Consider the following 114,978-nt stretch of genomic DNA (forward strand, 5'->3'; position numbering starts at 1 on the left):
ATGGTACCATGATGAAAGAGGTGTCTTTAGTAATAATAGTAACACTGCTACTGATACTTTAGTTGATACTTTTGCATTTCATAACCTATTTCAGCTCAATCAAATCACAAATTGCAACGGAGTTTTACTTGACCTAGTTTTTGCAAATGATAATGAAAATGTAACAGTTGAAATTGCTAACGATTACTTATTGCCTTGTGATCGTTATCATCCTGCGTTATCAATTTCTTTAGCTATAAAAGATAATATGCCCGAGCTTCAATATGATAGTTTTGCCTTCAATTTTAGGAGAGGAGACTATGTTGCTCTTAATATGTATCTTGCTAGTATCTCCTGGGAGAACGTTTTAGGTATTTGCAGAGATATTAACGAAGCCACGGAACTGTTCTACTCCATATTGCAGTTTGGTGTCAATTGTTCAATACCACGTATAAGATTAAAAAATCCCAAATTTCCTCGTTGGATGACTAATGACCTAAAATCATTAATATTTAGGAAAAAAATTGCTCACAAGATATATAAACAAACAAATTCTTGGGACGATTATCTACTTTTCTCTTCCTTGAGAACCAAATGCAAAGAACTAAGCAGGTCATGTCATGAAATTTATATAAGTCAAACTGAATCTAGAATTAGTTCAAACGTAAAGCACTTTTGGAATTTTGTTAACAGCAAACGCAAAAATAATGGTATACCAAACACAATGTTTTTTGGAAACACAATGCTTAATAATGGTGCGGATATCGTTAATAGCTTTGCGCAATGCTTTCAAAATATTTACAGAGCAAATGATGATGATTTAATACAGCCCATCTTAGAGTATGAGAAAACAGTGAGTCTAAATTCTTGTAATGTATCTATTGAAATCATATTTGAAAAATTAGCCAATTTGGACATTTATAAGGGCTCAGGGCCAGATGGAATTCCACCCATACTATTAAAAAAATGTAGATGTACTTTAACCCATCCCTTGTATTTTCTGTTTTCTCATTCACTTGATTCAGGTATTTGTCCAAGTTTGTGGAAATCTAGTTTTATTGTTCCTATTCATAAATCAGGTGACAGGAGTAACATAGCTAACTACAGACCAATAAGCATTCTTTCTTCTATTCCTAAAATACTAGAGAGTATAATATGTGACTCTATTAAAACACCTTTATGCAATGTACTAATTGAAGAGCAACATGGTTTTCTTTCAGGTAGATCAACTTCGACAAATCTTTTACTTTTCACGCAATACATATCTGATGCTTTGGAAAGGAGACTACAGGTGGATGCTATTTATACAGATTTCTCCAAAGCATTTGACACTGTGAATCATAAATTGTTGTGTAACAAGCTTAAAACTATTGGATTTACAGGCAATCTGTATAACTGGTTATGTAGTTACCTAACTAGCAGAATACAACTTGTTAAAATTAAACACTTTCAATCTAGTGAGATCTCCGTAACATCTGGTGTTCCACAAGGAAGCCACTTAGGGCCTTTCCTTTTTAATACATTTGTTAATGACATTAAATCTCAAATTAACTCTAAATTTTTGCTATTTGCTGATGATTTAAAAATCTATAGAATTGTCGAAGATGTCTCAGATTGTGAAAAACTCCAAATTGATATTAACAAAATTATGGCATGGTGCAATTGGAACCAAATGAGCATTAATGTTGGAAAATGTCACTTTATTAGTTTCTGTAGAAGAATTAACAACCTCTCTTATAATTACAAATTAGCTGAAGAACCACTGAAGGCTGTCTCAACTGTAAGAGATCTAGGTGTTCAATTAGATTCCAAACTAAATTTTGGCGCTCATTTTGATTATGTGAATAACCAGGCATTTAAAATGTTAGGCTTCATTATTAGAACCTCTAGATGTTTGCATAACATTAATTCCATCAGACTGATTTACATTTCCCTAGTAAGATCTGTTCTTGAGTATTGCTCAGTCGTTTGGTCACCCACTTATGAAGTCCATATAGCCAAGCTTGAAAAAGTCCAAAATAAATTCATTAGGTACTTAAGTTTTAAATTACACAAACCTTTAAGCGACCATTCCTACTCAGAAATTAGAAATACATTAAACCTTCCTAGGCTATCTTCCAGACGGATATATGCTGATGTTTTGTTTCTTCATAAACTACTGAATTCAAAAATTAATTGCAATGATCTACTGTCTCTAATCGACTTTAATGTTCCCTCTAGAGTTACTAGAACATCTCATAATTTTGCAATTAAATTTCATCGCTCTAATTTTGGTAGGCATTCTCCACTGAGTAGAATCATTCTAAATGGAAATAGAATAGACTTTGATTTGTTGCTGTGCGCTTCGGAAAATGTCTGTAGAATGTGTTTAAAAAAAATTTTGTAATTTTATGTAATTTGTATTTGCTATGTGCTTTATATAGTTTTAATATTCGTTTTTTTTTTCTATATGGCTGCATCGCCAATTATTTTCATACATATTTGCTATATCTTTGTAATTATTGTATCACTAGATAATACTTGTAATACTTTGTGTATATATTGAATTGGGTGGTATCCCGTTAATAAATAAATAAATAAATAAATTAATTTCAAAGTACTTTCCACTATTTTCTGCGCATACTATTTGATTTTTATTGATAATAAGTTCTTTTTCCTTTGTTTGTATTCCTATATTTTATTTCAATATTTTCCTATTACAAATAAATCCGCTGATTAATTTCTTAAGTCCCCTCGTAGTCCTACCTTCGCTTACTTTATTGTACAAGAAACAGAAACCCCACTCCTAAATAATTTACTTCTATCAATCCGACCCGATTTAATTTCTTTTTAAAATGAACCAGCATGCGAGAAGGTATTATTATTAAAAATATAAGTCCTCGTGGTCAGAAACTTCCAACGGTCTGGGTAAGTTAATACTTTGCTCTTTTTACAACAACATATTTTCATACTTTAATCAAGAACACTTTTAGTTTTTCGTATAATTTTGTGTACGCAAATACTTAAAAACTACTTACAATTTTTATTTTCTTTTTACCTTTGCTGTAATGATAATAATTCAATATAAATCGTATTTATCGCACAACTTTGTCTTTTTCATTTTTCATTTAATAATTTATCTATTAATTGCAATTATTAATTTGTGAGTTTTGACAACATCAGAGAATTCTGGATCGGTATACAGGTCTCGGAGAGAAGAGCTTTCCGCTTGCCAGAATTCTTCTGTTGTTGGACAAAACTCGTGCCATGACGAGTTTTATAGCGGCTTTTGTTTTTCTAGCCACCTTGGTTTTTATTCAAGAGAATCCACCTTGGTTTTTATTCAAGAGAATCCACCTTGGTTTTTATTCAAGAGAATCCACCTTGGTTTTTATTCAAGAGAATCCACCTTGGTTTTTATTCAAGAGAATCCACCTTGGTTTTTATTCAAGAGAATCCATCTTGGTTTTTATTCAAGAGAATCCACCTTGAAGAATACGAAAATGAAATTTTTTTTTTTTGGAATAAGAAATCCATCTCGATTTTGAAAGTCCGCATGGCTTTGGATTGGAGAGGGATCCACATGGTTTCGGCTTAGCGGCATGGTTTTTGCAGACATTGTATGGTCCGAGTTGAGAAGGAAACAGCAGGAGGATTTCTCATAGAGTAGAGCTAAGTTTCTTTATTTCTTGAGATTTTGTATGTAGATGCTTAATTCCCTGTTGTTAGAACCTCAATTTAATTGTTATTACATTTTGAATTATTAAAATATAAATAAAGATATGTGTTAAAGAAATTATTTTATTAATAATTCCCGATTTCTCAAATTAAGTTAGTTTATGCCGAACATCACCCCTGAGGGGTTTCAATGTGCAATGGGTGAGCTAGCCGTTACACAATTGGCGACCAACGTACGTAAACTATTTAATTTGTTGATTTTGGGTTTTATTAATGGATTTTTCTCACACTTTCTTTATTAAATTTGTTTCCGTAAAATCTATTTCAATTTTTTGCATTTTTTTTTCTATCAATAAGTAATTTAAATAAAAAAAGGAGAACTCATTTGAGTTATCAGCTTATCAGTTTTTGTGTATTTTGTGTAAAACAAGGTATTTGTTTGACCATTTATTTAAACGTTTACTTTAGATATTTGAAAAGCGAAGTTTTTTTTCTAATTATATATATATATATGTGTATATATATGTATATATATATATATATATATATATATATATATATATATATATATATATATATATATATATATGTATATATATATATATATATATATATATATATATATATAAATAAATCTTATTTTGATATCTACATAAAATAAGAAACTTTTAATACTATACTCACAACGATCTAAATCTAGATGATAAGTTTATAGTAATGGTTAGTTTTCATAATACAAGGAGCGTTCTAAAAGTTTGCATATAAGTTCAACACTATAATTTTATTTAAATAATTTTTTTTGAAACAAGCGTTAAGTAATATGCTTTATGCGTCAACTAAGGCAATCTTTTAGGTGATTTCCTCTCTTCTTAAATGTTGTTGCAAATTTAATTCACATACATTTCTAGTTCCAATTTAAGGATTTATTTTATATTTTGCTATAATTGTTAGACCTTCTTATATATTATACATTACATTGCAATATTTTCGATCTATTCCAATTTTTGGGTGAGTTAACCTGCTAGCACTACATGCCTAGTAGTAAAACTATATATTTTTTTTAATACCTTTTGCTATTATCTTGTATTCCTATATGCACCTGCGTCTAGTCCATTTTTTTGACGAGTATTTTTGCCCTTTGTATTTAATAATTATTTATCAATATGTCTCTTCCATTTAATCCAAATCATTTAAAGTCGGATGAACTGGCTTATGAAATTCAGACAAGAGATGTTGATGTGCCAAATACAGTTGAAGAAAAAAGGAGAGTTCTTCGTGGACTTTTAACACAGGAAGTTTTTAATCGTAGCTTTTCATCTGCCTCCAATGACTTGTCATTCGAAGAAGATTTCAGAGGTGCAACAACAACTTTAAAGGAATTGACTACAATTATAAACAATTTCACTGGCACAAAGAACTCGTCACCATATAAACAGTTAACGGATAGATTGACACATTTGTCTGGTAGGATTTCCAAATTGAATGCTACTAAGGATGAGGAAATTAAAATTAAGCGAGAAATTAGGAACAACCTCGTCAACTTAGAAGGAGTTTTGGCTGAGAAAATTCAAGTGGACTTACAAGAGGACGCTAATGATGAAATGCTTCCCCAAAACGCTTCTACGCCTATTGCATCAAGATCCTTTGGTACTGTTGTTAAATCCGTCCCGATTTACAAATGGGGAATTAAAAAGTTTTCCGGTCGAGAACAAATTATTCCGTTTTTAGAGCAAATTGAAGCATTAAAATCCTCAAGAGGATGTACGGACCAGGAGTTATTTCTATCTGCTGGAGACCTTTTTGAAGGCTCTGCGTTTGTTTGGTGGCACAATCATTTTCTTAAGAGATCTTTTCACGATTGGTCAGAACTTGTTACAGCTCTTAAAAATAACTATTTGCCTGAAGATTATGAACGTAATTTATGGGGTCAAATACGTTCTACCAAGCAAAGTTTTAGGGAACCCGTTACTACTTTTATTTCAAATTTTGAAGCGCTTTTCCACAGGCTTCCAAATAAAGTACAAGAATGTGAAATGGTTTCGGAAATCAAAAGAGGCCTTCTTCCAGACTACATTAAAGCCTTAGCCTTGCACGAAGTAAGCACAATTGCAGATTTAACAAAATTTTGTAGAAAAATAGAGTCAGCTTTATCTATGTCTACTATAAGGACTCAAAATCCTACGTTTCATAAAAGATTTCAGGAGACAAATTCTTTACAAGTGATTTGCTGGAATTGTGGTATTAAAGGACATTCATTCCCGGAGTGTAGATCTGAACGTACCGTATTTTGCCATGGTTGCGGTAGTAAAAATGTCTATAAGAAGAATTGTAGTTGCTCTTCAAAAAACGAGCAATCTGGTGTCAACATCAACCCACCAGCCCCGTCTACGTCGAACACAGAAAAGCCGACAACAAAAGACAAGCACATTCCAGGAAAATCTCTACAAAAAAGGTCACGACAATAGACCGACGACAAATTAATTTGCATAATAGTGATTCCCATTCGTCTTCTAATACAGTATTGCATAACAATGATAATAAAATTGTCTCTTTTTCTAAATTTAATTCAAACAGTAATATAGACAAAAACGTATCTAATTTATTACCTACTTATTCTTCAAAAGTTGACGATTCTGATGATGAGTCTATCATTTCTCTGAGTAATAATTTGACTTCAGATAGTAATTTAACTTTAGTTCCTATTTTGCCTTCTGAGAAACTAACTACTAATCCATTGTTGGACAAGCACGGTTCTGATAATCGTCCATATATATCTATTTCAATAGATGGTGAGGTTATTTCTGCACTTTTGGATTCAGGTAGCAACGTTTCTATCCTGGGTTCATCATCATTGTATTTATTAAAAAAGTGTAAGCTAACTTTAAATTATGATGTTTCTATTTGCTTAACAACAGCTGATGGTAGTCTTCAAAATACTATCGGTTCTGTTGATTTACCCGTATCTTTGCAGAATATCACACATATATTGAAATTTTTAGTAGTACCTTCTATTTCTCAAAAAATAATTTTAGGTATGGACTTTGTAAGAATTTTTAAACTTAACTTAGATTTTTCCAATTTTACCTTTAATTCTGTCAATTCAATGGAGTTTTCAACATGTGTTGTTAACACTATTAGTGACAAACACAGCCTAACACCTTCTCAATCAGTTCAACTCGATTCCGTGATGAAATTATTTAAAGAAATAGGTCCAGTAGATTCTATTGGTAGAACTCATCTTTACACTCATCACATTGATACAGCAGGCAATAAACCAGTTAAACAAAGGCAGTATCCTTTGTCTCCTGCCATGCAAAAAATTTTAAATGAAGGAGTTGATGAGATGCTACGTTTAAAGGTGATCCAACCCTTAACTACTCCCACTCCTTGGCTTAGCCCACTGTGGCTTGTTAAAAAAAAGACGGTACATACCGCACATGTTTTGATGGTCGTAAATTAAACTCTGTTACGATACCAGATAGTTACCCTATGCCACTTGTTGATACTGTAATTTCTAAGGTTCGCGATGCAAAGTATATTTCATCTATTGATCTCCGTCATGCATTTTATCAGATACCTCTAGATGAAGAATCTAGATTAAAGACTGCGTTTTCAATTCCTAACAGAGGAGTTTTTTGTTTTAATGTCTTACCGTTCGGGTTAAATAATAGTGCACAAGCTATGAGTCGCTTGATGGACTATGTCATTGGACCAAAACTTGATCCATATGCATTTTATTATATTGATGACATTATAGTTGTTACCCCAGATTTCGACACTCATATAAGAGTACTCAAAGACCTATTCAGACAATTAAAATCCGCTAATCTTACTGTTAATTTTGATAAATGTGAATTCTGTAGACCCTCATTGAAGTTTCTTGGTTTTATAGTTGATAAAGAAGGTTTACGAACCGACCCAGATAAGGTACAGTCAATTCTTGACTATCCTGTGCCGCAAAATACGACACAGATACGTCGTTTAATTGGGTTGATAGGATATTATCGTCGTTTCCTCCGTAATTTCAGTACTGTTAGTAGCCCCATCTCCGATTTGTTGAAAGGAAAGAAAAAAAGACAATCTATTACTTGGACCAAAGAGGCAGACGAAGCGTTCATCAAAATAAAAGAACTTTTGACTAGTGCTCCTGTACTAGCCAGTCCAGACTTTTCTAAAAAATTCTACTTAGCTTGCGATGCTTCCGATCATGGAGTAGGTAGTGTTCTTTTTCAAAAAGACGATGGTTTCGAACATCCCGTCGCTTACTTCAGCAAAACGCTAAATAAATGTCAGCGTAAGTACAGTACCACTGAGAAAGAGATGCTTTCAATCTTACTATCCATTGAAAAATTTCGAGGATACATTGAAGGTACTGAGTTCTATGTTATAACATGCTTCCTTACAATGGTTAACTACGATGAAAAATCCATCACCTAGGTTAGCTAGATGGATAATGAAATTATCTTGTCATAAATTTTCGATTATACACCGCAGTGGTTCATTAAATGTAGTGGCAGATTCACTATCTAGAATTCCCAATAACATACCGGAAGTTTGTGTCTTAAACTTGTCTAATTTAAAGCCAGATGTTTTTTATAAGTCATTAATTAAAAAGTGTTCAGAAAATCCAGAATTGTATCCTTCTTTTCGAGTACAGGACAATGTTCTTTATAAGCACGTTTTCCCGAAAACTAAATTTGGTGAATCTTCCACCGAATGGAAGGTTTTTGTTCCTGCACCGAATAGACAAGAAGTCCTTAAGATGTACCATGATGAACCTACAGCTGGTCACTTCGGGGTGTCTAAAACACTAGGGAGAATATCTGAAATTTACTATTGGCCAAGAATGAGATCTTCGGTGGTGAAATATATCTCCAAGTGCAAAATTTGTGCATCCTGCAAGTCATCAAATCTACCTCCAGCTGGTAAAATGGGCAATTATAGAGATATTAATTATCCATTTCAGTTTCTTTCCGCTGATTTATTAGGTCCCTACCCTCGGTCTAAAAACGGGAACCGTTATCTTTTAGTCGTCAAAGATTGGTTTACAAAATTTGTGTTTGTTCATACAATGTCAAGTGCAACATCTAAGGGAATTGTTAGGTTTATAGAAAACCAAATTTTTTTGTTATTTGGAGTGCCTCAGATATTTGCATGCGACAATGGCTCACAATTTATTTCTAAGGAATTTAAAGATCTTATGTCCAGGTATGGAGTAAAAAAAATTTGGTATAACGCAAGGTATTTTCCACAGATTAATCCAACAGAAAGGGTAAATAAAACCATAACTACAGCCATTCGTTCTTATGTACACGACAATCACAAAGATTGGGATAAGGAAATTTATAAAATTGCACAGGCAATTCGACTTGCCAAACACGAAGTCACGAAATTTTCTCCGTCATTCCTAACCTTTGCTAGGAACATTTCTACAAACGGTTCTTTCTTCGGAAAAATAGAAGACAGAGCAGATAATGACATTAACATTAACTGTCATTTGTTTTCTCCCAAACCTCCTGAGGAGCTATCACCTTTGTTTTCTGAAGTGCAAAAGAGGTTGCGTCACTCGCATGCAATTAACTCTAAGCGTTACAACTTGCGTAAACGCACACTACATTTCAATGTAGGGGATAAGGTCTGGAAGAGAAATTTTGTACTTTCCAAGGCTGTCGACAACTTTTCAGCTAAACTAGCACCTAAATTTATACCCTGTGTTGTCCATAAGGTAATTTCACCCTTAGTTTATTCCTTGAAAGATCTGGATGGCAACATCCTAGGAGATTTCCATATTAGAGACATCAAGTTAGATGTTACTGACCTTTCTGAAGATGAGTCCTCAAAATAATCATTGTTTTGTTGCTTTACTTTGTCTATGATCTTTTGTACACTACATTATAGTGGATTATCTTTTGTTAGAAGAAAAAAAAAATTAAAATCAATTTATTACACCTTTTTATCTATCTGTTATCCTTGCCTTGTTGCCTAGTGTTTGTAAGGGATTACACGTGGTGTCATTTTGGTAATGTAAGAGATGTTCATTTTTGTGGTTGATTATTCTTTATTTTATTCTCTAGGATGATATTGATTTATAATACATTCTGGATATTCTATTTTTTGTTGATTTTGTTGATTGTTTATTAACCAGTAGTTATTCTATAACTATCTCGGTTGAGTTGCTTTTCCTATAGTATAGGTTAAGTTAACTTATTTTAGTGTCAAGACACTTTCCCTCTTCTGAAACTAAAGTAATTTTATGCATTACTCTTCATGAGACTCTAGTGTAAATTTATGGCGTTTTGGAGTAATTTTTGCTAGCTTTTAATAAAACTATGCACCCTTTGGTCGTATTTTTTCCGCATGGTTCATGCATTATGCAGTTTTCTAATTTGTGCGTAATCATCGTTTCCATTTTAACAGAAAAACTATGGCAGTTTATCTTCTATTTATATTTGTGTTTGTTCTATCTATTTCAACCACATACACTAGTTTTTGTATATTTTTTATCAAAAATATACTGGCGTCCAAAACAATTTTCTTGGTATAATTGAGCATCGTATTCTTTATTTCCACTCGTTTTAGATCTCAATAACAGAGTGTTTTCGTAGTATATTTAGGAAGACATAATATCAAGAAATTAAATTTTGTTTCTTTTTCTTCTTCAAATCTATATAGGATCTTAGATTATGGTATTATTTCATGTTTAAACGATTATATTTATTCATTTATTTTGTTTTCAATGATTATTAGTAGCATAACATTTTGAGACTCATACTTTTGTAAATATTTACCTTAACTTAATTAATCTATACTGGAATAATTTTATTTAGTAATTTTTATTTAACTAATGCAATTTTATGTATTAGACCAGTATAGTTAGCAAATTTTATTAATACTGATTAAATTTTTCTTGGGATACGTTTAGTTACCTACCCCAACTTATTATTAATTTGACGGTGTATAATAATTTACACTTAAAATAGAACTTGTTATTTTTGTTTTAAGAATTATTAGTTCGTTTTTTTTTCACTAAACTTTATTAAGAGTTATAGTTTTAGAATAGTTTTTTTAGTGCGGTGACACTATAAATCACTATTTGATTTTTGTTGACAATAATATTAATTTAATTTAAAAAAATAAATAAATAAACTTTCATGAGTATCTTTGAGATATTAGCTATTATTTGTTTCTTGTTATTTTTGTTACCTTTAACGGATTAACCGTGATATGCAAATATTGTTTTAATTTCAGGAATAAAATCTCGCTCTTCAATTTAAAAGTAAAAGACAGTTTTTTTTTCTCTATATTGCAGAATTTAATTGTTACAGCAAATCTTGATTAATATAACTAAACACAGCACTTTTTGATTACATTATCACTATTATTTATAATATGTTCAGCAGTTTAAAAAAAAAAGACAAAAAATATTGTTACTTAGTGTGTTCACATTTCGGATCTGTAAAACTTTTATAGAAATATGTTGTAGTTTCGATTTCTAATTGTTTGCATCTTTAATTCAAATTAAAAGTTGTATTCTGTTATTTCACGTTGTAGATAGGTCGTTTCTAGATTTTTATTTTACAATGTGCATTGTATGATCCTTCGTATTTTTTTTCTTGATCGTTTCTTATGAAGTAGAGTTTTGTATTCCTTATGATTCGAATATATTTATTTTGTAGGAGTCACGTTCGGTATTTCCCACTTCTTTTATTTTTCTGTGTCACTTTTAATCCTTCTTCTTTGGGTATTTGTACTATTGTCTCATTTTGCCTATTGTTCTCTTCTGTTCTTGTTTTCTCTTAGTTCTGCTTTCTGATAGTATTTCTCAAAATTTTTTCAGTCAGTCTTCAAAATTTTTTTTCCTGGTGGGGGGAGTGTGTAACGTTTAAAACGTTACATTTTTGTTCTTATTAATTTCAAAGTACTTTCCACTATTTTCTGTGCATACTATTTGATTTTTATTGATAATAAGTTCTTTTTCCTTTGTTTGTATTCCTATATTTTATTTCAATATTTTCCTATTACAAATAAATCCGCTGATTAATTTCTTAAGTCCCCTCGTAGTCCTACCTTCGCTTACTTTATTGTACAAGAAACAGAAACCCCACTCCTAAATAATTTACTTCTATCAATCCGACCCGATTTAATTTCTTTTTAAAATGAACCAGCATGCGAGAAGGTATTATTATTAAAAGTATAAGTCCTCGTGGTCAGAAACTTCCAACGGTCTGGGTAAGTTAATACTTTGCTCTTTTTACAACAACATATTTTCATACTTTAATCAAGAACACTTTTAGTTTTTCGTATAATTTTGTGTACGCAAATACTTAAAAACTACTTACAATTTTTATTTTCTTTTTACCTTTGCTGTAATGATAATAATTCAATATAAATCGTATTTATCGCACAACTTTGTCTTTTTCATTTTTCATTTAATAATTTATCTATTAATTGCAATTATTAATTTGTGAGTTTTGACAACATCAGAGAATTCTGGATCGGTATACAGGTCTCGGAGAGAAGAGCTTTCCGCTTGCCAGAATTCTTCTGTTGTTGGACAAAACTCGTGCCATGACGAGTTTTATAGCGGCTTTTGTTTTTCTAGCCACCTTGGTTTTTATTCAAGAGAACCCACCTTGGTTTTTATTCAAGAGAATCCACCTTGGTTTTTATTCAAGAGAATCCACCTTGGTTTTTATTCAAGAGAATCCACCTTGGTTTTTATTCAAGAGAATCCACCTTGGTTTTTATTCAAGAGAATCCATCTTGGTTTTTATTCAAGAGAATCCACCTTGAAGAATACGAAAATGAAATTGTTTTTTTTTTTGGAATAAGAAATCCATCTCGATTTTGAAAGTCCGCATGGCTTTGGATTGGAGAGGGATCCACATGGTTTCGGCTTAGCGGCATGGTTTTTGCAGACATTGTATGGTCCGAGTTGAGAAGGAAACAGCAGGAGGATTTCTCATAGAGTAGAGCTAAGTTTCTTTATTTCTTGAGATTTTGTATGTAGATGCTTAATTCCCTGTTGTTAGAACCTCAATTTAATTGTTATTACATTTTGAATTATTAAAATATAAATAAAGATATGTGTTAAAGAAATTAATTTATTAATAATTCCCGATTTCTCAAATTAAGTTAGTTTATGCCGAACATCACCCCTGAGGGGTTTCAATGTGCAATGGGTGAGCTAGCCGTTACAACTTACATACGCATTCTGAGGAAAAACCATTTCAGTGCACAATTTGCTTCGAACAGTTCACAACAAACGGCAATCTAAATCGCCATTTATTTAACCACAATGGAATAAAACCCTTCGAATGTGGGATGTGTTCAAAAAGATTCACTGCAAAATCATCTCTCACTTATCATAATCGAATTCATTCTGGAGAGATGCCTTTTAAATGTAAAGTTTGTCCGCGGCAGTTCAGAAGCGAGAGTTCATTGAAGAAACATATGAGGTTACATACTGGCGAAAACCTTCTAAAATGTCAATATTGTTCTAAACAGTTTACAGAAAACTATACATTTCATAGACATTTACGTACACACAAAGGTGCTCTCAATGATCATTTTCGGACTCATTCTGGAGAGACACCTTTTAAATGTAAAATTTTTCCGCAGCAGTTCAAAGGAAAACCTTCATTGAACAGACATATGAAGTTGCCCACTAATGAAAACCTAAAATGTGAATATTGTTCTAAACAATTTACAGAAAAAAATCAATTTCAAAGACATTTACTTACACACAAAGGAAAAAAACCATATCAGTGTGACTTGTGTTTTAGGAAATTCAGATTAATGTATAAGCTTACAATACATCTACAGACGCACATTGGAGACAAGCCTTTTGAATGTGATATTTGTTATGAAAAATTCTGGGAGAATGATCAATGCCTCACACATAAACGTAAGCACATAAAAAAGCTAGACACAGAAGAAAAGATTTTCAAGTGTGAAAAATGCTTCAAAGAGTTTGGAAAAAACTACCTACTTCAGAGACACTTACGTAGGCACCCAGAAGAAAAATCACACAAGTGACGTTTGTTCTATTAAATTCGCATATATCGGTGACCTTAAAAAACATATATGCAAGCATTCTGAAGACAAACCTTTTAAATGTGATGTTTGCGATAAAAAATTCAGTCGTAATAACCAATGCATACTCCACAGAAGTACACATTCAGCAGGTTCTCTAAAAACAGTTTTTATGGATCCACAAAATTAAATCTTCAAATGAAAGTTCATCCAAACAAGTTCAAATGTGATATTTGTTCCCAAGTGTTTACAGAAAATGATCAGTTGACGCAACATAAACTTGTACACACTGAAGAAACTTAGTAATGTATGGTTTGTTCTCTAAAATTTGAACAAATAGATAGTTTCACTAAACATTTACGATGCCACATAAAAGAAACAATTTTCAAATGTAACGTTTGCTCTGAAGAATTTACAGAAAGTGATCAATTATCTCAACATATGCTGCTAAGGTAGAGGCACCAGTACCTGACACTCTAAGGCCAGAAAGATACATTTTCTGATATTAAAACGTTAATTCTATTCAGATTTTTTTGTTCTCTTAAGCAAAATGTATGATTAAGTTTATTATAGTTGAGTCCAACGATATTTCGTCCGTCGCGTCGGCAAATTCAAACAGATAATATTTTTGTAGGTTATGAAATTCGAGTAACCAATGTCCAGGGACGTATCGCGATATTGGTTGTTTCACCGACACAAATTTTTTGATACAAGTATTAAATCATAAAATAACAATGTAATGTGTATGTATATTATAGTCAAAGAGCAGAAAATCTGATTTTGGAAAAACAAGCAAAACGTTATATTTCTTTGTTTTTTAAATGGTTAAAAGTGAAACGTAAAACAAATTATCACTCTACCACCATGTCGGAAAAAGTACTAGGTGATACAACGGCATCTTCTATAGGGCTTTTTAACGCTTCCCATTTGTTTCAAGCACTTGTTATATTATGTCATACAATTTTAAGATATCTACGTCATACGTCTTTTGTATGTATAGTTATTGGTATATACTAAACTCTAATTTCACTATTTGGGAGAGTGAGTCATCGTTTAAAGGCGTAGAAGTGGGGAAAGACGTATGAAAATCCAGTGGCGTACACTCACTTTTATTTCAACGTTAATTATATTATATTGTTTAAATATTATTGTTCAAAATAGGCCACAATATATTTATCTGCAGGTTTTTACTGAAGTTTCCATCTCTATATCCAAAGACCGTTTTCAAAGATATAAATTATAGTTATATTTATTTTATTTGTTTATTATTATATATTTATATATTCTTATATTATTTTCTTTTTTTTTCTTAACTTTAAAAACGGTACTAGAGATCGAAACGTCAGTAAAATAAACATGTAAATAGATGTATTGTGGCTTATTTCCAACATTCTCCCTAAAAATACGGAATGCCACAAGCAAAAAGCTACAGAAAAATAAATATTGCTATCATTTGTATATTTGAAAACGATCTCTTTATATAGAGATCGAAAAATCAGTAAATTAAACCTATAAATAAATATTTTGTGGCTTATTCCATACAGTCTCCTAAAAATACAGAATGCCACAAACAAAAAGCTATAAAAAATCAAGTAATTTTGCAGAAAGCTTACTGATGCCACCAGGCTGTCGCGGAAGTTACGCTAAAACGTCTTTTGACGTGACCCGTCCTTAAAGAGTTACACAATGAAATTTTTTTAAAACAAATTTTAAGCCAGTTTCCACACCACCCGAGAGGTATGTCTTGTGGCGCGTCACTTTTTTTTAAATGGGTGTTCGCCAAGAGCCATATTGTCCCATTAAATAAAATAAACAAAACACTTAAACAGTATAAAACAAAACAAAATAAAATCCTATAAAATAAAATAAAATTCTATAAAAACAAAATAAAAATAATTTTGGATGTAACAAAACATTGTACTATTCTATTTAAACACATACACTATACACACTTACTATGTTCTTCTCGTTTTTTTTTTTTGTTTTTGGTTTTTTTATGCTGATGCCTACTAAAATATTATAAAATATTCGCTGTCTAAATCTGAAGATGCAGTGGTACTATCGCTGTCATTATCTTCACCTGGTGTAATTATAATTGGCTCTAGTAAAACTTTGACATGAGTGTCAAGTTCCCACATACGATATTCTTCTTTAATTATGTGGCCTATACATTTAGCCCATTTCTCTGGAGTTACATGGAGGATTGCTTGAATCAAAAGTTCCTTAACTTCGTTTAATTTGAGCGTTTTGTTATTGCGTGCTATTTTCCCTTTCACTTGCGCCCAGATAAGTTCAATGACATTAAGTTCGCAATGCTAAGGTGGTAGACGTAGAACTTTGACACCATAATCTTTTGCAGTTTCATCCACATCATATTTAAGATATTCACTTTTCCTTAACCGTGCAATGTCAAGTAGTTGAATTTTGAGCATTGATTCTTCGAATGCAATCCCCTTTTTTGTAAGCCATTCTTGAATTCTCCCTTTCCGCCATGCCGTCGTCGGTAATTGTTCTAGTCTGCGGCTATGATATGGCGCATTGTCCATAACAACCACAGACAAAGATTCCAATTTTGGTAAGATTCTCTTAAACCAGCGGTCAAATACTTCGGAAGTCATTTCTTTATGATAATCACCTGATTTTTTCGACTCAAATTGAAGCAAACCATCATCAAAGAACCCTGTATCACTTCCTATATGGGTGATGATTAAACGCCGTCCCTTTCCTGATGGAGCTTTTAATCCTGTAGACCAGCCTTCTATAAATGCTTCGCGTTTACTTTTGACATTTAAATCTTGCCAAACTTTTCCAACTGTATGACCTTCGTTAATCCAGGTTTCATCCAAATAATATATTTTGCATCCAGTGCTGCGAATTTTTCGTATTTCTTCTAAATATTTTCTTCTCCACAGAATAATTTCATTTTTTTCTAATAGCATACTTTTTCTGTTGCGTTTTACATATCGAAAGTTCATTTCGCGCATGGTTCTGATTAAGACCCCATGAGATATCTTGGGTAAAGAGTCATCTTTTTTGAGCTCTTGAGAATTTCTTTTCAGTGTTGGAATTTCACTCCGAAAATAAAATGAATGAATTTTTCGACGTATAATATTCCTTGTCTCGTCATCGAAAACAATGCTTTTCCTACCTCTAGTTTTACCTTTTTCTTGCTTTTTATTTTCCGATGTATTTTTAAGTACACGATAAATACAGCTAACGGATACTTTTGTTAAACTGCTACAAATGTTGACCGCTTGGCTAACATTTAATGCCATTTTTCTGCCGACAATTCCTTCATAAACGTTTCGTATCATTACCTTCTCTTCGGACGTTAACATTTTCCGTCTCTTTTCCGGCTTTTCATTTTTGGAATCAACATCAGAATTTTGCTGTCTTCTCTTGGAACAACTCGGTTTTTCGTCCAACTCCAATAAAACTCAAACCAAATAATCACAGAATATAACTAAAAATTTACTATAAAACGACAAACTATAACACTCGTATTATCAATAACACGTTTTATCAATAACACAAACTTATAGCATAAAATATATTCACAAAATTCAACACATGCCCTACCCTTAGAAACACCTATGTACATGAACTATTGTTGCTGGGCACTTGCTCGACAAAAACTAGTTTTACGGATTTCTGTGAGTCGGAATTCCGTCGCTAATTCCAAAGTTGCCAAACGATTGAAAAATATTGTTTTAAAATATCGATTTTTATTTTATAATTTTAAATATGTAACGAAACGAAACATATAAATAAAATTTATTTAATTACAATTTTGTACTTAATTTTTACTATTGAAAAAATAATATTTTTTGGTATTTTTATGACGGTAATAATCGCTGCGTGGAAGAATACAGGTTTTGTATGACCATAATTACTACTTGTGAACAACAATTGGCTACACTGTACGGCAACTCCTGGTCAGTTTTTCTATAGAGAAGCACAAATAAATATACTACTTTATATATTCTGTAATTTCTTATGAGGAAACGCAAATTGCAATCGAGAAAACAGGCAGTTTTCGAGGGCCGCTGTGTACATTTAAATTTGAGGATATTCCGCGTTTAAACTATGAAATCACTCTTCTGATTTGAGGGTTTCTACTATATATACCAATAACGTATGACGTAGATATATTAAAATTATACGACATATCGTAAATCCCTGAAATATATGAGAAGCGTTGAAAATCCCTATTAGCGTTTAACGATGACGTACATAGATGAAACTGTGGAAAAGTATTTTACATTTAAGAAAATATTGTTTTAAACAAAGTTAGCAATTTATAATGAAAAACTGAGTTGTTTTAACCGAAGTAATTATCATGTTAGCGTACCTTGTCTAAAATATTTCTCTTGCGGGCGAGCTCTCATCATCGTCACTATCCACCAGATTAATAATAAGTTGTTCACTGTTTGAAAATAATTGTCCTAGTCTTCTGTACTCATTTTCTACTTTCACTACACGGTTTACTGCTTTTTTCAAGTCGGCACTTGTAATCTCTGATAGTTCATATTGAATTAAATCGACCACTTTCGCGTCAAATTTTGGAAAACTATTTTTCCAAACTATAAGTTCGATAGGATTGAATAATATGCAAAAATAAGGTGGTAACCTCAAAACATTATGGCCATGTTGTATTGCTATAGTGTCTTGTATATATTGTTTCTTATAAGTTTTAGTACGAAGCACTTCAAGTAACTGTTTCTTATTATATTTGTCTTCAAAATACAAATCATTTTCTGACAGGAAATCTTTTAGTTCCTGTTTTGAAGACGAACTGTTAGGAATTTTGTTGAGAAGCCTTGAGTGGTAGCTAGCATTGTCCATAACTATCACACTGCCCGGTGTTATATTGGGAAGTAGTGTATTTTTAAACCACTCTTTGAATATAGTAGAATTCATATTCTGATGATAATCTACACTACATTTTTCTATTTTTTTTTCCGCAAAGCATTAACCCATTTGGCACCCAACCATTTGCAGATCCACAGTGCACAATAATCATCGGAGAACCTTTATTCGGAGGTACTCCTTTCAACTGGCACGCAAGTGAACCATCGGTCTAACCCTTACTAGCGCTATCATGCGTGTCATACCATGTCTCGTCTAAATAATATATAGTCCGCTGTTGGTCGCGATATTCTTGAATTGTTTTTAAATAATCTAAACGCCAGTGTATTATCCTCTTACTTTCCATAATAGCCACCCGTTTATCAACGATTTTGCATTTGAACCCAAGTTTTTCAGCCGTCTACGTAAAGTGGTTTTAGGGCAGCTTCTTCCAATCGCAACAAGCTTGGTGTATATAATATCAATTGTTGGTATTACATTTTTTTTTGTATTCCTCGTAAACCTAATTCCTTAATCATTTAGCAGTCACGATATTAATTTGTTTAGGTTTTCCAGCATTCGATCTTGTTTTTCTCTTTTTAACACCACTTTTCACGATGTCGCGCATGGTAGAATACGGAATTCCTGTTAGAAAGGCCGCGTTTCTTATACTACGGCCTTTACAACTATTTTCAGGATCATTTTGAAGATTTTTGTAAACGTTCATACAAATTCTCTTACATTGTTCATTCAAAACAATCCTTTTCTTTGGAAGTCTTAGACACTTTTCTACAGTTACACTCTCAGTGTCATTGTTTTTTGTATCACTTACACCTAAAAGATTGTTGACTACTACACTTTCTCTACTACTACTTGGATTCTCTTGCTCCAATGCACGAAAAACTATAGGTGATTTTTCCCATGGTCTAAACATTTTCTTTATACACAAATAGACAGTTTCACAAAAACAAATAACAAAAAATACAATTATTATAACTACTCACAACAAAATTTCAACACAATTCAAAATCAAAACAATGCACAATGCACATCTATCTATAAACAAGCTAGTTGCAAAGATACAACTGAACTAAAAATTTACAAGTCCAGTCCTTTAGATAAGACACATGCCGGTATTTTTACAACCGAATTACTCATCGTAAATCAATCAGTTTAAAACTTGAAAATTGATACTTGAGCATTAGTACAATAATTAAATTAAGTTTTTCCCTCATAATTTACTATGGAATCACTAACAGGAGAATTTTACTGTCATCATGGCATGTATTTGTCTTTTTAAAGACGAATTACATGTTATGATCTTTTCTGACGGATATTCTCAAGTTAAAGTTGATTTCATGTAATCGAATGAACTATCTTATAAGTAAAGTCGTCCCAGGAACGCAACTCAACAATATTGGCAATGTCATTTTAAAGTCGTCTACTTTAAAATGTATAATGTATGTCTGAATTGTCAATATAGATGAGTCAGATAAAATTAAATTATTGGAAGAATTTTTCACTAAGTAACAAAAAACAAAATTTGTTTAATTTATTATGTTTGTATTTTGAGAACGATTTCCGAAGTGGAAATTGAAACGTCAATAAACGCATTTTAACCTTTAAAAAACAATTAAAATTGTTAGACGGTTATATTTAGACGAAATATTAAGCAATATAATTGAAACATTTTTCTACTTTTAAGGACAAAAAAGCAAGTTCATTAGCGAACGTAATTCAAAATTATTCTGCATATTATATTTGAAGCACTATTTGGTTAAAACATCTCATTTTTGGTGGTAAAAAATATATTAAATGCATGTAATAATTTGTCTGGACTAAAGGTGGTAAAAGATGGTCTGGAAGTTATATTTTTGTTTGAATTTGCCGACGGACGATAGAAAGCCGGTGCTAACTATACTAATTGTGCGAAATGCGAATAAAGGAAATGTGAAAGGAGATTTGATTTAATAAAACTTGCCAAAATAAATTTATTTTTAAATATATGTTTTGTCCCCAATACCTGGCATTGCAGAATCCAAAATAATACCCAATACGTACCTGACATAAAAAAAGGTATTTAAATAAAAAAAAATTAACTTATTTATTCAAATATCTAATTAAAACAGGAAAACTTTATTATTTCTGGAACTCTGTACATTCCACGATTATTTAAACTTGATGGTTCGTTGATGTCTCCACAATATCAGTATGATCATGCCATATTGCATCCTCTTTATTTGGCCATTTCCACGAACTAAAGTTGCTGTTTACCATAACACTAACAAACGCCTTATTTTCTTCTACTTCTTTTATTTTTTCCGGGTAGTGTTGATCTTTATAAATAACAATAACATTGTCACCTTCTTTTAAATGAGATTTGTTGAATGTAGGAACAATAGGTGGAATATCATCACCACTATCAGATTCCAAATTTATCTTCTTTTTGGAAAAAATAATCTTCTTTTCGTGTCGTTTTCGTTTTCGCTCTTGCTTTTCCTCTTCTTTGAATCCTTTTTCCATTTTTTTCTTTAAATGGTATTGTTTCCACTGAGTGGAAGTTGCAACATAAAGAAACTTTTCACTGACTCTTTTTTGCGTTCCTTTAGAGCATGGTTTGTCTGGCTAAAACAATGCCTTCTTAAATGGAGTAGGAATTTTTCCGTCAATTGGTATATATTTTTCAGGCGACTTTTCAAGGAGACTGTTACAAATAAAAAAGAAGGGTCCAGCCAAATTGTTACATAGAAAAGAAAAGAAGGCCAAATGTTCGTTCAAAAATACCAAATTTTACGGAGACTAACAGTAATGTTAATGGAACATTAAAAGTGAAACTGGAACAAACCATGAAGTGGAGATATCCAGGAGTGGCTAGTATACCTGTTAAATACAAAGCACGTGGTGTTCGTGTGTATTAAGGTATAAAAAATGCTTATTAAAAGCTTAAAATTTTTATTTTAAAGAAGATCTTTTCGGAATTAAATCATTCCATCATCAGTTTTATAAAAAGTTGTTAAAAACATTGTATGGCCACATAAAAACATTGGAAGGATATCCGTATTAAAAAACAATCCTCATAATATTTATAAAGGTAAATGCAATACTGTTGACTTGTTGATTAATAAAAACTGAAAATGGAGGCATCTTACATGACCCCTTGTAGCTGGTGAGGTTTTATCGATTTACATTACCTCTGATCTGTGCTGGAGTCTTGGGCTAACTGATCAGTTAGCCCACCTGATCAGGGTCTAGCCGGATGGTTGCCGGAAAACAGCCAAGCAGGGAAGTAGGTACGGTGCCGTAAATTAGTACCTACAGAAGAAGACGAAGATAAAACCCATCGAGCAAAAAGACAAAAGAGGGAATCTAATCGTTATGAAAAGGCGACCAAAAAAGTGGCCTCTGGTGGCGGACATATCCGGAAATGCGAATGCGCCAAATTTAAATTTTCCGACACTTATTAACAGTAGCTATAAAATAGTTTTCAGAATGTGTCTTAGACGAGAAAATTTTAATTAAATATTAACGATAACAGTCTAAAATGTGAAACAATTGTTAAAAAACCTCAATATAAATAAGATTTCATGTGACAGTTGGGACACATAATAACATAACCCAACTAAATTTGATTTCTTAAACAAGGAAAGACTCTCTTTCCTTGTTTAATTTGGCCTCTCAAGATGGCCTGGACCTCTTTGTGTGAGACTACACTATAATATACAGCCTAGGTTTGGCGTGATTGGTTGGTGGGTGGGTCCCAATTTAAAAATTGGCGGGTTTCATGTTTTTTAAAATGACAATTGAGGTATTGTGAGACAGTATATCGCTAACAAATTTATTAGCAGAGTAGCAATCTACTGTGGTATTGGTACAAAGCGGATGATATTCACATTTTAGGATTAAGCTGGCTATTATAGTTTTATTAGAAATGTAATTATTTTTTCTTTTGAGATTATGTAGGTAAAATTAATTTCTGACTTGTGTTTTTTTATTTTGATATGCTAGTGATGCTTTTTTATTAGATATATAGATATTGTTTTAATTTTTTTTGATTAGGTAATTTTTTTATTAAGATTTAGAGGTTCTTCTTATTATTTTTATTTCTAGAACATTCATTAACATTATTATTCTCGTTAGCTTTCTCTATGTGGGATCGGCTTCTCTAATTATTTTCCTGTTCTCTTCCAGGGACTAAGTACCTCTCCGCTTTTTCTCTGAGATTATGGTTTTTCAAAAACATGCAATTTCTGTTCATCCCCTTTTTTACTGCCCTACATTCAGTACCATACATCATAGCTGGTCTAAAAGCAGTCCTATACAATTACCTTTTAGTTTTCTTCGTACCTTTTTTATCACACATCATTCAATTTGCCTCTTTCCTTTATCTTTAATTGAAGTATGATAAATAAAACGGTAATACCGATCCTAAAAGCCGAAAATTATCATCTTTTTTGAGTTCTTGTCTATTCAAGCCAACTACTCTATCTGGAATTGAAATATCATAATCATTTTTCATTAAGGACTTGTCTCCGCTACTCTATACCAAGCAGGTTCAGTTGTTATCTAATCCAGCACAAATGAGAATAAATATGGGCGAAACCCGGATGAAGCCCTATTTTCACACAAAATTGGCCAGTTTCACCTACAATTGTATAGTTCTAACACTATAATAGTTATTCTAACTATATATAGTAGTTCTAACACTATTATAGTTGTTACTTGCTCATACTCCACTCACACATTCAGCTGGCACTCCTTTCCTACTAAATCTCTGCCACAGTAGGTTTCTGATAACTTCATCATGTGCTTTCTCAAGATTAATAATACTATTCGCAAGTCTATCTCTTTCACTCTAAATTGTTAAATTAGCTGTTTTATAATAAAAATTGCTGATGTAGACCTGCCTCCTTGCATAAATCCAAATTGACATTTATCCATTTTCATTTTTTTAGAACACTGAATTATATTAGATTTCACCACAAATGTAGGATAATAAAAAGATATATATTGTGAATCGAGTACTATGAAAAATTGTCATTGTTAACAAAATGAAGCAGAGGTTTACTGGAAATAACTATTGCAAACCAAATAAAACACTAAACAGTTATGTTTAAAATGTCTTTATTCTTTATTAAAAATCTGGGAAATCAAAGGAGGGGGGGCCGTTATTGATGCAATGGCGAAGGAAAACCCCTCTAAACCTCGCCTAGGGCCCAGTACATCCCGATTTAAAAATGCAATTCTAATATAAAAGCATACAAATATAACATCATTATAACATCATTACTTAACACAGCTTTAAAATTCAGGCCTAAACTAAGCATTTATACATATATTTTATGAAATTTTACTACATATATTACTAATTGTCGCTGGATTTGACCCTCGGGAATGAGGGAAGGTGGTCCAGTCGCACTATCCATAGCTATGTTGGACCGGAGCATATAGGGATCACGGTCCGTGGACATAAAGGTTATATATGAACCCTAGCTAGCGGGAAAAATACCTTTATTAAAATACAATAAAATGTTTATTACAAGTAAGAATCTGCAATAAAAGTTGATTAGTATTATAACTAAGAATCTGCAAAGAAAGGGGTTAGATATCTTAATACTAAGAATCTGAAAATAAAGTGTTAATTAGTCTTAGAACTAAGAATCTGTAAAAGAAGGTCGTTAGTTATGACATCTAAGACTAATTAATGCAAAAGGCAATTTGCAATAGGTAAATAAGCCTATAAAGTGAGCTACAAGAATGGTTCAAATTTAATTTTTAATCAGTTTCTTTTTTTATTGGAAGGAAAATATTCCTGCTTTTCCATTTTTCGCTTCTTTGTAATATCCTTAGGGGTTTCCTGAAATTCTTTCTTCACTTTGCGCTTTGTTCCTTGAATGTCCCTCACAAATTTGTCATGTAATCTTGCAAAACTTTCATCATCTAAGTCTTCCATTAAATTTACCAAGTTTTCTATTTGAAGACTTCGTTTGGTTTTTTCCTGGATGACATTTGTCTGTTCTACCTTCCCTCTGACAAACTCATTAATTTCCTCCTGATGCCTTGATTTGATAATTGAAGTTACTGCCAAACACCTTGCAGCATCATCTAAAACAGAGTTAGTTCCCTCGCGCTCCTCGTGCATTCTTACCAAGTGCACATGCTTACACAAGATATTCCTCACCACATATTCAGCACACTCACACTGATAGCGATGAATACAAATTTTACATACTCTACAATACAATGTCTTACATTCATTTTCACATACTTGCCTTATATTTACATTATATAATTTATTAGGATCTCTAAATGACTTTACCTGAAATTGACCATATACCTTCTCATTTTTCTTAACCTCCACTTTGTTTTTCATCGTTTCTGCCATTTTGTGTGCTTTTGCTATAACCCTATCTTGATAATTGTTCGCATTTGGTCTTTCGATGTCTATAATCCTCTTCCACATTTTAATGTCAACTAGATCATCTATTGTGTCCAATAACTTTTCAATTGTTACCCCAGCACTTCTCCTAAGGTGGTTGGTCTTCAATAGGTTGTTGAAAGATTCTATCGCCATGTTTGTATTGATTCCTGAATTTTTTCTGTAACAATGAGCCCACATTTTGATTCTCTCTTCATTCTGAAAGTAATTCCTACAAAAAAAAATAGACTTAAGGATGACTTTAAATGTATGATTTCATATACTTATTTACCGTGCCAGATAATTAAAAAAATCTATCTCATTTGCCTCTTGTAATTTGATTATATATCTATTGCATAACTCCATAAATCTATCTTCATCCGTTTCATTAATAATTCTCTTCATCTCAGTTTTCATCTGTTTCTTCAAAATTGGATCTTTTATTTTCTTCTTCCCTTGAATGTTCCAATTTTTCACAACGTGCCATGTACATAAAAGCCTCTTTGGTTGGTTGCCCATAATCTTCACCCATGCATTATAATATTTTTTATCGTCATCACTCATAAAATGTTCTGCATGAATTCCAGTTTGCATTCTATTCTTGAGAGCACCTAAAAGTTTTTAAAAATTATTTTTACTTACCAGTCATAAATTGTCACTACTCATATAATACATACCTAAAAAAACTTCTTGAACTACTTGGTCCAATCGGTTTGACAGTAAGAATGCAACTGGAAATCCTGTATTCCTGTCATCTTTAATAAGCACCACTGTTAAATCCATTCCCCTCTTGTTCGTGCCATGTGTACCATCCATACAAATTATGCTATGGAATTCTCTTAATTTATCTTCCATAACAGAGTTCATGAATCCTAAGGCAAAATCTTCTTTTTTAAGTACATCATGTTGTTCTCCTAATAAAAATAAAAAATTTATAGTTTAGAGATAATTAAAGATAATAAATTAATGGTAAGAGACTGAAATTTTATTGTATTTTTTAACAGGTAATCATTAGTTCTATTTTTTTTTTTGTGTTGACTTCTTATTTAACATATCATATTTATCAAAAACTGGAAGAGCAAAGTGTGAAATAGATCAGAATGGAGAAGTATTCTTTAACAGACTAAGACCCAAAAATGGTTGTCTAGTAAAATAAAAAACTAGTAAGTTTGCCCAATAAATCAGCACCTCCATTACAAAATTAGTTTTAATGTAAAAAACCAATGACTACAATCTTACGAGATATATTATTTAAAAATGTATATTGTTGATTCTGCTAAGAGTAAGGTTTGTTACATGAGTCAAGTGATAACAATTCACACAAGTCAAATTGGAATAGGATTAATTATAATTGTAGTGGGCATAAAAAAATGATAGGTCTTTACCTTCCTTCTTGAATAAGAAAGCATAATTCTTGTTGTTAGCATTCCATTCCTGAACCTTTAAAGCCGTTGCTACCATATCATTTTGATCTCGTTTCTTATATGTATTATACTTCCTGGACAAATTTGAGAGGTCTTTACTTGTTAATAGGGCAAGTCTTTCTAGTTTTGGTGTTTCCAATTTTCTTGAATCTTCTAAAATTCTGCTGGATGGCACCCCAGATATTAACTTCTCTACAATCATTTTTTCTTCTGCTTTTGCCAGATGCATGGTTCTTAATTCCTCTTTATGTCCAGCATGTGTTTTCCAATAACTGACTGAAACTTGTCCTTGATCTCTCAGTTTGCAAATCAGCCTGGAGGGACACACTCCTTTAATTTTAATTGATCCACCAGATTTCTCTGTTCTAATTTTATAGTTGGGCTTATATCCTAAATATAGATTAGTATAAGTTTTAAATATTACAAGTAACAAAGTATTGTACCTACCTTTAGTGTTACTTCTGTTACACTCATAGTATAATGTCTTCTGTTCATTTCTATTAACAATTCTATTCAGTGTATAACTTGTCTCAAATTTCTGCATGTCTTTCCATGTCTCATATTCTTGTAAACTAGAAAATTCAAAAGTTATTAATTCAATACTCACCTGGTGGTTCCCTTTAAGATGTTTTCGTAAGTTCTCATGGCTTTTGAAATTAGTTTCTTGTTCACATAAGGGACAAATAATGTGATTAATTTTCTTAATCGACATATCTATGTTATGTATTCCTTTGATATGACGATTTCGTAATTCCACATTTTTAAATATTTTGCTGCAAAGATGGCAGGCTCCTGAGTTAATTTCACAGCTTGTTGAAGTGGATGGATAGACAGAATCCATAATTGCTTGCTAAAACAAAGTCTTAGGTAATTAAATATGGTGTTCTAACGAACAGATTTTTAAAACAATTTAACAGATTTTTAAAAATAAATGAGAAAAATTTAAATTGAAATGTTCTGTGTGGTTGCTTATTGGCAAATTGGTATAAAACCGCCTAATCACAGATGTTTAAGCGCCAAACAGAGAGATACATAACCTGAAAAATTCAAAATCCGATGAAGATGCTGACCAATCCACAGCTCTTATGCTGTGACCAATCACGACAAAATCACGCCAAACTTAGGCTGTATATTATAGTGTAGTCTCTTTGTGTGGTTTTATCATCGAGCAAAAAGACAAAAGAGGGAATGTAAAGGTAGTGGGGGCAAAAATATTGTTAGACAGGAAGTGCCATCTTGAGAGGCCAAATTAAATCATCCTGGACCAGGATGCCGAGAGGACAAATAATCAAGAAGCTGGCGGTGCAAGTGCGGGACGCTGAAAAAAGAGGGCTAATATGAATGAAATGTTACTTTTTATTAGGCAATAAATGTTTTTATTTTTATTATTTGCATAAACAAACAAGACATTAAAACATGGCGGATTTCGCACATGCGCAAAGAAATTTGGATTGCGAAGAAAAAGCCTTCCGTTTCGCTTCTTGTTGGGATGGAGTATTCTGTGGTATACTCGGTTCGCTATTCCCAGTCCGAACTGTCTAGTGAATTTAGTAATTATTTTTTTGCGAAGTTAGTTACTTTTTGACAGACTAGTGCTAAAAGTGGCTGGAAATTACTATACAACCAAGCACACGTACTCATAGCCAATATTAATAGTAAATAAAATAGAACTTTGTGAATTACCGATAATCAATATTTATTTATCTGCACCATATAATAAATAGTTATGTTAAATTATAACAACTAAAATATATTTTTTAAATATATACTACCCAAAATTTGATGGGTTTAGTATACACTTCCACTATTTAGAATAATTCTTCTTTTTTTAAAGAAAGAAGTCTGAAATAGTATGATACTTGAGCTATTAATACTAAGAAGTAGGAATTGTTGTGTTGTAGGTTTCCGACAATGAATCTGTCAAAATATGCCCGAGCTAAGCGAATGAAGTATACTGCCGTCTATATACTTTGGTATCATGCTCATGCTACTCTGGTCTGGTGGCATAAGTCAAAACAAGCATCATATAACTGTCCCCATCCCAGTCGGAGTAGGCAACCGTGGGTCCCAGGGCCATAGCCCAAAAAAAGAAGAAGAAGTTCCCAGGTTAACTCTTCTAAATTACTTTTTTTTTTATGTAAATTGCAAACATAAAACTGAAATTTGTACTTATATTCAAGTTATGGAAATAAATCAAGAAGCTAACGAGAAAACCTGTAAAATAGAAATAAATGACACGTCTGTTGCTCCTTTGGATACCTTCAAAATTGAAATTAAGGAAGAACCCAAACCAGAAACTACATATCAGGCATTTGGATATTTAGATAATGAATTCCTTGTAAACACTGAAATAGAACAAGATGAATATAAATTTACATTATTTGAAAAAAACCAAACAACAAATAAAAGTAAGTAAATAACACTGATACAATAAGATAACTATGGGCTTATTTAGGATTTTTTCGTGTGGGTGCCCAAGCCATCATAGTTTAATGCTTAAAAGAATCATTCTTTTTTAATTGCCCTATGGTAAACGTTGTCACTTATAATTTTCTGTTAATTTTATTTCCTTTGACTAATATTTTAAAATTTTATTGTAAATTAGAGAATGAGTGCTTAAAAATTAAAAATAAAATAAATTAATAAAAATGTTAAACTTTTATTTATAAATATTGAAGTATCTTCAAACAAAATGATTATCCTGAATAATAAAACTGTCACATTCTTTTGTTGAAATGTACCATTTTTAAATTCATCTACAACTAAATCAAGATCTGAATTAGCTTAATCTGAAATCTTAGCTGAATTGTTCTATAAATGGCGTCATAAAATTTTCTAATCAGTCTTGTTTCGTTGTCAACCAAGATTTTGATTTTACAATGTTAGTACTTGTAGAAGCATCATTTGCAAGTGCAGCTTGTAACTGTAACTGTGGAGAATTTTATCATTAATTGTTTAAAATTATTAAACTATGTTCCTCCGTCATGCACTGATAGCCAATTTAACCATTTCACAGCTCATGAATTAGTAAACCTTTTTCGTTTTTAAAAGTCAAACTTCCAAATTCAGTTTTGAGGAGTTTTAATTAAATAATCTGAGACGCATTTGAAATTATTTGATATAACAAAAATTTACCTAAACCTAACATCATTAAGTTACCTACAGTGTGTATATTGTTGTTTGTTTCTTGGCTAAACCTATTGTTTAAAGATTGAATTACCTATCACAGGATTAAAAACAAATAACTTTCTTTCTATTCTATCCTTAACCAAAAACGCTATATCAGAATCAATCTTCCATGAACATTTTATTGTTTCTGAAATTTCTATACCAAGACGATCGCAAGTATTTTTTGCTTCAGAGTACTTAGGTATATACTATCAACACTTCATTCTATTCTTAACTCTTTCAAACCGTGAGCAATACTTTGAACTTTATCCACAGCCTGACACAGATCAATGTCCTGTGAGGGAAGCATTTTATTCACTATGAAGAGGAGCTGTAGAATAGGATGCATGATGTGTGCATAGAAGCTATAATAAAATTAAGACTTTATTGGAAAAAATAACTTTTCCTCTCTTTTTTGCTTTTGGATCAGATGAATTTCTAATTCCTGTTTCAAGTGATTCTCTTGTTCAAGTTGTTTTCCAGTTATTCTTTTTTCATTTTCTTTGATGGTCCAGGCCCCAGGCTGTGGTTGAGGATCTAACTCAATATCGGAGTAGTACTGAATAACAGGAGTTAGAATTTTTGTCATTGTGAGTAATTCGTGTGGGATATTTTTTATTTATTTAAATAAATAGGTCACTGATATTTAACTTGAATAATGAAAGAAAATGGATCTAAAAATATACTGCATTACAAAATACATCGTTGTGAAAATATCTGACTGCAAGGTGACACCTTTGAAATGAGTAAATTAAAAATTATAAAATTATCCAATACAATATGACATTACATTCTGCATTTTCAAACTATCTTTCAAATTTTTATGACGTCCTCGTTTCCTGTATCGCCACCATCAAGCATTTTTTATAATAGCAACATAGTTGAGTGATATATCACAGGGACACTTATTTCTTCCACTGTCAGAGAATAGTTACGTGATATAATAATAAATAATTAGTTAAGTCATTGAAGGCAATTTATTCAAAGTGTATTTTTAAACAAAATTTATTTTACAACATATAAAACTGTTCAACTGAATTAAATTACCATTTCTTCATGTTAGTAATTGTCAAAAAGTCTGATAACAAGGTGTTATCTTAATTAATGGCCTGTAAGCTATTTAACATAAGAGAAAAACAGTAGTACAATAGAACCTCAATTATCCGTGCGCGGGTTATCCAGGCCACGGGTTATCCATGCTGTGATTTCCCATTCTTCAAATTGCATTTTTGAGGTTTTATCTAAATAGCTTCATCGTAAATCACTCAATGGAAACTCTATACTTCGTGAAGGAGACGCGCAATGCAATATCGACATCGCCAGTGTCCGAGGAATCCCTGGAAATCATTCGTTTTTCATCTGATGCTGCGTGTTACTCCGAATATGTGTGATTAGTTGCGCGCTAATGAAGAGTAGCTACTCTGCTATATTCTTAACACATCATATCAATAAAAACAAACTGAAACAACAAAATGTCATATCTGAGTCTGACTCTTTTAAACACATATCTCATGGAAATCTCTAAAAGGAACGACTTCTCAAAAACTCGATGAAGTTATTGCCAAAAAATGGTTTCTGCAGAAAATATCAGAGGACATATAAATTTCTGGGCCAATATGTGCTTAACAAGCGGAGATTTTTCACGAACATTTGAAAATCAATGAACATCAATACAAAAAAGTCACGGGATTCGTGAACTTATTATTTAGGGAGAAAAGTGCAGTGCCGACGGAGAAGCAATGGTGGAATTTTGCTATGAACTGGAGACCATAATTACAGAAAATAATCTACAACTTTCTCAAATTTAAACGCTGACGAGGTAATAATACTAACAATATCTACAAAATCCTTAGTGCAAGTAATGAGATGTGTGCACCGGGGTATAAAACAAGTAAAGGCCGGAAAACAGTGTAGTGTTGTGTTATGCCAATGCCTCTGGCAGCCATAGACTGAAGCTGACTGTTATTGTAAAATTAAAAAATCCTCGCACTTTTAAAAACATGAAACTACAGAATCTTTCAATTTACTATGATAATCAGCAAGCTGCCTGGATATCTTGTGACATATTCCAAGATTGGTTCCATAAAAAGTTTATTCCCGAAGTAAAGTCTTATTCGAAAAAGGAAAAACCGCCATAAAAGGCGCTTCTTCTTCTGAGTAATGTTGGTGCTCATCCCAATGAGGCAGCTTTAAGATCTAATGATAGAAATTTTTTTATTTTTTCCAGCCCATGTTACACCAATGGATCAATGGGTGTTATTAAGACAATGAATCGCCTCTATAAAAGAGAATTTATTAATGAACTTGTTGGATGAAGTTCATTTGATGCAGTTTTGGGTATTGTTCACCATTAAATAGCGTTTACAGTGGAAATGCATGGAAATGAACTTACAGAAGATTAAAAAAAAAAAAAAATTTTACAAAATAATGACGTTATATGAAGATGAAAGCATCATGAAATATGATTATAAAGAAACTATTATATCTGAACTAACTGCATTAGTGTGCAATTAATGTGCAAGTTTGAAGAAATTGATAAAACCGAAATTGAGACATGGACAAAATGTATCAAACATGATCCAGGTTATCAGCTCCATATGATATTTTCGAGCTTATTTTGAATCACCCGGCAAGTCACAACTTGATTAATTCGAAAATGAGAGTCAAGACAAAGAAAATGATAGCACCGTATCAATCAAAAGAGTAAATAACCAAATTTTCATTTTTCTTATTTAGTGTAAAAGTTTATTATGTAGAAATCTTTTTTTTTTCTGTTATAAGTTATTAATTTTTTTGGGCTACCTTTTTATGGTGGTTACATAAAATATGTATGTAAGTATAGTCGCCTCGTATTTCGGTGAGACTGTGTAAAAATATATTTATCTGTAATAAAAGCAGACAATAAAAAATAAAATAAAAGTACTCTACCAGGAGTAGTTATTAACTGCAAAATTATCAATGACTGAGATGTATAATAATACAAAGTTTTAATATTCTCATCGATATTTACATTTAGATGAGCCTGGTAAAATATGTACAGTCGCTCAGATAAAGTTATCATCGATGCATTCTTTGCGTAAGATAACAATTTTTGCCTGAGCAACCGAAACCATAAAGTAGTTTATCCCAATAAATTTCGTTTCGACCGTCCAGTGGTTTACAATTGGGTAGGCAGGTATAATATTTTATATTATTTTAAACTTTATTTTTAAACGAAATATTGTTTATTTGGATGAAACCTGGTATGGTATTCATGACACCGTGAAAAAAGTTGGACGAATAATAACAAAAAGTGTTCTAATTCATTACCGCCCAATAAAGGACAGAATTATAATTTTACACTGCGGTGTAGAAAATGGATGCATCGACGATTTATTATTAATATCTGTAAAAAAAATAAAGACGTGAATCTAGATTATCATGAGGATATGGAGGGTTCAATTTGTGAATCATGGTTTGAAATATATATATATATATATATATATATATATATATATATATATATATATATATATATATATATATATATATATATATATATATATATACATATATATCGCACAAGAAGTTCGAGCGTCAATTATATGATGGAAATGAAGTATAAAAAAAGTTCAACTCAGGCACCATAGATGTAAACGTTTAATGTTTTTTTTGAAGAAAAAAACAGAAGTTAGTTTTTATAAAACTAACTTCTGCAGCTGAAGAGCCAGCGGAACCCTCTAATCAATTGGAATATCTTTACAAAGCCGTGTAGTAAAATGTAAGTGACATTTTCAATACCTCTCTGATGATACCATCCAAACATATGCTGAAACATGTTTATGAAGAATTGTGTTCTAAATTGTCTAAATCAGAAGCAATTGTAGAATCATGTTTATCAGAGTGTCCAAAGCAATCTGCTACAAGACTATAGGAGAAACATCTTACCTACATGACAGGACAGAGAATTATAATTTTACACTGCGGTGGAGAAAATAGATGGATCGATGATGTATTATTAATACCTACAAAAAAATATTAAAGGAACCTCTTCTTCCGAGATTACCTAAATATAGTGTGATTATCATGGACAACGTATCATATTATTCAAGATTAATGAGAAAATTCCAAATATTACTTGAAACAAATTACAAATTCAAGAATTTGTTTGAGAAAGATTTGTAATTTGAGGCATCATATAGTAAAAAGGAATTGTTGGAGGTTGTTGACAGTAGACAGTACCAGAAGGAATATGTTGTTGATATCTGTACTCGCAGTAATGGGCATACCGTGCTTGGTATGCCCAGTATTACAATTACTTCCTCCTTACTATTGTAAATTGAACCCAATAGAGTTAATATGGACACAACTTAAAGGTAATAGAAGAAGAAGAAACGTGGCTCCTAAATTTTTGTCTACTGCTCTCCAGTTAATTAGAAGAGAAGTCACAAAGATCACAGCAACCAACTGGAAAAGTGTAATCAAACATGTAATCGCAGTGGAAAATGACTATGTTAAATATTTACCAGCATTAACCAAATGAACTATAAATATAGAAGATACAACTGATACTAGTGATAACAGTGATTATGAGTAGATTATTAAGTTCTTATTTCCAACTAGGTGATAGTTGAAACCTTTATTTTTATTGTAATTGTACAAATTCTCGTTTTGCTTATATATCTTTGAAAATAGAGTACAAATACACTTCATGATAGAACAAAAACATACAACATAATTTAATTTAAAATAATCAAAGTACAGGTTTGGTTATTATAAAATACCTGCTAGATATATAAAAAAGATGTTCATAAAAGTTTTAGACCTATTACCCATTTTTAAATTATTGAGATACTAAGTCTTCTCTCACACGGTGTCAAACCAAAGTTGTTAATAGAATACGCTGTATATAATTTAAAAAATTAATTCTTTATTTTTTTTATTACAATAACTAAGTTATCAGGGATAAAATGTGATCATAAGTTTTAAAACTTATGAGCAGTTGTGTTATTAAAACGTTTGTATACTAAAATACTTGTACATAAAAAATTTATTTAATTGTATGTGATAATTACTTTTATTAACAATTTTTTATAGGTATTGTTATTTTACAATAAGTTCTATTTAGCCGAGTCGATTAGTGTTATCACTTCCTAGATATATCACAGAAGTTAACAACACCAATATTTTTTATTTAAACTTTATAGAAAATGAAACTTTTTCTTAAATAAAAATAAAAAGTTTTATTTAATTAAAAATTAGATATCTACGCTACTGTTCAATAAAGTAGTGGTAACCCTAACAGTGTTGCCATTTTAGTAGTATTTTACTCCTCTGGTTCCTATAAATTTTCTCACGAAATTACGTGTCGACTATACATATGTATCAATAAGATCTAATGGTGAAATAAAATTTTAGACTTGCGCAGAATACGTCAGAAGATTAAAAAAAAAATAAAGAGTTTTAATACAGACCAAAGTGATTGATGAATTTGAGATATACCTTTAATATATTCTTTTATTACTGCAATTATGTTTTCGTTTAGTAAAACGTTTATACTTGGTTTTATTTTAGGTTGTGTTCAGGAGGAGAATAGAATCAAAATTATGGGTTATGAGTTATTTTCATCTCAACACGCTGAAAGAAAAATATTAAATAAAAATATGAAAGTTGGGGAAGGACAAAGATCGTACAAATGTGAATGTTGTTTTAAGCAGTTTTCCCGAACAGATAGTCTGAAAAAACATTTGAGAACACACTCTGGGGAAAAACCTTACCAGTGTGAAATTTGTTTTCAACAATTTTCTCGAAAATATTTTTTAACTGACCACATGAAAGTTCACACTGGAGAAAATCCTTACAGGTGTGAAATTTGTCTTAAACAGTTCACTCATAAAGGTTCTTTGCACGAACATATGAAAGTTCACGCTGGAGAAAAAATTTACAAGTGCAAAATTTGTTTAAAGCAGTTTACTACTAAAAGTCATTTGAAAAGACATTTGAGAACGCACACTGGAGAAAACCTTCACAGGTGTGAAATTTGTTTTAAACAGTTTAGTCAAGCAAATAATTTAAAAACACATTTGAGAGTTCACACTGGAGAAAAGCCTTACAAGTGTGAAATTTGTTTAAAGCAGTTCACTCAAAAAGGTTCTTTGTGCGAACATATGAAAGCCCACACTGGGGAAAAACCTTACAAGTGTGAAATTTGTTTCAAGCAGTTCACTAAAAAGGGTTCTTTGTGTGAACATATGAAAGTTCACACTGGAGAAAAACCTTACAAGTGTGAAATTTGTTTTGAGCAGTTTACTAGAACATTTGCGTTAAAAGTACATTTGAATTCACATACTGGAGAAAAACCTTATAAGTGTGAAATTTGTTTTAAACAGTTTAGTGCAGCAAGTAGTTTAAAAATACATTTCAGAGTACACACTGGAGAAAAACCTTATAACTGTGAAGTTTGTTTCGAGCAGTTTACTCGGACAGATGCTTTGAAAGTACATTTGAGATCACATACTGGAGAAAAAATAAAGTGTGAAATTTGTTTTAAACAGTTTAAAGAAGCAAGTAATTTAAAAGTACATTTGAGAGTACACACTGGAGAAAAACCTTACAAGTGTGAAATTTGTTTTAAGCAGTTCACTCAAAGAGGTTCTTTGTTTGCCCATATGAAAGTTCACAGCGGAGAAAAACCGTACGAGTGCCATATTTGTTTAAAGCAGTTTACTACAATGAGTCACTTAAAAAGACACTTGAAAGTTCACACTAGAGAACAACCTTACAAGTGTGGAATTTGTTTTAAGCAGTTCGCTTATAAAGATTCTTTAAGTAAACATGAAAGCGCACACTGAAAAATAACTTAACAAGTGTAAAACTTGTTTAAAGCAGCTCTTCCAACTATTCACTGTGACGGCTATTTCAAGTCATATTTAATATAATTCTTTTTTGTCGCATACAGTAGTCGAACTGATAATTGTAAAAATATTTACATTGTATTTTAATAAAATTATTTTAAAACGAATTCTAGTATCGATCTTGTATTATTCTGTTTGTTTTATTACATCGTTTATTGACAGATATTCTTTTAACACGTTGAGTACGGCGTGACACTAACAATGTGTCACATCACAGACAATTAGCCGGTGAGACAAAAAGAGTGGTCATGGGCATACAAGCATATTTAGACGGTGTGTTCCATTCTAGAGTTACACAGTAATGCTTTTTCATAGGGATTCATAGAGTAACCGTCTGAGGAGACTTATGAAGCCCGGCCATGAAAATTTTGTTGCATTTATTAGATTCAGCGATGAGGTAGAGGGCCAAAAAAATAATTTTAAATTTGTAGACAAATTTTATTGTGTATAAAATGAAAAAAATATAAATGATACGTTTTGAATAATATAATAAAAAAATACAGTTTCTATATTTATTTATTTACTTGATGGGTATCAAAAAATATGGTATGCAATTTTTTTTGGCATGACATACATCGCCACTGAGTTCTAGTTGTTTGACTCTGTGCTACATGCCTGAAAGTATGTATGAAAGTGCTAAACTATTCTTGATTTTAGAGTAACACTCTACACAACGACCTCTAGTAGCTTATTCTAGCTTATGTTGATTTTCGTTTTGGTGTTGTGTTGGAAGATTTTCTCGAAATTCGGTTATCTGCAATTTTTCTTTGTAATTTCTTTATATAATGTATAAAGAATTTACCAAACATGTTCCAAAAATTAGTTCTATTGCTAACTTTCTATATCATTTGGTTTCTCTTCTGAGACAATGAGAGTAATCTTTTAGTTGATCTGAAAGATTAATATAAGCTTTTGATTTGTTGTAGTCAAAAATTGTTTTTCAGTATCTCACCCTCGTTGGATAACACCGACAAATTCATCTGATGGTTTTTGTAACAACGACTTTTAAATTTAATTTTCTGTTAGATCGCACAGTCCCCACTAAAGGGGTTTGTCTTTCTAATAGAGAAGTTGCCAGAGAAGTAATTATCAGTATAGAGGGTTCTTCCTTTATCAGGAAGATTTTCCATCAAATTTAAAACAACGTTTGCTGAAGCGTTGCTACCAGAATGAGCGTCTTTTCCGCAATATATCTCAAATTATACGTATATCCACCAGTATTACATAATTTGTACAGCTTTATACCAAACTTGCCCTTTTTATTTTTTATATACTGTCTAAATTTTAGACGATCTCTGAAGGGAACTAGGGTTTCGTCGATACATATATCAGATTCAGGGGTAACAAATGATTAAAACTTCTCTTTCAACTTATTTATTAGTGGAGATATTCTTCGTATGAGCGTATCTTCTACAAAATTATTGTCTTCATTATTATTGAAATTGCAACATTCCGAGCAGTTGTTCAAATCGATCTCTAGATATCACTTTTTATTTTCTTCTTCAGGTGCCATCTCCGCTATGGAGGTTGGCAATCATCATAGCTATTTTAATTTTTGGGGCAGTAGCTCTAAATAGTTGTTTTGAGCTGCATCCAAACCATTCTTTCAGGTTCTTAAGCCATGAAGTCTTCTTTAATTTCTTTTTTTCTTAGATTCTTTCTTTAATTGTAAGTTCAACTTCCTTCTCTTTACCTATTCTGCTCAGTACTTCATTGTTCGCAACTCTATCTACCCAGGAATCCCTCATAATTCTTCTATAGGTCCACATTTCAAAGGCGTTAAGTCGTCTCATTGTGTCTAGATTTAACGTCCATGATTCCACTCCATAGTATAGTACACTGTATACGTAACATTTTGTTAGGCGTACTTTGCCCCATAGGACCTTTTTCATTTTCATAAAATTAGAACGTGTTTTTTCGATTCTGACTTTGATTTCTTCATTATTTTCTGTTATAAGTGTTCCTAGGTAAGTGTACTTTTTTACTCTTTCATATACTCTTTCATAATTTTCATAAGCTTCGTCTTTTTGATACTTCCAGGTCTTGTAAACTATCGGCTATTATTACTGTATCATCTGCATATCTGATTTTGTTAACTAGACTCCATTTACTCTTATGCCGACTGTTTCATCTTTCAGAGTTTCTTGAACTACCTCTTCAGAATAAGCGTTAAATAATAGAGGTGATAGTATGCAGCCTTGTCTGACTCCTCTCTTTATTTCCATTTCTTCAGATGTCTCTTTTTCAATTCGTACTATTGCTCGCTGATTGTAATAAAGGTTTGTTATTAGCCTTAAATCTCTTTCATCTAGGTTTTTATTTTTTAGAATTTCCATGAGTCGGCCATGTTTTACTTTATCAAACGCTTTATTGTAGTTTATAAAACAGACGTAAAGAGAACGGTTAACATCCAAACATCTCTGCGTCAGCACGTTGGAGGAGGATAGTGCCTCTCTGGTACTATTCTCACATACCATTGCGGAACCCATATTGTGTGTCACTAATATCCAGCTAGAGTGAATTCTGGCGTGGATAATTTTCAACAGAATTTTCAAGGTATGTGATATTAAGTTTATGGTTCGATAGTCACTCCACTCTTTGTCAAACACACAAATGCTGATGTCAACATTTCTCTAGGGATGACTCACGTAGTATAGATAGCGTTGAAGTTCTGAAAGAAATGTCCAGGTTTTTCTCGTTGACCAACTTTAATAGCTTGCTTTTTTATTTTATTAGAATGTAAAATGTTAGTACTCCAATATGACTTTATGCGAGGGAGTTTTATTAGTCCCATCTACAAAATTACTCCGAAAATTTTTTTAATTTATTCAGCATTTGTTGGCTCCCAAGTTTTTATATGACCTTTCGGTTTATTTTTGTTTCTCAAAGTTTGTTCAGCATAAAGGTTTGTTTGGTTCACCATGTACTCGATAATGTCATAGGTGATGAATACCATAAAGAAATCAATGGGCTGCTGTTCATACATACCGTAACATTCAGTTTTGATCCCAGAGTTCACTTCAGAAAAATTAAACGTTTTCAGAGAACTGCCGTCAACAGATTTCAAAATTATGTTATGATTTTGAATTTCGTCTTCCTCGTCTATTTCTGAAGAATATTGGAAAATTATGTCTTCAATTACAGCTAAACAGATTTAACTTCAACGGTGACAATTTTTGTCACGACACGACAGACGTTGGTTGATGCGGTGTTGCCTAATCGAATATTATTTTAGAGATATTGAACTGTAATATTAATACTCCATAATTACCATAATGAGTTTATAGTTATACTTATTTATTATCAGAACAATAATATCAAAGTTAAAATGTTTGAGGTAATTGATAAAATATTCTGAAGTTATTGTATGACTAACATAATCATTAAAATGAACTGAATGAATGGAAGTCTATTAAATTAGAAAGCTAAATTTGTTTCATACTGAGAATTGCGATATTTAGTTAAAATAAATTGTTTCCAACGGTTGTGGAAATAAGCTTATAAAAATAGATTTACCTGTTTTTATTTTCAAATATCATCAAGATCGCTCTTTTCGCTGTCGGAATTTAATTGTAAATCGTCGCTATCTGAACCTTCGCCTGGATTAATAACAATACGATCCACGACTACATCAATTAGTGGCTCGTTTGATATCAATTGACTTTTAGTTGCGATGACTTTGTCTGTTATTTTTTTCCACTCCTCCACAGGAAAGGTTTGAAAAAAATTGTCAGGCAGCTGCTGGATTGACGTAAATGTAAAGTTTACATTTCTGGCTCCCACGTATGATTTCAAAGCTGCCCAAACCATTTCAATAGGATTCAAATCTGGATGGTATAGTGGGAGTCTAAATGCATCATGTCCTTGTGCTCGTATAATTCTATCGATTGCATATTTTACATAACGAGGTTTATGTAATTTTATTATGTTATGGAGATCAGGCTTTAACATAGAGGCAGTGTCATATATTTAGCTTTAAGTACAATTCTATTAGTTTATGTTAGATGTCATATTAGTTTTATATTGGTTGTCACATAGATGAAGGATGACACTTCGTGCCATGCCGAGATATTGTAATAGTCTTAAATAAAAGAGTTAATAAAAATCTAAAAAATCTACGTTTATTAATAATACAACATGGCGCAGTCAAACGGAAAATAAAATCACATTTGTTGTGTTACAAAGTAACACAACATGCAATATTTCTTTCCCGAAGCCATTCATGCATAACACGCTTCTTCGATGGGGATGTGAGACATTTATCTTCCTGTGTATTATGGTATGGCCGATTATCTAACACTATTAGACTATTCGGAGCAAGTTATACAAAAGATGTTCTTCCAGCCATTTTTTAAAATTTGCATGCATGTCATCATGGTAGTCTCCAGATTTTGACGTCAACTTCCACCTCAAATAAGAACCAGGAATAAAACCTTATTCATTTCCTGTCCCAACAATAATTAAACGTTGCCCTTTTGACACTGTTTTTAAGTCCATTATTACTGGTATCACACCAATTGTTTTTTGCAATATGGCTCGTTAGTAAATAAGTTTCGTCAGTAAACACTAAATTTATATGCATCTCTTGCTTCCTTGATTTTCCTCAGATATTGCAGCCTTAAATGTCTAATTTCGTGTTTCTCTATCAACATTTTTCTGTCGACTGTTTTTTTCCAGCGAAACCCAAGTTTGTGGAATTCCATTCTCATACTTTCTCTACTTCCTGCATAATTCATTTGCAAATTTTTGGTGATTTTTTTTAATTGTGAAAACTTGTTTATCGCGAAGATGAAAATCATATATTTGCCTCCGTAATATACTTTGATCACATGGATCTATAGTTCATCCCAAACCCTTCTTTCAGTGCGTCACAGTTGATCGAATTCTCTCTAACGCATTAAGCTAGAAGTGACAGAAAAAAACGTGAGTCTGTGATTATTATACATAGAACTTAGAAAATTATATATCGTTCACGGGTATTTGCATATTAAAGCGAATTATACTTACGGATATATAATTGGTTGGAGTTTAGAATACGCTAAATAGATATCCAATCAATGATGCGCATAAAAATATAATTTGATGCAGATGGTCTCGATAGTGACAGTACTTTGACAATGTCAACTGATAAAATGATCATTTTCATTCCAGGTTAGTATTTTCAAACATTTTACAGTGAAAATTTAATTTTGTATTTATTGTCATAAAAATATTTTAAATATGCCGAGATATACCGAGAATGAACAAAGACTAATATTAAAATTATTAAATTATTTTCAATTAGAAAAAGAGGCTGGGACAACTTTATTACCAGTTTCTGCGGTTCGTGAAGTAAGTTTTAAATTATTCTAAAAAATATTCATACTAGTAGTTTAAATACTATACATTTTAGCCATAGTGTTTGTAATAAATAATAATAAATACATAAAAAAATCTTAGCTAATTAAACACTTTCTTTAGAATGTACAGAATAGGAATTATGATAAACTGCCGTTTCAATATAATGCGCAATAAAAATTTTTATACAGGACGGGACCTCTAATATGTAAATTAAAAAAAAATTTAATTCTTAAAGTTTTTACTCCACATTTTCAAAAAATAACCTTTTCACATTTAGCCGAGTACGATCCTTCAACTGTCAGATTGAACTAAAATGTCATGCAATAATTCTCAACATTCTTAAAATCCTATATGACGTCAAAATTAGTGACGCAGTGAAAGAAGGGTTTGGGACAGACTGTAGTTGTATTTTTTAGAACTTTTTTTGTCGTTTATTAGGTGTGGAGAATCCGGGGGTTTCTCCATTTTCAACCTCACGACCCCCCCCCCCCCCTTTAACGATTATTCTGACGCTGGACAAACCGACACCTATAACAATTGAATATTATATTATTTTTTTCCTCTTATTGATGTTTATAGATGTAATCTACTTCAATTAATTATTTCATTAATTCATTAAATCAAACATAAACAAAATATAAATCTCAGGGATGAATGATCCTATCACTACTTACTTTTGTAGCTTCAAATATTTCTCAGTGGTTTCCTTATAGGAATAGATAAATGAGAATCAAAATAATACACATATGGATTTCAATTAGAAATTATAAAAATCGTTTATTTTATCAAAACGGGAATCGATATTCAATATTACAAATTTTATTTATTCTCGTATCTTTATTATTTCATATAAACCTTTACAAAAAAAAATCTTATTTCTCTTTGTCTCCAAATTTTTTTTAAATCAATAACTGTGAATCTCTCTACTTCGGCTTCGAGCATTCGACAGAATGTTCTCGATGTTCAATTTTCTTGATATATAAAAAAAATTTTATTTATCAATATTATTGTATATTGGAAAAAAAAATCGACTACAATGATTTATAATTGATTACAAACTGATTGAAACTTAATGATTTTATAATAGTGAAATATGTAGTTCCACATGCTCTGTGGTATTTAACACGAACAATAATACATTCATATCATAACAGAAAACGACTGACCTTTGCTGATGATTCTACCATGTCTTCACCCCTAACACGTTTCCTTACTTGCTGGTGTTGCGATCAAAGGAAAACTCGTCCACGTTTTCCCAGAATGTATCTGCTCCTCTGCTAAATCTTGTTCTCCTTTCCTTTTACTGCTTCGTACCGTACTCGTTCCGGCTTTCTGTTGATGCAATCTTTCAACTTTTTGAATCACTTACAATACTGGATACTTTAGACTCAAGGATTTATATCATCTCTCGACTTGGCCTATTACTCGTTCCACGATTTGTTTGATGATGCTTGTAACTTTTCAAACACAAACCGGCCTTTTCCTTTTTTAGTACACTGCACTCCAAACTGGACTTCTCCTTTCGATCGAACAAAACACACTGCCACACTCTCCCCATTCATTCTACGACTTCCAAATCGTTAACCCACAAATAATTTTCCATCCAATCAAAACCAACTTTCAATCATGTCGCATTATTTACCCAAAACTACCTCTCTCCTTAATCTAAACAAATTTTCAAATTTACGTATCTTTTTGTCTTTATGGAGTTCCAAGAAAGAAATAAAATTCCGTATCCTTATTCTATTTTATACAAATAATAAAATTCTTATCTATTTTTGAGAATTTTAATACAAAGGTAGATTTAAACTATCTACTATGTACTTTACGGGCTTATGAGTTTCCTACCCGCATATCTCGAAATCTTAATTGTCTCTAATTGTTTGCTTGAAATACATTGTTGCTTGAAAAACAATTCTGCGAAACACTCTCTTAAAACTAGCTATAATTCTTTTTACAAATTTGTCATATACAGGGCGTTAAAAATTTATATGCTCGTGGTTGAGAAATATGAAATTTTTTATTTTAATTGATATTTTAAATAGGAATATAGTTTTTTATTTCTCATGTCAAATAGGAATATAACAAATCCCCGCCTTTGCATTCGATAAAAATTAGCCGCATCTCCAACTCATTTTTCTCGAGGCAAACCAATCTCCCTGTATATTGCCTTCTCTTAATCTATGTCTTACCTATACCCTAGCTTACTATCTACTTTATGCAGTTCTGTCTTTTATTCGTGATATTTGTACACATCGTGAATATTGTAAATTCCTCGGATCTTCTCCGAGTCCAGATACCTCAACGAATAACTGTTTATCCCATCTTCATTATTCAAGATGTATGGGTCTTCGAAAACAGGCATTAACTTTGCGCAAATGCCACCAAGCAGATTTGATTCTCGAAATGGCCTCACAAGTACTTTTTCACCCCTTCGGAAAGTCACTGGTCTTCGTTTTCTATTACGATCCTGTTTTTGGATATACTTCTCATTGCTTCGCCGCAATCTTCTCTGTACTTTTTTTTTTTTTTTATTAACAAAATCGCATCAGCCAAATTGGCTATTAGCGAAACAATGATAGTGAACAATAATTTGTATTACATTTATAATGTTAGTTTAGATAGCATTTAAAATGTTAATTGAGCTTAAGAAACTTTTTATGTTTGAAATATTGTACTGTAGACCTAAAATATCACTAAGTTTGTTTGGTATATTGTACAACATGCGCTTTGGCGTTAGTGCTGGACATTTCTCTAATATATGTTTGGTTGTTAATTTTTCATCACAGTTGTCACATCTTGGTTCTTGTTTGTTGGAGAACACGTAGCTATTAGTTAATCGCGTATGACCCAGTCGGAGTCGCGTTAATATTACCTGGCCTCTCCGACTTGTTGGTAATGTGGGCCAGGGTTTTATCGATTTTTTAACATCGCGTAGTTTGGCCGATGACACTTTCCACTTTTCTTCCCACATATATCGCACTTTATATTTAACCGCCGCTTTCACGTCCGCACTCGTAAATGTTTTAGTACACTCCGCACTATCACTACTTGCAGATTCTTTTGCAGCATTGTCTGCCTGTTCGTTTCCTGGGATTCCAATATGGGATGGTATCCAGAATAATATAATGTTTTTTCCATTCAGTTGGGCGGTGTGGATTTCTTCTTTTATCTTGACGACTAAAGGATTACTTGGATAGACATATTGGATTGACTGTACGGAACTTAGAGAGTCTGTGAGTATAATATAATTGGTATTATTGGATGTGTTGACAGCAATGGTGGCCTGGTATAGAGCATATAGTTCAGCAGAGTAAATGGAGTACTCTGAAGGGAGTTTATATTTATTTGTCGATGTTGGGGTTATGACTGCAGCACCAGTACCTTCATTTGATTTAGATGCGTCTGTGTATATATGTGTATAATCCTTGTAGTTGTGAAGCATATCGTTGAACGCAGATTTGATTAACTGTGGGTTTGTTGAGTGTTTGTCGAAAGAAATGAGGCGGGTTAGGCACTGAGGGTTCTTTATTTGCCATGGAGGAATTGAGGACGATTGGGAGGAAAAGCATTCTGGGAACGTGTAGGTTAATTGGTTTAAATAGCTTCTAATCCTTGCGTAGAAAGGTTTGGCAGTTCTTGGCTTATTTATGAAGAGATTTGGGAATTTTTCTGTAAAACAATTGTGAATAGTAGGGTTTTTTGGGTTAAACCTGATTTTTGCGGCGTATGCTACACTTAGATAAAGTCTTCTGTCTTCTAAGGACGGTTCACCAACTTCGCAATAAATACTTTCGATTGGTGTTGTGCGAAAAGCTCCAGTTATTATACGTAAAGATAGGTTGTGAAGACTGTCAAGTTTTTTTAGCAGTGTCTTAGTGGCTGTAGAATACACAGTAGATCCGTAATCTAATTTTGATCTGATTAATGTTCTGTATAACATTAAAAGTGTTTGGCGATCCGCACCCCATTCTTTATTGGCCAGAGTTTTTAGAAGATTTAATCGCTTGTGACAATATAAGATCAAATTTGTTATATGAAGTTTCCAGCTTAGAGTTTCTTCGAATGTCATGCCCAAGAATTTTATTGACGTTACACGTTTTAGGTTCTCATCACATAGTCTTAGGTTGGGGGTGTTCGTGATATTTTTCTTAGAAAACAGGATGAAACGAGTTTTTTCAGTGGAAAAACAGAAACCTGTTTTTTGTGACCAGAGTTCTAAGTGTTGTATAAAGTTCTGTGTGTGACAAAATATATTTTGTATATTTTTACCTTTGCAAAAAACTACAAGATCATCCGCGTAGACGCGTGCTTTTATAGGCGATTTTAGATTTTTGAGAATATCATTGATTGCCACTATAAAGAGCGTAGGACTTATAACCGAGCCTTGAGGAATGCCATTTTCTGGATACATTATATCTGATGTTGTGTTGTTTGTCCTAACTCTGAAAGCTCTATTTTGAAGAAAGTTTTTAATAAAGAAAAAACAGTGACCTTGGATGTTCCAACTATGTAATTTTTTTATTATATAATCGTGCCAGGCTGTATCGAAAGCTCTTGATATGTCAAAGAAAACCGCTAGACATTTATTTCTTAGTGCGAATGCTTCAGAAATGTCACTTTCTAAATCTATGATATTATCTATGGTTGACCTTTGCTCTCTAAAACCACTTTGTTCTGGAATAATTAAATCTTGTCTCTCCAGGTGCCATCTTAGTCTATTATTAATAATTTTTTCTAGTAACTTACACATGGCGCATGTTAAAGATATCGGTCGGTATGACTCGGAACTTGTTTTAATACTATTAGGTTTTTGTATAGGTATAACAGTGGATTCATGCCATTTTTCTGGAAATTTGTGCTGTAGCCAAATAATATTAAACATATTTAGAAGTTGTTTGTGAGCGCTATCTGGAAGGTGTTTGATAAAAATACTAGGAATATCGTCGGGACCAGCGCTAGTTTCTTTGAGATTTGATAATGCTTCTGTATACTCTAATTGAGAAATGGGTAAATTTAACGGTTCACCTGTGTTAGGTATAATGCTCATTTCCTTATTTTCTTCTTGCTGTTTGTAATTAATAAAAGATTTTTTATAATTAGTATTACTGGATCGGTTTTTGTATGTGTTAGCAAGGATTTTGACAATCTCAGTATTACTAGTAACTGCCTTTCCATTTATTTCGAGGCTTTTAATATTCTGATTGCTATTTAATCCGGATATTCTTCGGACTTTGTTCCATACTTCAGTCATGGGAGTGTTTGCATTTAACGTTGATACATATTGAGTCCATGACTGGCGTTTAGCATTTCTAATTGTCTTTTTGGCTATAGCACGTTGTTTTCTGTATTCAATTTTATTCTCAACAGTTTTGTAGCGCTTGTATTGGTTAAAAGCTCTTTTGCTAGATTCAACCGCTGTTTTGCATTCGTGATTCCACCATGGGACAGGGTTGCGTTGTTTTATGCATGTGGTCTTTCCTATTGCTTTTTCTGCTGCTTTTGTGATAATGGTAACAAGGTTCTCTAGTGTCTCTTCTATATTTGGGGTACTTTTAAATGTGGTCATACTGCTTTCGATTAAATTGGAAAAAAGATTCCAGTTAGGATTTTTTAAATTCCATTTTGGAGTAAATGTCTGTCTACCTTGGTTTTTGTTATTATGAATAAAAAGTGGATAGTGATCACTATTGTATAAAAAGTCGAGCCTATCCCAGGTGAGCTGTGGGGTCAGACCTGGTTCGCATATCTTAAGGTCTATACATGAAGATTCACCGTTCTGTATATTGAATCTAGTGGGCCTGCCGTCGTTTAAGACTGAAAGGTTTTACTGTTCAAATATCTCTTCTAGCAGTCTTCCCCTAGTATTTATAGTAGAGGAGCCCCATAAAAAGTTGTGGGCATTAAAATCGCCCAAAATAAGTCTGGGTTGGGGAATTTGTTGTAACAGTTCAGTTAATGCTTCTGAGTCGACTTGCGTTGATGAAGGTAGGTATAAGTTACAAACGTGAATATTTGGACTTGAGTTAAGTTTAATGCAAATTGCTTCTAGATTAGTTTGGAGAGAAATTTCAGTGGTTTCAATTGACTTTTTTACAAAGATAGCTACTCCGCCGCTGGCTTTTTCTTGGCTAGTTCGATTTTTGCAGTAACTTTTAAATTGTTTTAAAGCTTGTATTTTTTCATTTTTCAAAATTAGTTTCCTGAAGACAAATTATGTCTGGATTGTATCTACCCAGAATTATTTGGAGCATCGGAAGATTATTGTAAAAACCGTTAATGTTCCATTGCAAAATTGAAGAGAAGCCCGTGTATAATAAATAAAAACTGAAACTTGGGATTGTTACAAAAGTTTATGACTCGATCCCTGAGATAACTCACTTTCAGTCTCTGATGTCTCACTATCCGAGTAGGTCATCTGTAAATGTATCAGTAGTTTCTTTCTTATTTTTGTACATCTAGATTTAATGGATCTTTGTTTGAAGTAAGGGTATATTGCTGTTAGCATTTTCACTAAAGCTTCTAAATCGTTAGTGTAGTTTTTTATGACGCTGACTGGATCCTGTGCACCATAAACATTTTCAAATAGATCGGAAATTTGATTAAAATCAAGAATAAATGGAGGGTTTTGCTCTGAGATGAATGCCTTGGCCGGTTCCATGAGTATGTGAGTTGGTGTCTTTTCCTTGCTTTTTTTTGGTTTTTTGGATGGAGCATCATTTGGTTTAACAAACGGGTCTAGACTTGGCTTTTCTGAATCAGCATCTTGCGCTGGAGGAGGTGTGATTATTTCTTCCAAACTGCGTTTTGAGCTATTTTGTGTAGACTGGGTTGTATCTATATTGATGATTGGTTGTACGGTTGGAGTTTTTGAGGGGTTAGTTGGAAGTATTTGGGTAGGTGTGGATTGCGAAGATGTTTGGGAGTGAGGAGTTTGGTTATAATTTTCAGAAACTGATTCTTGGGTTGTTTTCCAATTTGCTGCAGTATGGCCTTGCCTTTTACATGAAAAACATACCAAGGAATCTTGTGACAAAAAAATCCTATAGTTGGTGTTATCATAATTTATTAATATGGATTCAGGTATTGAGGAAGGTGGTGGTGTGATAAAAATTTGTCGTCTAAAACTATAAACGTGGCTAAATTCCGGCAAACCGGCACTTATCTTGAGAAATGACATGGGAGACATGGTTTTAAGGCCCAATTTTTCAATTTCTTGAGTTAGTAAAGCATGCGGAATGGTGGGACAAACGTTTGACAGAATTAGTCTTTCTGCTGAAGTGACGAGTTTGCGTGCTTGGACTCGTTGATTATTAATTTCGATAAACCCTCCATAATTATTTATAAAATGTTCAACAATGTTTTTGTTTGCAAGGTACATACACACTCTGTTGTTAGAAAGGCGTGAGGAAAATAGAATATTTTTGGGCTCGATCAACATTCCTAGTGGAATCAAGTAATCTTGAAGTTTTAGGTTTTCAATAGCTGGGAATATGATAGCTTGATCTTTGGTAGGGAATTGTTGTTCAATCACAGCAGATGAATAAGTTTTAGTATGGTTTTCCTTTTGCTAGCTTCTGTAGTCAGAAGTCCCGTCAGTTGGATTTAACATCTTTTCTTTAAATTTAAAATTTAATTTAGACCTGAAATACGGACCTGTTTTACAACAGGCAATTTTATCATGTCGTTATAGATAACGAATAAACTTGTTTGGAGTTTTTATATCGACGAAGTCGACTTATGATAAATACAATAAATTCCGGTGAAATGACTCTGTTTTATATAATTTTAAAGAGTACTTACAGGATGGAAGAGAACACACTCTTATGCACTTATATTGATAAAATAAAAAAAATTTTAATCAATAACTACTATATAAATAACAGTTTTTGTTTGGAGCTGACAAATTCGCACTAATTAGTATACCTGTCAGGACCGAACTCTCTCTTCTCTGTACTGTTTCAATTACCTGTTGATATTATTTTGGCTCTGTGTCTTCCCATGGCCTTATCGGCATTACACCCTTTATGGTGTATTCCGGGGTCTCTTTTGTTACTGTACTCGGAATGGTATTTAGATACGTTTCTATTTCCGCTATTTTCCTGTCCCATCGTCGATGTTGACCATCCGTTGCAGTGCGAAGAAATTTCGTCACTTCTTGTAAAATCGCTCCGAAGGATTACTTTGGGGATGCCTGATGCTGACAAAATTTGTCTCTATTCCCCGTTCTCGAAGTTGTCCCTTGAACCGATCATTCCGTAAATACTTTGCATTGTCTAGTAGAATCTTTCTTGGTGTTCCTACTGTGGCTATAAAATTGTCGATTTTTCTTAATATTTCTGCCCCCTTTGTGGTGCGGCAACTGTAGAATTTTACTTATTTTGAAAACATATCCACCATCACCAGAATATGTTTGTTTCTTTGAGTGGTCATAATTAGATCGCTTAACATATCTATTGCTACAATGTCCAATTTGTTCCGGGATACAATAGTTTTTGCAATATTTTCATTTTTGAAATTCCTACTCTTATATTTTTGACATACTTCGCACTTCTGTGTAATTTCCTTTACAATGCGGTAATCTTGTCGGCTGATGTAATTTTCTCTAAAAACGAACCACACCTTTCTGCTACCGATATGTCCATTGTCCTCATGTAATTTCTTTATGATCCTTTCTACCAATGTCTGTGTCACTAAACATAGTTCCTTTCCGTCTATTCTCTTAAAAAATATGTCATTTTCTATCCCCGCTCTTCTTTTTTCTCTTTCCTCTAAGTCTTCCTGGTTTATCCTTATCTCATTTAACGAAAATACACCTTATTGTGTTAATGTATTTAGTCCCACATGTAAAGTAATTGCTTCCTTTTTTCCGGTGTCTTCGTCCCGTGTTAGAGCGTCGGCTGTGATGTTGTCTTTTCCTTTGATATACCGGAATTCAAAATCATATTCCTGTAATAATAGAATGCCTCTATGTATTATTCGATTATTCACCAATCGATTCTTCATGATATGTACCAAAGCTGCATGATCCGTCCCGATTGTGAATTTAGCACCCATTAGGTAAAACCTCAATTTGTTTACGTAAAATAGGACACTGGCAAACTCCAATATTTTCTCTCATGTGTTTTACTCACTCAAGATGTAAAACATATCGGTACTTCTTGGTCGTTTTGTATTTGTGACAAAACTCCTGCAAATTTTTGTATGGACGCATATGAGTTAGTTCGGAGTATAAACGGTAAATTATAAATGGGGTGATATATTTTCATTCCTTTTGCGAATTCTTGTTTTAATATTTTGAAAGCTTCCTTCTGTTCTTCTTTCCAATTCCATTTTATCCCTTTCTTCAGCAATTTTAGTAGAGGAATTTCCTTTTGGCTTAAATCGGGAATTAGCTTTTTAAAATAATTGATCGTGCCAAGAAAATCTCTCAATGTTTTCAAATTTGTTGGCCTTGGTATTCATTTATGAGCTTGACTCTGTCTTCGGCTAAGCTTACTGTTTTGGTGTCCAATTTAAAACCCAAATAAATTACTTCTTTTTGAAAAAATTGACATTTTTCAATGTTTAATTTTAATCCCGCGGTGTCCAATTCTTCCAGAATTATTTTTATGTGTTCTGACTCTGTATATCTTGTGAAAAAATTAATAAATCATCAATGTAATGAACTATGACATCTTCATGGCGATTTAAAATGGTATGTAGAGCTCGTACGAGAGCTGCACAAGCGCTCTGCAATCCAAATGGCACTACCTTAAACCGGTAGACAATACCATCAATTGAGAAAGCGGTATAGCTTCTATACTTTTCAGCTAAAGATATCAACCAAAAACTGTGCTTTAAATAAATTTTAGAAAATATGTGTGACCCCGTAATTCTTCCAAAAATGGCCTCGATGTTTAGAGGTTATTCATATTGTGATACAGTGTGCTGGTTAATATTCCTGGCATCTAAACATAATCTCAATTCTCCATTGCTTTTCTTTACTACCACAATTGGGTTAACATACGGTGAGTCACATCTTTCGATGATTTGATCTTCAAACATTTTATTAATTTCTTCTTTCGCCTCTTGTCGATACTTATATGGAATCGGGTACGTCTTCGATCGAAAATTTCCCAAGGTTTTAACCTCAAATGAATGTTCGTACTTTTTTAGCCACTCTGTTTTCCTCATTTATTAAAGTTTCATAGTCTCTTAACATCAAACGCAATTCATTTTCTTTTCCTTCTCCACATATCAATGTTCTGTCTTTTTCCTCAGATTCTTCACACATGTTTACCGTGCATTCTGCATCCTCGTTTTCATATACCTCCTATTCAAATACCACTGTTTCAATTATGTTCTTTTCGTTTTCATTTGTTAACTTTATTTCTTCTTCCTCTTTTGGACTCATCTCTTCTGTTGAGGAATCCCAAATTTCATTTTCTTTTGTTGTTATTATTCTTTATTCTTCTTCCCCTGAGCTCATCTCTTCTTTTAAGGAATCCCTGGTTTTAATTTCTATCTTTTTCTGACTTTTTCTCCTTTTTATTCTTTGTCCTTGCTTCGTTGCCAAATTAATTTCCACTGTTTGTTCTCTATTTGATTCGTCCGTATTTTGTTTCTCATGTTCCTTGTTCTGTTCTTCTTCTTTTTCTTCTGTTAGTTTCATCGTATTGTTTTTGAAATCTATCACTAGGTACATGTTTTTCTACCAATTCGTCAACTCCTCCAATCATGTCATGTGACATGTTAGGCATTATTACACATTGTAGTGCATATAAACTCTTGCCCAATCGTACCATTACTCGTATGCCTTCATTTATCGTTGCCAATGTTCGTTTATTTGCGCCCACTAAATTCACCCTCGCTATTTTGTAAATTAAATGTGTTAAATTAACTTCTATTAATTTTCTGTTGACCAGTGTTATTTCCGAGCCAGTGTCTATCACAATTTTAATTGGTTTCCCGTTGATAAAACCATCCATAAATTTTAAATTAACTCCATTTCTCTTTTCATTGTTTCCTGACAATTTAATAAACTCCTTGGGGTGACAAAAGATTCCTGATTGGTTTTTTGTTTTTAGTGAGCGCCTTCGTGAAAACACGCCTGTTGTTCTTCTGTGCTTTTTCGCCCGTCTCTTTGTCTCTCATCTTCATATTCCTCTATTTGAGTATTATTTATTTCTCTTCTGTTTTCTTTTGGCCTATCAGCCCCGTATCGGTTTCCGCGAGGTTCCTGTTCATTTCGTCGATTATTATATCTGCTTTCTTGATATGTGCGGTTGTTGTTTCTGTTCTGATTTTCTCGATACCTGTCCTCGTTCCATTGCCTAGTTCTGAGGCCATAGTTTTCTCTTCCGTTTTGTCTCCTTTCGTCTTCCCTCCTTGGCAAAAATTCTCGTTTTGATAATCCCTCCTAAATTTTTGTCATGTATCTCTGTATTCTTGAGTTTCTCGGTGTCTGTAGTTTTCTTGCGATCTTCTTGCCCTTCATGCATACGTGATTCTCTTATTTGTAGAAATTGGCATAAGCTATCGATGTCTTTGTAGTTTTGTAGATTGATGTGATCTTCAAGTGTTTCTTGAAAGTGTCTTGCAATCAGCTATACTAATTGTTCGGATGAATAATTGTATTGCAGATGTTTCGCGTTGTTGTAGACTTGTAGTGCGTACATTTTTTCTGAGATACCCATCATCTCATTGTACTTCCCATTTTGCAATTCCCTGTTTACTTGTAATTGTTGGATTTTTCCCCAGAAATAACTCAAAAATTTGCGTTCAAATTTGTGCCAACTATCAAACTCTTCCTCTTTGCTGTCAAACCATAGACTTGCCTCATCTTTGAGATGGTTTCTGATCGTTTCTTTTGCTGCTTCAAAATGTCCGATGTATTGTACTTTCTTTTTTAAATTATTTATGAAGGGCACTGGGTGCAATTCTCTTACATCCCCGTCAAACCGTATTTTCACTTCCTCTGTACTACGGATAATCGTTTCCCTTCTATCCCCGGAATTTTGTTGATTCTTGATTTCCTCCATTTTTCTTTCTATTTCTCGCATATCTTCTTGTAACGCGTTTTCAAATTTTGTTTCTAATTTACTTTCTAATTTCTTGATTTGGATTTTGATTTATTTAATCTCTATCTCTTGTTTCTCGCTTTTTTCTACAATCTCCTCGATTTTCTGTACCATTTCCTTCTTAATATTCTCTATATTTCTGTTGTTTTCTTCTAAGGCTTGTTTGTCTCTTTTTGGTTTTCTTTCATTATTTGTTTTGTTTTCTGTTGATTTCTATCCATTTTATCCATTTTCTTTGATGTTTCATTCATTGTTTGTTTTGTTTCCTGTTGATTTATATCCATTTTATCCATTTTTTGTGATTGTATTTGCAACAGTTGTAATAATTTCTCTATTCCTGATTCTTCCTGTTTTTCTGTTTCCATGATTGTTGCTTCTACAACGTCTTCTTGTTCTTCTTGTTTTTTGTTTTCTTTGCTTCTGCTTCTTGTGATCGACATATTTTTAGACTTTATTGCCGCCAAATATGAAATTCGACTAGTATGTTGCAAAGACGAAACTTTTCTCATCCAAATGTAATAAATTGTCAATAAAATATATCAAATGTAAATATCAATCAAATAAAAACAATTATGGGAAATTTGTAACTAAAGAGATCTAAAATTTGATGTCATCAAATGCAAATATCTTACTTTCAACCACGGGCCGATAAATTTTCAATTACAGGTTTTTTCTTTTTCTATCCTTTCAAATTTGCCACTAGAAATACTTTTCAATGCCTTTGTCTGAGGTTTTGGGTCTGGCCCAAACAGTGCTTTCTTAAATAGAGTAGGAACTTTGCATGGACTCTCCAAGTGTACATGTCATGTACTTGTTTCAAGAGTATTAATAAATCTCTTCTCAGTACAAGACAATATATCTGAGCCATGAGTACCAGAAATGTTTGATTGGAAATTTTTTACCGGTGTGCAGTGAGTTGGAAATATAGAAACTTTTGAAACGGAAAAATATCTTTCTGATATATGTAAAATGCATTTTACCAAGACTGATTGTTCTTCTTTGGTTAAAATTTAAGAAGGATGCATAGAACAAACTAATGGTGATTTTCCATCCCTCTTATGTCTCAAAGTACTACGAAGAACTCCATGATTTTTTGCTGCAGTAGCTGCTGAGATTCCCTTTTTCACATACTCTAGATCTTTCGCCAATTGCTCTTTCGAATAATTCCTTTTAGGTGCCATTTTTGGAACGAGCAAAATACTTGTAATACCAAATATTAATGTAACCTCTGATTGCCACTTGAGAACCAGTGATTGCCACCACTGGCAATAACTGGTAAAAGTAAAGTTTTTGTAATCAAAAAGTAGTGGCAACACCTAATTTTAAATAGTAAATTTACACATTGTAATGAATAACCCTAACCAATAATAGTGCAGTCGTCAGAGAGTTGACTCCTAAAAATCTTACGAACAAGATTTTGCAGATAATATTAATTTTGGAACCCCAAAAAAGATTCCCCTTAAAACCCGCCTCATAGGGGGTAAAAACATGAAAAAATCGATTTACCAAGAATCTGTACTGGTTTCTAAAACATATTTATATAAATTCACTACTTCTGCTGTCTTAAATTGTATTATGCCCTAACTTGATTATTGCATTCATTTTCACTTATAATCAAATAGGTATGCATATTATAGTTGGTTTGTTTTTAGGTTATCTTCAAGATGAACACAAAATAGAAATTTTGGAGACACTAATTGAAGATTCATCTAAAGAAAGAAATTATACAAGTCAACATTCCAAAAGAAAAACATTAAATAAAAATATGAAAGTTGCAACTGACGAAAAACCTTATGAGTGTGAAATTTGTTTTAAGCAATTAAGTCGAGCAGATAGTTTGAAAACACATTTGAGAGTGCACACTGGAGAAAAATCTTACGAGTGTGAAATTTGTTTTAAGCAATTTAGTCAAGCAGGTCATTTGAAAACACATTTGACAGTGCACACTGGAGAAAAATCTTACAAGTGTGAAATTTGTTTTAAGCAGTTTTCTCAGAAAAGTAACTTGATTAAACATTTGAGAGTGCACACTGGAGAAAAATCTTACGAGTGTGAAATTTGTTTTAAGCAATTTAGTCAAGCAGGTCATTTGAAAACACATTTGAGAGTGCACACTGGAGAAAAATCTTACAAGTGTGAAATTTGTTTTAAGCAATTTAGTCAAGCAGGTCATTTGAAAATACATTTGAGAGTGCACACTGGAGAAAAATCTTACAAGTGTAAAATTTGTTTTAAGCAGTTTACTACAACAGGTAATTTGAAAAAACATTTGAGAGTGCACACTGGAGAAAAATCTCACAAGTGTGAGATTTGTTTTAAGGCATTTAGTCGAGCAGATAGTTTGAAAACACATTTGAGAGTGCACAGTGGACAAGAATCTTACAAGTGTGAAATTTGTTTTAAGCCGTTTACTACAGCATGTAATTTGAAAACACATTTGAGAGTGCACACTGGAGAAAAATCTTACGAGTGTGAAATTTGTTTTAAGCAATTTAGTCAAGCAGGTCATTTGAAAACACATTTGAGAGTGCACACTGGAGAAAAATCGTACAAGTGTGAAATTTGTTTTAAGCAATTTAGTCAAGCAGGTCATTTGAAAATACATTTGAGAGTGCACACTGCAGAAAAATCTTACAAGTGTAAGATTTGTTTTAATCCATTTAGTCGAGCAGATATTTTGAAAACACATTTGAGAGTGCACAGTGGACAAGAATCTTACAAGTGTGAAATTTGTTTTAAGCCGTTTACTACAGCATGTAATTTGAAAACACATTTGAGAGTGCACACTAGAGAACAACTTTGCAAGTGTGAAATTTGTTTTAAGCAATTTAGGCGGCTAGATCATTTGAAAAAACATTTGAAAGTGCACAGTTAAGAAAAACAAATGTGACATTTGTTTTAAGCAGTTTTCTTTCTAAGTAGATAATATGAAACTTTAAATGAAATTGCTCACTGAAGAAATTTCTTTTAAATAATTTGACTCAGTCTATGATTTGAAACAACATACAAGGACTCAAACCTTAAATTCGTTTTGATAATTTCTTCATTCTTGCAGTTCCCAATTTACTTCATTGATACTTTTTGCATATTCGGCTATTACCAATATTCTACACCGTGACACCACTGAAAAAAATCAAGTTAATTGAATTTATGTATTTCAATATTGTTACTTCATACTTATTTCATTTTGACAAAAATTTTTTTTGAGACGGAAAGGGAGTAGGTACTCTAAACAGAAACATATTAGTAAATGAAACTAGGTTCAGAACAAAAAGTCAAATGTAGAATAAAACTGATCAGAAACCCATTTCTAAAAATGAGACAGTTTTTCATCACCCGAAATTTGATCTAATTAAGTCATCGCCAACTTACATTTGAAACGGTAGCTAAAGAAGACATTTGGAGGTTGGTGTAGTATTATATAAATCAAAATTTACTTTCTGAGTGTTTGTGAGAGATGGAGTTTAGAACTTTCAATCTTAGAAGTGGTATCAAGTAGGCAATAGCCCAAAAGCTATGTTGTAATATCTATGTAATATTATATAATGTCAAATAATGATAGATATATGTATAAACTATTGTAAATTGATTTAGTGGAAAATAAATAATAGGTTTTCGAATTTTAGTTATAAAATCCAAAAACCCTCCTGACAAACGAAGACCACCGATTTCTCAAATAACTTTAAGACAATTTAACCCAATTCACCTAGTCCGAAAATACTTCCTAAGGGAGCTAGAATACTTTTTTAAATAACTCCAGAACGCTTCTATTTTGAAAAAGCTAAAACTGGTACGATTATTTATCCTTCAGAGTTGAACCGATTCCATTAATTGTAAATTTCTAGTACTGGTTATAGGCGTTCGTTTTGGGTAGGTTAACGGTTATTTTAACGCATAACTTGTTTATATTTAACTTTTAAGCATTCGTGATACTAGATTCTTAATTTTTCAGGTATTCTAGTCTAAAAGGTATCCCTACTTTTAGTCAATGAGATACACCGTTTTCTAGAAACATCGAGTTCAAAATTTTTTCCCCATGAAAGTTAAATTAATATTTTTTGCATTAGTTGGCTTTGAATTGCCAACAGAAGTATAATTTATGTTTTCATTCACAAATTTTTGTCAGTTCGCGAAATTAATTATTTAGTTTTTTACTTTGTGGCATTCAAACACAACAATTTCAATGTAACAAAAATGGTTTTTACTAATGAGGAATAAGCTTATATGCATTTAGTTTATGGCGAAATTAGGTCTAACGCTCGAGCAACACAACGTAGATATGCTTAAAAAATTTCACAATTGTGAGCATATCACTCTCAACATTTACAGCTCTTCATCAACGATTAACAGAGAAACAGGTTCAGTGGTCCCAAAAAATAATGAAACATGTCGGCATAATGTAACAGCAGTCAGAAATTAGCATCTTACTTCATCTTTACAGTTCACCAAATAGAATCTTTTGCAGAGTCTTCGTAATATCAAAGTGTGTACCGTCATGCAACTGAAACTACTTTTAGGTACAATCAACTAAAGCTTAGAATCTGTACGAGAATGTTCTATACAGAAGATTATCTTTTAGCACTAGGCAATTCAATTGGCTTCAGTAACACTTGACTTCTGGACTACATGCACTAATGTCTTGCCAAGTGGGTCTCACTTCGATGCATCCAATATAATACTCTTTTTACATGAATCATCTGCTTGGGCATTTTCCAAACTCTTTGCCCTTCCAGGGGCAAAATCTTTCCTCTAATTTAAGACAGTAATTACAATGTGCACGGTCGTCTCGAAGCATCAGCATTTAAGTGAACTCTTCCAGCCCTGTGTTCGATCTTGTAATCATTGTAACCATCTTGCCCTCATTTTAAAGTGGCGTGCTTCGTACGAAGAAGGAACTTTCTGCCATACAAGTATTTATGGAAATGCTCGCAAGACTTCACTACGCCTAAAATTTTTTCTAGGGCTGATAAGTGTAGAATTATGCGGAAGCCTTTTTACATTGCTCTTTAAAAAAATCAACAATTCTGAATACAGTAATACCTCAACTAACGTTACCCCGACTTCCGCGAATACAGAGTTACCTACGCGATTTTCAAATTTTGTCAATTCGTCATTTGAGTGTCAGAGAATCATTCGATTATCGATGAGATAAAATTACCGCCCACACATTATTGCTCATTCAATGTACGACATGACTTTTCGCACGAAATCAGCACATTTTTATTTTGCATTAGGTATTTCTTATCTTATGCTAGGTAGCAGTATCAGATGATTCTTCAATCATCTGATACTGCTAATTAAAAGCCTGTACAATAACAATTATGCCAGAGTTAGAATAAATGGGGAACTAACCGATAGTTTCAGGGTCACAAAGGGCGTGAGACAAGGCTGCATACTAAGCCCAATTCTATTTAACATCTATGGTGAATGGATAATGCGGAAAGCTACTGAGGACTGGAACGGTGGCATCACCATTGGCGGGAAGAAGATTTGCAACTTGAGATATGCAGATGATACTACTATCCTCGCTAGTTCTGAAGCTGAATTGATTCACCTGCTACAACGGATAGAAGACAGCATGATACTACGACAAGAGTCTACTACTCTTTGTCGTAGTATCATGGAAGACAGATAAAATAAACAGAGATAAAACGAGAATCATGATAATTGACAGAGCTAACAACAATCAAAATCATCTGGTCATGATAAACAATATCGCTGTTGTAGATAAATTTGTGTACCTGGGCGCAAAAAGCGCTATGGCAAAATTAACAAAAATTTGGAAAAGCCATGAAATAACTACCGATACAAAAATGAGACTAGTAAGAAGTCTAGTTTTTCCAGTTTTTACTTATGCATCGGAATGCTGGACCCTTACTGAGAAAGACAAAAAGAACATAGATGTATTTGAGATGTACTGCTGGAGACGAATGCTGAGAATACCATGGGTGGCCCGAAGAACAAATGAATCCATACTGGACCAGCTAAACATAAAGAAAAGACTAAGAACACAAATATCAGAACAAATAATAAGCTATTTTGGACATGTCCTTCGAAGAAATGGTCTTGAAAAACTTACCATCCAGGGAAAAGTAGAAGGCAAAAGAAATAGAGGTAGATCTCCCACACGATACACGGACCATATTGTTGCTACCATTGGCGCTCCATTGTCAGAATGTGCTAGAATGGCAGAAGATAGAAAAACGTGGAGGAACATTGGGAAATTTAGCTAATAGCTTCATGATATCACGATACCTGCATCAGGTTAACGACTAAGAAGAAGAAGATTTCTTATCTTCAGTTTTAGTTAATTTAAATTAACTTTAATTTTTTAAGCTTTTAAATTCCTAAGTTTTTAAGGTATTCAGGTACCATTTCATTCTAAAATTGGTAAAAGAAAATAATCATAAAATTGAAATCTGCTGAACATCTGTTGCAATCTGGCAACTAATGTTTCGAAAGTTTTGACAGTATTGCCAAGTTTATTTGCTATTCTACCAAAGAGCAATTATAAATTTTTTTTCGGTTGAGTTTACCGAAAGTACAAGCTGAATATATCCGCAAATGTCAAACATGGAACACAAAATTTCGCTATAGCAGTGTTGGCATGTTTTTATAATGTAGACGCTGTATGCTTCAAATATAAAAAGATAAAGCTTTAGAAAAGTACATTTTGTTTATATTATGTTACGAATTCTGCAATTTTTGATTTATATAAAACAACAATGAGTAACTATTTTTTTCTTTAGAGATTAATTGCAGTTAATTATTAGACATTTTTTTAGCTATTACCCTTTGATAGATTAGGGGATAGATTTGGCAATCGTCAAATCAGCAGTTGCCAGATTGCAACAAACGTTTGCAATTAATCTCGAAAGAGACAAATATCTACTCGTTATTGCTTCATATAAATTAAAAATTGCAGAATTCATAAAAATAGTATAATCAAAATGTACCTTTTAAAAGCTTTATCTCTGTATATTTGAAACATACCACATAATATGCATTATAAAAACATGTCAACACTTCCAAACCGAAATCTTTTTGACATTTGCGGCTATATTCAGCTTGTACTTTCGGTAAACTCGACCTTTTTTTCTAATAACTAACTGCAACTAATATCAAAAGAAACAAATATTCATTCTTTCGTGTTTTATATAAATTTAAAAAATACCCGATTCCATAAAATAATATAATAAAAATGTAGTTTCAAAGCATATTCGAGACATAAAACATATACATAATAAGGACATGGCAATACCGCAAACGCAAATTTGACGGTTTATTTGTAGCTAACTTCACCGGCACTTTCTCTATGCTTTTGCCCTAGACCTAGAATAACAGAGACAACCCTTTGTGTTGGGTTGTTCTCTGCTTTTGCCTTATTTATAGTAAAGTGATTTTTTGTGTAAACATAAAAGTTGATAAAAGCAAAGAATATTGACGCATATGCGTATATTTTTTGATAAAACTAAAGTTGGTAAATTTAATCAAATTTAATAATATGGAAATAAAAAAAGAAGCTAGTGAGAAAACTTGTAAAATAGAAACAGATAATGATGGTCATCATACATCCTATAATGACTTAAATGCCTTCAAAATTGAAATTAAGGAAGAACCCAAGAGAGAAACTACATACCATACATACGATACTTTTGTTTATTTAGACTCGAATGTACTCTTAAATACTGAATTAGAGCAAGATGAATATAAATTTACGCTATTTAAAGAAAAGCAAACCACAAATGAAGCAAGTAAGTAAATAATATAAATTATTACAATCACATGATAAAAAATTAATTACAACATTGAGGATTTTCATTCTTTTCTCAGACCAAATTTTTTATTCGAAAATGAGTGTTAAGACAAAGAAAATGATAGCATAGTATCAATCAAAAGAGTAACTAATCAAGGGGCTGAGGAAGCTACCAATATTCTACTAGACTAGTTTTTAGCGACGAGAATCTTCGGAACTTGTTAACATTTTAAACTTGCACAGAATACGTCAGACAATTTAAAAAATTAAGACTTTTAACATGGGCCAAAGTGACTGATCAGTTTGAGATATAACTTTATTTATTATATTCCTTTATTTCTGCTATAATTTTTTCATTAAACAGTTGATTTTATTTTAGGTTGTGTTCATGAAGAGAATAGAATGAAAAATATGGGTTATGGGTTACTTTCATCTCATAAAGGAAAATATAAATGTCAACAGGCTAAAAGAAAAATATTAAATAAAAATATGAATGTTGGTGCTGGACAAAAATCATACAAATGTGAATGTTGTTTTAAGCAGTTTTCCAGAACAGATAGTTTGAAAAAACATTTGAGAACACAAGCTGGAGAAAAACCTTACCAGTGTGAAATTTGTTTTAAGCAATTTTCTCGAAATTATATTTTAACTGACCACATGAAAGTTCACACTGGAGAAAATCCTTACAAGTGTCAAATTTGTCTTAGGCAGTTCACTCATAAAGGTTCTTTGCATGCACATATGAAAGTTCACACTGGAGAAAAATTTTACAAATGCAAAATTTGTTTAAAGCACTTTACTAGTAAAAGTTATTTGAAAAGACATTTGAGAACACACACTGGAGAAAACCTTCACAAGTGTGAAATTTGTTTTAAACAGTTTAGTGGATTAATTAATTTAAAAACACATTTAAGAGTTCATACAGGAGAAAAACCTTACAAGTGTGAGCTTTGTTTTAAGCAGTTTACTCAAAAAGGTTCTTTGTGCCAACATATGAAATCTCACACTGGGGAAAAACCTTACAAGTGTGAAATTTGTTTCAATCAGTTCACTAAAAAAGGTTCTTTGTGTGAACATATGAAAATTCACACTGGAGAAAAACCTTACAAGTGTGAAATTTGTTTCAAACAGTTTACACGGAAAGGTGATTTGAACATACATTTGAATACACATACTGGAGAAAAACCATACAAGTGTGAAATTTGTTTTAATCAGTTTAGTGTAGCAAGTAGATTAAAAACACATTTGAGAGTACACACTGGAGAAAAACCTTACAAGTGTGAAATTTGTTTCAAGCAGTTTACTAGAAAATTTACTTTAAAAACACATTTGAATGCACATAATACAGTAAAACCTTAAAGTGTGAAATCAGTTTTAAATAGTTTAGTGAAGCAAGTAGTTTAAAAACACATTTGACATCACATACTGGAGAAATTTATGATGAGAAAAATTATGTGAAAGTATATCTTATAACTGTGAAATTTGTTTTAAGAGAGTATGTTTACGCCACGGTTAAAATGAGTGGCATTCAAATAAACTAACTTTAAAAACTTTATCCAAAGAAAAAACGCAAATGAAGAAGCATAAAACTGTTTCATATCTTTAGAAAATAGTAGAAAAAGTAGTCAAAAATGACAGACTTCTTCCAATTCCAGATGCAGTAGTTTATGTTATTCTTGAAAATACGCTTTATACAGAATACAGATTTTTTGTTTTAACGTATATCATTGACAATAAAAGTAAATAACACTTTTTTGTTTTAATGGCTATTGGCAATAAAAGTAAACAACTTTCTTTCAAACATGCCATTCAAACAATATTTATTAGCATCTTATATTGCTCCGAATGGCTTCGCTATAGGAAGTTAATGTTTTAGAAAACTACATATTCATATGTATGCACAGTATTATTGTTGTTGGATCTAACGAGATCCGCGTATAACGGGGTAATTAGTCTGCCATTTCAGTTCTCGTTATAGAGGGAGTCTACTGTATAAATTTTACAATGAAGTAAAAAGTTTTAGTGTAATTGGTTTATATCTAATGAAACGTTAAATAAAAAATCCAAATGAATTACAACTGTTGAAATTGTTAAGAATATTGGATATTGTTCATTACCATGTGTGAATTATAGACGCAGCCTCGACATAAATCCAATCTCAAAACACGTCTGGGATATGTTAAAAAGGTATATCTGGCGTAGAAGTTCTCTTCCCGAATTTTAGCTAAATTGTAGATGTTTGTGATAAGTAGGAAAATATACCACGACAAATTTCCACAATTTAGTAATGCATCGAAGGCTTCAACTGTGATTGTAGCTAAAACTAGTAATAATCTATATTATTTTAATTTTTTATTCCGGAACAAAGTAGGTACTTATTATGTTAATCTGGTGAATAAAATGTATTTTTTTTTATTGTTGGTCAATAATATATTTAGTTAAAAGTAGTAGCGTTTTGGTGCGGTAATTTTGTCAAAAAGTTTATAAATATTAAAAGTTAAACAATGTTTTATTCTTTAAACACCTTAACTAGTATAAATATTGTTCCTTAATCACCAAACATCAAACAAAATTTAGGGAACCAGTTGATTCTACAGAACGATTTTATTTTTAATACGTACATTCTTATAATCTGGGTGGAGTAGGTCGAACAATATACCATATTTTTTACAATTTCAATAAGTTTTCGATATCCACTTTTATTTGCATCGACGCGCCAAGCGATACACGTAAACTGCTGCGTTGTGAACGCTAATTATATCGCCGCGATTGTTTTTGGAACGCTGCATAAATTCCTTTGATCGCCAGCAGGTCGCCACAAGTATGTGCTGATACACTTGTTTGTTTCGGACGAGTCGAATCGCGGGCGCCATCGCGTCATGATAGCTTAGGTGTGTTTTCCGCTTTTTAATAATAATAAACACCACTACACTTGAGACAGTAGACGAGTATGTATACCTGAGACGATGAATACATAAATCGGCCTCCTTACTCCCAGAAATCAACAGAATAAAGAAACTGGCTCGGGCATCTTTTGGTAAAAATGCAGTTATTTATATTCAAATCAAGGATACCACTCCACCGGAAGAAAAAGCATTCGATCAGTGAATACTATCAATCATTGCACCACAGAAAGAAATAATAGCGAAACTCAAAGGTCGATGGAGCGATGCATGCTAGGTATAACAATGAGATATCGAAAAAGAATAGAATGGATCAGATAGAAAACCAAGGTCTCTGATGTAATCCACAGAATTAAATCTTTAAAATGTTCGAGGGCAGGACATTTAGCGAGAAGAACTGACAATAGATGGTCTACTATAATTACACTGTTCTATTCAAGAGACCAAGAAGACATCCAAATTTAAGATTGGACTATGACATAAGGAAACAAGGCACAGGAAACCGAATAGGGGGTAGAAATGAACAACGACTATGTACGACTACGACAATTGGTAGAATAGGTACTGCACTATTGTCACTACACGACATTGTAATACGCACGGCGAGAAGAACTGACAATAGATGGTCTACTATAATTACACTGTTCTATTCAAGAGACCAAGAAGACATCCAAATTTAAGATTGGACTATGACATAAGGAAACAAGGCACAGGAAACCGAATAGGGGGTAGAAATGAACAACGACTATGTAAGGGAGGCTGCACCATAATTGGTAGAATAGGTACTGCACTATTGTCACTACACGACATTGTAATACGCACGGCGTCAGCTAAACAGTTTTCGAATAGGTCTAAACAACTACTAAATAGAGCATCATGCAATATAATAAACAGTTATAAATACTATGGGTGGGAGACAAACCACCGATCACTTTGAAAATGGGTTATTTCCAGATGGTCGTTTTTTAACTGGTTAGAGGAGTATACTCTGCTTACGTGAATAATAATAAAAAAGTTGACGCGGTTTCGTCACCGAACGAACAACGTTTCGTATGTACTAATGTACATGTACTAGACGCAGTTACGTATGTTAAATGTTAAATGCAAAGTCGACAAAATGGAGATGGCCCCCTTTCATAACAACTGACCCAATGATATCTACGCTTATGATCTGTTACGTTTAACCAGCTAACTTCTCACTGGTTCTTTAACTTCAATTGACAGCAGCGAGAGTGAAAGGAATAAGTAAATACTTCGGAAGTTAGACAGAGAAAAAAAACAAAGTGCACTTTAAATTTAATACTTATTCAAATTATTAAATAGCAAATTGCATACTGGTGGGGTGAAATAAAATTCCATATTGCAAATTAATATTATACAATACATTGTATTTTTGAGAGCAACGTTCAAGGTTACTAAACCTGATAAGGTAATGGTTTTTTAACTTTTGACCTGTGCCATTGGAAAAATATCTGTTCTTTATACCATATCACTAACCCTACTGAGTAGTTGAATACTGAATATTTTTCACTTTCCGGTCTACAATGAGCACAGTTGGACAGGTAAAACTTAATAAACCTCATGGATGAAATTACTGATACCAGTATGTTTTACAGGTTATCAAATGCAAAGCAGCAGTTGCTTGGGGTCCCAAAGAAGATCTTAAAATAGAAACCATTGAAGTAGATCCACCAAAGGCTCACGAAGTAAGATTAAAAGTTATATATACTGCCGTCTGCCACACAGATGCATACACTCTCAGCGGACAAGATCCAGAAGGCCTTTTTCCAGTTGTTTTGGGACATGAAGGTTCTGGAATTGTTGAGAGTGTAGGGGAAGGTGTAAAAAATGTAAAACCAGGTAAATGAGTTTTAGTTGATACTTTGAACTATTATCTTTTAAGTATAATTCATATTACGAATATGTTCTAGGTGACCATGTAATTCCTTTGTATGTACCTCAATGTGGAGAATGTAAATTCTGCAAAACACCAAAGACAAACTTGTGTCAGAAGATCCGTATAACTCAAGGACAGGGCAAAATGCCTGATGGTACCTCTAGATTCAGATGTAATGGAAAAGAACTGTATCATTTTATGGGTTGTTCAACATTTAGTGAATATACTGTTGTAGCTGACATTTCTGTAACAAAGGCAAGTACCTGCTAATTTTTAGTGTTATTATATCTGTTTTCAATGAAAACTTTTTCTGTTTTTAAATGTTCGTTTTAAGCCTAGTCTCATATCTCTAATCATATTTTAACTAATTATTTTACATTGTTTCTATACTCTTACAGATAAATTCCGCTGCACCCTTGGACAAAGTCTGTCTTTTGGGCTGTGGAGTCCCCACAGGCTATGGTGCTGCTCTAAACACTGCCAAAGTAGAGAAAGGAAGTACTTGTGCAGTTTGGGGACTCGGTGCTGTTGGATTGGCAGTAGGATTAGGATGTCAGGCTGCTGGAGCTTCCAGAATCATTGGGGTTGATTTGAACTCAGATAAATTCAAAATAGGTTAGTTAAATAATAATAGGTCTGTTCCTTTGTTTTATGGTGTGAATGTTCACAAAACAAATGAATGTTCAAGTCTAGTTAACCTTTGAGTTGCAGTTTAAGTCAGGTTATTTTATGACTTGTTTATCTTTATTTTTTGTTTTGTTTTTCCTTCTTTAATTTAAATAAATGTTATTATAATTAGTTAGGTATCTTTTTTTAAAATGTGTGATGAAATAAAATTATTAACTCAATTTAAAAGAACAAACTAAAAAATTAAATTAAAATTTGTAGGTACTTTAGTTTTTAAAATTACTAAAATTTTTTTAATGTTTTTAAATTTAAATTAAACTAAAAGAAAAAGATATGTTTTTGCAAACAAACACATCGGACAGCTAAACAGTTGTCAAACTCGGATGATTATAAGCAAGACGAGTATAACAAGTGTAGATAGTCACCCTCTCAGAAGCAGGTGTAGATTTATCTACACTAGTGTTACACTTTTTTTGGTACACTTTTCAATGGAACAGAGTGCCTTGCTCTCCTTGAACACCTTGCAAAGGAACAACTTAGTGTAGCATTTCTACACTTTTTAGAATTAGTATTTCACCAGAAAACAAAAGAACAGACCTAATATGTTTCTGTGTGTCACTGATTATAATCCATCATTATTTTTACAGCAAAAAATTTTGGATTCACTGAATTTGTCAACCCCAAGGATTACGAAAAACCCATTACTGAAGTACTAGTAGAATTGACAGATGGAGGTCTTGACTACACCTTTGAATGTGTAGGTAATGTTCACACCATGAGAGCTGCTTTAGAATCCTGTCACAAAGGTTGGGGTGTTTCCACTATTGTTGGAGTTGCTGGTGCAGGACAAGAAATCAGCACAAGACCTTTTCAACTCGTTACAGGACGTGTCTGGAAAGGAACAGCTTTTGGGGGTGAGTTTTTAAGTAAAACATAAAATAAGTCTGTTCTAATTACTCTCCTTTCAGGCTGGAAGAGCCGTGATAGTGTACCAAAGCTTGTAGAGGAGTATTTGAATAAAAAACTCAAGTTAGATGAGTTTGTTTCACATTCCTTGAAATTTGAAGAAATCAATGAAGCTTTTCACCTCATGCACAAAGGTTTAAGGTAAGAATTAAGTGGCAACTAATGATTGGAATACTTCTTTAATTGATGTTTTTTCATGTTTCTCACATATTAAGGGCTTCATAGACATCATATAGCAAAACATTCAAAAACATCACTAAGTATTATTTGTCAATATGTCGACTCTTCTTTCACAAAAATATTTTATTTGTTTTATTAATAACGGCATCAATAAATAGCTACCTTTTTTATCATAAGACAGGGGGGAATGTTTTCATTTAGATAACATGATGCCATTGAGTGACAATGTGACATAAATGTATCAATTGTTCTGAAAAAATATTAACTTCTTGCTGATTAGGGCACAGCTTATTTACACCAATTTCCTTTTGGTGACAACAATTCATGAAGATATTACTTAAGGAAATGACTACTACTTTTATTGAAATTGAAATTTATTGATTATAAACATTTTAGAAGTAACTTTAAACATTTATTTTTGATGTGACTAAATAAAAACGAGTAATGTCTTTATGAATACATATAAGAATATGTACTTGTGTTATGCATAAAAAGGGTAATATAATTTTAAATAGGAAGATAAACATTTAGCAAAAAATATTAAGCAGATGTTTTAACTAAACTGTTTACTTTATACTGCATTGCTTGGATCATGACCTGTTTTAGGTTTCTCCCGCTCTGACTCAATCTTTTATATATGTATTTGATATGTTATTCATTTTCTTGTATGTCCCTCAGTGGCCAAATTTGGTTCGTAAAGTTTGGCACATAATGTTTTTAACAATACTATTAATAATTTTTTTTGTTACAGCATTCGCACTGTTCTGGCTCTCACACCAAACAGCAACCTTTAAAATGTTGAATAAAAATTATCTATTTTTGTACCAGTGGTATTAATGAAATAAAATGTTTTTTCTTTTAACAAAAATTGTTTTTATATTTTATTAAAAAAAAAAATTATAAAAAACCTGAAAAAAAAAACATACATACAACATACAAAGAGCGTTCACATTTGGGTCGACTACTTCAAAAACTATTGAGTCATCTTCTGAGCCAACACTTGGGCCAACCTGTTGTTCTTTATTAAAATTAAATGGCATAGGAAGTCTTTATTTTCAACTAGGGATTTCAGGGATCTCTCAGTAAGCAGGTTTACTAAGGATAGTCCTTCTTCTTCTTTCACAGGTTCTTTAAGAATAATCAGTAGTTTGCACACCTGTCGGTTGACCTCTGATTCTGTTTCTATGGTTGTGTTGAGGAATTTTTGCTAAAAAATGTTTAAACAGCATTATGACTTGTATATAACAAGAAGAATTGCATTGTTAATATTTGATATAACAACTAAACAAGGCTGATTGAAGAATCCATGATAACTTGTATGAATAGAAGAAGCCAACTTTTACAGGATCAGGGCAACATTACTTATCACGGGCAACGAGAAAAGAGTAAAAACATTAATTTAAATATTTTTCAAATTCGTAAATAAATTTAATGTTTTATTGATTTATTTTTAAATAACCTTGATAAAAACAATAAAATACCTTGAAACACAGTAAAAAATAATTAAAAGTTTTAATCAAACAATAACATAACCTTAAAATATGAACATTTATTGTAAATATCCTAATACTTTGATATTCTTACTACACAAATTCACGAACAACAAATAATACCAATTGCACAGAATGAATTTTCATAACTAAAAGTCCTTATTTATTTTTCAAACAATTAAAAAAAAAACAATATTTCCAACTTCTTACGGGACAAATTAGAAATGTTTGGGAAGGTTTTTAAAACCCACGCCCATTGTGACGTCAGACTTAGGTAGTCCATTAAAGACGGTCATGGAGAACCTTATAAACAAAAATACTTATTTTACTTACTTGCATCACAAGGCCGTAATTTCGTAAACAATATCTTAACGCAGAGTATATGGATTGGTTGGAAACATCTTGTGTTTCGGTCAACTGCGCCAATAGAATCATTACATCTGTTACAACTTCTAGACATTTATCAATTCTGATGACTTCGATCGTTTCTTGGACTAACTGCAACCATTCTCTATTCACTGCTGACGGAAGAGCCTGAAAATTATAACAGCCATATTTTTAAGTGTCGAAAATAAATTAGGAACCTAAAAAAATATATTTATGATTTCTTTCTCATTCGTTTCTATCTTGGTATATTCTTTCTCTCTTTCTTTTCAGCATTCACTTATTCACTCCTGGATAGAGGCTCTTCCAATTATTTCCATGTTTTTCTGTTTAGAGCGATTTCATTGCAATTTTGATCCAGCGATTCTTTGCATATCGTTTCCCCATCTTTTCTGAGGTCTCCCCACATTTATAGATGAAAAAGTAGATCGATTGGCCCTATCATTTTTTATGCTCTGCCTGTCAGCTTTTTTATACAGCAAGATAAACAAATTGGAACAAGCAGTAGAGGAGGCTCCCATCGGAAGTCAATATAAACTTCTAAAGTTAAAAAAACAACGTTTACCACAGGGACCCTGTGGCTAACAAGTATATGAAGAAGTGGAGTTTCGAAGTGGTGAAGAGTATGGGAGGCCTGAAAGAGGGAGTAGACTTGACTATAGTCAGAAAAGAGACTGAAGAAGCAATTATAAAATAGAAGAAAAGGCCAGGCTGATTTTATAGGTGGTAAATCAACAATTCATCAGATTGCAATCCTGAAACAAATTTTATAAAAAACACTGGAATATGACATTGATACTCATCACATATTTATAAACTACAAAGCAGCCTATGACTCTGGGAACAGAAGAGAAATGCTCAAAACAATGAAAGAGCTAGGAATACCAAATCAGTTGGGAAATTACCATGAATAATATAAACTATAAATACCAAAACGAACTCTTGAAAAAGTTGAATATAGAGTACGAATTCAGGGAGAACTGTCTGAACCTTTTAAAACAAATAACGGGCTGCGCCAGGGAGACTCTCTCTCTCTCTCCTGTATACTGTTCAATCTGGCTATGGAAAAAGTAATACGTATGTTAAAAATGACAACCATTGGTTTAATATTCGCTCCGTGCGTGACTGACGCGACACCTACCGCCTTCATCTGACTGTTTTGGACCTACCAATTTTCAGGTTAAACATATGACATATGTTTGACATTGTTAAATACAGGCGAAATTGACAATTATTAATAATTAACTTTTTAATTATATTTTTTCAGTTTATGTACAAAATAAATGTAGTATTAAAAACTGGGTTTCTCAAAATTCATCATAATATATCTTTTTAACCCCAAACGGAAAAGAAAGGGAAAAATCTAGTACTGGCAAATCAAGTTTTTCCCGTGAAAGAGCATATAATTAAAAACAGTAATAGTAAAAGGTATGATATAAAAGCTAAAGTCATCAGGCACTCTGCGGTTAGCTTGAAGCCTTATAAAATACCATTTAAGGTAAATTATTTAAATATTTCTTATTTCAATTGCATAAAAATGAGGTTATGTGATATTTACTTTTACATATTAATAGCACGGATCCATCTTTTTCTTTTCTCTAATTTATATGTAATCTTTGGGAACCTATAAAAACTACACTTACTATTTTTGCTATTATTAGCACAATTAAATACGCAACATGTATTTGCACACATTTTTGATAAAATTTATGCGTAAAAAGATTCCATGATTCCAATTTTGTCATATTTCGCCGCTACGCACGCTGGCATCGTTTCAAGGTACCCCTACCATGGTCACGCACGGAGCGAATACAATAAATCAGTGCCAATCCTTGCCTATGCTGATAATATCAATGTTGTTGGGAGAACGCAAAACTCTGTACGAGAGGCATATGTAGCATTAAAAGAATAAGCTACAAAAATGGGTTTAATAATAAACACCAATAAAACGAAGTATATGAAAATAGGCACGCAACCACAAATCCTACGACCACTTATTATAGAAAACGACGTCATCAAAGCAGTGAACGAATTTGTATACCTGGGAGCGCTCCTTAACACTGTTAAAAATTGAACACCCTGTATTACTAAGTAACTACGTTAGAACCAACTTTCAAGCTTTTATTAAAAAAAAAAACATTTTTTATCAAAGAACGTTCCCTATCGAGAATTCTTACCTTTAATAACCCATATAGGTTGGAATTGGGTTGGTCCGTTTTAAAATCACCACAAATATCATCAGAGAGTTTCTGTTGTTTGCCAGATATGAGGAAGGTTCTATAATGTCTTGTAAAATGATCTTCATCGGCTATAGTAATGTCAACTGCAAAGAAAAATATATTCTGAAAATATTAAACAAGGTATTAATCAAAATAATATAGAAGGCTATGGAACATTTATAGCAGAATTAAGCAAAGCAGCAAAAAATTAAATACCTAAAAAGAAAAAAGTGTCAGTCAATGTCAATGTGAAATATTAATGAAAAATAAAAAATATGTACTTTTGCAATTTAAACTAAATAGAAATACAGTTAATTATATTTATCTACAAAAAGCAATGGCTTTGTGTAAAAATGAATAAAAAAGCGCAAAAGAGAATCTTAGAGAAATTGTAGCTCTTAAACAAATAAAATACAAAAATTAAACAAATATGTTTAATGAAGTGGACAATAATATTTATAAATAAACTCAAACGGACATGAAGCAGTTTACTCTCTTCAAGTAAAAAATATCAATAAAATTGGAATGGATAGTCTTTGAAAGAAATATGGTATCAAAGAATTGCAGAACAATATTAAAAAGTACAAAAATACAGCTCCTGTTATCGATACCATTCATTTAATGTTCAACCTTTTGCTGTTCCGCAAAATTACCTTGTTAATAATAAATAACGCAGTATCCAGAAGATTGGAAGAAATAAATAATGATTCCAATGTTCAAACTGCAAAAAGATCAAAATCTAACAGAATCCTACAGAGATATATAATCGACTTCTTGTGTTCTACAAACATTTGAGCGGATGTTCAGAATAAGAATGGAATGACCAAGTCAAAAACTAGAGTTTTGAGGAGTTTATCTCTCGTTCCATTCTGGTACTCGATTTCCACAGGACATTCATTAGTATATGTAGATGTTTTTCCGATTCAGTAAGTACTATACTACCATCTGCGTACCTTAGGTTATTGATGACAATTCCGTTGATTTTGACACCCTCTTTGCGTTCCTCCAGAGATTTCTTAATAATATATTTCCGTATACACGTTCAAAAGAAGGGAAGACAATAGGCATCCCTGACGTACTCCTCGTTTTATGCTGACATAGTTGGTGTTGCCATTTGCAGTACGAAAGCACCCATTATGATCCCAATATATACTTACTGCGGATAATAATTATGTCCATCGATCTTTTCTAATATTTGAATAATTTTGTCCTGCTTTACACAGTCGAATGCCTTCCGGTAATCAACAAAGTAAACGTAGTTTTTTTGCACTTCCAAATATCTTTCCGCTAACAGCGTTAACCACATAATTGCTTCCCTAGTACCTGTTTGCTTTCTAAAACCATACTGGGATCGACTAAGATATGCGTCGTTGTGAATGATCCACATACAGATTTTTGCAGCGTAACTCATCAGGTTTATCGTTCTATGGTCCTCAAATTTTCTTGCCTTAGTTTTTCTGGGGACAGTTATGAATGTGAAGTTAGTCAATCCTGTGATAGTGTTCCTGTTTCATATATGTCATTAAAGAAGTACGTTAATTTATTAACTGCTCTTTAGCTGAGGTATTTGAAGTGTTCTGCTACTACAGAATCTTCTCTAGGAGTTTTGTTGCACTTTTATTCTTTTATAGCGCATACAACCTCCTGCTGTCAATATGGGGAGATTGTCTCCTTTTTTTATTGGTTGACTGTCATCTGGTCGGTTGTCTGCAAATAATCCAAGGAGGTATCTTTCACAAATTTGCTTTTGCTTTTCAGGCTCTATTAACATTTCGTTATGTTCGTCTTCCATTATAGAGACACTTTTGGGCTTCCAGAGACCTGCAACTTCTTTTGTTTTTTGATGTAGATCTCGATTTTTGTGTGAAGTTGTTCTACCTCTTTGCATCTCTCGTACAGTCATTGTTCGTCTTTCTGCCATTAATTTCAAAAATCTTGTCATGTCATCCAGGGTTTTCTTTTTATGGAATTTTGGCTCATCCTGCTTCTATAAGTGATTCTTTGAGACTTGTCCATGTGCTTTCGATATCTTTTTCTGGTTCTCTTGTGACTTCATGTGCATCTGCTTGTCCTCTTATCTCCAGATGGTCGTCTACATGCTCCCTACACTTTTCTCTTTGTTCACGTGTTGCATGAATCCCTGTTATTTTGTCTTTGGTCCTGCTGTTTGGAATTTTCTTTAGTTTTATTCTCAATGTGACTACAACTGGATTATGGTAGGAGTTAATGTCGCATTCAGGATAGACTTTTACACTTATGGCGCTGTTTGTGAATCTGCTTTTGACTGCAATGTAATCGATTTTATTTCTTATATCGTCAGCTTCTTTATCTTTGGGGAGACCTCCAGATGTATAGACGTCGTTTAGGCAGCTTAAACTAAGTATTGGTAATAACAAGTGTTGTAAAAACAACCTGTATAATATTGTAATCGTAGTATAGTTATTTTATCAAATTGTACGCTCAGGTCGTCAGCTATCGTGTTAACGTGTGTGCGACTGACTCCCTACATCAGGGACCCCCTCCTCCCCTCGTATAACTTAGGACAGTCACAGTGCTAATTTGCCTCTCGGCAAGTGAAGACCGGGTGTGTTGTCGAAAAGTGCGTCAGCCACGTATGCGCGGTGACGGGAACCGGTGTTTTGTGTTAAAACGTATAAAGTTGGTCTCTCTTAATTCTATCATTTTGTGTATATCTGTTACTGCCTCCCCGCACTCACTGTAAAGCTAATATTTGTATAACTCTTTATGTAACTATCAGAATTGCGATAATTGTCAATGTTTGAACCAGCCCTGAAGTCCATTGTGTAAATAAATCGAAGGAAAATACCTCTTAAGTGTTTGATTGCTTCAATGGTCCTTGATAAATATTTTGATGCGATCAGTATTCAAATACGCCTCTCTTAAATGTGGATAGTTTGGCAACAAAGTTTACCCTTTCCACCAACAAGATTGTTTTCTCGACAAAACTCAACAAACCTCGTGCCTCTGTTGTTTCTGTTTATTGATTCCCGGTCCGTGTAGGCCCACCAGACTATTCACCTTTTCGTCTCCCGACTTTCGCGTTCTAGTCTTCCAAAAATATGTAGACACCATTGTTAATCGTGTATTCCAATGTTATGGATGCGTATATATGCATGAGGCTAACGTCAAACGATTGTCCGTTTAATTGAATCAGCACTACTCGGGCCCCAACTGGTAGGAAGCTTTTAACATTTTGGTCCATTTCAGCTTTGAACAGCAGTCCAACCCCATACAGATTTCTGAATAGTAGAGTACATTCCTGTTATTTGTCATGATATTGCCTTGTCCTGCCCACCTCACTTCACTCATTCCCTTCTTCTTCTCCAAGTGCCATCTCCGGAGGTCGGCAATTATCATAGCTATTCGGACTTTTGAGACGGCTGCTCTGAAAAGTTCATTTGATGTACATCCGTACCACTCTCTCAGATTGCGCAGCCATGACATTCTACGCCTCCCTATGCTTCTCTTTCCTTGGATCTTTCCCTGCATAATCAGTTGGAGCAAGGTGTACTTCTCTCCACGTGTAATATGTCCGAGATATTCCAATTTTCTTGTTTTAATTATTGTCGACGACAACCCATTTTGTATTTGAACGGTCCGCCACTGCTGCCCAGCCAGCCAGCTAGTCGGTACAGACGACAGATGACAGAAGCACATTCCATCACCAGCCGTTGAGAAGCATAGAACTATTTGTTATTGTTTTCATATTTTTGTGCAAATTCATAAATAAATGCAGTATTTTAGACTATTAATTAATTTCAATGAATACAGTCCACTACAACAATAAACATTGGTCCATTCGACCCGATATTTGTGATAAAATCAGTGCTAAAAGTGATTCACAGTTAACGGTCAAGTGAAAGAACACGTGGGATTGCCGAACAATATACAGCAAAAAATACCGGTGAGTTCCCATCTGATTCCTATACCTATTTATACTGTTTTTGTTTGTGTAAGTTGCATAAAACTATTTACAATCTATATATCTATTTAAATTCAATTCGAATCTATTTGATTAATAAACAATGTCGGACGAACACTTAAAAAGATTAATTAGAAAACGAGCTGGTCATAAGGCTTCATTTACAATTTTCTCCAAATTTCTAGAGTCTATTAAATGCAAATTAGAATTACATGATGTTGAAAAAATCGAACTAAGCGACAGAATAAATAAACTAGAAAATACATTTTTAGAAATTAAAATTATCCAATCAGAAATAGAAGAATTGGCAGACGATCCCGAACCACACTTTGTGATAAGGGAAGAACTTGAAAACAATTTTTATTCACTATCGGCTAATGCCAAAGCATTGTTAAATAAATTCATTTCGGATATTGATGATAAAAAGTCGGTGACAAGCGAGCATAACACTTCTATTTCTGACGGGGCTTATCGTTTACAAGGTGTAAAACTGCCAACAATACAAATTCCAAAGTTCGACGGCACATACGAATTTTGGCTAGAATTTCGAGACACTTTTGAGTCACTCATTCATACAAATGATAGTATTACAAATATTCAGAAGTATCATTATCTTCGGGCATCATTACAAGGAAATGCCGCCGCAGTAATAAAACCTATCGAATTTTCCGCAAACGGGTACAATTTGGCATGGGACTCTGTATGTGATCGATACAATAATAAAAAACTCTTAATACACAATCATATTAAAGCTTTATTTTCATTGGAATCTATTCACAAAGAATCTTTTGTAAAATTTCGTAAATTAGTAGATGATTTTTCAAAACATTTAAAGTCACTTCAACAATTAAATCAGCCGTGTGAACAATGGGATGCCTTACTTATATTCATTATAACATCAAAACTAGACGAAACTACTATTAGGGAATGGGAAAAGCATATTGCTACTCAAACGGAACTACCAACTTTATCCGATCTAAAAGGATTTTTAAAATCAAGAGCAGATTTTCTAGAGGCAATTGAAATGAACATTGAAACAAAAAATAAAAGTAAGGAGAACAGGACGACTAGGGGATTCTTAGCAACAAAAACAAACTATACATGCGTCTCTTGTCAAGGCGACCATAGCATTTACACTTGCGAAACATTTTTAAATTATCCAATAAACGAAAGGTGGAATTTTATTAGATCAAAATCATTGTGTACAAACTGCTTGCGATCGGGTCACTCCAATAAACAGTGCAAACTCGGGCCATGTCGCAAGTGCAAAGCACGTCACAACTCACTTTTACACAATAATACAAATGATAGGAGCATCATTATAAGCCAAAATAATTCGGGCACGTTCAATAGAAATTCGAATATATCCAATAGCAGTATTAATACAAATCCATCACAAAGTACAAGTGAGCCAATAAATCCAGGAACAAGTAACAATACATTTTGTGGTAACAGCATGCTTTCTTGTTCTGATACAGGCTATGTTTTTCTCTCAACAGCAATCTTAAGTGTTAAAGATATGAATGGTAAAATGCAAAGGGCTCGTGCACTATTGGATTGCGGGTCTCAATCTTCATTTATCACAACAAACATGTGTAACAAACTAGGAATCAAACCACAAGATGTCAGCTTAAATCTTTTGGGCATAGGCAACAAACTATCAACTATTACAGGTCAATGTCAGTTAGAGATTTGCGCATCTAATAATAAATTTGTAAAAATAATCAACTATTTTGTATTGCCAAAAATAACAAATATTCTTCCTAATACAAACATTGATGTAAGCGCTATAAACATTCCTAATACAATTCGGTTAGCAGATCCTAATTTTGGCAATGCTGGATCTATTGACATTCTTATCGGCGCAGATATTTTTTGGCATTTGATTTGTAAAGGTCGCATATCTTTAGATCAAGGTCCTATTTTAACAGAAACAATATTTGGGTGGATAATTTCTGGCCCGCTGGGATCGGTTCCCCACAATACAATATCTTGCAATCTTAGCACAAATCTGGAACTAACTAAACTTCTTCAGCAATTTTGGGAAGTAGAGGAATTGCCAAATATTCCTCATCTATCTGAAAAAGAGCAATTGTGCGAGGACAATTTTCAAAAAACTACTACACGTGATCCAAATGGTAGATTCATAGTTATGATGCCATTAAAACAATATCCGCATGTGTTGGGTGATTCAAGGATACAAGCTGAAAGAAGATTTCATCATCTAGAAAAAAGATTAGCACAAAACAATCCTCTTCGCGAACAATATATACAATTCATGCGCGAATATCAGGAGCTAAACCACATGTCGTTAGCAGATATCTCTGAAAACTCTACTGTCGACTACTACATGCCACATCATGGTGTCCTAAAGGAGGATAGTCTTACAACAAAACTTCGTGTCGTGTTTGACGCATCTTCACAACAAGCCTACGGTGCTTGTATCTATTTAAGAAGTACTGATGACAAGGGAAATATCTCGGTTAAAATTCTATGTGCTAAATCAAAGGTTGCCCCTATCAAAACTCTAAGCATTCCACGCATAGAGCTTTGCGCAGCTGTATTACTTTCACGTCTTTTAACTAAGGTAATTGAATCCATTAATATAGACCTCAATAAATGTTATTTATGGTCAGATTCCACAATAACCCTTGCTTGGATCAATACTTCTCCTAACAATCTTCAAACCTTCGTAGCTAACAGAGTCTCCGAAATTCAGGTCTTAACAAAGTCCTATACATGGAAGTATGTACCCACACAAGATAATCCTGCAGACCATCTATCAAGGGGATTATCTCCTTCTCAAATACTAAATTCTTCACTATGGTGGGACGGTCCGTCATGGTTGTCTTTAAGGGAAGAATTTTGGCCCCTTTTAAATCCAAAGGTAGACATTCTACCCGAAATAAAATCTCAAACTATTCTCAATTTTGTTTCCTATTCTCAGCAAGAACAATGGTTTCCATTCAAGGCCTTTTCACAATATTCGCGTTTACTGCGCGCATTTGCATACATCCTTAGATTTAAAAATAATTTATTAACACCCAAAATTCTTAGAGAGTGTGGCTCTCTAACATTAACCAATATTAATGACGCTCGTCGTTATTTATTGAAGATCATACAACTACACTCTTTTCGCGAAGAGTATGATCAGCTGTCAAAACAAAAAAGCGTTAGTTCCAACAGCAAGCTCTTCTCTTTAAATCCATTTATTGACCAGGATGGTTTAATACGTGTTGGTGGTCGCTTGGCTAACTCGGATTTTCTATATGACAAAAAACATCCCATTGTCTTGGATTCAAAACATCATTTCACGATATTATTTTTCCGTCATGAACACCTGCGTCTATATCATGCAGGCCCTCAGCTGCTTCTATCTACTATTCGGGAGACATATTGGCCTATATCAGGCAGAAACCTATCTAGGTTGACTGTTAAACAATGTACTACTTGTTTACGATTTAATCCTAAACCTATACAACCAATCATGGGTGATTTACCACGTGACCGATTACTATGCACATTTCCCTTTGCCATCACTGGTATTGACTACGCCGGTCCGTTTTTGTATAAAAATAAGGGCAGAGGTGCCAAATTAAATAAATGCTATATTTCATTATTCATATGTTTTGCTACAAAGGCGATTCATCTTGAGCTCGTAACCGATTTGAGCACTCAAACATTCATGCTTGCCTTGCGCCGCTTTATCGCTCGTAGAGGAAAGCCAGCCAAATTGTACTCAGATAATGGTAGAAACTTCGTAGGTGCCATGTCTGAACTTAAAGGATTTTTAAAAATTAACAATGCGCACATACAAGATTCATGTACACATGAGGGTATTGAATGGCATTTAATTCCGCCATATTCTCCACATTTCGGGGGACTCTGGGAATCCGGAGTAAAATCTTGTAAATTTCACTTAAAACGTTCACTTAAAAATACAAATCTTACATTTGAGGAGTTTGCAACAATACTATCACAAATAGAAGCAGTACTCAACTCCAGACCTTTGTGTCCTATTAGTCCTGATCCTAATGATTTAACACCACTCTGTCCCGCTCATTTCCTCATCGGTAGAATGCCAACGCTAGCTCCAGAACCAGATCTACTCCAAGAGATTCCACAACGACTCAATAGATTTCAACGCATCCAACAAATTTTCCAAAGTTTCTGGAAGAGATGGTCTTCCGAATACGTCGTCGAGCTACAGAGACGTTCTAAGTGGCAAATATCCAAGGGAGAATTAGTAGAAGGAACTTTAGTCCTTATCAAAGATGACTGTCTGCCACCAGCAAAGTGGAAACTAGGCAGAATAACTCACATACATGACGGATCGCAGAATACCGCTAGAGTTGCAAAAATAAAGACTCAAGAAGGTATCATCACGAGGTCATTCTCCAAAATATGTCCTCTCCTTCCATTAAATTGAAAGATTCAGGATCTTTCAAGGCCGGGAGTATGTCGACGACAACCCATTTTGTATTTGAACGGTCCGCCACTGCTGCCCAGCCAGCCAGCTAGTCGGTACAGACGACAGATGACAGAAGCACATTCCATCACCAGCCGTTGAGAAGCATAGAACTATTTGTTATTGTTTTCATATTTTTGTGCAAATTCATAAATAAATGCAGTATTTTAGACTATTAATTAATTTCAATGAATACAGTCCACTACAACAATAAACAATTATATTTAAAACTTCTATTTCTTTATTGATCCTTCTCAGAACCTCTTTGTTTGTGATGTGTTCTGTCCACGATATTTTCAGAATTCTACTATACACCCACAGCTCGAATGATTCCAGTTTTTTCTTAATACTTACCCTACTCATTCCCAGTATAGCCCACTTCATTCTCACTCATTTTTGCCTCGAAATTCGATAGTTTTCCTGATCTATACAGTGTTTTTACTTTCCATGTGGCAATTCTTATTTTTCTCCCGGGGGTTCTTAGTATCCCCTGACCACTGAAGGTCTACCGGGGACTGGGGACTATGTTTCTAATTTGACTTGCCATAATGATTTACTTGGGAAAAATTAGTGTGATGATTTCCCACCCATATTTGGAGGCATTCCCCTATCCTCCACATGGGGAGGTGCCCTACACGAGATCACCAGCGGATACATACCTTTAATAACTAGTTTTTGGTACTTTAATAATAAAATAATCTAGGAAATTTATAGTGCTTATAACGTGTGTTACATAAAACTTACCTTCATAATTATAGCCAGGTTTAAACACGTCACAACAAATATCCACTGTATGTCTAACAATTTCCATCTTCAGACTGTCGAATGTCAAAAAAGTACATCGATTTTTATTCATAATGGTCAATATAAGTTTTAGCAGTTCTTTAGTATCTTCCATTATTGGAAGGGATAAATAATCGCCCTAAAACATATATATATATATGGTCAATTTAACAGATCTACCGTGTAAAGTACTTTCTTGACATGTGATATATTTTTGTTTTAATCCTCTCTTGATTCGAAGTATATATTAATTATAGTAACTAAAAGTTTACAGCTTACAAGTTTACGTAAAAGAAGTTTTGAAGAGTAGAGATGAAACTCACTGACATTTGAAATACCTGGACGAATATTATGTCAAACATTCTCTGGAGCCCCACAAAGGCCCAAGTCTGATCATATGATCTTAAGAATAAGCATGCAATAAGGAAACTTAACATGCTTTGAATCGAAATACCTAAGAGTGAGATTGGATAGAATATTTTCTTTTAAAAAGTCATTGTCATCATCATTCTCTTTGCCTTTATCGCCAAGACACGTCAAAATGACGTACAATATCAGCTTGTTCAAGACCAGACTCAATCATATTCACAGCACTTCCCATTTAAACATGTGTTAAATGTCGACGCCCCATGACTATCTTCGCATTTAATAATCTTGGTTTAGTAAAATTTTTGGCAAAAAAGACTATTTTTAAAATTAGAAGCACTTTTTATTTACAACTTGAAGCAATTAATAGTTCAAATTTGAGGCGCTGTCAATTTCCCCTTAATAAAACAGTGCAATTGACAGATTAATTTTCATTGCATACCTTGATTTGTAGAGGTAGGTGTAGATTTGGAGATCTACATATTTAACCTGTAAACATTTTGTTATTCTCACTTTTGTTCTAGTATATTCTCCAACCCGCTAGACACCGGTCTGGTGTTCCCTTTTATTCGGGACAATTCAAGGGTCAACACAGGTCAATATCCGTGGGCTTCGAAGGGATTCCCGACCAACGACTGTTTGATATATATAGCGGAACTTTCATTATGTGAGGCAGTCGGAAAATAATATCGCGTCGAGTTTTTGAAATGTGACGCGCGTATTGTAATACGCGCGTTATAAATGTAATAATGTAAATAAATTATATAATTATACTGTGAAATAAATTAGTTATATTGTACAAATAAAGACTTTAAATAGACTAAGTGTTAGAATATTTTATAATAAATAAAGTTAATAAATTAGACTAATAAACCCAGTTCAGTATGTACTAACAAAAAATTTTTTATTAAAAAAAGTGGAACAATAGTGGTGACATTTTTGATATGTGTATAATTTTATAGAAAAAAAAAAATAAAATAAGTTCTTTTGTCTAATAGTACGTACCAAAAACATTTGCAGCACCAAATCTACCACTTCCAACCTTCCTTCCTCGTGATGCTTCTTTAACATTGAACCTAAAATCGTCAGGACTACATCATTGTTAAAAATTCCTATCTCCATAAGTTGTTTAAACAATTGTATACAGTTATTAATGGTGTGCTCATTTGGAGGCTGGCTATCAAACACGGCAAGCAAAGTTGTCACTCCGATATTATCAATCTTGATAATATCTTTCAAAACCTCAAAAGTCTTCTTCAAAACATTGGTGTAAAAGCTGTTCTTGATGCATTCTTCGTATAAAAAGGGCAACACAATTACAGGCTGCTGCATAAAGAGTATTAAAATTTCTTTGGCCAGATCATTTTCCACATCACTGTCTTCTTTGGCTTTGTTCAACAGCGATCTCAGAGTTTTGGCTACATCTGAAGATTGCAATTTGATGAATTTGTTCTTGTAGAAATATGTAGTCGCCACAGCAGTTAGTTTTTCCAGGTCCAACGTAGACAAGCATTTTACTGTAAGTTCTACCGACTGTGGGGTCTTCTTTTGGACACACCAGTTCAGGAGCTGGGATACATCTTCTTTATCACATAAATGGTGCCATTTTCTAAAATAGCAACACAAATTTATGCTATTAGATACCACATTAATATGTTTTTATCAAATTTAAAAAAGAAGATTGAATATTTATGTGAAAATATTGTTAAAAAATGCTTTGAAAAAAATAGAGGAACAATGGACTGCATTATAAATTTCTTTTAATTATGATTTGTAAACTGTGTATTTTCTGTTTAAAAAACTCACTTGACACATTTTGCAGATTCCTCATTTTCAAAAATCTGAGTCCTGATCAAAGCCTTGAACCAATTTATCTGATCCCTGTCCATTTTATTGATTTTATTGATCATCTTTCCGATATCAGCTTCGTGAATTTGCTCTGTTATTGATTTTGGCTTCTTTGCCAAGGATCCCAGAACAGCTACAAGATCTTTAGACTCAGACAGCTTCTGGTATCTTTCAAGAACTAAATAACCCTTATTAGAGATTAGCATTTGTAGGTTTTCGTCATCCACATCTGTCTAAAAAGGATCAAAAACATAATCAATTAGCAATATTTCAATACTTTCATGGATAAATACACATGCTTAGACCATAAAATTATATATCTGCTAAATTTTTAGGGAAAAATGGAACAAATTGAGTGACAAGATTCATTAGACTTGACGAAAGCCAACTTTGCTAATAATTTGCCCTGAAACACTAAAAATCACTATAGGCGAAGAAAGTGTGTGTTATATACGCGAGATAACAAGAAGTTCGGTTAAAAATAACATTGTTTTTTATAATATTCTTGATCAAAGTATTGGTATTAAAAAATACTATGAGTTGATTTCGTAATGTTTTCTAATAAGTAAATCCAAAATAAAATAATAAAATTAAGGAAAATGAACAGGTTTAACATGCTTTTTTAAAGAAATCTGCTGTCCCTAACTAATTAGGCCTACTGTATAAAATTCTTTTCTCTAAAGCATTGAAAATCTCGTTGACGGTCTTGTCCTACCTGTTGCCTCTTGGGTCGTCATCTTCGTCATCTGATATGCTTAGGTTATCTTGATAAAGAACCATATCAATGATGTCCTGGTCGATGAATTCACGTTCTGAGTCATGAGCTGCTAACCAGTCACGTATCTCTTCTTAGTTAATTTCGTCATGTCCCGTCAAATTTTTAATGAAAGGTTTAATTTCTTCTGTCGTTTTCTTACCATTTTCTTCTTAAGGATCGTCAATCAAAATCTTATCAAAAAGTTTGTTCTAGCATTTTTCCAAAGTTGAAGATTTGATCTTGGCCCACGACTCAGCTCACCAATAAAAATGTTTTATTGTTAAAGATTTGAGAATTTCGGGAACACTTTTGGATTAATTCGTCTCCTGTAATAACAGATGTCTTAAGAATGCTTCTCTATAATGTCTCTGTGACTCCCTGGTCTAACAGCTGGATTAAGCTTGTGACATTCGGTGGCACAAATCTGACAATTGTCACCATTTTGTAGATTTTGAGGGCGAGGGCGCATTGTCGACAAGCAACAATGCTTTGAAGAGAAGGTTTTTTGATTTTAAAAAGGATTTTACACTCGAGACGAATTCATTTTCAAACCATTCTAAAAATAAAGTGGTCGACATCCTGGACTTTTTTGGCTTCTATACCTTAAAATGCCTTTTCGGAAATATCTTTTAGAGCTCTTGGTTTTTGTGATTTCCCAACACACATAGACATCAATTGGTGAGTGAAATTATCGGAATTGTTTACGTTTTGTGACAAACATTTACTTTTTATTGACAAAATTATTGAAACTGTCAGCCGTTTCAGTTAAACGATATTTCGGTTAAGGGAGGTTTTACTGTATTTTTATTAGATTTCTCCATCACAATTTAACAGAATTCCGTCCATTTAAAATGATCATGAGTACATTTCTTGAGTGGTCTGCAACAATGGTAGTTATTTCTTTTTAAAATATTCCTCACTGTTTTTTCATTTAAGTCAACTCCATTAGCAATTTGTCTGCTTGAACATGGCATCTGCTTCAGCCAATGCACAGACATAAGTTTCTTTAATTTCTCATTCTATAATTTTCTTTTAACAAAGTTGATCTGATGGGCAGCAGTTTTTACATCTACAGTAATATTGGTACAACCAAACTCTTCAAATTGATGAATAATGGCTAATACATTTTGCATAGCATATTGAATTTTGATTGTCAGATCTAGGTACCTCCAAAAAAAATGAGAGATTTTACTTGAAAAAGTATAATTGAATCAAAAGCAATCAGTTTTATCATTAGGTTTAATGCTATAATGGGCATTCATGCACAATATGGAGGGGTAGACTAGGGAAAATATGATTGTGATCTTTGTCTATTAAGTGAAAACATATTGTAGTATCTTTGTTAGATATCACACTAATTTTGTAATATCCATCATAATTTTTTTCTGAATATATAATCACTTCTTACCTCTGCCCAAGAAATAAAGACATCGACAGTGACATTCTTAATAATAAAGGTACAAAACCTCATCACATTTTCCAAAAACTGTCTTAGCAGTGTTAAATTTTCATCACATCTTAATAACAATTGAAAGAAAGCTAACAGACAGTGTCCCATGTGGTTATAGATTTTAACTTTTTTCCAGTCTTTTATTTGGTTGGTATACATACCAGATAGATTCATTAATATTAGATTAGTTACTTCACATAAGTTGCTAACATCATCTTCTACCTAAAAACATTTAGATTCTTCTTTTATATACAACATTATATTTTATCGCTTATATCTGATTATGACAGATTATGAAACTGTGAATGGTGATTGCCTACATATAAGTTTTTTCATAGTATTATTATAGTGAAACTTACCTCGCTGGAATAAGTAGTGCTGGATATTTTATTTGCAGTAGCTGTAAGGAACATGTTGGCATATTTTAGATGTATATCTGGAGTAGACTTCTTCAAACACTGCGATACTTCATCCAGGAGTTCCACACTATGTTTTATTGGCAGCTTTTCAATAACTGTACAATAGTACTTACAAAGATCGAGCCCATATACAACATTCGCAAAGAGACACTTTGATAGAGGGGGTGTGATGTTGATGAGGTGTGAATATTCCTCCATATTTAAAGAATGCTTGTATGATGTGTTAAGTGCAAGAAAGAGGACAATATCTTGTAGCTGCATGTCATATATTGTATTTGGGATGTTTTTTTCTGTAACATAGTTTCTGCTTTTTAAAAACGACTGAATTTCCAGCATGACTGTTAATATGACATCTTCATTTCCTAAAGCAAAATATATGGTTTAAACAGATATATACTTAAATAAGAATAATCATACACAGTAATTTTATTGAAAAATTGAAATTACCTCCCCTATAATTTACTTTTGTAAATTCACCAGTGTTTTTTATTAAATTTGACAAAATGCCCTGTATACGAATAAGATCACTAGTTAAATTCATTGTATAAATTAATTAAATTTTCTGGCAATAGCTTTTCAATTCAAACTCCAGTCCAGTCTAACAAACTAACAATAACAATAGAAATTTTCTTCTTCTGATTTATTATTTCCAAGACTGAAATAAAAAAAAAGAAGATTATTGTTAGATTCTTTTATCAGTACTACTATTCTTTAGGTCCTTGAAATTGCTAGGATAGATGAAATAAAAATTATGAAATAAAGCGTATATATTAACATTGTTAATAATATATACATCTATGAAATCAATAGGCCTTTTCGACATGTGACTGTTGTAATATAGTACCACAGTCTGTGGTATTTTCTAACAGGTGACATCTTAGTGACATACTATCATATGTTTTAGATTAGGTGTCATAAATGGTTTATGTTGATTGGTTGAGTATTTTCACGTGGCTTCAATTAAGGAAACTTGGATTGGTCTAATTTCAATGACAAAGACACAGCATAGACACTTTTGACAAGATAGTTTAATTACTAATTAAATAAAATAAATTTATTTATATGAAGTACTTCATTCGTTTTATATCTTCATAATCTCCCTTATCACAAGATAAGCCCTACTAATGTCAGATTTTAAGATATATCGCAACATATTACTACATTACTAAAAGGTCACACTGCACTCTTAAAATGTTGCTACCATCTCTTAGGACACGTTTTATATTATGTATTCTTTTAATAACATTACATGTTCTCTTTACTTCAGCAGAAATAGAGCCAAACGAAGATGATAAACCAACTCTGGTAAGCGCTTATTACTTATTACCTTTTGACTGTTTTTTTCTATAGGGATGGTTAGTTTTATCCTGTTTGTTTATACTACTGTTTTCTCTTGCAATACCTCACACCTGTTCTTTTAAAAGTATACAGTATGATAGTATGAATATCTTAAAGTATTTTCAGTTATGCTACATAGAAAACATAATACATGCCTTAGACAACCAAAAACCAATAATAAAAATTTCTCCCCATATTTTTAGAGAAAAATGTCGACTTCAAAATTCAAACTAAATACACATTGCTCTAATAAGAGCCTCTATAATCAACCTCCATAATAGACACACTCATAAAGTTTCATATAAAATTCAATATTCACCCATAAATTAATCTATCAACCTACTGTGAAACTTGAAACTCAACAAACCAAACCAAAATTGACAAGACTATTAATATAATTATAATATCTTATATGAATAATTGTGAATTTATCAAACATGTATATAAAAGCATTTTTAATGCATTAAACCCTGATGACATAATAATATTAGTTCTGTTAATTCAATGCTTACCAACAAAACTCTACTTCAGTCTGAACAAACACTAGAGGCAAAGTCTCATTGTTTATACTTTTAGAATTCCACAAAGTTATTTCCATCATCTGAAGATAGAACAAATCCTAACAAGAAGAGAGATATCTTTTGTTAGGAAGAACTCTCTTTGTTTCTTAATTATTTTTTGTTTTTGCTAAGGACACAGTCCAGAAAAACTTGTGGGTTATATTTTAACATAAAATTTACTTCATTTATATTTCAGACAGTGACCATTGCACCACCTGGCAGCACAGCAAACTCAGAAAATTTGGGCTTTACTCATGCATTTGTGGCTAGTCTTAGTGTCATTCTGGTATCAGAAATTGGAGATAAGACCTTCTTCATTGCAGCAATTATGGCAATGAAGCATCCAAGGTTAACAGTCTTTGCTGGTGCCATTAGTGCTTTAGTTCTAATGACAGTTTTATCTGGTAAGTGCATTTTTCAATTGTTTTTGTTAAGAATTTATAGCAATAACAAATTTTCTTTTTTTTTATTAATACTTTTGCTACAAATAATATTTTATTCACTTTGAAGGTTTATTTTTGTACATTGTGTCCCCTTTTGCATTGTCCAGTCATTTATGTACTGGTTCTAGAATTCAGGAACCTTATACTATCTTGTACAGGTCCAATGGATGTGTACAAAATGTTTTTAGAGCCAGTTGGTTGGCTCCAAAGTGTTTGATGTCTGAAATCTACTACCTCAGAGTCATACATCCAGTATTGCTCTGCAAAATTTCCACTCACCTCTCTGAAAAAAAAAAAAATGAAAACATTGCTCTTGATACACCAGCATATTCTTGTCTAAAGTAGCAGATCCATTTAGATTTTAAACTACTACGTTATCCTTTTGTCTTCTGGTGAGAATTTGAACCGTCAATCCACTGGATCATTCACGGAATCATTCATACATCCATTTACAAAGAGGTTGCAGAATTGTTTAATACTAAGGTATGTTTTTTATTCTATGTGTAAAGCCACACTGAAAATGAAATTTAGAAGTGACATATTTGTTGTAAGATCTAAAGGAAATTGTTGATGCTATAAAATTATATTTTTCTTTATATAACAAACAATTTTTGTGAATTATCGGTGGAAACTAAAATTGTTAGAAACTATTGTGACAACTTCACTTACCACAGAAATCAGAACATTTTTTTTGAGTTTTAAACACATAAAAACTTTATGACTTATTTTGAGTTTTATGACTTCGGAACAGTATTCGAGGTCATTGACTAACTGTTTTAGTTTCTTTTGTTGTCAATATATAGAAACTTGATCCATGATTATATAAATAATTTCAATGAAAAGATTATGAAAAATTTAATTTCTAGAAAAGATCATAGAATCGACTATGTTTAAGAAAATGATTGTTTTATCTTATATAAACAACAGCAAGTACAGAGTGCTCAAAGGATAAAATCACGATAGACTGCTTAGGGATCATTATCTGTCCAAAATTTTCAGATTAATTTTACAGCCTTCCCCAATCTCAGACACCATGGGCTACCACTGATTGCATTGTCAGAAGTTTAACTGAAAAAACATTTGAGCTCTTGCATACACTGTTAGAAGTAGTATTGCTGTGCCATATTGTATATTGATTCTCATAAAAAAAGTATGCCAAAAAATAAATTTAAATACTATAAAAAGACGTCAATAAAAGATTTATTGAAGTCACTCTTATCTATCATCATATCTTAGTAAATAATAAAGATTTGTTGTTTAAACAATTCTTTTGTTACTTAAATATTTTTTATGCTCATTTGATAAGAGTTATTTGTTTTATATCAGTGCCAAAAATTGATAAGAAGTTCCCATTATCATTAAGCAAAAATGAAGATTTTACAATTCTTTGCAATGAAAGGAATTACACTAAAAGACAGTTTTTAGAAATGTTTTATATTCTCAAACATCGTAACTGCCCTCAATAAGAGAATTGGCATTAGCAATTTAAGTCAAATTTATCCTTCTTTGATTTTACAGAACTAAAACTGTACTTTTTGATTAACCTTTATTAAAGGTTTAATACTTTTGATGATTAATTTTGAAATTACATATAATATTGATTCTTTAAATAAATTATAAAATACTATGGTTTATTTTTCAATCTTCTGTGCATCATATTAACACTAATTGTGTCCTCATTGATTACTGTCTTTCTGAGATCAATATAAATGATAGGGATATATGAAAAATTCTTACTTCATTGATGATTTCAACTTACAGTAACCACAGTAACACCCTCGTATGTTAACCTGTTTTGAAATTAACTTTCTGTCATTCTGTCTGTATTAGCTAACTAAATGAGATTATTGTTTCGGGGATATTCGGATGCTGTCATATAAGCATGTAGAAATTAACGATTGTTTCCAGGCCTCTTTATCGTTAGAACATTTGAGGTATTCCCTTGTTAATCACCTAGTAATATAGAATAAATTTCTCTTTTACATTGATATCAACAACGATTTGGCAAATTTGGGTGAATTGATTTAAATGGCAGCATTATAATGACGTGACATAACCTATCAAGCTCCAACTGTGAAATCTGTATTAAGTAAAATGGGCGAAATCTATAATTTTCTTATAATCCGTGAATTATTACGAAAAACATTAAGACCTTAACTTTCGATATATAAAACAATACCGGAATTCCATTTTAACAGATAAGGAGGAAAAATATCATGGCGAAGTAATTATCTACGCTCAATTCGGGAATATCGTGTGGCAAAACGAAAAAATTACTACCTTGATGAGACTTACGTTAACGCCGGACATACAGTCACCAAAGTTTAGCAAGATACAGCAGTATCAAATGCACAGCTAGCCTTTGTTGAAGGTTTATCGACAGGATTGCGAGCACCATAAGGTAAGGACCAGCCTCTAATTGTCGCCCATATTAACAGCGATACTAGTTTTCTGCAAAATGGTGCCTTCGTGTTTATATCGAAGAAAACTGAGGACTATCATGAAGACATGAACTCCATATGCTTGGAGAAGTGGCTCGAGAATATTCTCCAGTGTGTCAGTAGTAAATATGTCGTGGATAATGCATCTTTTCACTGCCGCCTTGTTGAACGCATTCCAACGATGACTAATAGAAAATTCATCATGCAGAGATGGCTAAGAGAAAAATGTATCTTATTTACAGGGGATGTGGTCAAAGCAGAACTAATGACAATAATAAGTAGCATTGGTGTAGATATCGTCAATATGCTGTTGTTTCAATGACTAGACTTTGTGGTATTAGTTTTTGAGACTTCCACGCCATCGCCTATTACAAAGCAGTATTGATTACATACATCCCACAAATTGGAAGAACGCTGTTGTCCATGCCTTGAAAATAGAAAAAAAAATGTGGAAGTTGGATGAGATAATGAAAAATTTGTTTGAACCTGTAATAGTAAAGGTCGGCGCCAACGAGTCAGAAGACTCAATGTTTTCCCAAGATTTCGATGCTTTATAAACCATGCTGTAAGTAAAAAGTTCAATGTGGCAAATATAAATATTATATGACTGAATAAGACTGAATTTACTATATTTGTGTTAAAGATGCTAGGCATGATAAAGACAATTTTAAATCACAGAATACAAAGTAATTCTCATTGTTGGATTATCTATTCAACTATTTAAAAATCTTTCTAAAATACATAAAAGGCTTATTTTTGACTAGAATAAAATCATGAGTCAGATAGCCAAGCGGAGCAGACTTCACTGTGAATGATCTAGTGGATCAATGATTCAAACCCTGGCCAGAACACAAAAAGACTAACGTAACAGTGTACAAATAGTCTGCTACTTAGACTAGAATACGCTGGTGTATCGGTTATACCTAAGAATGAGCACAATGGCAAGATATAGTGGTTAGCGGATCCTCTCTATAAATTAATATTGGTCTAATGTGTATGCTTAAAAAACCAGAATACAAATAATTGTAAATAAAATCGCTTTTATTAACAATCAGTGTATTTGTTATTTGTCAATTAATTATCTAAACAAATAAAAAAAACGTTGTTGTTTACCTATTTTCATTTTTCAGAATAATTGTCTTGAATAAATTCAAATTTCGATGTAGACAATACTTTTAAGATGCCTTCATGAAACTTCACTGAAAGAGAATAAATAATTAAGAATTCAGATAAATTGTGCTGACCAAATGTTAATTTGCTAAAATTTATCGTGAGTGTGTTTCTTGTTACAGCTGGCTTACTGTAAAAGACCGCATATTACCCATTACAGAGAGCTATCAAAATATTGTGAACCGATGTTATTTTGATTTTCTTACGATGTATATATGTCTAAACGGTGTATTTGATTTGTACCTCGTACAATTAACAGATCAGTAAAATGAGCTCACCTTATTTTTTATAGCATATATATTTAAATGCACTAGTGTGAAGCAAAAAAATAAAATATTAATCAAAAATTTGTCACAAACTTCGCCGCTTTAGCACGGCAAGAAATTTTGGGGCCAACCGCAAAAATAAAAGTGTAGCCCGCTGGATAAATCCACACACGGAAAGAAAACTTATAAATGGAACCTCTTATTATTGCATACGTCCATGTAATATGCTAATAAATGATTATCCAAATACGTGGCTTTACTCCTTAGTCTTTTCAGAGATTATAGACATTTTATATTATTACTACCAATTGTATGCTCTTACTTGTTACTAAGGGGGGAGTGAAAGAAATTTATGGGAAATCAAAATTTGGGATCATTTTGATCATTCGTCGTATTTTGGGGGTTTGGGGATGCGTTGTACTAATCATAATGATCTAACTGGCGGCGATTAACGAAAATTTCCCGCTAAAGCGTGTTCTGCTAATAACTTGCTTTGTACTAACCTGTTAAAGACAAATAAATCGATTTCTGTTAGATTTTATCGATTTAATTTCGATGTTCAGTTTAAATGTTACAGAATATGTGGTTTCAAAATGGAATACATGTTCTTCCCAATGTTGTATGTAGCCTTTATTTACTTTTACTGCTTTGGAGACACTTAACTATTTATTGACTATTTTTTCTTTTTTTTTTGTTTAACTGTATCTTTATATTTTTTCTTGTGCCTTTTTCAAGATTTTCGGTACTTTCTTACTGCTTTTTCTTCTCTTTTTAACTATTTGTATTTTAATTTTCACCTTTCTTATTTTTTCTAGTACCAGTATCCTTTTCTAATTTCATTTGGGTTCTTTCATGCAAACTATGAATTCCACATTTAACTACACTACAACTTCAGTTCTTGTTGCTTTCCATTTTAATCTATCTTTACATTTACCTAATTTTTATTTCTTTCTAAGTATTTACTAATTTTTTCATATTGCTTATTGAATTAACCGCCTCTTCGGCATTCCACCTCTTCTTTGCAACTTTCTATATTTTGCTATTTAATTTTCAGCTGTATTTGGTTGGTTGGTGACGGTGATCCCTCGAGCTTACACCTACTACATCAGTACAGCTCTCTTTGCCATATTCGGTTTGAAGATGTTGTGGGAGGGCTACCACATGACAAAAGACGAAGGAAGGGAGGAATTTGAGGAGGTCCAAATGGAGCTTAGGCAGAGAGAAGAGGTAAATAAACATTTTAGTGATAGAGATGAGGTAATTGAACATTATTTTTGAGTAGTGTGATGTCAAAACATTCGTGTTGATATACTGCAAGGGGAAATATTGGTGATATCGCTTTGGTTTTAAGAAATATGCGATGGTGGTACAAAATAAAGATATTGATGCATGAAACTTTTTATTTTGAGATTCACACCTCTTAAATCAGTAAAGAAAAAAACAGCTGAAAGCTGTTTCTCTCGAAGAAATTTTATAAATTTAATGGTGTAAGATATTGGGAAACCTTCTCAAAACGATATTATTTTCATAATAAATAAGAATAATAATAATAATTTATAATAACTTTTTTACAGCATCAGTTTCGATATTTTGTGAATCACCTATACCTATTAATATGTTAATATTATATATAGTTCAGTCACAGTCAATTCTCGATAATTTGACATTCGTTAATTTGAATCTTTCGATAATGTGAAGTTTTTCACAGTCCGTTAAAAAATACTCGACAATTGAAATAAAATCAATCTTACTGATCCCTTTGATGATTTCAATTTGAGAAAACTATTTCTTACAAGTGGAAATTCGTTTGCAAATGAAACTCTCGTTTGTTTACATACATGTACACTTGTACAGGTCGACCATTATATCTGTGCGGCTGAGTTTCTTCCAAATTCATTGAAAGAAAATCAAGGCTGAACTCATATGTAGGTTAACTAAAGCAAACTTCACGGCAAAAAGCCGTGTTTTTTCTTTCGTATATTTGAAATTTTCTATCTAATAATATTATTAATCCCTAAAATAATATATTTTTAATCTATCTTTATACATATTAATTCATCATTCAATCTTCGCTTATCCACTGCTGGACATAGATCTCCCTCATAATTTTCCATATATTTCGATCTTGTGCTTCTTGCATCCAATTCCTATGACAACGTTTTAGATCGTCAGTCCAACGTGTTGGTGGACCAACCACCAATACATATTAATTAGATGAATTCAAAAGAACTGTTTAAGTTTACGAAACTGGCCGCACTTGTATTAATACTTACGATTTACGATGCAATGTCGACCGATTTTCAATCTCATACTTTCTCTTAATCACGCGCATCTGACTAAAATTTGACCCACACAAGTCATACATATAATGGTCGACAGTACAGACATGTCGATTGTTTAGTCGACATTTCAACGTTAATGTGAGTTATGTTATTTTTTGATTTGTGTTATTAGTTTTTAAGATGATTTAAAGAAAGAACAAGGGTCTGTCCATAAGTAAAAAAGCGTGTGATTCAAGCTGTGGAAGATGGACAATCAAAAAAAGATGTCGCCAAACAGTTCGGCATTTTACCATCGACATTGGTACAGAAAATCACCAGGAGAATACCGAACGAACTCCTAAAGTACGGAGGGCCAGATCTGACCAAACAAAACTATTAATACTAATCCAAAAAATAATAGGACAAAATCGAATTCCTCAAGAATGGAGATCAAGCATTCTAATACCTCTCTTCAAAAAGGGAGACAAATCGGACGTGGAGAAAATAATTTATTAAACACAACACTAAAATTAACAACCAAGTGATAAACTAAATAAACTGAAATTATAACACTAGCAGAAGAACAACAAGGTTTTAGGTCGGGAAGACACTTACGGTATATTTATAATGAGGCAAGTGCAAGAGAAATCATTAGAATACAACAAACCTGTATATCTGTTCCGTGGACCTTAAGAAGGCATTTGACCGGGTCAAATTAAATGACGTTATCCACTTATTGTATGCAAGAAAGATACCTTTAGGAATAATCAAAACGATCGAAAATATTTACCAAAAAAACAGAATAAAAGTAAAAGTAGAGGAAGAATTAGTTGACCCTATTGAAGCCGGCAATGGAATAAGACGGGGAGATTTCCTGAGTCCTCTATTGTTCAACCTGATTGTGAATAAAATAATAAAAAAAGTAAGAACTAAAACAGGATAGTAAATGGGAGAAAAACAACTTAAAATAATCTGCAGAAAGAAATGAAAGGCAGAATTTACAAAACAATCGTCAGACTAATAATGACATACGCGGCAGAAACACGACTTGACACAGAAAGGACAAAAAGGATGTTAGAAACAACACAGATGAAAACATTTCAAAAAATTGATGGCAAAACACTATGGGCAGAGCTAGAAGTACACATATATGACGTAAATGCAAGGTGGAGAACATCAAGGACTGGGTAAGAAATAGAAGAGTAGAATGGAACGATCATATGAGCCCAATGACAATAAATAGAATAGTAAAGATGACAAGAGACGGTTCCCCGATAGGAAAAAGACCAGTGGAAACACCACGAAAACGATGGAAAGACAACTTACTGGAGCCATAGTTAAAAACAGACAGTTATGTCTACATAAAAAGAAGAACAAGAAGAAGACCATCAACATTGTCGATGATTTTGAAAAACAAAGATACGTCACCGGAAGTGCCTTAACATTAGTGTTTGCGGGATAATCGAGTAACCCTAATCAATTTTGAAAATTATTGAAATGTTGGATTTGCGCACACTGAATGAAGACGAGGACGAAAATGAAGAAGAACAACCGCCAATTCCGGCACATTGAGCGAGGCAGAGAGCTCTCTTGCTACCCTACCCTCCTACACCCTCAGAATTGACATAAGTGTCCATTTATTCTCAGTTCTCACCACTATCGAAAATTCATTGGACGATGAAAGATGTAAGTCGTCCACTCAAAAGAAAATTATGGATTTCTTTGCAAAATAAACTTTTATATAATTGTACAACTATTTGAAATAATAAATCACGAATATTAATCAAACTCTTGTTTTTTTCTTCATTTTTTCCTACTTCCTCGTGGTATTTTGAACTTTTTTCTGGTGTCTTGAGTTTCAAATTATCGAAAGTCGACTGTACCTATATATAGTTCTTATGCTAACTTATAATTTTCAGCAACATGAAGCTGCTTTACCTGATATAGAAATTGGTAGTAGCAATAGAAGACCCACCAAATCAGTATGGTATGAAGTCTCTCGAATATTATTACAATCCTTTACATTAACATTTTTAGCTGAATGGGGAGATAGATCTCAATTAACAACTATCATTTTGGGTGCTAGAGAAGTAAGTAATTCGCCTTGAAAATATGTAAGTATAGGAATAGTAAGACTTATTGTTTATTTGAGATTTACGATTTAATAATTTAAGGTTTAAGATAACTGTTCTACCTAGAAGCAAATTAGCTTTATTTGGGGCTAATGTTGGCTTTAAGGGTAGCTGTGGTTGATTCGCATAGAATAAACAAGAAAGAGTCTAATGACATTAAATAGGACGATCTCGGCGGCCTCCGCAGCCAACTCATGAAAAATGTCCAATGTAGCGTCGTCCTGTTAAAACTACATGTCGTTGGTGTCCATATAATCGATTTCAGGCCAAAAGAAGTTAGTAATCATGAATCTATAGCGCTCGCCGTTGATGGTGATGGTCTGGCAAACGTCGTTTTGAAGGAAATTCCACCTTAACTAGACAAAAGATACGGAAAAAACTTTCACACTTCTATTATTTTGAATTTATGATTGAGAGACGGAAGTTAGAATTACCAACACAAAGAATTTTATAACTAGATGAAGGGGAGGAAGAATGAATATAATCGACCTGAATTTTTTATGTCCAATTCCCTTTAATTATGCTCTCACGTTTGTTTATATTTATATGATGTTCATACTTATTAAATCAGTGTTGGTTTTCTCTTTTTTAGAATGTATATGGTGTTATTCTTGGTGGTATCCTAGGTCATTGTGCCTGCACCGGTTTGGCTGTGTTGGGTGGTAGGATGATTGCACAAAAGATTTCCGTGCGGACAGGTAAGTCGTTCAAGTGACATAATAATTACTTCGACACGAAAAGATAACAATTAAGTTCCAAGACTGTCGGTGTACCATCTTTATTTGTCAATTTCTTTAAGTGAAACTTCCATTGTGCGAAGCAGTGCTGCAGGTGGTCTTCCGACTGGCTGTTGAGTAGCTGCGGCGATTTTTATTGTACGGCGTCTAATGACTCACGGGTTCCTTTCAGACAGGATTTGATTTTTGGGAGTAGGTCGGAAGCTGCTAAATATGTGGCAAATAGGACGGATACTCCATGACTGCCACCTGTTTTTTTGGCTAAATAATCCTTGATATACTTGATATAGTATGTGGAGGATCTAGGAGTTCCTTTTTCCACATTTCGGGTGTATTTAAGTGAATTTTTTTTTGGGGTGTTCGTACAACTTCTAAACAGGAATATTGAATAACTGTCTGACCTTGTGGTACCCATTCCATGTGAATTCCATTCTGTATATCGATCAAAAAATAATCAACATCGCGTTGAATTTGGGCTTGGTTATTCTCGCTGTCTTATACTCTCGGAGAGTTTGTAGTCTTCCACACCTTAGATTGTCGCTTGGTTTCAGGGTCGTATTGAAAAATCTTTATTTCGTCACAAGTTATGACCCTTGACAAGAAGTCGGAATCCTTTTCGATGCATTCCAGGATATCAGAACAAATGTTTTTACAATGCATCTTCTGTTCCGTCATTAGGAATATGAGCACATGCTTAGCTTTATCTTCTAGTTTAGTTCCTCATGCAAAATTAATCTCTCATTTTTTTAATAATTAATGAATTGCTGTTCAGCAATGGCTCTAACAATATAAGGTACGCTGACGATACGGTTCTCCTAACGGGAACGCTAGTAGAACTACAACATCTCGTTCAAAGTCTCAATATATACTGTAACAGTTACGGCTTGAAAATTAATTTGAAAAAAACTAAATTTATGGTAATCACGAAATCAAAGAACATCAGAGCTAATCTTGTAATAGAAATACAACGATTGAGCGTGTGTCCTGTTATAAATATCTAGGTGCTTGGATCACAGACGATACTGATCAAACAAAAGAGATTAGATGTAGAATAGAAATCGCTAGATCAGTCTTTAATAGAATGCGCAAACTCTCTTGCAATCGTGATATCAATATAAAGTTACGAATACGAATGCTGCGGTGTTATGTCTTTTCTACCCTGTTGTATGGAGTAGAGGCTTGGACACTAAAACAGTTGACCACAAAAAACATCGAAGCTTTCGAGATGTGGTGCTATAGGCGCATTCTCAGAATATCATGGATGGACCGCGTCACTAACACGCAAGTACTCCAAACTTTAGACAAAAGATGCGAAATTCGAAATGAGATAAAAACTAGAAAGATGGAATACTTGGGGCACATTGTGAGAGGTGAAAAGTACGAACTTTTAAGAAATATCATGCAGGGCAAAATTAAGGGCAAAAGAAGTGTGGGAAGAAGAAAAATATCGTGGCTTCGTAATCTACGTGAATGGTTAGGGTGTAGTTCAATTGAACTTTTTAGGCGCGCTGCTAACAAAGTCGCAGTGGCCATGATGATTTCCAATCTCCGCTAGGAGTGGCACGAGAAGAAGAAGAAGAATGGCTCTTTAAATTCACTCTATGCGCATTTCCTTTACATTTATTCTGCGCAAGCCATTTTTCACCGTCGTTATTTGACGATTACAACAAGATTGTTTGTTGCAGCTGCATGAAATATTTACCAAAAGTCGAGGTATAGCTTTATATACATATATATGTATAAACGACGCCTCTTTCGTTTTTCTCGCTATACAGGTTATCGTTGTTAAAAAAATCAGTCCCGGAGCTTAATTGCCAGACCTCGTAAAAGAATTAAAATATGTTTTTTACTCAATTCAAATTTTTTTGTTTCAGTTACAATCATTGGTGGAGTGGTGTTTTTAATCTTCGCCTTTTCTGCTCTCTTCATCGATCCAAACGCGACGTAAACTCAAACAAACTAGGTTTAGCTTTTTTATTTGAATAGATGTATATATGGTACCCCTCTTGTACTATATAGTACGAGGTTGTCAACTATATTACTCAAAATAATTATAATGTATTAACACCCCAAAAGATCAGCTGTATTTTCAAGTACTTATCGTTATTTTGAGTAATGTATTATGTATATTTGTGTAGAATCAGTACTTAAATATTGAATCAAAGATAACATACAGGATGCTGGTTTTGTATATAGTTTTTATGTAATGAAAACAGCGTCCTCTCTTTATTAACTCAAGTGATAACTGTTAAAAATGGACAATTTATCGTAGCGTTCGAAAAATACTTACATACAGTTGATGTACCTTTTGAAAAGTTTTTTAAGAATTAATCAATTTTTAATTTCAAATTCGTATTTTATATTTCAATGTGTATGCACATTCTGTTGATCAAATTTCAAAGACATAATGTAAATTTTTTTTATAGTTCCTACAATACATTGTCCTCCGCCTTTCCAGTAGTGAACTGCTTCGGACCAAAGAAAATCTGTTAAGCAAACATCAGCAGAAGAAAAAATCTTAAACATCTGACAGTGCATCCTCAGATTAAATGCTATGCTGTTTTATTCGATTTTCCATGCCTCATTATATTGCAGAAATTTTTCAGGAATCTCTGCAGTCATCTTCGGGTCATTTACACTGACCAAAACACGAATGTTGAAGGACTGACTACTTGATGTTGAAATAATGCTTAGACATATTTTCTTTTATCCGTCCAATTCATTTCTAATGATATGTATTATTTTAGATATTTTTTTATATTAATACTATTTCCTAGTAGGTTAAGTAACAAAGCCTGTATACACTTGTTTTTGTTGATTGTTGTGACGTAATAAGAAACTATTTTGTATCATTTTTTTTCGTATGTGATCTTCGGTTAGAAATAAAAGTCGATGTGGAACTTATTAAAAACCTGTTTGATCCTAACTCCCTACACTTTTTGACTAGAGTATAGTTCCAAAATTGTAGGCACTAAATTCCAAGAATTGTTCAGCGTCATTCTTGGTTTTCTAGTGGCGAACAAAAATTTTTGTAACGCAAATTTATTGAAGAATTGCATATACTCCTATTATCTCCCTAATGCTAAGATATTTCTAACCAAATATGTGAAATCGGCCATAAGGCAACTGAATAATTTAGACATCGGATTATATGGACTAATTAAAAGGCAAAATACGCATACAGTATCTCAAATTAAATTAAATAATTCAATTTATGAAAATAAAATTTATTAGATGTGAAAATTGATTTAAGATGTGAAATTATTGCATCAAAGTTCGTTTCTGCCCTTGATAAGTGCCTAGGTTAAATATCTTCTGTCAGTAATAACTATGCCTATTTTGTCAGGGTCTCGATAAGTACATCCAAGAAGAGCATGCCTAGAGGTCATCGAAAATAATACATCCCGTGATGTTGTCAAAATAGTTATGTTATACCAGAATTTTCTTGAAACTGCAAACCAAGGGATCACAAATCAACTTATTTAGTCTGAAAGCAGCACGACAACAAAAATGGACTGACGGAACCTTGGAGGTGGTATTACTTGTCAAAAATAGCTCGACACTTGGTCTTCTCGATATTAGAATCCTTTTTCGATGCGCAGTGGACTGCAAAAAAATTCTGTTATTCTCATTTCGTGATCGTTGATAGCTAGGTGTTTGTACAGTCTGCGACAAGAAATATGTTTGTATTTTACCTGTGTTGGAAAAACTGTTATTGTGATTGATTTGAGTTTTTAAATTATTAATATGGTTTTTCAGTCCAAATTAGATGCAAAATCTTCTATAGATTTAAAAAAGTACATGGGCGTGCTGCATCAGCAACGAGGGTTAGATTAGATTATGTGAGGTCGTTAAGGCGATGCGGCCTCACCGCACTTCGACCTATAGAGATCTTTTGTGCATACCTTAATCTAGTTAAACTCTAGAATGCCAATACTTCTGATGAAGTTGATTAGCTTCCTAGGTGACTTGTTTCCTATGTCAGAGGACGCCAGACTGACCTCTCCTAGGAATTTTAGTCGTTTGCAGAACAGTGCTACGCAGTTGCATAGTATATGTTCTGCCGTTTCTTTTTCATTGTGACAGAAACGACAGCTCCCACTATCTGATTTGCCCATCTTCTTGAGATGATATCTCAGAGGGCAGTGACCATTGAGAAGGCCAGTGACCATTTTGATATCTTTTTTTATTCATTTCGAGAAGGCGGTTTGTTGCAGTAGGCGACACTTTTATGCGCGTTTTTGCTTGCCTTTGTCCTGGTGTGTTAGACCAATATGATCTTAGTTGATTGAGTTCCCAGGTACGGAGTTCCTCTCTGATGTGGCTTTTCGATAGTCCACAGAAGGGTTCCGCACCCTGGAATGGGGTATTAGCTCCTTCTTTTGCGAGGCTGTCAGCTTCCTAATTTCCTGCAATTCCCTTGTGACCTGGCACCCACATCACAGTTACATTGTTGCGTTCCGCCAGCTTCTTGAGAGATTGTTTTAAGTCACAAACCATCTTTGACTCACATGTAAATGACTTTAGAGCCTTTAAGGCGGCTTGGCTGTCTGATAAAATAAAGACTTTTGCCCTACGGGTGTCTCGGTTGAGACATTCTTGGGCACTTATGTCTATAGCATGTATTTCTGCCTGGAAGATGGGGCGTTTCCAAGAGATTTAGATAGCCTGAAATTGGGCCCAGTAACTCACACTCCTGCCTTTTCATCTATCTTAGATCCATCCGTATACCATACGAGTGAACCTTCTTCCACTTTTGGTTCAATTTCTTCACCCAGTTGGTGGTTTTTTATGACCACTTCAAAGGGTGTTTCAAAGTCGAATTTGACTGGCATAGCATCTGTCGGCATGTCCTTAGAATACAATGGAATTTCTTCTAAGTTTTAAGGCGGTAGGTACTGCCTCCCTCCTTATGCAGAACTGCAAGGGAGGAAGGTTCAGCATCGCCTCTAGAGCTGCAGTGAGACATGTTGACATTGCCCCTGTGATTCCCAGACAAGCTAGCCGCTGCACTTTTTGCAGCTTGGCGTTAGCTGTTGTTTGTTGTGTTTTTGGCCACCATACGAATGATGCGTATGTGACCATGGGCCTAATTATTGTTTTATATGACCAGAGAGTCATTTTCGGTTGTAGGCCCCAAGTCTTTCCAAACGTCTTGCGGCAGGTCCAACTTGCCACCAAAGCTCTGGATAAATTTTTTTCAATATGACTATTTCAGGTGAGTTTTTGATCTAGGGTTACCCCCAGATATTTTACTTCCTTGGAATAGTCTAATGTGATGCCATTCATAGTTGGAGCCTGTAAATTGTATTTACGTCTCCTTGTTAAAGGTATCAAAGTCGTTTTACTGGGGTTGACACTTAAGCCCTCTTTAGAGCACCAACTTTTAATTTCGTTAAGAGCAGTTTGCATGAGACTAGATATAGTCTGGTCATGCTTGTCCCTAATTGTAACAACTAGGTCATCTGCGTAACCTTGGGTTATAAAACCAGAATCATGCAACTTAGTGAGAAGGTCATCCACAACCATACTCCCCCTTGAGTGCACCCCTTTACCGCTGTCACAGTCACAGATTCTCCTCCAATACCAGCAGTGATGATTCTCGTTTTTAGCATTGACTGAATCCATTGTATTAGTGAGACTTCAATGCTCCTCTTTACTAGTGCTCTTTTTATGGATTCAAATGAGGTATTATCGAATGCTCCCTCTATGTCAATGAAAACGCAAAGAGCTATTTCTTTTGCCACTATTGTCTTTTCAATTCTTTCGACTAGCGAATTCAGAGCATTTATAGTGGATTTGCCAGTCTGGTAGGCAAACTGATGTTTGTGAAGTGGTTTCCTCGCTAATGTTTCGCTTCTTATGTAGTAATCTACTAGTTTCTCCATTGTTTTTAGGAGAAAGGAGGTCAGGCATATAGGACGATAAGACTTCGCTTCGTCCGTGGGACGTTTCCCCGCCTTTGGTATAAATACCACCTTTGCGTCCCTCCAAGTTTTTGGAATGTGACCTAACACAAGGCTTGCTATGAAAAGCCGCTGTTTGAAAAAAGGGTTAGTTTAAGCACTATAAAATGGATCTCTCGCGAAATGAAAATATAGGAGTAGGTGCTTATATATTATTTTCTACTCCTAATGACAAATGAATGAAATCTTTCCCAAAATCCAACTTGGACGATTTTTACTGGGGTTTACTTCGTCGCATAATAAATTTTTATGTCAGAAAAAATAAGTTCCTACCTTACGACATACCTATAACAGAAAAAAATGAGTGAACACAATATTTATAGTCACGTGAAAGTTTGAGAAAAGTGATAGGCTGCAGAAAAATTTTAATGGAAAAACCTAATATTGGTCGATAAGTGCTTCGGAGAAAGTTTGTTAAGATTACATGTGAAACGTGAATCTTAAACATTACTGACAAATACTGAGGAGACAATAGAATAGAAATATATTTATTCATAAGAATCGGTTTCTGTATTTTAAAATTGAATAAAGTAATTTTATTATTTTTTTATAGATTTTAATAAAATGAAAATGTAATATAACGGACAGATCCCGTGAAATATAATAATTATAAAAAATATATTCATGAAAAACTTATTCCTAACATATCAGCCCGTAGCCACAATGTTCAAGTTAAAAATAATCCAACTATGGAGTGTAGAAAAGACGAAATGAAGAAATGGTTAAAACAGAGGAACATTCCCTTATCATAAGAAATGATAAAGGCAGAATTATATAACATAATAAACATTCACAAACTCAGATATACAACGTATGAGATAAATCAGATTATGAATGATGCAGATCACTCTGTCGTAAGACTAGGTACCAACCGGAATTAAATCCAATTGAATTAGTGTGGGCCTCTCTAAAACCATATGAGGTGAATAAAAATGTGACCTTTATATTTCAAAATGTTTATAAATATTGTGATGAATTTTTCTCCAAATGTTCCCAAGAGGAGTAGAAAAAATATTGCGAACACGCCATTTCTTTCGAGGGTTATTTTATAGAAAAGGAACCAGCCGTAGATTTAATTGTAGATGAGTTAATAATCGAGGTGATTTTTATTAAAATTAGATAGTCAAGTCAAGTCAAATTTATTGATCACATGCGACATTATACAAAGTACATGTATGAGACAAGTCAAAGTTACAGACATACATCTTAAAAGTATATAAATTAATAAACACGATAAAACATACTTAAAAGTTATTTTTAGAATATGGCTCTAGCTCACAAATTATATCTATCGGCAATTTGTTAAAGAAACTAATGGCTGCATAATGTGTGCTACCTTCCAACAAAACAGAACGATGTTGTGGAAGAATAAAGTGATTGTTTCTGAATCTTGTTGAATAAACATGGTTAAATTGAAATTTATTAAATTCATAAATTTTGCTATGTAAATACATTATACACGAAAATATATACAGATCAGGAATTGTAAGAATATTGTTTTGTCTAAAGATGCCTCTACAAGAATCTCTAAATTTCATTTTATACATTATCCTAATAGCTCTTTTCTGAAGTACGAATATCTGCTCTAATTCAGAGATCCCAGACTTCAATGCCATATTTGGCTATTGAGTAAAAATGGTCAAAGTATACTGTTTTTAATATTGATGTATGAAAGAGACGTGAAATAATTCTCAATGCATAACATGCGCTACTTAATCTGGATTTCAAATTAGAAATGTGGTTTGACCATTTACAGTTACTGTCTAGAAGTACCCCCAGCAACTTCGTTCAGTCTGTTTTATCTATTGCTGCTTCTATAGTGGCTTGATGGGTTAATAAATTATTTGACGTGAAAATCAGATACTTTGATTTCTCTTCATTCAAAACTAATTTGTTGGATAAGAAAATAACTGTTGATGGTGGATAGTATCTGTGTAGTTTTATTTTGCAAATTTTGATCAGACTTTCCTGTGACTAGAATGTTGGTATCATCCGCATAACTGATGATGTTAACCCCAGTCAGTGAATTAGTTACCAAGGCTATATCATTAATATATATATTCAGGGATTCTACAGTATTCACTGCCTTCCCTCGCTCAACCGTTTCCATCTCTCTCTGTTGTTCCATTCTCCATCGTTTAGGCCTCTCTTACTTATGGCGTCGTCTACTTCGTTCCTCCAGGATTTTCAGAGTCGTCCTCTTTTCCTCCTTCCTATGGGGCTCCATTCGGTTATTCTCTTTATCCATCTGCTGTCACTAGTTCTTCTTACATGTCCATACCACTTTAGTCTTTTTTGTTCTATGTATGTTTCTATTGATGTTCTTTGCTTTATTTCGTCATTACTTCGCCTATCCATTCTTGTTACTCTGCAGCATCTTCGCAGGCATTCCATCTCTGTTGCTACTATCTTACTGCTGTTTTTCTTGTTTATGATCCAATTTTCAACCCCATATGTCATAATACTTCGCACTAATGTTTTATAAATCTGTGTTTTTGTCTTCATATTTAGGTGTCTATCCCACCATACTAAGTTAAGTTGTCGGATTGCTGTTCTTGTTTGTCCTAATCTTTGTGTAATTTCTTCCTCTGTTGTTGCCTTTTTCGTGATTATAAACCCCAAGTATTTAAATTTATCCTTTCCTTTGATTGTTACGTTGTCATCAATCTGTAGATCTTCTATGTCTTCTTCACTTGTAGGTAGGTAGGTACTCTGTTTTCGCCAGGTTAATATCTACGCCAGCCTTGGTATATTCTTCTTGTAGTTTCTTCATCATGTAGGCTATATCATTAATAAATACTATAAAAAGTAAAGGACCCAATACACTACCCTGAGGAATACCATAATGGATATCCAATGTGTTTGATTCGTTTACAAGTTCATTAGATGTTATCTTTACTTCTTGTCTTCTATTCTCTAGGTAGGAAGTAAACCATTTTAGAACTACACCACGAATACCAATCCCCTCAAGTTTTATTAGCAACAAGTTATGATCCAAAGTGTCAAAAGCCTTGGACAAATCGAGAAATAAGCCCCATGCCTTCTCTCGTCTGTCCAAAGCATCCAACACTAAGTTGACGAAAGAGCTGTAGTTGTAGACTTATAAGATGTAAAACCATGTTGAAAATTATGCAAGATACTATGCTTTTTTAGGAATGCGTTTATTCTAGTATAAACCAGAGTTTCAATTATCTTTGAAAGCACAGATAAGAGACTTATGGGACGATAGTTGTTAAGGTCATCTTTATCACCACTTTTACCCCCAAATAAAGTTGTCACATAGGTAGAGGTACGGAGAGATGACCAGGAAATATCGCCGGTTTTACTCATAAGACGATCGGAGAACGATCTTTTTAGTAAATCCATTGACACTCGTGACGTGTGGCATATTGCACCATCCTGTTGAAAGGCCGTGTGTTCATTTCTGTAATTTTTAATTGTCGGAAGAAAAAAATTGTTAATATGTTAACTTAGCGATCAGAGTTTTCGACGCTGTGCAGTCCGATGATCCCTAACGAAGAAATTGCGCACCACTCGGTTACCTTTTCTAAGTATAGAGGTCTTTCGTGTAATTGCCGTGGATTATTCTTGGACCAATAGCGGGAATTTTGTTTGTTTACATACCCACTTCGATGAAAGGAGGCTTCATCACTTATCCAAAGGTTATGTAGTAAGTTCTCGTTTTCATTAATAGGCTCCAATATTTGTTCACAAAACCTTAGTCGGGTGGGATAATCTCGAACGTTAAAGGATTGCATAATCTGGATTTTATATGAATGATACTGAAGATCTTTATGCAAAATTCTGCAAAATCTTCGAGGACTCGCGTGTAATGAGTTTCGCACCGCTTCAATATTCTGTGGCGTACGAGCAGTTCTGACACTGCCACCTCTTTTCTGTGATGTTGAACCACTACTTTCAAAGTTACTCAGGTCTGAATCATCTGAATAGCCTTGCTTGACGGAATTGGAGCGCAGAGTGGCAAATAGGTCACCATTTTTGTAATAAGCTTTCACAGCAAATGCGCATTGTTCACCCGACCACTTCTCCATGATAACTAAATTTCCCACTCTCTAGATTCACGACGTTTACGTCGCAAGCCTGCGGTTCCTCTATTTTTTCGCCAGCAGCGTTGCCAAATGGTGCCGCTTCACTGAATCATGTGTTATAGTTGCATTAAGACAATGACACAGAATAATAAAACAATCAGAATGCCCACTCTGCTTGTCACAATAAGTACGCGCAGACGGAATCAGTCATGTTTTAAACGGAACCAGTGCTGTTCAGTGAAATTTTATCTGGTGTGGATAGAAAAATTACATTACATGTGGCAACTACAGGGGAATCTCACTAATCGGTACTACATAATATAAGATATTAGCTTCAGTTGTACTAAAACGATTACTGCCATATACAGAGGAAATTATTGGCGATTACCAATGCGGCTTTAGGCCTGGAAGATCAACAATCGACCAAATATTTACTATCAGACAAATGCTAGAAAAGTATTGGGAATATAATAAAGAAGTACACCAGATCTTCATAGATTTCAAACAAGCATATGATTCCATAGATCGCTTAAAACTGTGGAGTGCAATGATGGAGTTAGGCGTACCAAAGAAGCTGACCATGATTGCGCGAATGTGTGTCAACAATTCCTTTGTACAAATTAGATTAGGAGGCAAAACTTCAAAGGCTTTCGGCATAAGCACCGGACTCAGACAGGGAGACCCGCTGTCCCCATTACTATTTAACCTAGCATTGGAATATGCAATGCGAAAAATCTATACCAGAGTCAAACCAGACATAACTGCCAGAGGAGCAAAGATTATTCTCGCATTTGCAGATGATGTAGATGCAGTAGCACAGACAACACTGGAAGTTAAGGATATAGTATCGAACTTTGAAAAAGCAACACTAAGCGTAGGCCTGAAAATAAACGAAGAAAAAACTAAATACATGGTCGTATCAAAAAAGGAAAAGCGATTAAGACAAAACATTACCATAAATGATCATAATTTTGAGGTGGTCAAAGAATTCAAATACCTAGGAGCAACAATTACCAGTGAAAACACAGGAGAACGGGAGGTTGAAATACGAATACTGGCGGGGAATAAATCATTCTTTGCCATTCAACATCTAATGAGGTCAAAGCTTCTCTCAGGGCGTGCCAAAATCCAAATAAATAAAACCATAATACGACCAGCAGTGACATATGGAAGTGAAACATGGACATTGAGAAAGAAAGAAACCAATAAGCTATTAGTATGGGAACGCAAAATCCTGCGAATTATATATGGTCCTTGCAGAAACAGCGTGACAAATGAATGGAGGAGCAGATACAACAATGAAATAAAGACTCTCTTCGGGAAAGGAAACATCGTAAGATACATAAAAGCCAATAGATTAAGATGGGCAGGCCACGTGGTACGGAGTGATGACGACAGACTGATTAGCAATGTGTTTTGGGAAAGACCAGGTGGTAGAAGATCGACAGGAAGGCCTAGAAAAAGGTGGAAAGACGCAGTCAGGGAAGACCTGGAGAAGATGGAAGTAAGGCCATGGGAAATAATAGCACAGGATCGGAATCAATGGAAGGCAATAGTAAACGCGGCAAAAACTCACGAAGAGTAGTAAAAGCCAATGATGATGATGATGATGATAGAAAAATTAACCCGGTTTAATTGAGTTACGGCAATCATATACATAATATGCAATATTTTATGCCGTACTTTTAGTTAAAGAATAGATTAAAGTATTTCAAATTTACTAAATTATTAATCTCTAAAAATTTAAATTATGGTTCTGTCGTAGCTTATCACAAATTTCTCAATCGGAGTTTGTGTTTCCGTTTAAAATATGTCGATCGCGTGCTGACACCCTTCAAAGGTGGCATCTGAGAGTGGGCATTCTGATTGTTATTTATTCTGTGACAATGATATCGTTGATTCTCGAGAAAATGGTTGTTCGGAGATAGAAGACGAGCCTTTTAAACTTTATTTTAATCTCGTCTTTTGTGGTAAGTTAAAAATTAAATTCTCTCAAGTTTCTTGTGTAATCAAATTATATATTTTTTTCAAAATGATCTCACTATTAGATAAAGAAATATATAAATATATTTAATAATATAAAATTTAAACGCCAATAGTAACAACAATATACGCGCTTTCAAAGAATATTTATTTTGACAGCCTTGGCAAATAAATAGGTAATGGTATGCAGATTTTTATAAAGGTTTGGTGGCATAATTAGTTATAATTTGTAAAATATGAAAAAGTATGGGGTGTATGTATTTGAAGAGTGATCTAAAATAAACAAGAAAAGAAAAAGTTTCTATATAAGCTGAGAGAATTATTAAAATTATTCACATTGTTAAGTAAAGAAAATTGCGACTGTTTTGCATTATAGCTAGACACTCGACAGCCAATGATACACTTTACTGTACAGCATGAGAAGTAAGCAAGTAAATTGCTTTTTTTTAATTGCCGTATTGCCAGATTCCAGTAAAAGCCTAAGAAGGTATCCATTGAATTCTGACAGAACGTTGGGGGAAATCTTTTTTGGACATCTACGTCACGGAACAAGACACACTGACATCTTTCGGCCGAGTAGGATACTAGGCCAGAAGACCCTAGGGTAGTGTCGGATTAACCGTGTTTCGGCTAAAACCTTAACCACCGTTCCAGAGAGGTGGTCTTGCCCCTCAATAGACAATTAAAATAAAAAACTAAAAATTTATAAATAACCATACCTATTACCGTAGATCAGAAAATGTTTCAGACGTTAGGCCATAAACTAATAAATAATATTAATAATAAATTTCAGATCCCTGGCTCAACATCCTCCTCTGTCCTCCTGCTCCTTTTTCTTCATCACCCAGGAAATCAGACAATGTACATCTTTCCATTCTTTCTCTCCTCTCAACATTATGTTTACAATGTTTCTTTCATTCATCCCGAAACCCATTCGCCTCTCGAAATCCCCCCTCTCATTTGCCCATTTCTGGCAGTTAAAAATGTGGGCGGGAGCGTCCGATACCCCACAAACAGTACAGTCTGCCAAGGCAGATTTGCCTATTCTATTTGTGAAGGTGCCAAAACTACCATGTCCGGTCAGAAACTGCGTCAGGAAGTAGTCTAGTTTCCTGAACTTACATTCTCACCACAGTCTCAGATCGGGAATAAGCTCCTTCGTCCACCTTGCCTTTCCGCTATCATTCGCACATTGTTTCTGCCACTCTTCTATCGTTCTTTCTCTCTCATTCTCATCTATATTTACATTCATCCTCCTCGCATACACCCTCGCTTGCTCTTTGCACAACAAAAAGATCGGTATCACCGCAAAAATGATATATAAAGCCTCATTTGAAACTATCCTATATGCGCTAGATACCCTGAGAAGCATTCGCCTTTGCGAAGTCTCCATCAGCTTGGCGTATTTCGCAGTGTTCAGTGCGCTACACCAAACGAGGGCAGCGTAGGTTACCACCGACTGGAAAACTTCCATTTAGCACTCTTATTTTGGTGCTACCTCGGCCTCCAATGTTTGGTATCAGCCGTATCAACGCCTCCAGATTTCGGTTCGCCTTCTCTACCGTCTTTTGGATGTGTACTCCGAACCTTCTGACAACCAGACTCCCAGATACTTAATCGATTTAACCGGTGCAACCTTCACACCTTTCCCTATAAAACGAAGAGAGGATTTTTCCCGGCTTCCTTTGAGAACTAACACCTAAGTTTTCTGAGGCGCTAGCTGTAGATCGTTCTATCTGATCCACCTACTAATGCGATGCAGGGCTATATTAGCCATGTCCGTTTTTTGACTCGTCTTCGCAACCAGGGCGAGATCATCGGCATAAGTTACAAGGGTGCATCCTCTTGGCATCTGTAGCCTCAACACCCTGTCGTACAGGACATTCCACAGGATGGGACCTAGTACTGAACCCTGGGAAACACCTTGCGACAAACTAATGCTAGTATCTTTTTCTCTTATGGACCTGCCAGTAAATTATCTGTCAATTACGTTGACCAGGTACTCACTAACGTCCAATTCTCTCAGCCTGGACATGATTTTTTCCCATGATGCCGTATTAAAGGCATTCTTGACGTCAAGCAGGATGGGAGCCACCCATCTCGTTGTATCCTGCACAACTAAAGAGATTACTTCTGTGACCACATTTATGGTGGACCTTTTGGCCCTAAAACCATATTGGCGGTCGCTCAGCGCATGCTTTACTTCTAGCTCTCGCTGAAGGCAGCCTTTTACAAGCTGTTCGTACAATTTAGCTATTGTACTAAGAAGGCAAATTGACCGAAATCTTCCTCTTCACCCCTACCTTTCGGGATAAGGACAACCTTAGCTTCTTTCAACATTGTTGGAAACTGCTGTTGTTCAAGCAGTTTGTTTAGCAATCTTAGGAAAACCTGCGGGTATCTTAGTGCGGGGAGTCTTACTGTCTCCGGCATGACTCCATTTATGCCAGGTGATTTTCGGATCTTCATCCGTCCAACAGCCTCGCTTTAAATTGCTTTAGTAATGAAAATATGGAACAAATAATTTTTTAATTGAATTTAAAATATACTTTCAAAATTTTTCTCACACTATTAATAAGAAATTATTTACAGTAAATCCTTTTAATATAATTCATGTGCACTGCACATTTTACGTGAAAATGTTTGTTTAGCAATATTACATTTTTTGCTCAACATTGAAGACAGTTCCATGTTAATTAACAAGGTTGTGGAGAAATCTAGATTTTTGAAAGAATTTAATTTTATATTTACCTGCAAAATATTTGTTACAACCAGATTAGTTATTACTTAGAAGGAACTTCATCATCTTCTGACGAAGACTCTTCCTTTTTACTGAAACACGCTTCTCCTGTTACTATGGCAGATTTTCTTTTATGATTAGCAATATTATCTCTTTATGGAATATCCGTAGCGATTATAGATTTCTTTTTTAGTGAAAGCTTATTTGTGTTTTTTCTTGCGGAAGATTTTGGATATGGCTGCATCAGTTCTGGAGAAATAAATAAATCGTTTATAGTCACATTCAAAGTACCTGTATTGTCTTTTTCTAATCGATTATCAATATACTTCACCTTGTTCTTCTGCCTGTATTTTATTTGAAGAACAGCTAGGACCTGCAGTAGTTTCTAGATTATTTTCACTTGGTATGGGTTCAGGCTTATCTGTAACATAGCATGAGAAAAAATCTGCCTCTGTATATATAGTTCTATCAAATGGCCATATGGATGTACATTTAAAACCAGTTTTAATGTAGGATGATGTTGCGGCTTGGTCTCAAGCCTTATCACAAATTGTTGGTAAATCGTAATTAGTTAACGTCTGTCCAGGATGTCCAACTATTCAAGCGTCATCCTCTTGATTAAAAAATGTTTTAAACGGCCCGAAAACAGACCTATCCAAAGGTTGCAGCCTATTCGATATATGAGGTGCTAAAGTCAATATGATTATTCCATTCTTTCTTTAATAATCTATGCCTTCCACAGACAAATGTGACTGATGATTGTTCATTATTAAAAGCATTTTATTTTCTTTGGAACAATGAAAGTGACGAACAATGTGTTCTAAAACTTTAATAAAATTATCTCTTGTCATCCATCCTGATCGTACTAAACCCAATGCTTCCATTTCAGAGCAAACACCTCGCATCTTTCTTAATGGATCAAACCTTTGTGCCCGGAATACCCATACAGATGAAAGAGAATTACCATTAGCAGCGATAATATTGACTTCCCTGGAAGTAACTTGGCCCACCTGATGCCGTCCTTCAGCGCTTATAACTTTCTGAACCTTTTGCACTGTAGTTACACCAGTTTCATCAAGGTTAAGTATATCATCTGATGAAAACTGATGTTTTTGCAAAACGTGTTGAAGCTTGTCTTGAAATTCTTTAAGAGTGGTTGGATTGAAACTAGATATCCTAGCGAAACTTGTATCTTCGGGGGTTCTTATGGATAATTCTGAATTTCTATGCATAATGCCAGTAAACTAGTCGGGTCCAGCCATTTTATTGTTCTGCAATGACTTCGGATGGGTGATATTGTTTTTAGTAGCATACTCAAATGCTAACTTTTTTGTCGCCTTCGGTATCAAGCCATAATACATATTGGAATATTTGATAAGATATGCTGCTAACAAACTTTCCATCTCTTTTGAGAAGACTTGTGTGGTTATATATTTCGGATAGAAATTTACATTCTCAATTCCTTTCTGCCTGGCTGCATTAACATAGTTCCCAAGAGCTGATTTTGTAACACCTGAACACCTTATTCTTGGGCACTTTTACGCAAACTTAAGTTTCCAGCACGGACTTCCATAACTGCTCGGTTCATGTTCTCAGAGTTAAAAGTTCCGTTTGTTTGTCTTGTATAACTTCGAGGCATATTTCGGAAAAATGAATTGAACTTGTCACTATTACAATACTTTACCTTTATATGGGATTGGTATGAACAGTTGTCCATACCCTCCCATAAAACACTCATTTTTAAATGGCGATTTACGACAAATTTTAGATACACTAATTAACAAAACACACGTAAAATAAATCTTATCTACACAGTTACCTGCTAGATAAACAATAACATCGAGAAATTTAGCGGCTAGCAAAGATTTGTGCTCATTTTATGGAAGAACTACGAAAATATGATATTTTATACTTACATCGCGCAAAAACGTACCGGCAACAATAATGACACAGTCAACACTGAATTCATTCACGTTTGCAGTTCGTGGGAAATTTGTAAAATTTGTATGTATCCAGACGCTCCCGGTGCCCAAAACGTCCCCGTCCTCCCCAAACAGGTGCTTAAGTTAGGTAAAACTAGTCCTAATTTTTCTTATAATCTCAGTACCTTTTTTACGTATGTTTTAGAAAATATTGTTAAAAATTAATAATTAATACTGACAGACTCATTACTTACTTTAACCAGATGCTTCACAGCTTCCAAAAATTAATGTAACTTTCCTTATTTTCTCACGCTTGATTTTTATATATGATATTCAGAGAACTAATCCAATAATTTCTTTAAGCAGGTAGACCAATCGGAAGGGCCAAACATTCAGGCAGACATACACAAATGCTCGCTATATGTATACAATAGTACTTACTGTTCTTTTAAAGCCTCAGTTTTTACGTATGTCTTAGAAAATATTATTAAAAATTAATAATCAATACTGCCAGAGCCATTTCGTTGGCGGTAACTTTTACCAGAGGCTTTAAAGCTTCCAAAATAAATAAGGTAACTTTCCTTATTTTCTCACGCTTGATTTTTATATATGATATTCACGGAACAAATCCAATATTTTTTGTGTGCAGCCAGAAGAATCAGTAGGGCCAAACATTCTACCAGATACACACAA

General features: G+C 33.4%; 7 protein-coding genes across 10 annotated transcripts; 4 read left to right on the forward strand and 3 right to left on the reverse strand.

Moving 5' to 3' along the window:
• Positions 1–18,027: 18,027 nt before the first annotated feature.
• LOC140433481 (uncharacterized) lies at positions 18,028–18,591 on the reverse strand. Its single transcript, XM_072521500.1, has one exon. The coding sequence runs from the start codon at positions 18,589–18,591 to the stop codon at positions 18,028–18,030; it is 564 nt and encodes a 187-aa protein (XP_072377601.1).
• Positions 18,592–23,623: 5,032 nt separating this feature from the next.
• LOC140445804 (uncharacterized) lies at positions 23,624–27,515 on the reverse strand. Its single transcript, XM_072538158.1, has 5 exons — positions 26,806–27,515; positions 26,320–26,748; positions 25,612–25,848; positions 25,227–25,545; positions 23,624–25,166 (listed from the first exon to the last, which is right to left on the reverse strand). Exons 1-5 carry the CDS (start codon positions 27,197–27,199, stop codon positions 24,296–24,298), a joined length of 2,250 nt encoding a protein of 749 aa, XP_072394259.1. The 5' UTR covers positions 27,200–27,515; the 3' UTR covers positions 23,624–24,295.
• An 885-nt stretch (positions 27,516–28,400) lies between these two features.
• On the forward strand, positions 28,401–57,441 carry LOC140445809 (uncharacterized). 2 transcript variants are annotated; one of them, XM_072538178.1, is made up of 2 exons: positions 28,401–28,766; positions 55,474–57,441. In XM_072538178.1, exons 1-2 carry the CDS (start codon positions 28,541–28,543, stop codon positions 56,694–56,696), a joined length of 1,449 nt encoding a protein of 482 aa, XP_072394279.1. In that variant the 5' UTR covers positions 28,401–28,540; the 3' UTR covers positions 56,697–57,441. The 2 variants fall into 2 exon arrangements, with proteins under 2 accessions (XP_072394279.1, XP_072394271.1); XM_072538170.1 differs by lacking the exon at positions 55,474–57,441 and adding an exon at positions 35,080–36,526 and having other exon boundaries at positions 28,409–28,766.
• A 3,687-nt stretch (positions 57,442–61,128) lies between these two features.
• On the forward strand, positions 61,129–63,326 carry LOC140445835 (uncharacterized). The gene is made up of 2 exons (XM_072538214.1): positions 61,129–61,575; positions 61,957–63,326. The coding sequence occupies exons 1-2, from the start codon at positions 61,326–61,328 to the stop codon at positions 62,934–62,936; spliced, it is 1,230 nt and encodes a 409-aa protein (XP_072394315.1). The 5' UTR covers positions 61,129–61,325; the 3' UTR covers positions 62,937–63,326.
• Positions 63,327–65,717: 2,391 nt separating this feature from the next.
• Fdh (alcohol dehydrogenase class-3 Fdh) lies at positions 65,718–69,018 on the forward strand. Its single transcript, XM_072538226.1, has 7 exons — positions 65,718–66,042; positions 66,097–66,340; positions 66,412–66,632; positions 66,776–66,992; positions 67,652–67,918; positions 67,973–68,111; positions 68,902–69,018. Exons 1-7 carry the CDS (start codon positions 66,025–66,027, stop codon positions 68,942–68,944), a joined length of 1,149 nt encoding a protein of 382 aa, XP_072394327.1. The 5' UTR covers positions 65,718–66,024; the 3' UTR covers positions 68,945–69,018.
• On the reverse strand, positions 68,998–86,903 carry LOC140445826 (uncharacterized). Of its 2 annotated transcripts, XM_072538191.1 has the most exons (9): positions 86,725–86,902; positions 86,218–86,639; positions 85,817–86,080; positions 83,610–83,884; positions 82,809–83,412; positions 81,399–81,576; positions 72,202–72,347; positions 69,974–70,174; positions 68,999–69,357 (listed from the first exon to the last, which is right to left on the reverse strand). In XM_072538191.1, exons 1-9 carry the CDS (start codon positions 86,816–86,818, stop codon positions 69,124–69,126), a joined length of 2,418 nt encoding a protein of 805 aa, XP_072394292.1. In that variant the 5' UTR covers positions 86,819–86,902; the 3' UTR covers positions 68,999–69,123. The 2 variants fall into 2 exon arrangements, with proteins under 2 accessions (XP_072394301.1, XP_072394292.1); XM_072538200.1 differs by lacking the exon at positions 85,817–86,080 and having other exon boundaries at positions 68,998–69,357; positions 86,725–86,903.
• A 335-nt stretch (positions 86,904–87,238) lies between these two features.
• LOC140445850 (putative divalent cation/proton antiporter TMEM165) lies at positions 87,239–100,536 on the forward strand. Of its 2 annotated transcripts, none has more exons than XM_072538237.1 (6): positions 87,239–87,582; positions 88,372–88,579; positions 93,550–93,752; positions 96,676–96,846; positions 97,481–97,586; positions 99,500–100,536. In XM_072538237.1, exons 1-6 carry the CDS (start codon positions 87,469–87,471, stop codon positions 99,571–99,573), a joined length of 876 nt encoding a protein of 291 aa, XP_072394338.1. In that variant the 5' UTR covers positions 87,239–87,468; the 3' UTR covers positions 99,574–100,536. The 2 variants fall into 2 exon arrangements, with proteins under 2 accessions (XP_072394338.1, XP_072394346.1); XM_072538245.1 differs by having other exon boundaries at positions 87,247–87,582; positions 93,550–93,722.
• The last annotated feature ends 14,442 nt before the right edge of the window (positions 100,537–114,978 follow it).

Source organism: Diabrotica undecimpunctata, chromosome 1 (assembly GCF_040954645.1).
Source record: "Diabrotica undecimpunctata isolate CICGRU chromosome 1, icDiaUnde3, whole genome shotgun sequence".
Classification (NCBI taxonomy): domain Eukaryota; kingdom Metazoa; phylum Arthropoda; class Insecta; order Coleoptera; family Chrysomelidae; genus Diabrotica; species Diabrotica undecimpunctata.

Excerpts from the sequence above, each read along its gene's own strand:
- LOC140433481 (XM_072521500.1), bottom strand. The coding sequence starts at position 18,591 with ATGAATTCTACTATATTCAAAGAGTGGTTTAAAAATACACTACTTCCC.
- LOC140445804 (XM_072538158.1), bottom strand. The coding sequence starts at position 27,199 with ATGGATTCTGTCTATCCATCCACTTCAACAAGCTGTGAAATTAACTCA. Across the intron at positions 26,749-26,805 it reads TAACAGAAGTAACACTAAAG|GATATAAGCCCAACTATAAA; the intron begins GTAGGTACAATA and ends ATCTATATTTAG. Across the intron at positions 25,849-26,319 it reads TTTCTTATTCAAGAAGGAAG|GAGAACAACATGATGTACTT; the intron begins GTAAAGACCTAT and ends TATTTTTATTAG.
- LOC140445809 (XM_072538170.1), top strand. The coding sequence starts at position 28,541 with ATGGAAATAAATCAAGAAGCTAACGAGAAAACCTGTAAAATAGAAATA. Across the intron at positions 28,767-35,079 it reads AAACCAAACAACAAATAAAA|GTTGTGTTCAGGAGGAGAAT; the intron begins GTAAGTAAATAA and ends GTTTTATTTTAG.
- LOC140445835 (XM_072538214.1), top strand. The coding sequence starts at position 61,326 with ATGGAAATAAAAAAAGAAGCTAGTGAGAAAACTTGTAAAATAGAAACA. Across the intron at positions 61,576-61,956 it reads GCAAACCACAAATGAAGCAA|GTTGTGTTCATGAAGAGAAT; the intron begins GTAAGTAAATAA and ends ATTTTATTTTAG.
- Fdh (XM_072538226.1), top strand. Across the intron at positions 66,633-66,775 it reads CTGACATTTCTGTAACAAAG|ATAAATTCCGCTGCACCCTT; the intron begins GCAAGTACCTGC and ends ATACTCTTACAG. Across the intron at positions 67,919-67,972 it reads GAAAGGAACAGCTTTTGGGG|GCTGGAAGAGCCGTGATAGT; the intron begins GTGAGTTTTTAA and ends CTCTCCTTTCAG.
- LOC140445826 (XM_072538191.1), bottom strand. The coding sequence starts at position 86,818 with ATGAATTTAACTAGTGATCTTATTCGTATACAGGGCATTTTGTCAAAT. Across the intron at positions 86,081-86,217 it reads GCACTACTTATTCCAGCGAG|GTAGAAGATGATGTTAGCAA; the intron begins GTAAGTTTCACT and ends AAATGTTTTTAG. Across the intron at positions 72,348-81,398 it reads ACCTGGCTATAATTATGAAG|TTGACATTACTATAGCCGAT; the intron begins GTAAGTTTTATG and ends TTTTCTTTGCAG.
- LOC140445850 (XM_072538237.1), top strand. The coding sequence starts at position 87,469 with ATGTTGCTACCATCTCTTAGGACACGTTTTATATTATGTATTCTTTTA. Across the intron at positions 88,580-93,549 it reads TCTAATGACAGTTTTATCTG|CTGTATTTGGTTGGTTGGTG; the intron begins GTAAGTGCATTT and ends TTTAATTTTCAG. Across the intron at positions 93,753-96,675 it reads ATTTTAGTGATAGAGATGAG|CAACATGAAGCTGCTTTACC; the intron begins GTAATTGAACAT and ends TATAATTTTCAG.